The sequence below is a fragment of the Oncorhynchus masou genome, chromosome 32, assembly GCF_036934945.1.
Source record: "Oncorhynchus masou masou isolate Uvic2021 chromosome 32, UVic_Omas_1.1, whole genome shotgun sequence".
Taxonomy (NCBI): domain Eukaryota; kingdom Metazoa; phylum Chordata; class Actinopteri; order Salmoniformes; family Salmonidae; genus Oncorhynchus; species Oncorhynchus masou.
Genome location: NC_088243.1, coordinates 45219881 through 45364059, shown reverse-complemented (window position 1 = coordinate 45364059; position 144179 = coordinate 45219881). Strand labels below are relative to the sequence as shown.

At 43.2% G+C, this 144179-nt stretch overlaps 1 long non-coding RNA gene across 1 annotated transcript; it reads left to right on the top strand.

Annotated features, from left to right (window-relative positions):
- The first annotated feature begins 138881 nt into the window (after positions 1 to 138881).
- LOC135526124 (uncharacterized) lies at positions 138882 to 144024 on the top strand. The gene is made up of 2 exons (XR_010453248.1): positions 138882 to 139591; positions 143357 to 144024. It is a non-coding gene; the product is annotated as an uncharacterized LOC135526124 (long non-coding RNA).
- The last annotated feature ends 155 nt before the right edge of the window (positions 144025 to 144179 follow it).

The following is a 144179-nucleotide window of genomic DNA, read 5'->3' as shown; positions in this document are numbered from 1 at the left end:
GCAATAGAGTTAGAGATGGATAATGCTGAAAGAACAATACATTTACTGAGACTTGTCTTCTAGTGAGGAAAGAAATTTAGAATAGAAGACAGTTAGATCAGGCTACAGTAGCTTCTGATTCCATTAATTCAACGACTGCCGTAAGTCCCGTTCACTCCTTCAGATGAAAATCGACCATTCTAGTTAATGTCACATTCGTCAGAATGGATATCGGACCAAGGTATGTTGAGTTCCACATCATTTCAATTAATAAAGTGAAACTTAGCAAAGACAAAAACAAATAAACTAACAAAAAAATGTGACTAGAGATGCTACGTGCAATAACCCAGAACAATATCCCATAACACACAGGTGGGAAAAATACTAATTGGGACTCATACTAAAACACCAAAATAGTAAAAACAAACTTGAACCCCACATAGAAAATATAAACTAGACTAAACCCCTAGTCACGCCCTGACCTACTCTACCATAGAAAATAAAGGCTTTCTATGGTCAGGACGTGACACTTAATAAATAAACACGTGCATAAAACCCAGCTTTCCTAAAACACTATTGTGCTATTGCTTTTACTAAAAAAACATATAATGTCCAGACAGTCTTATTTATAACAAATGCAAATGTATATCACTGCTTAAATCGCTTTGAGAAAAAACATTTGCAGACAAATATGCAAAGCAATGTGTTATTTGGACTGTCCATTTTAAGTAGGGAGACTGCAATTTAGTAATACAATTAACCATTGGTTTGGTTAATTCCGAGATGTTTATAAGATCATAATTGAAAGGTATTCACAAGTCTGTGAATCTATATCAGATGCTGATTATGTTAAGATTCACAATAGCTTTTCTCGAATAAAGGGGCAATATACTTTTGCTACATACATTTTGTCTTTTAAATTAATTATATGTACCCATTGATTCTTGAAGAATATGACTTATAAATGCCTCATGAGCTTATGTAAATTGGTTACCTCAAAGGGAACCCAGAATATAAGCTTGTTTTACTCCTTTGTTTGTAAACAATGCAATTGTAAATAAACACAGTATAACCTCAAAACATGGTTAAAACTATAATTTTGATCTCATGGATGGTCAGTCCTTGCATCTTTAGCTCTGTTTATTAATTTGAGAGTGGTTTCATTTCTCCAGCCCTATCTGTCACGTTCTGACCAAAGTTGTGTGTTTTTTGTGTGTTTTCCTAGTTTTAGTGTTGGTCAGGATGTGAGCTGGGTGGGCATTCTATGTTGTGTGTCTAGTTTGTCTATTTCTATGTTTGGCCTGATATGGTTCTCAATCAGAGGCAGGTGTTGGTCATTGTCTCTGATTGGGAACCATATTTAGGTAGCCTGCTTTGTGGGTCGTTGTTTCCTGTCGTTGTGTTTTCGGCACCAGTTCGGACTGTTTTGGTTTTGACACGTTTATTGTTTTCTTATTAAAAAACATGAACTCTAACCATACTGCGTTTTGGTCCGCCTCTCCTTCCCAGGAAGAAAACCGGTACACTATCCTTCAACTAGTTACCAAATCAGTGGTGGGGTGGTTGCTTTGTTATTGTTTGAACTGCAGATTGCTCCTTTCAGGGAGCAATGTATTCAGTCCAATGTCAATGCTCTAGGTCAGCATCTGGAGTCTGTGTTTCAGCCTAACGGCAGCCCCACCACTTAGTTTGGTACAGAACAAGCTACATAATTTTGTTTTCATTTTTCACTTTGTTTACCTGCTGACTTGCAGGGACAGAAGAATCATCCATAGGTGGATCAACTTTAACCACATCAGATTCTAAACAATTCTTGTCCAGAAGTCATGTACCAACATGAACTAGTTATGTACTAAATCATTGCCAGGCTTTTTTTGTTGTACAGGTGGTAGAGCACTTGTCTGCCCTGAGGATTGAGCTCCCCTCTATCCTGAGTCTGAATTGGTCCCTATGTGCAGCCAATATAGGAAATTATTTAAAAGATGTGACTAGGGCTGTGGAGGTCATGTCATTTTGACAGATGGTTATTGTCTTGCAAAAGGCTGCAAGTCTCACGGTAATTGCCTATTGACATAAACAAGTTTAGCATCTCCAGGCCTCCATGGAGCCCACGCATACAAGTTGCCTTGATGTCAGCTTTGCACATGTTTGGCATTCTCTCAAACAGCTTCATGAGGTAGTCACCTGGAATGCATTTCAATAAACAGGTGTGCCTTATTAAAAGTTAATTTGTGGAATGTCTTTCCTTCATAATGCATTTTGAGCCAATCAGTTGTGTTGTGACAAGGTAGGGGTGGTATGCCGAAGATAGACCTATTTGGTTAAAAGACAAAGTCCATATTATGACATGAACATCTCAAATAAGCAAAGAGAAACGACAGTCCATCCTTACTTTGTTACATCCTTACATGAAGGTCAGTCAATATGGAAAATGTAAAGAACTTTGAAAGTTTCTTCAAGTGCAGTCACAATAACCATCAAGCACTATGATAAAATTGGCTCTCATGAGGACCGCCACAAAAAAGGAAGACCCAGAGATACCTCTGCTGCAGAGGATAAGTTCATTAGAGTTACCAGCCTCAGAAATTGCAGCCCAAATAGATGCTTTACGCTAGAGGTCGACCGATTATGATTTTTCAACACCGATACCGATTTTTGGAGGACCTAAAAAGCCGATACCGATTAATCAAACATTTTTTGTTGTTGTAATAATTACAATGACAACAATACTGAATGAACACTTATTTTAACTTAATATAATACATAAATAAAATCAATTTAGCCTCAAATAAATAATGAAACATGTTCAATTTGGTTTAAATAATGCAAAAACAAAGTGTTGGCGAAGTGTATGCTCAATCAGATTATATATAACGCAGGACACGCAAGATTATATCTAGTAATATCATCAACCATGGGTAGTTAACTCGTGATTATGATTGATTGATTGTTTTTTTATAAGATAAGTTTAATGCCAGCTAGCAACTTACCTTGGCTTACTGCATTCGCGTAACAGGCAGTCTCCTTGTGGAGTGAAACTAGAGGCAGGTCGTTCGTTATTGCATTGGACTAGTTAACTGTAAGGTGCAAGATTGAATCCCCCGAGCTGACAAGGTGAAAATCTGTCGTTCTGCCCCTGTACGAGGCAGTTAACCCACCATTCCTAGGCCGTCATTGAAAATAAGAATGTGTTCTTAACTGACTTGCCTAGTTAAATAAAGATAAAATATAGGTGTAAAAAAAAGGTTTAAAAAAAAAAAGATTTCCGATTGTTATGAAAACTTGAAATCGGCCCTAATTAATCGGTCAACCTCTACTTCACGCATTCAAGTAACAGACACATCTCAACATCAACTGTTCAGAGGAGACTGTGTGAATCTGGCCTTCATTGTTGAATTGCTGCAAAGAAACCGTTACAAAAGGACACCAATAAGAAGAAGAGACTTGCCTGGGCCAGGGAACACAAACAATGGGTTTAAGGCTGGTGCAAATTTGTCCTTTGGTCTGGGGTCCAAACTGGACATTTTTGGTTCCAGCCGCCTTGCCTTTGTGAGACGCGATGTGAGTGAAAGGATGATCGCTGCATGTGTATTTCCCACCGTAAAGCCTGGAGGAGGAGGTGTTATTGTGTGGGGTGCTTTGATGGTGACACTGTCTGTGATTTATTTAGAATTCAAGGCGCACTTAACCAGCATGGCTACCACAGCATTCTTCAGCGATACGTCATCCCATCTGGTTTGCGCTTAGTGGGACTGTAATTTGTTTATCAACAGGACAATAATTCAACACACCTCCAGGCTGTGTAAGGGTTGTTTGACCAAGAAGGAGAGTGATGGAGTGCTGCATCAGATGACCTGGCCTCCACAATCCCCCGACCTCAACCAAATTGAGATGATTTGGGATGAGTCGGACCGCAGAGAAGGAAAAGCAGCCAACAATTGCTCAGCATATGTGGGAACTGGTCCGTCCGATGACGCAACTTCAGCAGCTACAACTGGCCCGTCCAACGCCACCACTACCGATCCGTCCGATGCCACTGCCACTGGTCAAATCAAATCTTATTTGTCATATTCACATGGTTAGCAGATGTTAATACGAGTGTAGTTGCCGCAACTTTGGCAGTGGAAACTGGCCGGTCCGAGGATAACGCAACTTTGACAGCTGCATCGGGTCCTGATCGACCCACACTGCGTTCCTGTGATCGTCCTCGAGGCCAGTGTTGTTTTGCTGCTAGTGCAGCGCGTCAGAGGGTACTGTTACAGATCCCTCCGGAACTTTCATCACACACACTTGTCCCCTATTCCCACTGATTAGTACTTGTAAAAGAGTGCTCTTTGGTTTACGTTGTCGGTCGATTATTGTTACTCTGTCCGTTGGTGCGTGTGAGTACCTGTGCTGTTTGTTTTGGGCTTTTGTGCCCTTGTGGATTGCACAGATGATTTTCGTTCTCGTTGCGTGTGTTAAAAGTCATGCGTGTGTTATTTATTTCGAGGTACTCCTCGTTCTTTTGTTACGTGTTTGTTTGGTCTTGGTCACCATGCACTTACACGGCAAGCCGTAATTTGGGTTGAATAAAAAGCCCTATCACGCATTCCTGCACCTGTCTCCCAAATCATATATACCAGCGTGACATTCGGATTGGTCTGCCTTATGGAACGCTGCTGTTTATTTGAGCTCGTCAGTCTGTGTTGGTAATCCTGTCGAACACGGCTTTAAAAATGTTTTATTGTGTAGTGGAGCTGCATAAGTGTTTTGCTCCACTTTCTGGAGGATCAAGTTTTGAAATCAGTGGAATTAGTGTATGATAGCTAAAGAGATGGAGGAAACACCTGTCCAGATTACATCTTCAAACTAAGGGCAGCCGTGGTATGGCATTCCTGACAGGGAGACACGTCCATCATACATGATGATGTATACAGGTAAGATAGTCTAGTGTTAGCTAGCTAATTTTGACAAAGTGGTTTCATTTCAAGCTAAAGTGTACTGTTATCTAGCATTAGCTGGCTAGCTCCCTTATTATTTGTTTCCCAGAGCCACTTGCTTTTCTAGTTAGTGCCTATGTTAGGCATTGTTGGCACTTTGTTCATTGTTGTTTAACCCTCTTGTGTTCCAGTCGAATTGGACCGATTTACAAGTTCTCCCTCTGAAAAATGTAGTTAACTTCATCTGATTGTCATAAGGTTCCGTGACTTTGTCCACACAGGGCATCTGAACACACAAAATACATTTAGATGATTGTCATAAAATTATGGGTGTTTTATTTATTACTTACTTGTGCACCTGTGGTGTTCCCGGTCAAAAATGACTGGTCATTAGAACTTAAATTGATGTCACGTTCTTCGTAACGAGGAGACCAAGGCGCAGCGTGATAAGAATACATCTTTTAATGAAGAATAAACACTGAACAAACTATACAAAACACAGACAATAACCCACAAAACCAAAATGGAATGGCAACCTAAATAGGATCCCCAATCAGAGACAACGATAAACAGCTGTCTCTGATTGGGAACCAATTCAGGCAACCATAGACCTACAAATGCCGCCCCCCCTCACTGCGTGGAGTGCATATGAAGTAGCGTAAAAGGGATAATTTGAAACAGGTCCTATACACTTGATTGAGTTATTTGGCAATTTTGTGAATGATACAAACCTTAGAAATCAAAACATATATGGGCTGCATGATGCGACTATAGGCTTTTTGATGGTTTGAGAAAGTCACAGCTGTTCTCGCATCAAGTGATCATATTTTCACCCACCAGACTATTATCAATTTAATCTGGTCTTTACTAATATGTCAACTTAGTTTCGATTTAATTAGAGATAGATGGCAGCATTTCCACTTTTGGATAAATAGCGTGCACAATTTCAACTTCCTGCTACTCATGCCAGGAATATATTATATGCATATGATTAGTAGGTGTATGTATTTGCAAACCTTAAGGTAAAAACAAAAACTTCCAGGCCCTTTTCAATTTGGTAGTTTATAGCCTCAATCTCACTCACTCTCCCCAAGATTATAGTCTCAGGAAACATTTCAAAGAGAGACAATGAAACACCCATTTTCCCAGAAAAAAAACACAAAACACTTAGTTTGTATTCATTATACTACACCGATTCAGAAATTCAAAAGTGAACTATAAACCAAACCTAATGATAATTCCACTGTACCTCAAATCATTAATCATACCTTTTAATCCACATCAATGTATATGTATGCTTAAATGAACATGCTACCCTCAGATACAATTATCCTGATACCATTACTATCTAAATGTAATACTTTTTTCCTGTCGCAAATGTAGTACATTTCTTAGCATAAGAAATCAGTAATTTACTCCCAGGCATTTAATAAAAATGTAGACGTGTTCTCCCATGGCTCCTTCAACTTACATATTTTAGAAAGAATCCTACTCAAACACATCAGATAACACAATGTTTAATTAAGTCAAATCAACAATAAACAGTAAACAAATAAACAAACCCATAATCCGTTTAGTCAGTTATCTAAATTATTTCAACCAGTTGATCTAAATTTAGTAAAAACTATCCTGATTTTTAACAAATCTAAAATCTTTCAAAAGTTTGCGCTGTCTCATCAGCGTAAAAATCAAAACAAAGTTTTCATTCCCCAAAGGTCAATACTGTTCAGCTCGAACATTAACTTCTTAGTGATAGGGGGCAGCATTTCCACTTTTGGATAAATAGCGTGCACAATTTCAACTTCTTGCTACTCATGCCAGGAATATTATATGCATATGATTAGTAGGTGTGGATAGAAAACACTCTGAAGTTTCTAAAACTGGTTCAATCATGTCAGTGACTGTAGCAGGCAAAACCCCAAGGAAAAACTGTTCAGAATGTTTTATTTTTTTTCTCCCTCTGACCGTTCCCCCAGTTGTCTTTGCCAAGGGAAATTAGATAGTGACCATTTTACAGTTCCTACGACTTCCACAGGATGTCACCAGTCTTTGGAATTAGGTTGAAGTTAATCATTGGTGAAACGAGAGGCACATCCTGGAACAACGTTACACTGTTGATAGTTACGCAAGAGGGAAAATGATGTTTATCATAATTCAATATTTCTTTAATGACATGATAGATGTATTTATTGTAATCTTAAATCATAGGTGGCGGCAGTTGACAGTGCATTAAAAGGGATTTTACAGTGAGTAGTACAAGATTTTATTTGGATATGATTCTCTCTGTCGCAGGGGCCATTATAGTAATTGCTGAGACATAGGCTTAATGATGAAAACGTGCATTATGTGTTACACATTTGACACATGACACAGAATTAGTGACAAACATGATTACATTCTAGACGATTCTGGGCTTCCAACTTTGTGGCAACAGTTTCAGCATGACAAGGCCCCCTTGCACAAAGCGAGGTCCATACAGAAAGGGTTTGTCAAGATCGGTGTAGAAGAACTTCACTGGCCTGCACAGAGCCCTGACCTCAACTCCATCGAACACCTATGGGATGAATAGGAACGCAGACTGATCACCAGGCCTAATCGCCCAAAATCAGTGCTCGACCTCACTAACGCTCTTGTGGCTGAATGGAAGCAAGCCTTCCCAGAAGAGTGGAGGCTGTTATAGCAGCGAAGGGGGACTAATTCCATATTAATGCCCATGATATTGGAATGAGCAGGTGTCCACATACTTTTGGTCATGTAATTTATCTAAGAAATTCCATTTACCATTAAATGATGGCTGAACAATTTCTTCAATGAAAAACAGAATTGGAAATTAATGACAATTACCTGGTTATTACATTGCGAAATGGATACCTACTTTTACAAGTAGGGGAGAGTGGGGTAAGTTGAGTGTCAAATCAAATTTTATGTGTCACATACACATGGTTAGCAGATGTTAATGTGAGTGTAGCAAAATGCTTGTGCTTCTAGTTCCGACAGTGCAGTAAAAACCAACAAGTAATCTAACCTAACAATTTCACAACAACTACCTTATACACACAAGTGTAAAGGGATGAAGAATAAAAATATATAATAAATGAGTGATGGTACAGAACGGCATAGGCAAGATGCAGTAGATGGTATTGAGTACAGTATATACATATGAGATGAGTAACGTAGGGTATGTAAACATATTAAGTGCCATTGTTTAAAGTGGCTAGTGATACATTTTCTACATCAATTTTTCCATTATTAAAGTGGCTGGAGTTGAGTCAATATGTTGGCAGCAGCCACTCAATGTTAGTGGTGGCTGTTTAACAGTCTGATGGCCTTGCGATAGAAGCTGTTTTTCAGTCTCTCAGTCCCTGCTTTGATGCACTTGTACTGACTTCGCCTTCTGGGTGATAGCGGGGTGAACAGGCAGTGGCTCGGGTGGTTGTTGTCCTTGATGATGTATATGGCCTTCCTGTGACATCGAGTGGTGTAGGTGTCCTGGAGGGCAGGTAGTTTGCCCCCAGTGATGTGTTGCGCAGACCTCACTACCCTCTGGAGAGCCTTACGGTTGTGGGCGGAGCAGTTGCCGTACCAGGCGCTGAGTGCTTTTGGTGACAAGCCAAATTTCTTCAGCCTCCTGAGGATGAAGAGGTGCTGCTGCGCCTTCTTCACCATGCTGTCTGTGTGGGGGGGCCGACTCAGTTTTACCGTGATGTGGATGTGTACGCCGAGGAACTTAAAACTTACTGCCCTCTCCACTACTGTCCCGTCAATGTGGATAGGGGGGTGCTCCCTCTGTTGTTTACTGAAGTCCACGATCATCTCCATTGTTTTGTTGACGTTGAGTGTAAGGTTATTTTCCTGACACCACGCTCCGAGGGCCCTCATCTCCTCCCTGTAGGCCGTCTCGTTGTTGTTGGTAATCAAGCCTACCACTGTAGTGTCGTCTGCAAGCTTTATGATTGAGTTGGAGGCTTGCATGAACAGGGAGTACAGGAGAGGGCTCAGAACGCACCCTTGTGGGGCCCCAGTGTTGAGGATCAGCGGGGTGGGGATGTTGTTACCGACCCTCACCACTTGGAGGTGGCCTGTCAGGAAGTCTAGTACCCAGTTGCACAGGGCGGGGTCAAGACCAGGGTCTCGAGCTTGACGATAAGTTTGGAGGGTACTATGGTGTTAAATTCTGACCTGTAGTCTTTGAACAGCATTCTCACTTAGGTATTCCTCTTGTCCAGATGGGTTAGGACAGTGTGGTTGCGAATGCGTCATCTGTGGACCTATTGGGACGGTAAGCAAATTGGAGTGGGTCTAGGGTGTCAGGTAGGGTGGAGGAGATATGGTTTCTTGACTAGTCTCTCAAAGCACTTCATGATGACGGAAGTGAGTGCTATGGGGCGGTAGTCGTTTAGCTCAGTTACCGTAGCTTTCTTGGGAACAGGAACAATGGTGGCCCTCTTGAAGCATGTGCGAACAGCAGACTGGGATAAGGATTGATTGAATATGTCCGTAAACACATCAGCCAGCTGGTCTGCGCATGCTCTGAGGACGCTGGAAATAATCAGCATTAATGCAAACACAACAGTTTTGAAAACATACACTGTCCAAACAAAGTGGTCTCTTGGCACAAGTGGGGTAAGATGAGCACAGGGACCGAGTAAGTTCAGCTGCCTTGGGTAAGTGTGTGATGGTGTCCTGTGACATTGGGTGATGGTAGGTCAAGGTTTAATTCATGTAATGGGTGTGGGGTATATTCTATATCTTGCATGTATGCCTACATTCAGATAAAGATTTCTGTTCAATATCAGTTACCCTACCATTTCTTGACCAGTTGTCTGCAAGAGGGATGTTGTTTCGATATGCCAATTCATAGGGAAGTTTTCTGCATTTGAGGCTACTAAACCCATGAAACTGGTACGTGTTTAGCAAGCGGATCATGTTTAGCAAGCTCAGGCTCCATGTTATCAGACAAGACATTGTGTGCCATTGCTACTCTATTTCACACAAGTACTGTACATGTTACATTTTATTTTTTTGTCTATGTACCTCTTCAGTATTATTCATCAAATGTTTTCATCCCTTGCTGCTGCTAGAATTGACTTTTTCCCTTCTCGTACTTCCTTGGCTACTCTCTCCAGGACCTCAAGGGGTGCTAGACTCCTGCTTGTTTTACCTTTGTATACACGGGGCATGATGATGTCTGCTCTGTAACAATACAAATGCACTATCTTGAGTTCGTATGCATGATACTATGCATATAATGCATACAACTGACTAAATGTAATCAGCATTTGTATGGGTTATGGTGGCCATTGGCTCAATTTACCCCAAGGCAAACATTTGGGACTATTTTAGCCCACACAGTTACAATAATGCACTTTCATGCTAGGTTTAGGACATCCTATTGTAGCTTATAGAGACCCCAACTGATGTATAAAACAATTTTAAAAATATCTACTTTGGTTTAGATACAAGCATCGTGAAACCTATAACACCATAAATTCATTTGACATTATGAAAATCTGTTTTTTGGAACTAACCTGTTTACCAATTTTTCCATGTGGTTTCTTTCTTTGTAGAATCCATTAAATGACAACCTCTCCCTATATATTAGGTCACATGATTATTAATTTTGTGTATGGTTTCCTAGAAACAAGTGGTGGCTCAACTAATCCTTTTTCTCAATTTACCCCACTCTTTCCTATGGACATACATGCACATACACACACTAGTGATAGATGGTGTTTTTCTGTGTAGGCTCACATTTCGATCATGAAGCACTGTTCTCTAAGGGTTTTGAACCAGTACTTCTGAAATCCTTTCATAGTTTGACTTTCTACAACATACCCTGTTTGGGAAAAACAAACCTTTATTTAAGGAATTGCCTGACTAAAAATGCATTAACATTTTTGGTTTTAGGTCAGGGACAGGGACAGGCCACAATTTACAATTTACATTGTCCCTCAAAAGTACAAAGTGTGTTCAATAATGCAGGAGGCTGGTTTAAAAGCACACTCACCACTGCTACTGATTTCAAGGACTCCATCCTCTTCACAGCACACAGATAAGACAACCATCGACCAACTCAAGGTCCCCTCAAGATCATCAAATTATCTGATATGATCACAAACAGGGTCAAATTTTTATCACAGCTTCCAGGCTGTGTCCGCATACATTTTTGCACCTGGGAGTCTGAATATCAGCATTTGAGTATGCGCTCAAAAAGGAAAAATAATTAAATGACCAAAATGTATGTAAATCTTCGTAATAACTTGACCTGAAATGAATGTGTGGATTAGCACATTTTTATTGTTCCACACTAATCACTTTGTTTTTAGCTATGTGCCAAATTCCCTTAATTCCAGAGGTAGGCTATTTCGAAGACCATAAAAGTTAATCAAAGGAATCACACGTCATATAATTAAGATAAAATACATTAAATGGCGCAGCGGGTCCCCGATGTTCCATTCACAATGTCAGTTGAATTAGCCTCGATGGCAGTGCTAGACATCTGAGAAGCCCATCCAGTGCCGTCTCAGCAATAGCCTCAGCCTGGGATAGGCTTATCCTGAACGTACTGTACCAGGGCATCTGCCTGTCTCATGTGGCATTAAGATTAAAAAGAGAATGAAAGGCTGATTTAAAAAAAAACATGTTTTAACTGAGAGTATGGCGAGAGACTCCACACGCTGATGGACATTTCTTCAGGAGAAGATTCACTGTCAGACACCTCATTGTTCCACCAACTGCTTACGGATGTGAACATTAGTTTCAGAACATTTATTTCTCTGGCATGTCTCACAAAAAAGCAACAATCTTGGCAAAGAAACCTAAGGGAGAAAGGGATGACAGCAAGTGTTTACAGGAATATGTGGGCCTGTCTTTTGTGTCACTATTCCTTTGTAAAGTTGGAAACAATTCGGTGGAAAATCCAATTGGTTGTTAATGAATTTATTAGATTTGAGTGGAAATGCCTCTGCTCAAATCTATCCATTGGCAGTATACTGTATACAAACCAGAACTACTGTACCTGTTCCCCCTGTAAAATGTCATTACTTAGTGCTAACGGTCAATGGAAAAAGACCCGACTTAGCAAAGAGAGCCGAACTGCACATCAATATCAGACCACAACCTCCAACCTGCAAGCCCCACATAGTCGCCTCACCTCAGTGGCCAATGTGGTTTACCACCTAGGTGTCATGATCGGCCCCTTCTCTTTTTGTGCAGGTTCAGTTGGAACTACCCTTCAATCCACCTTGAGTGTCCATTATCCTTGAAGACAAAGTGGTAATGGAGGATCTCATATGCTGGCCTGATATACAGTATTTGTTACTCTATTTGGAATCCTCTATGCTCTTCACTTGAAATACCCATACTCAAATATGGTAAACACATTTGAGTTTTTTTCAAAAAGTGCTGCTCAAAACCGAAGCGGCAAACTTTTTAAAAGCAAGCTGTACATTTTCTTAAAGTGAAGAAATTATTCAGTTCATCCTTGAAAACGCCTACAGGAATCCTGTTCATAATCTGCCATCTCCATTGTTAAAGCTTTCGAAAAGCATTTCCTGTGTCCTCCTATCTGCTCCTGGGAAGCTGTGTGTGGGTAGCACAGGTGGCTCCAGATGCCCCCAGGGCAGACAGCAGGGGCTCTTAGCCTGGGACTGAACCCACCTCCGCAGCTGGAGTACCAGCGGGACCGGCTCAGGGCCTACTATTCCAATCTGTGAGAGGAATTTCCACTTCATGGACAATGAAGTGTGGAATAGCTTTAAGAGATACCAGTCATCAGATGGCCATGATTTACCAACCCGCATGCCCACCCCAACCTGAGGATCTGTCTTTTTCAGCTATCTATTCCCTATATTTGAGGGGTGCAAAATCCACTTGTCTCTTAAATCTCGCTGGATTGATAGCTTTCCTTTTACTCCCGAGACACATTCTTACTCTTGCTTGTGCCTGTCATTTCCCCTTATTAACGTTACCACCTCGGAAATGTTTGTAATGACCTGTCAAACATATCCCGATAATGGCTGATATGGTCTCAATGGAATACATTGTCTTTCCGTTGAATCTAAGATTCGTAGGGGATTTAACTCAAACACTTACATTACAAGACAGAGAAGATCGATTTTGATGGGTGTTCCAAGTCATAATTTACACTGAACAAAAATATAAACACAACATGTAAAGTGTTGGTCCCATGTTTCATGAGCTGAAATAAAATATTCCTAAAATTTTCCATACACACAAAAAGCTTATTTCTCTAAAATGTTGTGCACACATCTGTTTACATCACTGTTAGTGAGCATTTCTCCTTTGCCAAGATAATCCATCCACCTGACAGGTGGGGAATATCAAGAAGCTGATTAAACAGCATGATCATTACACAGGAGCACCTTATGCTGGGTACAATAAAAGGCCACTCTAAAATGTGCAGTTTTGTCACACAGCACAATACTACAGATGTCTCAGGTTGAGGGAAAGTGCAATTGGCATGCTGACTGCAGGAATGTCCACCAGAGATGTTACCAGATAATTGAATGTTAATTTCTCTATCATAAGCCGTCTCAACGTAGTTTTAGAGACTTTGGCAGTATGCCCAGCCCAGGACCTCCACATCCGGATTCTTCACCTGCGGGATCATCTGAGTCCAGCCACCCAGACAGCTGATGAAACTGTGGGTTTGCACAACTGAAGATTTTCCGCACAAACTGTCAGAAACCGTCTCAGGAAAGCTCTCTGCGTGGTCGTTGTCCTCACCAGGGTCTTTCAGTGTACTTTAAGTGCTGCCCATCTTCCCAGTAGCCTACTTGGTGTGTGAACTGCTGACTGCTCATAACTTGCAGATGATAGTTGACATATCAACCAGGATTAAGGGTCTGGACAATTTGTGACTTGTTTTGGTAATCAGTGTTTTCTCCGAGGCCTGTGACGGTCATGAAATTTTGTCAGCCGGCGATGGTCAAGCGAATAACTTCCAGTCTCATGGTAACCGTTAATTAACAAACACATTTAGCATCTCCTAGCTTCCATGCATAGCTTTCAAGCCACTGATGCAGACCTTTGGAACATTTACATTTTATAAAATGTCTAATCAATCCATGTAATATAGCCTACACCATCACAATAAATCCATGTATTTTAGACAGGTCTAATGAAACATGATATGAAGAAGATATAGTCTATTTCAGAAGAACAGAATAGCATACTCTTGAGTTCTCTTTACGTTAGGCCCTGATCTGGCTATGCTATATGGCTGTGGGCTACACTAGTTCATAATACTCTACAACAAAGCTTTCTTAGTGTCCAACAAGCTTTCTCTACCCCACACATTGTTCTGAACACCTCTAAAACAAAGGTAATTTGGTTTGGTAAAAAGAATGCCCCTCTTCCCACAGGTGTTATTTCTACTTCTGAGGGTTTAGAGTTTGAGGTAGCAACCTCATACAAGTACTTGGGAGTATGGCTAGATGGTGCACTGTTCTCGCAGCACATATCAAAGCTGCAGGCTAAAGTTAAATCTAGACTTGGTTTCCTCCATCGTAATGGCTCCTCTTTCACCCCAGCTGCCAATCTAACCCTGATTCAGATGACCATCCTACCCATGCTAGATTACGGAGACGTAATTTATAGATTGGCAGGTAAGGGTGCTCTCGAGCGGCTAGATGTTTTTTACCATTTGGTCATCAGATTCGCCACCAATGCTCCTTATAGGACACATCACTACACTTTATACTCCTCCATAAACTGGTCATCTCTGTATAACCGTTTTGTACTGCTACCATGTTGTGTTGCTACCATGCTGTGTTGTCATGTGTTGCAGCCTTACTATGTCTTAGGTATTACTTTATGTAGTGTTGTGTTGTCTCTCTTGCTGTGATGTGTGTTTTGTCTTATTTTTAATTTTTTAATTCCAGTACCCTATCCCCGCAGGAAGCCTTTTGCCTTTTGGTAGGCCGTCATTGTAAATAAGAATTTGATTTGCCTAGTTAAAAAGTTGAAATAAAAATAAAATAAAATAGCAGACAAGATTTGCTTAGAATTCCATGGCATAATTTTATAGATGAAGAATACAATTGTGCATACTTTAGCTGAATAAAATAGAAACGATGCTTCCTCCAAACAATTTGAGGGAGTGTGCACATGTGGCTAAACTGTGTATTTATTTATTTTTTTACACATTTTTCTCCCCAATTTCATGGTATCCAATTGGTAGTTACATTACAGTCTTGTCCAATTGCTGCGACTCGGGAGAGACGAAGGTTGAGAGCCACTTGTCCTCCGAAACACAACCCAGGCAAGCCACACTAATTCTTGACACAATGCACGCTTAACCGAGAAGCACCAACGTGTCAGAGGAAACACGAGCACCGAGCAACTGTGTCACCGTGCACTGCACCAGTCCCACCACAGCGATCGCTAGTGTGTAATGGGACAAGAACATCCCTGCCAGCCAAACCCTTCCCTAACCCGGACGACACTGGGCCAATTGGTATTCCTATTAGCTTCATTTAGTTATTTATGTATCTTTAGTTGTGATACAAACGTTGGGCTATATGTTTTGATTTTAATATATTCTAAGGCTGCATGATGTGACTCGAATGGTGATTTGAAAAAAGTTACCTGAAAGGCATGAGCTCTGCATGGTTTTTGTGTTGCTGCAGTCTGTACACAAGCACTTGATAATGCCTCGAATTTCCCGGCTGCATCCCCTGTGTGTGGCTGTGTGGCCTAAAAAATCTATGCCATTTGCGGCCATTGTGTCCTTGGGCGGAATATAATTATTATTCTTTTCTCTCGACTGCGTGCCGAAACACCTCTCATTCACATGGCTCTCCGTCATGTGATCGATCGGGTCTTTCTCACAGGCTACAAGTGAAGACGGACATATCGGGATGCAACTGCACAAGTACTTATCCAATTCCGAGGTGCAAAGTGAAGATATTGGAAGAACTGTCAACATTTACTTTTCGTCAGCCAATAAGATGAGTAGGCCTACCGAACAGCAAAAGCACTAGCCTATGTCAATCTACTATCCCCCATTGAACAAAAGTTTACCTATTCTGTGCCAGAAATAAACATTCCAAACATAGTCTGGGACAGTTGTGGGATGCGATAGATCCTAAATTAATACAACCACTAGCATAGAAAAACCTGTTTTAAGCAATGGGCCTGACACAACAAATAAGAACGTTTAGCTTAAACTATTAGGCTATTTCTTCACATTATAAGCACAGCAAGGCACACACAGCAGTAGGCTATAAGTGTAAATGTACCATTAGCAGGAAAACACCATTCTCAAAACTGACCAAATGGGATTATCCATGTATTGCTGTTATTATTAGGAGCATTTTTATGGTGAAAATGATCTTCCCCAAACTCACGTGCTGCTTATGTATGCCAGTTAGGCTCTACACTCATTGAACTTCTTAAGGATCGATGTCCCGCTAGAGGGACAACTTCCGGTGAAGTGTCTTATATCTTATATAAGTGCCTTATATCGGCTGAAAGCTTGAATTCTTGTTAATCTAAATCCACTGTCCGATTTACAGTAGCTGTTACAGCGAAAACATGCTATGTGATTGTTTGAGGACAGCGCTCCACATCAAAATATTTTTCCACCGGCACAGGTTTCATAAATTCATATATAACGGTTAAATATTTACTTACTTAAAACAAATCTTCCTCTGATTTGTCATCCAAATGGTTCCAGCTATAACATGTAGTGTCGTTTTGTTAGATAAAATCTTGTGCATACTGTCTCTCATCAACTCTCTCGTTATATCTCTCAGAACGATCTTCTTCAACCTAACCAGTCAGGCTTCAAGACAGGACATTCAACTCTCATCCTCCTTGATCTATCTGCTGTCTTCAAAGTCGTGAACCATCAGATCCTCCTCTCCACTCTCTCTGGGTTGAGCCTCTGTCGCTGCACACTCTTGGATTGCAACCTACCTGGCAGGCCAATTATATTATTTCTTTATTTTTGTAATTTTACCCCCTTTTTTAAATGTGATGATATCCAATTGGTAGTTACGATCTTGTCTCATCGCTGCTACTCCCCAACAGGCTCGGGACTGGCGAAGGTCGAGTCATACGTCCTCCGAAACATGACCTGCCAAGATGCGCTGCCTCTTAACACCTGCTTGCTTAACTCGGAAGCTAGCTGCACCAATGTGCCAGAACACTGTTCAACTGTCAACTGAAGTTAGCTTGCAGGCGACCGGCCCACCACGTAGAGTCACTAGAGCGTGATGAGCCAAGAAAAGCCCCCTGGCCAAACTCTCCCCTAACCTGGATGACGCTGGGCCAATTGTGTGACGCCCTATGGGTCACGGCCAGCTGTCACACAGCCTAGGTCGAACACCCAGTCTGTAGGCAGGCCGCTTCTACAGATGACATGGAGAGGATCTGTGTCTGCAACACACACTCTCACTACTGGTGTCCCCCAGGGCTCGGTTCTTTGCCCTTTCCTCTTCTCTCTATTCACCAAGTCACTCGACTTCGTCATATCCTCTCTCCTGTCATTGCAACGCAGATGACACTCAACTACTTTTCTCCTTCCCCATCTGACACCCAGGTGGCAACACACATCTCTGCATGCCTGGCAAATATCTCAGCTTGGATGTCAGACCACCACCTCAAGCTCAACCTTGACAAGACGGAGCTGCTATTCCTCCCGGGGAAGGCCTGCCTGCTCTAATACCTCTCCATCATGGATGACAATTCCACAGTGTCGCCCTCCCAGAGTGCAAAGAAACTTGGTGTGACCCTGGACAACACCCTATCATTCTCTGCAAACATCAAAGCAGTGACTCGCTCCTGCAGTTTCATGCTCTACAACAGCGGTAGTGTATGACCATACCTCAAAACAGGCACAGGCCCTAATCCAGACACTTGTCATCTCCCATCTGGACTATTGCAATTCACTGTTTGCTGGGCTCGCCGCTTGTGCCATCAGACCCCTGCAACCATGTCACCCTGCACATTCCGGTTGAAGTTCTAATCCACTACAAGATCACTATGCTTGGAAATGGAGCAGCAAGAGGAACTGCCCTCCCTAGCTTCAGGCTATGCTCACCATAAACTGAGCACTTCGTCTGCCACCTCTGTTCTCTTGGCAGCTCCCGCTCAGCCCAGTCCAAGGTCCTCTTTGTCCAAGCACCCCAATGGTGGAACCAGCTTCCCCTTGGAGCGGAAGGCTCGTGCTTTCCTGGAGCGTGCGCATAGTGGCTTTCTAGAACACAATGAGACTTGTTCCGCTATGTTCTTTAAGTCGGTTAGGGCCAGACAGAGTAGGAAGGAAATGCATGGCGTTAGGTGAAGAAAATGGTAGTATAGTTAGAAAACCAGAGGAAATGGTCAGGTGACAACTGACCATTACCAAGGTTTATTTAAGGAAAGGGAAATAGATGTAGAGCAGGGAAATGTGTTTTTAGACCACTTGTCCCGGCGGTTGCCGGAGGACATTAGAGAAGTTATGGAGGCCCAGATCTCACTAGAAGAGGTTGAGAGCGCTCTTAGGAGGATGGGAAAAGGGAAGGTTCCTGGGATGGATGTGCTGCCGGCTGAGTTTTATCTCAAGTTTGGGGTATACTTGGACCAGTGGTCCTCGAAGTCTTGAAGGCCATCCTTGAGACGGGGTCCCGGGGGGGGATCAATGGCTGTTGGTGTGCTGTCACTTCTGCATAAGAAGGGGGAAGCAACAGATCTTGGCAACTGGCGGCCTTTGCCCATGCTGTGCGTAGATTACAAGCTAATTGCAAAGGTTTTAGCAGACCGGTTGCGTACAGCCCTTCCTTACATCGTCCATGAGGATCAGACGTGCGGGGTGGGGGCCGCTCTCGTAGATGGAACGTACAGTTAATCAGGGACTCCATCGCTTGGGTTGAAGATAGAGGTCTGCCTTTAATGGTAGCAGCGCTAGATCAGGCGAAAGCCTTTGATCGCGTGAATAGATATTTTCTATTCAGAGTGTTAGGTAGATTAGGATTTGGGGAGAAGTTCATAGGGTTAGTGTAAATAGTCACTTGGGTGATGTTTTGACCTCTCGTCTGGGGTCAGGCAGGGGTGCCCGCTCTCGGCTTTCCTCTTCGTTCTGTACATGGAGCCTCTGGGGGCTGCCATTAGGGCAGACACAGGGTGGAAGGCTTGTTAATCCTTGGAAGTGGTGGGCTGCATGTTAAGATGACGCAGTATGCCGACGACACTTCCTTGCTGCTGTGTAAGGACTCGTGCCTGACAAGGTCCCTTGCCATTGGGGATTTCACCCGAGTGTCGGTAGCAGTTCTGTACCATGCAATGTCTTCTGTTAAGTTTTTCAGAAGATGGCGCGGTAGGTTGGATGTGCCCAGGGAGTTCTCTCTGTGAGGGGGCCCTGAGGATTCTCTGGGTCCATTTTGAGACATCCGGCTCAGCGACGCTGAACTGGAACATGGGTATCGCAGTGGTATGGAGAAAGCTAGCAATGTGGAGGGCTAGGTCTTTGTCTTTCATGGACAAGGTCCTGGTCCTAAAGGTGGATGTGTTGCCGTCTCTTTTGTATTTGGCGTACATCTACCCATTGCCGGTTTGTCTGAGGAGGCCTCTAGTGAGGCTTGTGTTTCAGTTCATGTGGGGTGGCAGGTACGAGTAGGTCGCCAGGGCACGCATGCTCTGTCCCATCGGGGGAGGGAGGTAGGGGGGTACCACATCTCCCCCTCAAGCTGGACGCAATTTTTGTTTCTTTCTTGTTAACGGAGCTTGCTCATCCAGTGATACACCCGTCCGGTTACCTCCTGCGGGAGTTCTTCTCGTGTCAGGCGAAGAGTACTGGTGTGGACTAACACGGGTCCTCGGGCGGAACAGCTGCCGTGGCACTTTGGCCATGCGGCCAAGTGGCTGCGTGTGCACGCCGAGGTTGAAGTTGCCCGAGTAGGTTTAGATCACAGGCACCTGTACGAGGAAGTCAGACGGGCATTGAGTCCGGCGCCTGTAGTGGGCATCTCGGCAGTGGTCTGGGAGGGAGTACAGGCGCGGGGCCTGGACAACATGCTCAAGGACCTGAATTGGTTGAGCCTCCACAAGTGCTTGCCGGTCGTTCCATCATGTACCGGCATAGTTTGGCGCAATCCCCCACCTGTCCAAGATCCTCTTGTGGCAGGGAGGAGACTGTGCGCCATGCCTTTCGGACTGTGCCTTTGCCGGAGTAGTATGGGCTAGGGTACGGGTGTTGTTAGGTTTGGTAAGAGGGGATTTTGTATTGACGTGGTGCCAGGTTAGAGAGAGAGGTGTAGGGAGAGCGAGAGGAACGGATAGGGACAGGTTTCTGCTCTGGCTTCTCATGAGTCTCTTTAAACGGGGGCTGTGGGAAGCCAGGCAGAACATGGTTAAGACAGGGGAGAGATTGGGGGGTGGATGGGATAGTGAGGAGGGTGGAAGGAGACTTGAGGGGGAGGATGAAGAGGGAGGAGAGGAAGTGGGGGCAGAATGCTGCCCGGGAGAGATGGAAGGGGGGTTTAGGGCTGGGTTTAATTTAGATTAGTAAGGGGATAGATTAGGGATGGGGAAAGGTAGTTTGTAGGATGACGGGGAGAGAAGAAGCTCCCTGAGGTTTTGTTTTGGGGTTTTTGTTTAATTAAATTAAAATACCATTATTGGAGTATGAATGAAAATTATGAGTTGTAAAGAATGAATGTTATTGAACGTAATAAAAAAAATGCAAAAAAATATATATATTTAGCTTCACATTCGTTTTGTAGTTTGTTTAAGTGTTTCTCCGTCTTCATTAAAATAAGATGTATTCATCTCACGCTGCGCCTTGGTCTTCTCCGTACAACGAATGTAACAGTAGGAGTCTCGTTACATTTTCAGTTATCATAAGTTTCTAATTTTGTCATCATTGCAAGTTAAAGCAAACTGTTGGCTAGCTAGCGAATGTTAGCTTGCTGGCTCGATAGAAAACGTTACATGTTTGATCTCTGTAGTAATATTATTCTAATCAAAATCCATTTGCATTATGCCGGTTCATTGCCTAATGTTCGATAGCTAACATTGAACCAAGTTTGTTAGCTATAGCTACCAGCAGATTCATACTATAGCTATGACAATGTTTTGTTATGGTAGTAGTATGAGTTGGGATTATGCCGGTTCATTGTTTAGCTACCTAACTAGCTACATGTCTGAACAAAAGACCCAAATTAGCCAGGTGTGTCTGGAGGTGAATATGGCCATCTATTGTATTTCATGAACACGTGTAGATGTCTAGACGATAGTGACCCATCCACTTGGTTATACTATTTCCATCACATGACCCACCAATTTAGACAAGTTGTAGGGTAATCGACTTCTAATAATGATAAAATATTTTTCAAATATTTTTCTGTACATTTTCTGTTTTTGTTATTTTGCAAGTAACCACTTCACTATACTGTTTACACCTTCTGTATCCTGTGCATGTGACAACTAAACTTAGATTTGATATAGCGTGTGTTTACTACATAGCCTCACATGTAAATCATTAGAGAGATGGGTGGGGCTAAGGCTGAAGAGGGTCTGAACAATGCTGAATGAGCAACTTGATGCCATGCAAGCAGTTTTGAATGACACCACTCAAAGCAATAATGTTCTATTCCAAAATCTGCAGACCAAAGACGGTCAGTTAATGAACACAATGACCAAGTTGAATGACAAAACAGAGGAACTCATTGAACAGCGGAACTCATTGAAGTCGCAGATCAAAAATGATGAGAGAACCCAGGTGAGAAAGTTGGAAAAAGTGACCTTCTAAGCAAGCGGAGGACATCTCATTACTGAATCTCACTTCCGCACTCGAGACCTCTCCCTGCAAACCATGACAGATAGGAATGAGGTCGAATGGAGCAAATGCGACACTCACGTGTCTAAAATAAATACCCTAAGATCCCAGATGGACTCTGCAATGCAACAGAATACCACCCTTAGGTACCATCTGGAGGAACTCCAGAAAAGTAACGCGCTATCGTGGGACTACCCAACCAAGCAACCTAGCTTGCAACCAGAGCTTGGGGAACGAAGGAATGTAGACGACAGGAGGTTTCAGACTTCACCTTTTTTAGGGGTCCTTCAGTGCCAAATGACACTGAGAAGTTCTTAGAGGACACCTTCGATGACTACCCTAACGTTACAGATACTGACAGGCTTTACCAGTTGAAGTGAACAGCCAACAGACACGTGACAAGGTTAATCCGTCTACAACAGCAACACGTGTAAAATGACGACGCTAAACTTACCATGGCTTGAAAATAGAATTGAGTGGTTCTGTGACTCGCAAACACGACAGCTCGTTGGCTAACAATGTCAAACGAGCTCGAAATGAACACCCACAAGCCTACTATCATAGGCTTGTTCAGCTTACTTTGGCATGTTCACTGAAACAGAAATGGAAAGGCTATTACGATTCAAACAAATGTTTCTGTCAAATATGTATCCCAACTACTGGTGCCCTACTGTCCACGTTGATTTGCCAATATCTTCACTCCAAGGGCTTGCGAGCACAGCTTTTGAAGCTGTGAAAGAGCCCAGACAACTCTGTATTCAAGCTTGGGGGGGACAATCACTACAGTTGGAAGGTGCAGCATCAGGGACAGGAGCGGCAAAAAATTATGCACAAGGTGGGTGGCTTCCAAGTAACCACCACACCGATAACCACCGTAGTAACAATAGCTATAAAGAACTTCCCCAACCAAACAGGTACCACAGAGATCGATCTGGCCGCTACATTCCTGCACCTTACCTCACTTGGGCCCTGACCCCTCACAGGGTCAGGGCACAAGGGAAACAAGCGTAACAAGAGCAACAAAGGGTTCAACGACGATCAAAACGTCAACCGAAACTCTAGAAGCTCTGACAAGAGATGTACTGCATTGGAAGGAATTTGAGAAAGAGGACAAGGATAAGGCGTAAAATTCCCGAAATGTACTCCGTTCGCGAGGACCTCAACATTCACATTACCCCGCCCTCACTCAAATCCCTGTCCAGGTCCCGCTCATCTAGACACAAGCCCACAGGCTTTGTCTAGATTCTGATACAGATGTGGAGACGCACAAGGTATCCTCACCATTCCAAAAGTGGACCCACTGGGTCACGAAGATGGGTTATCAATCTTGAAAATTGACACAGATAACCCACCGCTCCATTCTTCCAACCCACTCCACTTTGTTGGCGATATGACGAGAAAACCAACTCGAACAGGACATACTTCAAAGCAGTCTTAGAGGACTGTTTGACCTGTGATAGAGTTTCTATATTTCATATCTCAAACTTTACTGGATGAACTCAAAAGGGCAGTGGAGCCAGCAAAACATTGGTTAAAATTGGAACGGTGCGAAACTACACTTCGAGATTCCACTCAGGCTATTTCACCTCTAACCAAGCTTAAAACAACTTCAAAGCGTGTCCCTTTGTACTGTAGAATGGTGCCAGAGAGGATGGCTGCATTTTACATGCTCAACTATGTTATTTTATTTGTTTTTGTGTTTGTAACTTTATTTTTTTCTTGTTTTGTACATGATGTTGCTGCTACCATCTCTTATGAACAAAAATTACTTCTGGACATCAGAACAGCAATTACTCACCATGAACTGGAAGAAGCTTTTTCCTTTTTACGTGTCCGACGCGAAGAATGTACTGCTTTCCTGGGAACAGGCCCAAATCCCTGTCATTTGCGTGAAGACAAGATTTTTTATTTATTTGATTTAGTTTACCTTTATTTAACAAGGCAAGTCAGTTAAGAACAAATTCTTATTTTCAATGACGGCCTGTTCAGGGGCAGAACAACAGATTTGTACCTTGTCAGCTCGGGATTTGAACTTGCAACCTTCCGGTTACTAGACCAACGCTCTAACCACTAGGCTACCCTGCTGCCCCGAGATGGAGATAAAGGGGGCCGGGGTGACTGCTGAGAGTTCATAGGCGAGTGAGTAAAACCCCACTGCAATCCATTATATTGGAAAACATGCAATAATTGGAAAATAACGAGCAAGATTAAACTACCAACGGGACATTAATTAAAAACTTTAATATCTTATGTTTCACTGAGTCGTGGCTGAATGATGGCATACAGCTGGCGGGTTTCACAATGTATCAGCAGGATAGAACAGCAGCCTCTGGTAAGACAAGGGTGGCGGTCTATGTATATTTGTAAACAACAGCTGGTGCACAATGTCTCAAGGTTTTGCTCGCCTGAGGTAGAGTATCTCATGATAAGCTGTAGACCATACTATATACCTAGAGTTTTCATCTGTATTTTTAGTAGCTGTCTACATACCACCACAGACCGATTGTGGCACTCAATGAGCTGAGAAAAACAGCAAACCGCTTATCCAGAGATGGCTCCTGGTGGCCGGGGACTTTAATGCAGGGAAGCTTAAATCTGTTTTAGAAAATTTCCACCAGCATGTTAAATGTGCGCAAATTCTATCCTCCTGATTCTTGCTTTACAAACAAAAATTGAAGCAGGAAGCACCAGTGACTTGGTCAATAAAATAGTGGACAGATGAAGCAGATGCTAAGCTACAGGACTGTTTTGCTAGCACAGACAGAAATGTGTTCCGGGATTCTTCCGATGGCATGGAGGAGTACACCACATCAGTCACTGGCTTCATCAATAAGTGCATTGAGGACGTCGTCCCCACAGTGACTGTACGTACATACCCCAACCAGAAGCCATGGATTACAGGCAACATCTGCACTGAGCTAAAGGGTAGAGCTGCTGCTTTCAAGGAGCGGGACTGTAACCTGGAAGCTTAAAAGAAATCCCGCTATGCCCTCTGGCAAACCATCAATACAGGACTAAGATTGAATTGTGCCCTCTGACACTTGTCAGGTATTTTTTATTTATTTTGAACCTTTATTTAACTAGGCAAGTCAGTTAAGAACAAATTCTTATTTTCAATGACGGCCTAGGAACAGTGGGTTAACTGCTTGTTCAGGGGCAGAATGACAGATTTGTACTTTGTCACCTTGGGGATTTGAACTTGCAACCTTTTGGTAACTAGTCCAATGCTCTAACCAATAGGTTACCCTGCCGCCCCAGGTATGGCAGGTCTTGCAAACGATTTCAGACTACAAAGGGAAGCACAGACGAGAGCTTCCCAGTGACACGAGCCTACCAGACAAGCAAAATAACTTCTATGTTTGGTTCGAGGCAAGCAACACTGAAACAATCATGAGCGCATCAGCTCTTCCTGACAACTGTGTGATCACGCTTTCTGCAGCCGATGTGAGTAAGACCTTTAACCTCTGGGCAAGGGGGCAGTATTTTGACTTCCGAATAAAACGTCTGCCCATGGTAAACTGCCTGTTACTCAGGTCCAGAAGCTAGGATATGCATATAATTGGTAGAGTTGGATAGAAACCAAACTGTTAAAATAAGGTCCGTGAGTATAACAGAACTAATATGGCAGGCGAAACCCCGAGGACAAACCATCCAAAAAAATTATAATTCAGCCTTCCAATGTTTCCAATGGCGGTCATGTTTATGATGAGGCGAAATCCTCCCAGATTGCAGTTCCTAGGGCTTCCATTAGATGTCAACAGTCTTTAGAAATAGTTTCTAATAGTTTGCTTTTTTTGGAAAATGCGCAAGAATTTGTAATTATTCTAAGTGGCTCCCATTTTGGCTGTAGTGTTTTCAAGCGCGTGGATGAGAGCTGTTCTTTGTTGTTTATCTCCAGTAAAGACAATAACGATTCTCCGTCTTAAATTTGATCATTTATTTACGTATTAGGGTACCTAAGGTTTGATTATAACAGTTGTTTGACTTGTTTAGAGAAGTTTACTGGTAACGTTTGGGATTCATTTTGTATGCATTTTGAAGGAGGGAAACCGGTGGATTATTGAATGAAGCGCGCCAGCTAAACTGAGTTTTGAGGATATAAAGAAGGACATTATCGAACAAAAGGACCATTTGTGATGTAGTTGGGACCTTTTGGCGTTCCAACAAAAGAAGATCTTCAAAGGTAAGGCATTTATTATATTGCTATTTCTGACTTTCTTGGCGCACTTGCCTGGTTGAAAAATGTTTTCCATGCTTTTGTGTGCTGGGCGCTGTCCTCAGATTATCGCATGGTGTGCTTTCGCCGTAAAGCCCTTTTGAAACCCTACCACAGCAGCTGGATTAACAAGAAGTTAAGCTTTATTTTGATGTATGACACTTGTATTTTCATGAATGTTAAATATTTCTATTTCTTTTAATTTGAATTTCGCTCTCTGCAATTTCACCGGATGTTGTCGAGGTGGGTCGCTAGCGGAACGCCTGCACCACAAAGGTTAAACAGGTTAACCTTCACAAGGCCGCAGTGCCAGACGGATTACCAGGACATGTACTCCGAGCATGCACTGACCAACTGGCAAGTGTCTTCACTGACATTTTCAACCTCTCCCTGTCTGAGTCTGTAATACCAACATGTTTCAAGCAGACCACCATAGTCCTTGTGCCCAAGAACAATAAGGTAACCTGCCTAAATGACTACCGACGCATAGCACTCACGTCTGTAGTCATGAAGTGCTTTGAAAGGCTGGTCATGGCTACAATCAACACCATTATTCCAGAAACCTTAGCCCCACACCAATTTGAATACCGCCATAACAGGTCCACAGATGATGCAATTTCTATTGCTATCCACACTGCTCTTTCCCACGTGGACAAAAGGAACACCTACGTGAGAATGCTGTTCATTGACTACAGCTCAGCGTTCAACACCATAGTGCCCACAAAGCTCATCACTAAGGTAAGAACCCCTGAAACTGGATCCTGGACTTCCTGACGAGCCACCCCCAGGTGGTAAGGGTAGGTAACAACACATCTGCCACGCTGATCCTCAACACTTGGTGCCCCTCAGGGGTGTGTGCTCAGTCCCCTCCTGTACTCCCTGTTCACTCATGACTGCACAGCCAGGCACGACTCCAACACCATCATTAACTTTGCAGATGACACAACAGTGGTAGGCCTAATCACCGACAACAACGACAGACAAAAAAGATGATTGTGGACTACAGGAAAAGGAGGACCGTGCACGCCCAATTCTCATCGACGGGGCTGCAGTGGAGCAGGTTGAAAGCTTTAAGTTCCTTTGTGTTTACATCATCAACAAACTAGCATGGTCCAAGCACACCAAGACCGTCGTGAAGAGGGCACAACAAAACCTATTCCCCCTCAGAAGACTGAAAAGATTTGGCATGGGTCCTCAGATCCTCAAAATGTTCTACAGCTGCACCATCGAGAGCATGGTTGCATCACTGCCTAATATGGCATATGCTCGGCCTCTGACCACAAGGCACTACAGATGGTAGTGCATATGGCCCAGTACATCACTGGGGTCAAGTTTCCTGCCATCGTGGACCTCAATACCAGGCAGTATCAGAGTAAGGGAATTCCCCCCTGAAATGGACAAAAATGAATGGGAAACCATTGGCATAGTACAAACCATGTACACGATGGACAATACCACCCAAATCGGCGTTGATTCATGCAAAATGTTTTGCAAATGCCATATGGCAATTGCCAGTTGTAACACTTCAGAAATCCAGCAGGTGGCGTGTGCGCTCCACCTTGGTTTTTCATATAGGAAATGGACCCCAAGTCAACATCCAAAAGCCAAATTTTGAAAAAATGATTTTTTTGTCAAAAACTTATCACCCCTTAAAAAAGTGCTTTCTGGACTGTTTTTCGAAATTCTTTCGCTTTTTTTTTGTCAATTACACATGTGTAAGAACTGTATGAATATACTTTTGTCCAATTTTATTATCATAATTTTTTTTTTTTACTTGCGCATTATTGCATGTGTTTTCTCCATTTGCAATATGATTTCATAGGAAGTCAGAAGTCAAAAGTCAATAATTGTAAAATTTCATAAACTTCACACACCCCTAAAAAGTGCTTTCTGGACCGTTTTTCGAAATTCTTTAGAATTTTGTGTCAATTACACACGTATAAGAACTGTATCAACATACTTTAGTCATATTTTATTATCATAATTTTTTTTTTTTACTTGTGCATTAGGCATATGTTTTCTCCATTTGGAACATGATTTCATAGGAAGTCAAAAGTCAAAAATGACAAAATTTCATAAAAAACTTCACACACCCCTAAAAAAGTGCTTTCTGGACCGTTTTTCGAAATTCTTTAGAATTTTTATGTCAATTACACACGTATAAGAACTGTATCAACATACTTTAGTCATATTTTATTATCATAATTTTTTTACTTGTGCATAAGGCATATGTTTTGTGGGGGCCAAATGTCATAAGAAATTTGACATGCTCAAAAATCCTGCAGAAATGCAAAATTGACTGGCCTGATGAACTCGGGATGGCCGGGCAGTGATTGTTGTTCCTTTCAATCACTCGTGGTGTTGATTTCATCATGTCCATTTGTTTAGGTTCTCTCACTTTTGCAAAGTCACTGTGCATTTGCAATATGGTTAACTGGGCATTCACCATCACGAATTTGTCATGCTATAAAAATCGTGCAGGAATGCCAAATTGACTGGCCCGATGAACTCGGAATGGCTGGGCAGTGATTCTGGTACCTCTCCATCGCTCGTTAGGGTTGATTTCAGAATGTCACTTTTGGTGATGGTACCTCACCGCTTAAACATATTGCAAATGGACAAGAGTCACCAGCAAGTCACCGTCCATCAGTCAATTTGATATCATTCTGACACCAAACTGATACAAACTGACACCAAACCCACTTTTCCCAACTCGTTTAGGAGCCAAGTATCACATACTTCAGAGCTGGGCCAAAATTCACAACGCCTTCGGTTCAAACCATAAAAAAACATAAAACACATAGTTACGTTCTAGCTGCGGGTCCATTTCTTGTGTTATGTGTAGGCCTAGCTGAGGCGACCCCGAATCCCAAGTTTCGGCTCGATAGGTCATTTGGTGTCCGAGCAAACCCTAATTGGTGCTGAAAATCCACTTTTTTCCATGACTTGCTACGGGGTCCTTGAATGAGCTATCGGACAGAAACGTTGGGTTCTGTCTCTATGGGCCAAGACGGTCACAATGCACCTAGTCTTGTGACTCTGGGACATTTCTAAATGTCGCCATTTTCGTAATGGTCAAAATGAATTGAAGTCATTGCAAATGTACGAGGCTGTTTCTCGGTCCGAGAACCTTCTAGAGCGACGTAACTCACCACACACTATCGACCTGAGGTCTAGAACAGGATTCTAAAGTTTCGGAACTCTAGGTCTGACGGTTCAATAAAAGTTCCAACAAGGTTAACTAATGCAGGGAGTGTTTGTCTCTACGCACCCCAATGGGTCCCTACTTCCAAGCTGTGTGTGTGTGTGATTTAGTTTTCCTTTTAAATTTTATGGGAAAAATGACTGATTTACAGTTCATGGGGGTTGCCTAATCACATATATGAAGTTTTGGAAAGATCTAATTTTTTTTTTAACCCCTCGAAACAGCCCATGAGACACCAATTATGGCACTTCCGGTTGGCACAGGAAGCTATAACTCAACACACATCCTCATTGGGATATTCTATTACAGCATCCCGAGTTTTAAGTCTTTACCATAAAAACTGACTGATTTACACAGGGTTGAATGCACTATGTCTATCAAAATGCAGGCAGGTTATGGTTATACACTTTTAGGGCGATTTTAACCACTTCCGGTTGGTCCAGGAAGCTTAGAATCGACACAGGTAGACCTTATAGTGGCCTGATGGACTGGTACCAAAGACAGGTTCATAAGGCATTCATAACCCATATAGGCTCCAGGTTGAATTTAGGGGAGCAGGCAATGTATTCCTATGGGGAGAGAAGTCAATGCAAACTGTTTTTATGTAAACACCTTCTTTTAACTGTGAAGGGTTAATGCCACACGGTCAAGGTTAGTCTTGCACAGATCGAGAGGACCTTAGGAACAGTCCTGTGTTTGAATTGTCCTTCTAAACCTAACGGTTCCGCCGCTGTCACCCAAAATCAAATGACATTGTGGTGCAGGCTTCATTTTGGGCCTATTTTTCTCATGGTCGCTGCGCTCAGACCGAGCGAGCTACGGTCAAGCGGGGCGCCTCGTTGGACTCGGCACAGTCTGGACACTATGGTGATGCCATTTTTTGTGTTGATTTCAGAATGCCATTTTGGTGATGGTCCCTCTCCGCTTAAACATATTGCAAATTAACAAAAGTCAACTAGCAAGTCAGTGTCCATCAGTCAATTAGATGTCATTCTGATACCAAACTGATACCAATTGACACCAAACCCACTTTTTCCAACTCATTTAGAAGCCAACTATCACATATGTCAGAGCAGGCCCATAATTCACAGCGCCTTTAGTTAAAAAAAACCATAATAAAAACGTAAAACATATAGTTACGTTCTAGCTGCGGGTCCAGTTCGGACATTATGTGTAGTCCTATATGTGAGGCAACCCCGAATCCCGAGTTTCGGCTCGATAGGTCATTTGGTGTCCGAGTAAAACCCTAATTGGTGCTGAAAATCCACTTTTTTCCATGCCTTGCTATGGGGTCCTTGAATGAGCTATCGGACAGAAACGTTGGGGTCCGTGTCTATGGGCCGAGCCGGTTTCAATGCACCTAGTCTTGTGTCTGAGACTTTTCTAAATGTCGCCATTTTAGTAATGGTCAAAATGAATTGAAGTCATTGCAAATGTACGAGGCTGTTTCTCGGTCCGAGAACCTTCTAGAGCCACCTAACTCACCACGCACTATCGACCTGAGGTCTAGAACAGGTTTCTAAAGTTTCGGAACTCTAGGTCTGACGGTTCTCTTTTCTTTAGCTCGAACAAAGCTAACTATTGGAGGCACTGTCAGTCTCTACGCACCCCAATATGTCCCTCCATCCAAGTTGTGTATCTGTGTGATTTAGTTTTCCTTTGAATTTTTATGGGAAAAATGACTGATTTACAGTTCATGGGGTTCAGTTCATTGCCTAATCACACATATGAAGTTTTGGACAGATCTGATTTTTTTAACCCTTCCAAACAGCCCCTGAGACACCAATTATGGCACTTCCGGTTGGCACAGGAAGCTATAAGTCAACACATATCCTCATTGGGGTATTCTATTACAGAATCCTGAGTTTAAGTCTTTACCATAAAAACTGACTGATTTACACAGGGTTGAATTGTCCTTCTAAACCTAACGGTTCCTCCGCTGTCACCCAAAATTAAATGACGTTCTGGTGCAGGCTTCATATTGGGCCTACTTTTTTCATGGTCGCTGCGCTTAGACCGAGCGAGCTACGGTCAAGCGGGATATCTCGTTGAACTCGGCACGGCCTTGGGATTATGTTTATGCCATTGCCTGCTCTCTGTGTCTTTAAACACCATGCCTTGTCACTCCATCCTTGCTGTGTGTGCGTGTGAGAGCTTTTCTTTGACATCTGTTGGGAGAAATGACTGATTTTACAGTTCAGGAGGGTTGCCTAATCACACATATGAAGTTTTGAAAAGATCTGACCTTTTTAACCCTTGGATACAGCCATTATGACACCATTTAAGGCACTTTCTGTTGGCACAGGAAGCTATAAATAAACTCATATCCTCATTGGGGTATGCCTTTACAGAATCCTGAGTTTTAAGTCTTTACGTTAAGAACTGAGTTATTTACGGAGGGTTTAGTGAGTGTGTGTTATTTCAGAAAATCACAGAAATCTCGCAGAGCTCCGCAGCACACTTTAAAAATATTCGTATGAACACCCTGCAACTGGATCTGTAACTGTTGAAAACACCTATATTTGAACATCACAAATCTGTCATTGTACGATTTCTCTTAAATGACGATAGATTTTTTTGTTATTGACACCGGAGGCTCCTTGACTTTGATGTGAAGTGAAAACATCATTTCTCTATTTTCATTTTGGACCTTTAATCCCAGAAAAATGGCCATAACTCAAAAACCGTTGAGGCCTAGACGCCATCTTGTTCGGGGCCAACTGCCCATTATGCCAAACCTATGCTCACCAAGTTTCGGCTTCAAAATATTTTCAGTTTTTGAGACAAGGCCCGTCGTGATTCGTGATGTTTTGTCAAATTGCAGTATGATTGCTTATGCCCTCTTGTGGGATTTTCCGGGATAGCGGAAAAATGACCAAAATTTGATTATTTTATAAAACAAAAACCGAATGTCCGACAAAGTTCATTTGATGACTTCCCGGTAGGTCTGGCCCTGCCGCTCGGCCCGACGCTGTCCCCGAATTTAACAAATGTTTTCGGACGTCTAGTAAGGGACGGTACATTTGCAATATGGACTTTTTCACTAACCATACAGAAAATGTCGAAATGTTCCCTTAGGGTATGGAAGGCCCTAAAAACTGTCAAAGACTCCAGCCACCCTAGTCATAGACTGTTCTCTCTGTTACCGGAGTGCCAAGTCTAGGTCCAAGAGGCTTCTAAACAGCTTCTACCCCCAAGCCACAAGACTCCTGAACATTTAATAAAATGACTATCCAGACTTTTTGCATTGCCCCCCCTTTTACACTGCTGCTACTCTCTAATACTATCTATGCATAGTCACTTAATAACTCTACCTACATGTACTCTACATATTACATATAATATCAATTACCTCAACTAACCAGTGCCCCCGCACATTGAATCTGTCCTGGTACCCCCTGTATATAGCCTCGCCATTGTTATTTTACTGCTGCTCTTTAATTATTTGTTAGTTATATTTCTTATTCTTACTATTTTTAAAGTTTGTAAAAAAAATTAACTGCATTGTTGGTTTAGGGCTTGCAATTAAGCATTTCACTGTAAGGTCAGGATTTGTTGTATTCGGCATATGTAACAAATACAATTTGATTTGACTTATCCACCCTGTGTACGTGACTAGCATTGACACCGAACAGATGCTGATTGGCATAGATTCAAATCACTGTTTGGTACCACTAATGGATTGGAAAACCAACCAATTTTGGTCACAAATATCCATGCCAACTCTGTTTACTTCACAGCTTTTGTTGAAAGCAACATGCAATACATTTATGCAATGATGAGGATTCGGCATCATCAACTGACGATTCCCCTGGTAAACTAGGCCATGAGTCCGCCATTTGTGGCAAATAACAGGGTGACTAGTTCAACTCGGAAATTAACCAAACATGAGGGTTTCCTGTGTGGTTTGGGTGATTCACCAGCCGACACATACCGCCCTCCACTGATGTGGCACAATGGTTGAGGATGCCATACTGGCAACCTGGTCCAAAACAATCTGCAAACAGTTTGACATTTCAAAATCGGCTTACTGCCACCCCCTTGTTCCAAAAACATTCAGATTCTCACTGGGATCAACTCTCCAGATGACACTCGCCACTTTAGACGTGTGTGTGCTATCACTCCGCATTGGAACCAAGGAAGTATCTCACTACCTACTGGTTGTCGAGAACCTCACACGTACAGTTTGGGTGGTAGCGGACATTTTGGTAAGATTGGCTGTTAAACTCGATACCATTCACCAAGTTGGTCTTTGGTGCAGACAGCCCAAAACACCTTTTCTTTCGACTCTGCATGGATGGCATCCGGGCAGACTATTCCTGAAGCTTGCAAAGTGATAACTGAGTCCACCATGGTGATACTGGCAAGAACCAGGTTTCTGTAAGACTGAACCTGGCCCCCAGCTTCCGGATGGAAGGCAACAATGAGTTCTTCCAACCCTCTCCGCAACCTTTCGACTTGGGGCTAACTATCAATGGTAATCCGCTGTTGGAGCTAAACGTTAGATCCACTTACCTCTTGGTGCAGAATCTGACTCAAGGATTTTTCCATTCCTTGACACACTCAGCTAGGAACATTGATTAATTACTCCTTCCAGATTTTGAACTTGTTGTTCTCATGATTGGGCCTCTTCCTTCCTCCCTAGACCTATGTGGTGAGGGAGGGACGCTTTTTACTTTTCCGTCAAAGACAATCGCAATAACTCCCGTATTGCCGCTTGACGACACATTGATGTTCAGACTGGATGTCGATTCCGACAACGAGCTGTTGATATACTCCATCGTTACGGAGGATGATACCGCATCTCCTTCTGCATGTGAGGTACACACTGATGAGGTAACAGCCAAGGATTCCCCCACGATTGACATGCTGTCACCACCTGATGAAGACATGTCTGATGTCATCAAACCATATCCTGGTTTCCATGCACAGGTACTACAGCTACTGTCGGACTTGTCAATGACACTGAACGACATCCGTTGCGGGAATTATTTAACAAACATAGTCTGTCGACCAGATGTCTCTCTCTGGATTGCAGTGTTACAGGTATTCATGTGGTGTGTATTCCTACGCCACCCGGAGCAGCTCCTACGTTTGTGAGACAATACAAAATTCAGCTTGCAGTATACTCGGTGGTGCAAGAGATTATCGACTCCCTATTAGCTAAACAGATAATCAGGATGTAATGTACAGCGCTTCGGTGTGGCCTGTTTTGAAACCAACGAGTAAATGGTGTCTTACCATTGACTATAGACAACTTAACAAGCTGGTTTCCTTGTCTCGTTGGCCGATGACACAGCTCGACCAAGAGTTGCCAAAGGTGGCAAACGCAAAGTACTTCTTCACCGTCGACATGGCGAATGGTTTCTGGGCCATGACAGTCTACCCTCGTGACCGACAAGTTGGCTTTCTCTTTCTTGAACAAGCTCTTCACTTTCAATTATTGCCTGTTCGGGAATGCAAACTCCCCCTCAGAGTTGAACATTTTCCTGCACAAGGCAATGCCAAATGCAGTCACCAGGGGGACAATAATCTATGTGGATGATGTTCTTGGTCACATCACCTCAACGAGATGGACCACGTTCTTACCCAACTCAGGGCTATGTTTGCTAACATGAAAGGACAATGGTGCAGGACCAAGGTAAACTATGTTGGACTTCTGGTGGGTACTGAGGGCATCCTGCTACAGTATAGCAGAATCCATGCAGACATACAACATCAAAAAACCTACATACATTCATGAGCTGCACAGCTTCTTGGGAGTATGCAATTACTCCCATTAATTCATTGAAAACTATGCCGACTTGTCAAAGACTTTGACCCGTCTTCTTCAGAAAGACACCCTGTTCGTTTGGGATGCCACTCATGACGAAGATGTGACTTCCTTGAAAAAGCTGCTTTGTGAGGCACCCTGCCTAGTATACCCCAAAAAAATACAATAAGCTATTTTTGAAAGTTGGTTTCTCAGAGCACTGCCTTGCTGGGTTGTACCAGAAATACTACCAAGACAGTGTGGTTGCTTACGCGAGCAAAACACTCAACCCTGCTGAACACAAGTACTCAGACTGTGAAAAAGCGCTGCTGTCGACAGTCTGGGTGATCAAGCACTTCACCAGTTATGTCGGCGGACAAAAGGTGATCATAAAAACATATCACCAGCTGGTGACTTTTCTGAAAAGCCAACGAATCTGTGAGGGTAGAGGCTTGGCTGATGATGCTGCAGAGCCATGATGTAGTAGTCAACTACGCAAACCTGCCTTTGGGTGGGGCTTTGGTGGTGCGTCAACATTGTGGTGACAAAGACACCGACTTTGCACCGCCACCGTGTAACGTAGCTCCGCCGTTGCATTCAAACCATCACTACTTAGAAGAGAACATGTGTATGTCAATGGCATTTGTGGATGGCTTGCAAGACCACTTGAAAGCTGGTGTGGGATTGGTATGGCACAACGGAATTCTGTGCAAACCACTTTAATTTCAGCTAGGCAACAAGACCAGCCAGTTCGCAGAGTTGCTGGCGTACTTATCACACTGCAAACGGCGATGAAACATGACTTGTCAGAACTGGCAATCTGCACTGACTCAAACTTATGCCAGACTCACCTTCTTATGCCACATGCCATTTTGGAAACAAAAGCACATGACTACTTCGAGTGGAAAAGAAGTTAAAAAATGAAGAGCTCATTCTAGCTTGGGATGACCTCATAACCAAACACGACATACAAGTGTATTGGAAGAAAGTCAAGAGGCACTCCAAATCACCTGGTCGTGACAGACTTGGCAACGACCATGCCGACAGCATGGAGAAATCTGGTGTAATTCACAGCACCCCTTGACTGTTCGTCACTCGGGAAGGAATGATCGTTGAGGCGCCCATGGTGTCTGCGGTAACATCTTTGCACGGACATAATGTGTTGCTAACTCATTCATTTCTGAATGGTGACCAGGTAGCAATGCAATACAAAGATGAGTCCCTCGCCACTTTGATGGCTTTCTTGTCTGATCCTGTCAATCACCCACTGTCCAACCTGGCTTTGGCAGGTTCTCACGACCTGCGTTTGCTGTACACAACTAAACAGCACCTCACACTTGTAGGTGACCTACTGGTTTATGTTTCAGAAACCGAAACCGTGGGTTGTTCCTAAAACACAGAGGGGGATAATGATAGCTCATGCCCACAAAGTGGAGGTGGAGACCATGGGTGGTCAAGGCTACATGTGCAACATTGCGACAGGTGACGGGTGACGATGACGGGCCGACAAATGATGCTTCCCCTGCGCCGCAGCCACCGCATACACGGCTCATCAATACGTGACAGACTTGCGAACTCACCTCGAGACTACTTTTGCGTAAACTCAAGGAAAGTTGAAAAGAAGTGCAGAAGGTGACAAGACCCATTACGACAAAAAGGACTCACACCAGGGTTTGAGGTCAGGGATGACGTGTGGTACTACATGTACATCAAACCCGTGGGCGTATGTGACAATGTTCCTGCCCCACTGGACGTGGCCACACAAGATTGTGGTAAAGCTGTCACCTGTGGCTTATCAAATCAGAATCAGGAAAGGTCGACAAAACACCACGTTCAAGTGGGTCCACAGGAACCAAATCAAGATGTACACTCCCCCCATGGGAATATAAGTGGTGCAAGCCAGCACCGAATAAATAGAAACCTAGCAAAGTCAGAGGTACTAAGAAAATTCTTAAGTATCCTCAGCTGATCCCTTCCAGGAGATCAGCACGTTGTACCTAACATTTTCTTGTCTTCCAAGCTACAAGATATACATTCGTTGTCACTGTTGATATTGTCCTGTGCTGTGCTGTTTGAAATAGGAAAATTAGAAACATTTGTTGCATCAAAACAGTTTTGTTTGCAAATAACAAACAATATCTCTAATTATGCATTTTCGTAGGATGGAGTTCCTTTGGCTGATCCTGACACTCTGCGCCCTGGTCAAATCAACCCAGCAGATGTACTCAAGAGGAGACCCCCTACGGGAAGCCTTCTCCGCGATGATCCAGGACTCCTTATAACCAACTGCAGAGAACACACACAGAGGGTGTACGTACGCCTAGATGCAGAAGACATGTACCGCCAACACATTCCACCTGTGGCACATTTGAGTTGGGCCGGGGCTGACTGGACCGCCCAGTTAGATACTGCCCATATGTTGGCCCAACTCCAAACGTTCACAGAACTATCAGAGCTCAAGCGAGAAAAAAAAGATTTGCTGGGGCGCTACTCTTGCTCTAGGTATCTCTGCCGTCTATGCAGTCAGTCTAGCCACAGTCTAAATAAATGTTAGGGAGATTACTGAAGAGATGCCATTTATCCAGCAACAGGTGAAATCACAGGCACTCAGGTTGCAGCATGTGGGAAAGACTCTCCCGGACACTATTCTGGTGGTAAACACACACGCTACTCTCCTGAACAAAACCCTCCTGTCGGTAGGAAAGCTAATAGAGGTCATGAACCATGACATGTCCAATTGGTTCGATTGTTGTTGGAGGATTTTCTCTGTGAAGCTAGCTCTTCTGTGGGTCATTTGGCCATGAATGGAATCCAATGATATAAAGTGCCTCTCTCAATGGTGCACAACATATTGACCTCCGCTACCACAACCACGATGAAGCCACATTTGGCCCATAGTCTGGGGTTCGGCAATTCCAATGCACGTTGATGTTAATTGTAATGAAGTGGGATTTTTACTGACGCTGTCGGTTGTTGAACTGGAGAATATCTGTAAATTAAAAACGGCTCTAAATTGACATTAGAGACAATGCCATGATAGAGTCATTTAGCCAAGACAGTGGATGTAGTATATAGGACATAGTCCAATTATATGATTAAGGTGTGGTAGCTATATTTTGTATATCTTTTGGTGGTGTTTCTATTCATTTTTGTTTTATTTGCTTTGACACTTAGGAAGTGACAGAGCCACAAACCAGTTGATAATGTCTGCTAAAGTTACTGCCTAGATCCACTGGCCTGGACAACCGGACGACGGGTCCGGAACGGCAAGCCACAGCCCGGATCTCACCTCCATTCTGGTGGTGGTCTGCAGCTTGCAGAAATCCTACCAGGTTAAACCACCAGAGGGGGACAGCTAAGATGATCCACAAACCAGGACTTCCGATGGTCACTTATGGTGGGTTGCAACTTGCAGAATCCTTCCAAGGTTGAACCCACCAGAAGGGGATCAGAGCCCTCTCACCCACAGAGGGGGGATTGATGTGGGGGTTTTATGACCACTCACGTCGATCTTAAATTGTAGGCAGCTGACGGCTCCTTTTGGTCTCTCGTCTGGGTGAACGGAATGTCTCTTTGTTACTGAAGATTTTGCCGCCCAAAATCATCAACATCCACAATGAACACTGGGACAATATATTTCAACATCCGAATTTTGGGAATGTTGAGCGATGGAATATGGAAAATTAGTGTATTTTGTGATGTCATTAAAAATGGTATAAAGACATTATAACAAAAACATTGTACCTTGAAGAGCTGGTACACTGTGTATATATCAGTTTTGCATACTTCACGTTCTGGAGAAAACATAGTATGAAGAGAATGTTTTTGTGACAATAGGATTGTGATTTTCGTTCTCTAAAATCATCACATAGTGATGATGAAATTTTGCCTCGTAACTTGTCACGTCCCAGGGAGCCCAGAGAGTCAGCATGATGAAAATTCCCCCTTTTCCCCCAGGGATATAAAAGATTGAGTTAAGAATTAACATACCAATTCACTTTTTGGGGACTGGGGGGCAGTATTGAGTAGCTTGGATAATAAGGGGTACACGGTAAACTGCCTGCTACTCAGGCCAAAAAGCTAGAATATGCATATCATTAGTATGTTTGAATAGAAAACACTCTGAAGTTTCTAAAACTGTTTGAATGATGTCTGTGAGTATAACAGAACTCATATGGCAGGCAAAAAACGGAGAAAAAATCCAACCAGGTGTAACGACTTCTGCCGAAGTCGTTGCCTCTCCTTGTTCGGGTGGTGCTCGGCGTTCGACGTCACCGGTCTTCACCCCAGGTGAGTAGGCAGGTGAGTAGGCACCATTCTCATCCAGAGCCCTCTGCTGCACTAATGTTTGTCTCTGTCTCTTTTCCTGATTTTTCACTGCATTCCCAGTATAAGGCGCTAGGGAATTTCATTAATAAAAGTCTAGCTCATAGTTTAAGGATACCTATTGTGCCTGTGGATATGCCTTTCCCTATTCATGCCTTAGATAGTCGACCATTAGGGTCAGGGTTTATCAAGGAGGTAACCGCACCTTTGTGTATGATAACGCAGGAGGGTCACAAGGAGAAGATGAGTCTTTTCCTTATTGATTCTCCTGCGTATTCTGTGGTGCTAGGCCTACCCTGGTTAGTTTGCCATAACCCCACTGTTTCTTGGCCACAGAGGGCTCTCACGGGGTGGTCGCGAGAATGCTCAGGTAGGTGTTTAGGGGTTTCCGTTGGTGCTACTATGGTGGAAAGTCCAGACCAGGTCTCCACCGTGGCTCTCGCCTTCTGTAAAAAGAAGGCGACTCAATTACCACCCCATCGAGGGGGGGATTGTGCGATAGATCTCCCGGAAGACGCTGCATATCCCAAGAGTCACGTGTATCCCTTGTCGCAAGTGGAGACGGAGGCTATGGAGACATATGTCTCTGAATCCCTGCATCAGGGGTTCATTCAGCCATCCATTTCACCCGTCTATTTGAGTTTCTTTTTTTGTGAAAAAAAAGGAGGCGGTTTACGCCCGTGCATTGATTATCGAGGTCTTAATAAAATCACAGTGAAATATAGTTACCTGCTACCTCTGATCAATATGGTTATTGAGTTAATGCACGGGGCACGTTTGTTCACAAAATTGATATCTCAGGAGTGCGTAAAATCTGGTGCGTATTCGGAAGGGTGATGAGTGGAAGACGGCATTTAGCACCACCTCAGGTCATTATGAGTACCTTGTCATGCCATATGGGTTGATGAACGCTCAATCAGTTTTCCAATCATTTGTAGATGAGATCTTCAGGGACCTGCACGGGCAGGGTGTAGTGGTGTATATCGATGATATTCTGAAATACTCTGCTACACGCGCCTAGCATGTGTCCCTGGTGCGCAGGGTGCTTGGTCACCTGTTGGAGCATGATCTATATGTCAAGGCTGAGAAATGCTTGTTCTTCCAACAATCCATCTCCTTCCTAGGGCATCGGATTTCCACTTCAGGAGTGGAGATGGAGAGCGACCGCATTACAGCCGTGCATAATTGGCCGACTCCAACCACGGTAAAGGAGTTGCAGCATTTTCTGGGGTTTTCCAATTACTACCGGAGGTTTATCCGGGGTTTTGGTCAGGTGGCAGCTCCCATTACCTCACTGCAAAAGGGGGGCCCGGTGCGCTTGCAGTGGTCGGCTGAGGCGAACAGGGCTTTTGAGCACCTGAAGACTCTGTTTACCTCGGTGCCTGTGCTGGCTCATCCGGATCCCTCTTTGCCATTCATAGTGGAGGTGGACACATCCGAAGCTGGGATAGGAGCAGTGCTCTCTCAGCGTTTGGGTACGCCACTGAAGCTTCGCCCCTGTGCTTTCTTTTCGAAGAAGCTCAGCCCGGCGGAGCGAAACTATGATGTGGGGACAGAGAGCTGTTAGCTGTCGTAGAAGCTTTGAAGGTGTGGAGGCATTGGCTTGAGGGGGCTAAACACCCTTTTCTCATCTGGACTGACTACCGCAATCTGGAGTACATCCTGCAGGTGAAGAGATTGAATCCTCGCCAGGCAAGGTGGGCCATGTTTTTCACTCGTTTTGTGTTTACTCTTTCTTACAGACCAGGGTCCCAGAACGTTAAGGCAGATGCATTGTCTTGGCTGTATGACACAGAGGAGCGATCCATGGATCCCACTCCCATACTCCCAGCTTCGTGTCTGGTGGCGCCTGTTGTGTGGGAGCTGGACGTGGACATTGAGCGGGCGTCACGTGCAGAGCCCTCTCCCCCCTGAGTGTCCAGCTGGTCGTCTGTACGTTCCGTCTGCTGTCCGCGACCGATTGATCTATTGGGATCACACGTCACCCTCCTCTGGTCATCCTGGGATAGGTCGGACGATGCGCTGTCTTGAAGGGAGGTACTGGTGGCCCACTTTAGCTAAGGACGTGAGGATTTATGTTTCTTCCTGCTCGGTGTGCGCCCAGTGCAAGGCTCCTAGACACCTGCCCAGAGGTAAGCTACAACCTCTACCTGTTCCTCAACGGCCTTGGTCGCACCTGTCGGTGGATTTTTTGACTGATCTTCCACCTTCACAGGGTTACACCACGATCCTGGTCGTTGTGGATCGGTTTTCAAAGTCCTGTCGTCTCCTCCCTTTGCCCGGTCTCCCTACGGCCTTACAAACTGCAGAGGCCCTGTTTACACACGTTTTCCGGCACTATGGGGTGCCTGAGGATATAGTGTCTGATCGGGGTCCCCATTTCACATCAAGGGTCTGGAAGGCGTTCATTGAGCGTCTGGGGATCTCGGTTAGTCTTACCTCAGGTTTTCACCCCGAGAGTAATGGGCAGGTGGAGAGAGTTAACCAGGATGTGGGTAGGTTTCTGCGGTCTTATTGCCGGGATCGGCCGGGGAGTGGGCGAAGTTCGTGCCCTGGGCAGAGATGACTCAGAACTCGCTACGTCACTCCTCCACTAACCTTACTCCCTTTCAATGTGTATTAGGGTATCAGCCGGTTCTGTCTCCTTGGCATCAGAGCCAGACCGAGGCCCCTGCTGTGGACAATTGGTTTCGGCACGCTGAGGAATCCTGGGAGGCAGCCCATGTCCACCTTCAGCGTGCCATAAGGCGCCAGAAAATTGGCGCAGACCGTCGCCGCAGTGAGGCCCCAGTGTTCGCACCAGGGGACAGGGTCTGGCTCTCGACCCGAAACCTTCGCCTGCTCCGCGGTTTGTGGGGCCGTTTAAAGTCCTGAGGAGAGTGAACGAGGTATGTTATAGGTTACAACTGCCCACTAATTACCGTATTAACCCCTCATTCCATGTGTCTCTCCTCAGGCCGAAGGTGGCTGGCCCGCTCCAGGAGGCTGAAGTGCGTGGAGGAACCTCTAGACATCGAGGGGGTTCCGGCGTACTCTGTTCGATCCATTTTGGATTCGAGACGTTGGGTGAGGGGCCTTCAGTACCTCGTGGACGGGGAGGGGTACGGGCCAGAGGAGAGATGCTGGGTTCGGGTGGAGGACGTGTTAGATCCTTCCATGTTATCAGAATTCCACCGTCTCCATCCGGATTGCCCTGCACCTCGCCCTCCGGGTCGTCCCCGAGGCCGGTGTCGACGCACAGCTGGAGCCGCGCGTCAGGGGGTGGGTACTGTCACGACTTCTGCCGAAGTCGTTGCCTCTCCTTGTTTGGGCGGTGCTCGGCGTTCGACGTCACCGGTCTTCTAGCCATCATCGATACATTTTTCATTTTCCATTGGTTTTATCTTGGCTTCCCACACACCTGTTTTCAATCCCATTTATTACCTGTTATGTATTTAACACTCTGTTTCCCCTCATGTCTTTGTCAGAGATTGTTTTATTGTCAGTGTAGTTTTATGTTGTATAGGTGCGCGTCGGGTCCTCGTACCCATGTTTGTTTATGTATGTACCTTTTAGTGTTATGGAGCATGTTACTTGGACTTTAATAAAAGACTCCATTTTACACTCCGTTTGACTCTCCCGCGCCTGACTTCCCTGCCACCTATACACCTATGCCTGACACCAGGAAGTGGGAAATCTGAGGTTTGTAGTTTTTCAAGTCATTGCCTATCGAATATACAGTGTCTATGGGGTCATATTGCACTTCCTAAGGTTTCCACTAGATGTCAGCAGTATTTAGAACCTTGTTTGAGATTTCTACTGTGAAGGGGGAGAGAATGAGAGCTGTTTCAACCAGATGTCTGGCAGAGTGCCATGAGCTCAGTCTCGCGTGCGCCCGTGAGAGCTAGCTGCGTTCCAATGCATTTCTAAAGACAAAGGAAAACATGAAACATTATTGAAGATTTATGATAAAAACTTCCTAAAGATTGATTCTATACATCGTTTGACATGTTTCTACAAAATAAAATTTGACTTTTCGTCTGAACATTTGTCTGGACTTGCCTGAATTTGGAGTTGTGAAAACGCACACACAAAAAGGAGGTATTTGGACATAAATGATGGACTTTATCAAACAAAACAAACATTTATTGTAGAACTGGGATTCCTTGGAGTGCATTCTGATGAAGATAATCAAAGGTAAGTGAATATTTATAATGCTACTTCTGACTTTTGTGACACCTCTCCTTCTTTGGAAAATGGCTGTATGGTTTTCTGTGACTTGGTGCTGACCAAACAAGGTGTGCTTTCATTGTAAAGTGTTTTGAAATCTGACACAGCGGTTGCATTAAGGAGAAGTTTATATATATCTCCATGCATAACACTTGTATCTTTTATCAATGTTTATTATTTGTATTTCTGTAATTTGATGTGGCTCTCTGCACTTTCACCGGATGTTTGTTTGAGACAATGCATTTCTGACCATAACACACCAATTTCAAATGAGGTTTTTGGACATAAAGATTAACTTTATCAAACAAAACACACATTTATTGTGTAACATGAAGACCTGTGAGTGCCATCTGATGAAGATCATCAAAGGTTAGTGATTTATTTAATCGCTATTTCTGACTTTTGTGAGGGATCTCCTTGGCTGGAAAATGGCTTTATGGTTTTCTGTGACTAGGTGCTGACCTAACATAATCGTTTGGTGTGCTTTCGCCATAAAGCCTATTTCACACTGTGGCTGGATTTACAAGAAGTTTATCTTTAAAATGGTATAACACACTTGTATGTTTGAGGAATTTTTAATTATGGGATTTCTGTTGTTTTGAATTTGGCGCCCTGCAATTTTACTGGCTGTTGTCGAGGTGGGAAGCGTCCCACATATCCCAGAGAGGTTTTAACATAGGAGACAAGAAGGACCACAAACTGCAGTTAGGCTTCCATTAGTCATGACCCTGAAAATCAACATGAGGTTGAAGAAGACAAAGGAGCCTTTAACAATCAATGCTACAGTTGAGTAGCTGTTCTAAGTACTGTATCTAAGAAGGACCATCCAGTTATTCTCTTCAAATCATCGCCGCCTACACTGCTCTCATCATGACTCTGGAGGTCATCGACACGGCTGATAACTAAGAAGAAGGACATTGTGACCTCTTGTGGACAATCAGAATCTTAAACCTGAGAACGAAGGAGAAGGCCCATCTGAAGGAGAAGGCCAATCGAACCCTTTTCACGAAGGCCTGGGTCCAACATAGATACACGTCAAAGACCTTCAACACGTAAATACATGCATTACTTCTTACCCAAAAGGGTGACAGTTCAGGGCAAGGTATTTGGATTACTGTGAGCATAATTCCCAACTGTAGTTTTGCTTCTCTTTCGCTTTAACTCTCCATCTTTTGTAACAAGTGTCATATTGTGTTAGTCTGCTAGGGACCTGTTGTCATCGTATTAAGTTTCTAATCAATAACCTATACTGTGTGTGTAACCTGTTTTATTGTTTAGTTTGTTAGTAAATAAATAATCAAATACATTTGTGTGGTGTGGAATGATCAGTAAGACAAGGGCTTGTGCAGATTCAAGAACTCTGCGATGTTCAGAATGAGACTGATATGATGTAATGATTAATAAGTGACTTATCGATATATATATATACAGTGGGGAAAAAAGTATTTAGTCAGCCACCAATTGTGCAAGTTCTCCCACTTAAAAAGATGAGGCCTGTAATTTTCATCATAGGTATACTTCAACTATGACAGACAAAATGAGAAAAAAAATCAAGAAAATCACATTGTAGGATTTTTAATATATTTGCAAATTATTGTGGAAAATAAGTATTTGGTCACCGACAAACAAGCAATATTTCTGGCTCTCACAGGCCTGTAACTTCTTCTTTAAGAGGCTCCTCTGTCCTCCACTCGTTACCTGTATTAATGGCACCTGTTTGAACTTGTTATCAGTATAAAAGACACCTGTCCACAACCTCAAACAGTCACACTCCAAATTACACTTTGGCCAAGACCGAAGAGCTGTCAAAAGGACACCAGAAACAGAATTGTAGACCTCCACCAGGCTGGGAAGACTGAATCTGCAATAGGTAAGCAGCTTGGTTTGAAGAAATCAGCTGTGGGAGCAATTATTAGGAAATGGAAGACATACCAGACCACTGATAATCTCCCTCGATCTGGGGCTCCACGCAAGATCTCACCCCGTGGGATCAAAATGATCACAAGAACGGCGAGCAAAAATCCCAGAACCACACAAGGGGACCTAGTGAATGACCTGCAGAGAGCTGGGACCAAAGTAACAAAGCCTACCATCAGTAACACACTACATCGCCAGGGACTCAAATCCTGCATTGCCAGACGTGTCCCCCTGCTTAAGCCAGTACATGTCCAGGCCCGTCTGAAGTTTGCTAGAGAGCATTTGGATGATCCAGAAGAAGATTGGGAGAATGTGATATGGTCAGATGAAACGAAAATATAACTTTTTGGTAAAAACTCAACTCGTCGTGTTTGGAGGACAAAGAATGCTGAGTTGTATCCAAAGAACACCATATCTACTGTGAAGCATGGGGGTGGAAACATCATGCTTTGGGGCTGTTTTTCTGCAAAGGGACCAGGACGACTGATCCGTGTAAAGGAAAGAATGGATGGGGCCATGTATCATGAGATTTTGAGTGAAAACCTCCTTCCATCAGCAAGGGCATTGAAGATGAAACGTGGCTGGGTCTTTCAGCATGACAATGATCCCAAACACACTGCCCAGGCATCGAAGGAGTGGCTTCGTAAGAAGCATTTCAAGGTCCTGGAGTGGCCTAGTCAGTCTCCAGATCTCAACCCCATAGAACATCTTTGGAGGGAGTTGAAAGTCTGTGTTGCCAGCAACAGCCCCAAAACATCACTGCTCTAGAGGAGAACTGCATGGAGGAATGGGCAAAAATACCAGCAACAGTGTGTGAAAACCTTGTGAAGACTTACAGAAAACGTTTGACCTCTGTCATTGCCAACAAAGGGTATATAACAAAGTATCGAGATAAGTATTTGGTCAATAACAAAAGTTTATTTTCCACCATAATTTGCAAATAAATTCATAAAAAATCCTACAATGTGATTTTCTGGATTTCTTTTCTCATTTTGTCTGTCATAGTTGAAGTGTACCTATGATGAAAATTACAGGCCTCTCTCATCTTTTTAAGTGGGAGAACTTGCACAATTGGTGGCTGACTGACTACTCTTTTGCCCCACTGTATATTATTGAGTTAATACGGGAGATGTTAACTCATTAAACAACTTCTCCCATGGTGCCCCAAATTCCTAATGAGTTAATTGTTACATGATTAATTTAGTAACAATTTAACATAGGTAATTATTCAATAAATAACAGTCATCACATTAATGAGTCAAGTCATGACGATGGGAAGGAGAGGAAATTGACATGGTCTTATCAGTAAGGCATACCAGTATAAATACAGATATTCTGTTTGGAAATGTGGTAATTGTTGAGGCAAATCATGCATTCCTAATCCTTATAAAATATATTACAATTGAGGCGCTGAGGATAAGTGGAGTTGACTCCGTACGTCTCCTATTTCAACATCTTACTGGCATCCCAGCCATTAGACCAGTGCTCCCCAACCCCATTCCTGGATAACTAACCTGATTCAGTTCATCAACAAGCTAATTATTAGAATCAGGTGCGCTAGATTAGGGTTGGAGCGAAAACCTACAGGACGGTAGCTCTCCAGGAACAGGGTTGGAGAGTCCTACATTAGACTGAAGGCCAAATTGATCTCCTTACCGCATCGCCGTGTGCTTCCCACATGTTCTAACAATGTGGAGGGATCCGTATATGTAGCTCCCCATTGACATTATTGGTTGATGGTACAATAGGTCTCAGGAGTAAGCCCTCTCTGTTGCCGTCTCCTCTCTCCCACCGCTAAAGCACTTTGCTCCTAGTTTTGAATGCATCCATCCACACACTGAGAAACAGCAGACAGAAATGTAAATTAACCATACACTAACACTATCTACAAACAAATAACAAACCAATCAGTAATTAGAATTTGATGATTCGTCATAATGAGATGGTAATTGAGTACTGAATGATAGTTATACTGTGTAGCATGAGGTCATACAAACAGATGAAGACATATTCACCTCTTGTGCCTTACTGTGCTTCTACCTCTTTTTATCCCCTTTTGCTTTTATTTTCTGGTGCCCACTCCTGAAAGAGAGGTTTCATTCGACTCCATTGAACAACAAGGCAGACCGGTCGAGTATATTACCCTCCATACGCCACTAATAATAGTGACACTACTGTAATACAGTCTGCTAAATTAGCTCGTAACACTGTTCCCTACATTAGACTAACTGACAATAACAAATGGGCTGAAGTCTACATCATTCGATATTACAGTACACTCCATTAAGCCCCATTAACTTCCAATAGCCCGCTACTTGTGTGTGTTGTTATACACAGTCTTCACACTGGGAGAGAAAAGGATAGAGGGAGAAAAGGGGGAGAGAGAAAGATAAAAGGGAATGGAGAGAGAGGAGGAATGAAATATGAAATAAGTACGTTAATTAGCTAGCCAGCTAGTTATTCTACTCATCAAGGAAGTCAACTCAGGTGTTTAGAGTTAGCATTAAACAACTAGCTAGAAATCGTAACTAAGACCTGAATGTCTCTCTGGTTGATAATGTTAACTATGTAGGTAAAAGCAATGTATAGCCAGATATGAGTATTTCTGGTGTGGTTATAAATAGCTAGCTAGCCAGCTAAATAACTGGCTAGTTAGCTAACGTCATAACCTTTAGGACCTTGATGTGTTCGCTGACAGGAAAAACTATTATTTGCTACTAGCAGGAGGAATGTAAACCTGTAGCTAGTTGTTAATGTCACACCCTGATTTGTTTCAACTGTCTTGTGCTTTTCTCCACCCCCACCAGATGTCTTCTATTTTCCCCATTATCCCCTGTGTATTTATACCTGTATCTTTTCCTTATATTCCATTTCTGTTGGTCACATGTGTGTGGAACTTGTTCAGTCTGTCTCAGTTGTTGAATGTTGTTATGTTCATACAAATATGTTAAGTTTGCTAAAAATAACCACCGTTAACAGTGAGATTTGCTGAGTTTATATCTGTAGAGTTAATTCAGGAAGCGGTAACTTTTTAAACAAACTTTGCACGTGGTGCCCCAAGATTGCTAATGAGTTAATTGTTACATGAGTAATTTAATCATTGTAATAAGTAATCAGAGTTAGTTGATTTGATAAAATATTCATCATCGCATTAATTGTACCAACGACACGACAACTGGTACAATAATCCAATCTCTGGTGATGATGTTTTAGAGTTACACCTCTATTAAAGGTGCATGCCGCCACCAACTGGGATGGGTAAAAAAATATGTTATTCTTTCAATTGGATACAAATGCTCATGAGCCTGAGCGGGGAACCGTTTCATTCAGTATTTCCTGTAACATTTCGGCTGTGAAGTCCTGAAGATCCCAAAATAATTTTGGCGCCTTTACAATGAATGAAAAAAATGTTTTTGTCCAGTGCAATTTATCACTTGTGCAATAAAAGTCACAGAGTCTAGATGAGAATACGGCATCACTCTCATCTTATGTCCAATTACTCCTTCCACTATTTGCACTGCCTCCACATCGGAGACCTGCTGGATAGCCCTAATCCTAGTTACTGTAACCTCTTCTACCCTAACAGGGAACGCGATTCCCATTAAAATTCCAGCATCATGATTCCTCAGCCTCTTCAAAAACAACATACAGTATATATAAAAAGTATGTGGACACCGCTTCAAATGAGTGTATTCAGCTATTTCAGCCACACCCTTTGCTGACAAGTGTAGACAAACATTGGCAGTAGAATGGCCTTACTGAAGAGCTCAACTTGGCGCAGTCATAGGATGCCACCTTTCCAACAAGTCAGTTCATCAGATTTCTGCCCTACTAGAGCTTCCACCGTCTACTGTAAGAAATTTTACTGTGAAGTGGAAACGTCTAGGAGCAACATCAGCTCAACCGCAAAGTGTTAGGCCACACAAACTCATAGAATGAGACGGCCAAGTGCTGAAGCGCGTAGCGCATGACATTTGTCTGTCCTCGGTTGCAGCACTCACTACCGAGTTCCAAACTGCCTCTGGAAGAAATGTCAGCACATAAGCTGATTGTCAGGTGCTTTATGAAATGGGGGTATCCATGGCCGAGACGCTGCACACAAGCCTAAGATCACCATGCGCAATGCCAATTGTCGGCTGGAGTGGTGTAAAGCTCGCTGCCATTGGACTCTGCAGCAATGGAAACACATTCACTGGAGTGATGAATCACACTTCACCATTTTGGCAGGAATATGGTCTGGGGCTGTTTTTCATGGTTCGGCCTAGGCCCCTTAGTTCCAGTGAAGGGAAATCTTTACAGAATACAATGATATTCTAGATGATTCTGTGCTACCAGATTTTTGGCAACTGTTTGGGGAAGAACCTTTCTTGTTTCAGCATGACAATGCCCACGTGCACAAAGCATGGTCCATACAGAAATGGCTTGTTGAGATCGGTGTGGAAGAACTTGATTGACCTGCACAGAGCCCTGACCTCAACCCCATCGAACACATTTGGATGAATTGGGAACGCCGACTGCTAGCCAGGCTTAATCGCCCAACATCAGTGCCCGAACCTCACTAATTAATGCTCATGGCTGAGTGGATGCAAGTCCCCGAAGCAATGTTCCCACATCTAGTGGAAAGCCTTCTCAGAAGAGTGGAGGCTGTTATAGCAGCAAAAGGGGGGACCAACTCCATATTAATGCTCATGATTTTGGAATGAGATGTTCGATGAGCAGGTGTCCACATACTTTTGGTCATGTAGTGTATAACAATCGCATACATATTTACAACTAAATAACCAAAGCAACACAGCTGATATATCTTGCTAGATATAAAGTGATGTCTTATATTTTCATTGGGGTAAAACAAGTATTTGTTGAATTTGAATCGAGCTAGCTAGGCCTCTCCAGTTTGTGAACGCAAATCCAAGGTTCACTTCCATTTTGGCCCAGACTTTAAGGTTATAGTTTTTATTTTTCCCTGTTAGCTTTCCTAAGTTCCCAATTTCTTTCAGACAAGTCTTGTGAAGATTGTGGGCTCAAAACCACTACAGACATTTTTTGGGGATATCTCATAGGTCTGACAAACACAGCTCTAGCTCTGCCACCTTTCACCGCTCATGCGGAAGGGCGATATCAGCGGACGCATTGGATTGAGATGCAAAAAAACAAACATACAGTATCTCTAGCTTATAGAGACATATTTTTGAATGATGTTAATTAGATTTTCCCAGGGATGCGGAAATTGTAGGTCAAGGGTTAAACAACCAACCCTTCTATATTCTGAACTTTCCTCATCTTTGTGAACCAATGTTCAGCCCAACCACATTTCAACTCAACTCCTAGCATAGGTATAGCCACTAGATGGCAGTATTGCACAGTTTCACAACTACAATAACATTGCCAAATGTGAAAAACCCCAGTGATGACATTCGAACTTGGGGGAAAATAGCAACAGCCACTACTCAGTATGCACTTATCAATCAATGGCCCAAGTCATAGCTCCAACTTTTGATTTGAGGTCATTTAATGCTCTCTCCTCCCCCATCATCGTTCTTCTGGTTTTTACTTGTGAATGTAACCATTGTTGCAAATTCCACACAGTGACGTACATTGGGGTATTTTCCCAATTTTTTCCTGTATCGGCTGCACATGGGCTGATATGGACACCTAACGACTACCCATAATAAACCAAGGCCTCATTAACCCCTAGAGTCGATGTCCACGCCCCCGCTTAAATCAAATTAGCATTAAAAAAATCTGTCAGTTTCAGCGGTAAAAGGTGGCAGCGCAAGAGCGATGTTTGTCAGACCATGAGACAACCTGAAATTCGGTCTTCTCAAGAAAATGTCTATGGTTTGGCCTACAAACTATTATTATTATGACCCTCTGTGGAAATATTACTCTCACAAACGAGATCAAATCAAATATTATTTGTCACATGCGCCAAATACAACAGGTACAAATACAGTAGACCTAAAAAATGGAAAAGTAAAAAATGTAAGTAACAAATAATTAAAGAGCAGCAGTAAAATAACAATAGTGGGCCTATTTACATGGGGTACCAGTACAGAGTCTGTGTGGGTGCACCGGTTAGTCAAGGTAATTGAGATAATATGTACATGTAGGTAGTTTTCTCCGTTTTGTTCTACGACCCCCTCAAGCGTCACCGGATTTGTCTGATGTCTGTACAGCCGATCTGTCAACTTCTGTCTGTAGAGTCCTAGCAGTTTGGGCTATACACTATGTCCCCTCTATATATGGAAAGGTGAGTCTCACAAACATGTACAAGTTGGTTGTGTTGTTCTAGCATGGACACAAGCCTCACCAGACCATTCTGAAGGTATGGCCAACATCCCATCGCCTCTTCACTGTTGACGTTGAGATTGGTGTTTTCTGGGTACTATTTAATGATGCTGCCAGTTGAGGACTTGTGGGACGTCTGTTTCTCAAACTAGACACTCTAATATGTACTTGTCCTCATGCTCAGTTGTGCACCGGGTCCTCACAGTCCTCTTTCTATTCTGGTTAGTGCCAGTTTGCGCTGTTCTGTGAAGGGAGTATTACACAGCATTGTAAGAGATCTTCAGTTTCTTGGCAATTTCTAGCATGAAATAGCCTTCATTTCTCAGTACAAGAATAGACTGACAAGTTTCAGAAGAAAGTTATTTGTTTCTGGCCATTTTGAGCCTGTAATCGAACCCACAAATGCTGACACTCCAGATACTCAACTAGTCTAAAGAAGGACCATTTTATTGCTTCTTTAATCAGAACAACAGTTTTCAGCTGTGCTAACAATTGCAAAAGAGTTTTCTAATGATCAATTAGCCTTTTAAAATGATAAACTTGGATTACATTGTTGAATAATAGTAAGGACATTAAAACTATGACATGACATATATGGTATCATGTAGTAATCAAAGAATGTTAAACAAATCAAAATACATTTTATATTTGAAATTCTTCAAAGTAGCCACCCTTTGCTTTGATGACAGCTTTACATTCTCTCAACCAGCTTCACCTGGAATGCTTTTCCAACAGTCTTGAAGGAGTGGTAAATAAGATATATTTTCATACATTTGCAAAAATGACATACAAAAAAAACCCTGTTTGCACTTTGTCATTGTGGGGTATTGTGTGCTGAGCACTTGTTGGCTGCTTTTCCTTCCCTCTGCGGTCCAACTCATCCCAAGCCAGGTCATCGGATGCAGCAATCCATCGCTCTCCTTCTTGGTCAGTGAGCCCTTACACAGCCTGCAGGTGTGTTTGCTCATTGTCAAGTTGAAAAACAAATGATACTTCCACTAAGCCCAAACCAGATGGGATGGCGTATTGCTGCCATGCTGATTAAGTGTGTCTTCAATTCTAAATAAATCACAGACTGTGTCACCAGCAAAGCACCCCCACACCATCACACCTCCTTCTCCATGCATCACGGTGGGAACCACACAGGCGGAGATAATCCATTCACCTACTCTGTGTCTCATAAAGACACTGCGGTTGGAACCAGAAATCTCAAATTTGGACTCATCAGTCCAAAGGACAGATTTACACCGGTCTATTGTCCATTGCTCATGTTTCTTGGCCCAAGCAAGTTTCTTCCTATTATTGGTGTCCTTTTAGTAGTAGTTTCTTTGCATTTGCAGCAATTCGACCATGACAGTTGACATTTGAGAAGTGTCTGTTAGTTGAACTCTTTCAAGCATTTATTTGGCCTGCAATCTGAGGTGTAGTTAACTCTAATGAACTTATCCTCTGCAGCAGAGGTAACTCTGGGTCTTCTTTTCCTGTGGCGGTTTCGTATTGAAATGTTTTGTATTGACTGACCTTCATATCTTAAAGTAATGACATACTGTGCTTTCTTTCTTTGCTTATTTGAGCTGTTCTTGCCATAAAATGGACTTGGTCTTTTACCAAATAGGGCTATCTTCTGTATGCCACCCCTACCTTGTCACAACACAACTGATTGGCTCAAATGCATTAAGAAGGAAATAAATAACACAAATTAACATTTAACAAGGCACACCTGTTAATTGAAATGCATTCCAGGTGACTTCCTCATGATGCTGGTTCAGAGAATGCCAAGAGTGTGCAAAAGCTGTCAAGGCAAAGGGTGGCTACTTTGAAGAATCTCAAATGTAAAATATATTTCAGTTTGTTTAAAACTTCTTATGGATACGTGGGAGGGTAGCGTCCCACCTGGCCAACATCCGGTGAATTGGTGAATTCAAATTAAATTACTAGAAATAGTAAACTTTCATGACATCACAAGTGCAATACATCAAAATAAAGCTTAACTTGTTGTTAATCCAGCCAAGGTGTCAGATTTCAAAAAGGCTTTACGGCGAAATCAAACCATGCGATTATCTGAGGACAGCGCCCAGCACACAAATGCATAACAAACACTTTTCAACCAGGGAATTGTGACACGAAAGTCAGAAATGGCGATATAATATATGCCTTACCTTTGAAGATCTTCTTCTGTTGGTACTCCAAAAGGTCCCAGTTACTTTTTAAATTGTCCTTTTGTTCGATAAAGTCCTTTATATCCATAAAAACTCAGTTTAGCTGGCGCGCTTCAGTCAATAATCCACTCAGTTTCCCTCCTCCAAAATGCATAGAAAATGAATCCCAAACATTACAAATAAACTTGTGCGAACAAGTCAATCAATGTTTATAATCAAACCTTAGGTACCCTAATACGCAATAAACAATAACATTTAAGATGGAGAATCGTTATTGTCTTTCAAAAAGAAAGCGCTCTCTCGGCCATGCGCTTGGAAACACTACAGCCAAAATGGGAGCCACTTATTATTAAAAACCACGTCTTCTCCCTAATGTTTTCCAAAACCAGCCTGAAACTCTTTCTAAAGACTGTTGACGTCTAGTGGAAGCCCTAGGAACTGCAATCGGGGACAATTTCGCCCTATTATAAAAGTGCCAGGCATTGAAATCAGTGGTATACTGAATTGTTTTATTTTTTTTATGGTTTGTTCTCTGGGTTTCGCCTGCCATTTCAGTTCTGTTATACTCACAGACATTATTCTAACCGTTTTAGAAACGCTAGAGTGTTTCCTATCCAAATCTACATTATATGCATATCCTCACTTCTGGGCCTGAGTAGCAGGCAGTTTACTTTGGGCATGCTTTTCATCCGGACGTCAAAATACCACCCCCTATCCCAAAGAAATGAACACTTTTTTTGGTTACTACATGATCCCATATGCGTTATTTCATAGTTTTGATATCTTCATATTTATTTTGCAATGTAGAAAATAGTCAAAATAAAATAAACCCTGGAATGAGTACGTGTCCAAACATTTTACTGGTAATGTATGTAAAGGCAAATGTGTAATGGTTATGGAACGGTCTGCCTACCCATGTCAGAGACGCAAACTCGGTCTCAACCTTGAAGTCTTTACTGAAGACTCATCTCTTCAGTGGGTCATATGATTGAGTGTAGTCTGGCCTAGGAGTGGGAAGGTGAACGGAAAGGCTCTGGAGCAACGAACCACCCTTGCTGTCTCTGCCTGGCCGGTTCCCCTCTTTCCACTGGGATTCTCTGCCTCTAACCCTATTACAGGGGCTGAGTCACTGGCTTACTGGGGCACTCTCATGCCGGCTCTGGAAGGGGTGCGTCACCTGAGTGGGTTGATTCACTGATGTGGTCATCCTGTCTGGGTTGGCGCCCCCCCTTGGGTTGTGCCATGGCGGAGATCTTTGGGGGCTATACTCGGCGTTGTCTCAGGATGGTAGGTTGGTGGTTGAAGATATCCCTCTAGTGGTGTGGGGGGTGGGGTTATATCCTTCCTGTTTGGCCCTGTCCGGGGGTGTCCTCGGATGGGGCCACAGTGTCTCCTGACCCCTCCTGTCTCAGCCTCCAGTATTTATGCTGCAGTAGTTTATGTGTCGGGGGGCTGGGGTCAGTTTGTTATATCTGGAGTACTTCTCCTGTCCAATTCGGTGTCCTGTGTGAATCTCTAATTCTCTCCTTCTCTCTCTCAGAGGACCTGAGCACTAGGACCATGCCCCAGGACTACCTGACATGATGACTCCTTGCTGTCCCCAGTCCACCTGGCCGTGCTGCTGCTCCAGTTTCAACTGTTCTGCCTTTTTATTATTCGACCATGCTGGTAATTTATGAACATTTGAACATCTTGGCCATGTTCTGTTATAATCTCTACCCGGCACAGCCGGAAGAGGACTGGCCACCCCACATATGCTCTCTCTAATTCCCTTTCTTTCTCTTTCTCGGAGGACCTGAGCCCGAGGACCATGCCCCAGGACTACCTGACATGATGACTCCTTGCTGTCCCCAGTCCACCCATCCGTGCTGCTGCTCCAGTTTCAACTTTTCTGCCTTTTTAATATTCGACCATGCTGGTCATTTATGAACATTTGAACATCTTGGCCATGTTCTGTTATAATCTCTACCTGGCACAGCCAGAAGAGGACTGGCCACCCCACATAGCCTGGTTCCTCTCTAGGTTTCTTCCTATGTGTTGGCCTTTCTAGGGAGTTTTTCCTAACCACCGTGCTTCTACACCTGCATTGCTTGCTGTTTGGGGTTTTAGGCTGGGTTTCTGTACAGCACTTTGAGATATCAGCTGATGTACGAAGGGCTATATAAATACATTTGATTTGATTTGATAATGGTACAATCATTTGTAAGATCATCTTGATCAAGTATATCCATAAACCAACTTCAATCTATTGAAAAAATGATTCATCTGCTATGATTAAATAAATATGTTAGAGTCACTGTATTTTCCCATTAGTCACAATTGTGACTGCTAATATATCACGAGCATCATGGATTTAATGTATTGGGGAAAAAGGCACAAACTGTATGCAAACTAGACCCTTAAAACATTTAATATTATAATTTTATCAATGTATATGTTTTTAAAGCAGTTGAATTCAGACTTATGGTGACAAATTCCTCTGTAAAAAGTACACCAGGAGATTTATGCTCTTGGTCTTGTGACCATTTTGAGAAATCATGTGAAAATTCTCTGAATCATACTAAATGCATAATATATATATATATATTATTTGTTGAGAAGTACAACTTTAACTTCTCTAGAGCCTGTAAACACTTTTTTCCCCCCACTATTGTGACCAATTGGATTAAATGGGTTCATGGTTTTGTATGCCATCATCATGTGCAACAGAGGGAAAAATAAAATATGAGAACAAATAAGGAAGGCTAAAGTGACATCAAAGCTGAGGTTAGAATCTGATGAGGGCAATGAAAAGCTCAACTCATGTCATCAGGCTCCGTGCTCTGGTCCATGTAACCATTTGTCCACTTCCTGTCGTGAGCTGTGCTTGTGTAAACCATGAGTATTTATGAACGAAGTGTTGGAATGTTTCATTTTTAAGATGTGTCCCTGTGGAGTCTGTTTTCTATCCCATTTTGAGCGAATCAAAGACAAAAAAACAACATTCTTTTAAAGCAAGGAAAGCAGTGTTGAGACTTCATCACTACATCAGAAGCAACAAATTGGCAGAGCAACATGGAAATAATGAATTTTTAGTCCTCTGAAACACATGGATGAATTATCTCCTGATAATTACACACCTTCACTTTGCCCCTATTTTTTAACACTTAGAGCTGACTTGCTTGGTAGAACACAACTTTTCAGAATTGTGATGGCAATGACTATAGTAGTGTGACGGTTATGACTAGTTACCATTATGTGACAGAAAAAACTATTTACATGATGTAACAACTTGATTAGCCATTTCAGTCACACTTCAAAGTGAATGCCCATCCATTTCTTTCCAAAACATTACTAGACATAATAGTTGTTAGGTTTGACATATGACGATTACACACTTAATAGTCCAGATTAAGTCCCTCACACAGAGCACTTGGAAAAGAGCACCAAACGAAAGGATAAATAAGCCCAACTGGTCAGCGCTGTTCCCTCTGCCATGTATTGCCAGCTACAAGGGCCTAGCTTCAGGATGCTTTTCCTTTCCTCCATGGATCTCTGCTGGATGCCAGCGGTTTGCTTGTCAAAACTCTGCAAGCTTGCTTTAGATGTTTAACTCAGGCATTCCACAAGGAAATCCATCTTAACACTAGCAATTCTATCCTGACGGATCCTTTCAGAAAAGTGTACATCTATATTGTTAGTGTGTGTGTCATACGTATATCCTTACATTACCACCATCACCACCACTGTTCCTACACCACTACAACTCACTAGATGTGATCTTTACTCTCTCTTGCGTTGTGTACCAACGGAAAGAATGCCCGACAATGGTCCCAGCTGACATGGTTTATTCTTTTAACAAAGAGATAGCACAGAAGCTGTGCAGGGCTCGATGCTCTTGATGGCGCTTGCATGGAAATATCAGACTGGGCTATAATCAACAATAGAACTACACACATATGACAAAAAACTATGTATAAATACCTGATAACAAAGAGATGGCACATCAGCTGTGCAGGGCTCAATGTTGTTGATGGCTGTAGATAGCAATAGCTCTGTATTAGAAGGGAGCCAATATGACCACCACATCCAGAGCATGCTAGCCAAATCGCTCTTATAGCAACAATATACAGAAAAGACCATTACAGAAAGCTACAGATACCGTACAAATTCAGGCTTCAAACATAAAGATATAAAACTGTATTTTTTTGTGAAGAGTCTGGCTGACTGGAATGGTCTGGCTGACTGGCAGATCTGGAAGAGTCTGGCTGACTGGCAGATCTGGCTGCTTCATGCTGACTGACGGCTCAGGCTGCTCCATGCAGATTGACAGCTCTGGCGGCTTCCTGCAGATTGGCAGCTCCATGCAGACTGGCAACTCCATGCAGACTAGCAGATCTGGAAGAGTCTGGTTGACTGGCAGATCTGGAAGAGTCTGGTTGACTGGCAGATCTGGAAGAGTCTGGTTGACTGGCAGATCTGGAAGAGTCTGGCTGACTGGCAGATCTGGAAGAGTCTGGCTGACTGGAATGGTCTGGCTGACTGGCAGATCTGGAAGAGTCTGGCTGCTTCATGCTGACTGACGGCTCAGGCTGCTCCATGCAGATTGACAGCTCTGGCGGCTTCTTGCAGATTGGCAGCTCCATGCAGACTGGCAACTCCATGCAGACTGGCAGCTCTTTGCAGACTGGCAGCTCTGGCTGCTCCATGCAGACTAGCTGCTCCATGCAGACTAGCAGCTCAGGCTGATCTATGCAAACTGATAGCTCTGGCTGCTCAAGGTAGACTGGCAGCTCAGGCTGCTCTATGCAAACTGACAGCTCTGGCTGCTCAATGTAGACTGACAGCTCAGGCTGCTCTATACAAACTGACAGCTCTGGCTGCTCAATGTAGACTGACAGCTCAGGCTGCTCTATACAAACTGACAGCTCTGGCTGCTCAATGTAGACTGGCAGCTCAGGCTGCTCTATACAAACAGGAGGCTCCGGCAGCGCTGTAGAGGAGGAAAGCTCTAGAACCGCTGAACAGACGGGAGACTCCGACAGCGCAGGAGAGGGAGAAAGCGCTGGCTGCGCTGAACAGACAGGAGACCCCAGCAGCGCTGTAGAGGAGGAAGGCTCTAGAACCGCTGAACAGACGGGAGACTCCGACAGTGCAGGAGAGGGAGAAAGCGCTGGCTGCGCTGAACAGACAGGAGACTCCAGCAGCGCTGTAGAGGAGGAAGGCTCTAGAACCGCTGAATAAACGGGAGACTCCGACAGCGCAGGAGAGGGAGAAAGCCCTGAACAGGCGAGGCGCACTGAAGGCCTGATGCGTGGTTCTGGCACTGGTGGTATTTGGCCGAGGACACGCACAGGAAGCCTAGTGCGGGGAGCTGCTACTGGAGGGATGGGGTGTGGAGGTGGTTCTGGATAAAGGACAGGCACAGGAAGCCTGGTGTGAGGAGCTACTACCGGAGGACTGGTGTGTGAAGGTGGCACAGGATGGACTGGACCGTGAAGGAGTACTGGAGAGCCTGAATGCAGGACTGGCACAGGACGTGCAAGGCTAGGCTGGTACTCAGGAGGCTTAGTGCGTGAGGCTGGCACACTTTCCACCAGCCGACTAACACGCACCTCAGGACCACTACTACAACTCACTAGATGTGATCTTTACTCTCTCTTGCGTTGTGTACCAACGGAAAGAATGCCCGACAATGGTCCCAGCTGACGTGGTTTATTCTCATAACAAAGAGATAGCACAGAAGCTGTGCAGGGCTCGATGCTCTTGATGGCGCTTGCATGGAAACTGTATTTTTTTGTGAAGAATCAACAACAAGTGGGACACAATCATGAAGTGGAACGACATTTATTGGATAATTCTAACTTTTTTAACAAATCAAAAACTGAAAGATTGGGTGTGTAAAATTATTCAGCCCCTTTACTTTCAGTGCAGCAAACTCTCTCCAGAAGTTCAGTGAGGATCTCTGAATGATCCAATGTTGACCTAAATGACTAATGATGATAAATACAATCCACCTGTGTGTAATCAAGTCTCCGTATAAATGCACCTGCACTGTGATAGTCTCAGAGGTCCGTTAAATGCGCAGAGAGCATCATGAAGAACAAGGAACACACCAGGCAGGTCCGAGATACTGTTGTGAAGAAGTTTAAAGCCGGATTTGGATACAAAAAGATTTCCCAAGCTTTAAACATCCCAAGGAGCACTGTGCAAGCGATAATATTGAAATGGAAGGAGTATCAGACCACTGCAAATCTAGACCTGGCCGTCCCTCTAAACACACAGCTCATACAAGGAGAAGACTGATCAGAGATGCAGCCAAGAGGCCCATGATCACTCTGGATGAACTGCAGAGCTCTACAGCTGAGGTGGGAGACTGTCCATAGGACAACAATCAGTCGTATATTGCACAAATCTGGCCTTTATGGAAGAGTGGTAAGAAGAAAGCCATTTCTTAACTCTTGAAACTCCCCATCCCGGATCCGGGATCGTGACTAAAGCCTCAGGCTCATTAGCATAACGCAACGTTAACGATTTCTGAAAATCGCAAATAAAATGAAAATAATGCGCCTGCTCTCAAGCTTAGCCTTTTCTTAACAACACTGTCATCTCAGATTTTCAAAATATGCTTTTGAACCATAGAAATTGACTAATTTGTGTAAGAGTATGCTAAGCTAGCTTAGCATTTTGAGTAGCATTTAGCACGCAACATTTTCACAAAAACCAGATAACCAAATAAATAAAATCATTTACCTTTGAAGAGCTTCGGATGTTTTCAATGAGGAGACTCTCAGTTACATACCAAATGCGCAGTTTTTCCTGAAAGCGTCTGTGTGTAGGAGAAATCGCTTTGTTTTGTACATCACATTTGACTACCGAAACGAACCGAAAATTCAGACACCTACAACGTCAAACTTTTTCCCAATTAACTCCATAATATCGACCGAAACATGGCAAACGTTGTTTGGAATCAATCCTCAAGGTGTTTTTTCACATATCTCTTCATTGATATATCGTTCGTGGAAGCCTGCATTCTTCTCTGAATTCTGTGGAAAAATACTTGCAGCTGACTTTTGCGCACCAATTTCGGAGCAGGACACCGGGCGGACACCTGGTAATAGTGGTCTCTTATGGTCAATCTTCCAATGATATGCCTACAAATACGTCACAATGCTGCAGACACCTTGGGGAAACGACAGAAAGGGCAGACTTACTCCTCTCGCATTCACAGCCATATAAGGAGACAATAGAAAACAGAGCCTCAAAAATCCTGCTCATTTCCTGGATGCCGTCTCATTTTGGTTTTGCACGCACAGAAAATATCTTTGCAGTTCTGGAAACGTCAGAGTGTTTTCTTTCCAAAGCTACCAATTATATGCATAGTCGAGCATCTTTTTGTGACAAAATATCTTGTTTAAAACGGGAACGTTTTTCATCCAAAAATGAAATTGCGCCCCTAGAGTTTCAACAGGTTAAAGATATCCATAAAAAGTGTTGTTTAAAGTTTGCCACAAGCCACCTGGGAGACACACCAAACATGTGGAAGAAGGTGCTCTGGTCAGATGAAACCAAAATTGAACTTTTTGGCAATAATGCAAAATGTTATGTTTGGCGTAAAAGCAACACAGCTCATCACCCTGAACACACCATACCCACTGTCAAACATGGTGGTGGCAGCATCATGGTTTGGGCCTGCTTTTCTTCAACAGGGACAGGGAAGATGGTTAAAATTGATGGGAAGATGGATGGAGCCAAATACAGGACCATTCTGGAAGAAAACCTGATGGAGTCTGCAAAAGACCTGAGACTGGGACGGAGATTTGTTTTCCAACAAGACAATGATCCAAAACATAAAGCAACATCTACAATGGAATGGTTCAAAAATAAACATATCCAGGTGTTAGAATGGCCAAGTCAAAGTCCAGACCTGAATCCAATCGAGAATCTGTGGAAAGAACTGAAAACTGCTGTTCACAAATGCTCTCCATCCAACCTCACTGAGCTCGAGCTGTTTTGCAAGGAGGAATGGGAAAAAATTTCAGTCTCTCGATGTGCAAAACTGATAGAGACATACCCTAAGCAACTTACAGCTGTAATCGCAGCAAAAGGTGGCGCTACAAAGTATTAACTTAAGGGGGCTGAATAATTTTGCACGCCCAATTTTTCAGTTTTTGATTTGTTAAAAAAGTTTGAAATATCTAATAAATGTCATTCCACTTCATGATTGTGTCCCACTTGTTGTTGATTCTTCACAAAAAAATACAGTTTTATATCTTTATGTTTGAAGCCTGAAATGTGGCAAAAGGTCGCAAAGTTCAAGGGGGCCGAATACTTTCGCAAGGCACTGTATATATATATATATGTTGGAACATTGCTGCAGGGACTTGCTTCCACAGCCACAAGATGTTGGGCAATTCATCGCAAATGCGTCCTATGGAGTTGAGGTCAGTGCTCTGTGCAGGCCCGTTTAAGTTCTTCGCCACTGATCTTGACAAACCATCTGTATGGACATAGTTGGCGTTCCAATGGCGGCAAGCTTTACAACACTCCAGCCAACACATGGTGATCTTAGACTTGGGTGTGGCTGCTGGACCATGGAAACCAATTTCATGAAGCTCCCGACGAACAGTTCTTGTGCTGACGTTTCTTCCATGGGCAGTTTGGAACTCTGTAGTTAGTGTTGCAACCGAGGACACAGAATGGTGGTCCCATTCTGTGAGCTTGTGTAGCTGAGCTGTTGTTGATCCTAGATGATTCCACTTCACAATAGCAGCACTTACAGTTGACTGGGGCAGGTCTAGCAGCTCAGATCTTGACGAACTGACTTGCTGGAAAGGTGGCATCCTATGACGGTACGACGTTGAAAGTCACTGAACTCTTCAGTAAGGCCAATCTACTGCCAATATTTGTCTATGGAGATTGCATGACGGTGCTCGATTTTATACACCTGTAAGCAACAGGTGTGGCTGAAATCCACAAGTTAGAAGGGGTGTCCACATACTTTTGTATATAAAGTGTACATACATTGCCTTCAGAAAGTATTCACACCCCTTTACTTTTACCACATTGTTTTGCGTTACAGCCCGAATACAAAAAAAAGAAATGTAGATTTGTCACTGGTACTCCATAATGTCAAAGTGGAATAATGTTTTTTGAAATTTTAACAAATGATCTTTTTTTTAATTGAAGCTGAAACGTCTTGAGTCAATAAGTAGTCAACTCCTTTGTTGTGGCAAGCCTAAAGAAGTCCAGGACTAAACATTTGCTTAACAAGTCATATAAGTTGCATGGACTCACTGTGTGCAATAATAGTGTTTAACATGTTATTTTTTTGTCTCATCTCTGTACCCCACATGTACAATTATCTGTAAGTTCCCTCAGTTGATCAGTGAATTTCATCCACAGATTCAACCACAAAGACCAGGGAGGTTTTCCAATGCCTCACAAAGAAGGGCACCGATTGGTAGATGGGTAAAAAAAGCAGACATTTAATATTCCTTTGAGCATGGTGAAGTTATTAATTCCACTTTGAATGGTGCAGCAATACACACAGTCACTAAAGATACAGGTGTTATTCCTAACTCAGTTGCCTGAAAGGAAGATTGTTTTTTTTTTAAATGTGTCAAAACACACTTTTTGTCAAGAAAACAAAGTGTTATGTTTGTGGAAAATCCAATACAACACATACAGTTGAATTTGGAAGTTTACATACACTTAGGTTGGAGTCATTAAAACTCATTTTCTTACCCACGCCACAAATGTCTTGTTAACAAACTATAGTTTTCGCAAGTCGGTTAGGACATATACTTTGTGCATGACACAAGTAATTTTTTTCAACCATTTTTTGCATATTATTTCACTTATAATTCACTGTATCACAATTCCAGTGGGTCAGAAGTTTACATACACTAAGTTGACTGTGCCTTTAAACAGCTAGGAAAATGCAGAAAATGATGTCATGGCTTTAGGAGCTTCTGATAGCATAATAGGAGTCAATTGGAGGTGTACCTGTAAATGCATTTCAAGGCCTACCTTCAAACTCAGTGCCTCTTTGCTTGACATCATGGGAAAATCTAAATAAATCAGCCAAGACAAGCCTGGTTCATCCTTGGGAGCAATTTCCAAATGCCTGATGGTATCACATTCAGCTGTACAAGCAATAGTATGCAAGTATAAACACCATGGGACCACGCAGCCGTCATACCGCTCAGGAAGGAGAATAATTCTGTCTCCTAGAGATGAACGTACTTTGGTGCGAAAAGTGCAAATCATCCCCAGAACAACAGCAAAGGACCGTGCGAAGATGCTGGAGGAAACAGGTACACAAATATCTATATCCACAGTAAAACAAGTCCTATATCGACATAACCTGAAAGGCCGCTCAGCAGGGAAGAAGCCACTGCTCAAAAACCGCCATAAAAAACCCAGACTACAGTTTGCAACTGCACATGGGGACAAAGATCATAATTTTGGCGAAAAATCCTCTGGTCTGATGAAACAAAAATATAACTGTTTGGAAATAATGACCATCATTATGTTTGGAGGACAAAGGGGATGCTTGCAAGCCGAATAACACCATCCTTACTTTGAAGAACAGGGGTGGCAGCATCATGTTGTGGGGTGCTTTGCTGCAGGAGGGTCTGGTGCACTTCAGTAAGTAGATGGCATCATGAGGAGGGGAAATTTGGTGGATATATTGACGCAACATCTCAAGACATCAATCAGGAAGTTAAAGCTTGGTCGCAAATGGGTCTTCCAAAAGGACAGTGACTCCAAGCATACTTCCAAAGTTGTGGAAAAATGGCTTAAGGACAACAAAGTCAAGGTATTGGAGTGGCCATCACAAAGCCCTGACCTCAATCCTATAGGCAATTTGTGGGCAGAACTGAAAAAGTGTATGCGAGCAAGGAGGCCTACAAACCTGACTCAGTTATACCAGCTCTGTCATGAGGAATGGGCCAAAATTCACCCAACTTATTGTGGGAAGCTTTTGGAAGGCTACCTGGAACGTTTGACCCAAGTTAAACAATTGAAAGACAATGCTACCAAATACGAATTGAGTGTATGTAAACTTCTGACCCACTGGCAATGCGATGAAAGAAATTAAAGCTGAAATAAATCATTCTAACATTTCACATTCTTAAAATAAAGTGGTGATCCTGACTGACCTAAGATAGGGAATTTTTACTAGGATTAATTGTTAGGAATTGTGAATAACTGAGTTTAAATATATTTCGCAAAGGTGTATGTAAACTTCCGACTTAAACTGTATAAACTCAGCAAGAAAAGAAACGTCCCTTTCATTCAAAGATAATTAGTTGAAATACAAATAACTTTACAGATCTTCTTTGTAAAGTGTTTAAACACTGTTTACCATGCTTGTTCAATTCACCATAAATAGTTAATTAACATGCACCTGTGGAATGGTCGTTAAGCCACTAACAGCTTACAGAGGCTAGGCAATTAAGGTCACAGTTCTGAAAACTTAGGACACTAAAAAGACCTTTCTACTGACCCTGAAAAACACCAAAAGATAGATGACCAGGGTTCCTGCTCATCTGTGTGAACGTGCCTTAGGCATGCTGCAAGGAGGCATGATGAGTGCAGATGTGGCCAGGGCAATAAATTGCTATGTCCGTACTGTGAGACGCCTAAAACAGCTGTACAGGGAGCCAGGACTGACAGCTGATCATCCACTGAAACAACACCTGCACAGGATCGGTACATCGAACATCACACCGGCGGTACAGGTACAGGATGGCAACAACAACTGCCCGAGCTACACCAGGAACGCACAATCCTTCCATTAGTGCTCAGAATGTCCGCAATAGGCTGAGAGAGGCTGGACTGAGGGCTTGTAGGCCTGTTGTAAGGCAGTCCTTCACCAGAAATCACCGGCAACAACGTCGCCCATGGGCACAAACCTACCATCGCTAGACCAGACTGGACTGGACAAAAGTGCTCTTCACTGATGAGTCGTGGTTTTGTTTCACCAGGGGTGATGGTCGGATATCGTCGAAGGAATGAGCGTTATATAAACTCAGCAAAAAAAGAAATGTACTCTCACTGAGTACTGTGTTTATTTTCAGCAAACTTAACATGTGTAAATATTTGTATGAACATAACAAGATTCAACAACTGAGACATAAACTGAACAAGTTCCACAGACGTGACTAACAGAAACGGAATAATGTGTCCGTCCTGTCTCCCTGAAGCGCTTTCTTAGGCGTCTCATAGTACAGACATTGCAAGTTATTGCCCTGGCCACATCAGCTTCCCCCTTATAAAGAAGAAAAGGTTGCAAGGACATCTGACCAGCTATACACTTTGAGACAGGCCAAGCTCTGCGCGTGTGTGTGTGTAGGGGGAGGCGGGGGGTCACGAGTTAGAGTTATCTTTTATGGGAGGCAAAAGTGCACTAAATGGTATTTGTATGTGGAGTGCCGGGATATGGGGCTGGGAGGCGGCATTAATTGGAGGAAAACAAAATAGCAAATATAACGTCCCAGAGTGTGACAGACACAACTGAGGCTCTATTCGTAGAGTAACTGGAGTCTCCAGTCTCTAGAAGACTCCTAGGTAATATAAAACAGAACGTTTTGCCCTGTACAACTGCCTGTACAAGTTTTGATATAAGCATTCATTGTCAGCGTTATTTGGCCAAAGGCTGAGCCACCAAAGTTAGACTTGATTGCATATTGCCCAATGTCTATGTAGAAACTTGACAGCCATGTTTACTGCAGGTAGCTATACCTGCAGGTTGTTAGCACAATCTGTTTCACTAAAAGTTGGGTTTACTTGTTTAATGGCAGCTGTAGTTCAACGAATGAGAACATCTTGCTACTTAGTGTCTTGCGAACTATTTAATGCTGGGAGAGTGGATTTTGTCTTTTGTGACAGCTGTGGCTCAGTGGGATCTCTCTGCCCCCTCACTCTCTTTCCATCCTGCTCTCTCCCTCTTCCCTGTCCCTGCATATCTCTCATCATATCTAGTATGTATATATTTTTCTCTCGAGACAGCAGAGGGAGCCATTAGTCTACATTTGTCAGGCTGACGCAGGGTAAATAGATTTCAGTTTATGATCAATCTCCCTGATGTTCATACTAATGTACACTTACCAGCAGAAATGTGGGGCATCAGTCACCGGGTCCTCTGCCTTTACTTCCCCCAGTTAAAGGTTTAACCAGCAGGTGGTGCTACTCTGCTGTGCAACACTTCACAAGAACACTGCAGCAGACCTGTGTTCAAATACTTTAACTGTGCTTGATTGAGCTTGCCTGGCCTAACAGAACGATAGAATAGTGCCAAAGGCATGCTAGTGCGAACACAGTTCCAAGTGTTTTAAAGATTTTGAATAGTATTTGATCCCAGGTCTGCATTGTAGCGCTGAGAAAAATCAAATCCAGCTGTACAAAGTAATACGACTAACCAAAACGATGACATTTAAAATCAATGATTCCGTGTAGTTCTGTCATTTGAATGTTCTTCTATTAATGAAGGTAACTGACTGATTGCCTAATTGAGTTTGAGTCTGAGTGCTCACTTTCTATGGCTGATGGACGAATGACCCTTAAGGCCTCGAGACATTTCTGGCCACGAGGATTCAACTCAATCTTTAGTTATTTTATGATTCACTGACTGCCCAATGCGTTATTTCACTGCAATGTCACTATACATGTTTAAAATCTCACACCGATATCTTCTTTTGTGTAGAAGTTGTTGAAGTGATTTAGCTCGTCTGATAGGCTCATGTCACTGGGCAGCTCACGGCTGCTCCCTTTGTAGTCTGTAATAGTTTGCAAGCCCTGCCACATCCGAAGAGCGTCGGAGCCGGTGTAGTATAATTCAATCTTAGCCCTGTATTGACGCTTTGCCTGTTTGATGGTTCATAGATGGGCATAGCGCGATTTCTTGCAAGCTTCCGGGTTAGAGCCCCGCACCTTGAAAGCGGCAGCTATACCCTTAACTCAGTGCGAATGTTGCCTGTAATCCATGGCTTCTGGTTGGGGTATGTACGTACAGTCATTGTAGGGACGACGTTGTCAATACACTTATTGATAAAGCCAGTGACTGATGTGGTCTATTCCTCAATGTCATCGGAAGAATCCCGGAACATGTTCCAGTCTGTGATAGCAAAGCAGTCCTGTAGTTTAGCATCTGCTTCATCTGACCATTTCTTTATAGACCGAGTCACTGGTGCTCCAGCTTTAATTTTAGCTTCTAAGCAGGAATCAGGAGGATAGAGTTGCGGTCGGATTTACCAAATGGAGGGCAAGCTTTGTACGCGTCTCTGTGTGTGGAGTACAGGTGATCTGGATTTTTTTCCCTCTGGTTGAACATTTAACATGTTGATAGAGATTTGGTACAACTGATTTAAGATTTCCTGCATTAAAGTCTCCGGCCACTAGGAGAGCCGCCTCTGGGTGAGCGGTTTCCTGTTTGCTTATACAGTTGACTGAGTGCAGTCTTAGTGCCAGCATCTGTCTGTGGTGGTAGATAAATAGCTGCGAACTCTCTAGGCTAGTAGTGTGGCCTGCAGTTTATCACAATATACTCAACTTTAGGCGAGCAAAATCTAGAGATTTCCTTAGATTTCATGCACCAGCTGTTGTTTACAAATATGCACAGACCGCCCCCCCAGTCTTACCGGAGTCTGCTGTTCTATCCTGCCGGTGCAGCTTGTATCCTGCTAGCTGAATATCCATGTCGTCATTCAGCCACGATTCCGTGAAGCATAGGATATTACAGTTTCTGATGTCCCGTTGGTAGGATATTCGTGATCTTACCTCGTCTAGTTTATTGTCCTTTCCTCGTTGTCTTCTACGGGTCCGGACGAAGCATCCGTCTCTTCGTCCTCTGCGTCGCTTCCTTTTGCGAAAAATTGGGATGTCTGCCCTGTGGGCTGTTTGGAGAATATCATTTGAGTCCTGCTTGTTGTTGTTGAAAAGATCTTCGTCTAATCCGAGGTGAGTGATCGCTGTCCTGATATCCAGAAGCTCTTTTCTTCCATAAGAACTTATGGAGAGCGTAGCTAGTTAGCTTCTAAATTGTAATTATTTTTGAGTGTATTGCAGTTGATTGACATGAACATATAAATGTTATCTACAGACAAATACAGCCTCAACAACTGTCCAAGCAACCATCCAACAACATTAGAGGCCTATTGAAACTTTGAAGTTTAAGTAATTCAATATAAAAATCTAGGCAATTTGGAAAGGGTGCAACGGCTGCCAGAGCTGCAATATCAGTCGATGATAGTGGGAGTGGTTTTTCCATATGGAATCATGGGAGTTTAAGCCTTGATCAAGAGAAAAATATTGGAGTAAGCAGACTATAAATATCATTGTGTAAGTTTTTGAGCATCTATTTAAAATATTTACAAATTTTAATAGACAAAGTCAACCAGAACCACATATAGCAGCGAGTTCCAATATGATCAGGACACTAGAAGGATCACTATAGATCGCTGAAAATGACTGTCCCTTGTTTCTTGTATTAGTCATGTCAGGGATCCTACTTGGAAGCGTCACAGACAAGCAATTTACAATTTTGCTCATCACTGAACAGTTAAGACATTAAATCATACATTTATACAAACTGTGTAGGACATCACTAAATACCTTATAAAAACCAAATTGCTTATTCTAAAATGTCTTATTCCAGTAACTAATAAGCATGCACCCATTAAGAAAACTGTTAAATACCTGTGGATTGATGAGGAATTTAAACATTTTATGGTTGAGAGGGATGAAGCAAAAGGAATGGCAAATAAATCTGGCTACACAAACGATTGGCTGCAAATTGAGAAGTTGTGTGACTAAACTGAATAAAATGAAACTATACTATGAAACAAAGATAAATGACATAAAGGATGGTAGTAAAAAACTTTGGACCAATTTAAACAACATTTTGGCCCAAAAATGTATTGGATGGCTAATTCATCACAACACCCACTGAATTTGTCAATTACTTTAATAATTTTTTCATTGGCAAAAATATACACTGACACTACACATCCAAGTACAACTGATCAAATTATGAAAGACAAGCATTGTAATTTAGAACTTCGTAAAGTGAGTGTGACGATCAACAATGACAAGCCAGTGGGGTCTGACAACTTGGATGGAAAATTACTGAGGGTAATAGCGGACGATGTTGCCACTTCTATTTGCCATATCTTCAATCTAAGCCTACAGGAAAGTGTGTGCCGTCAGGCCTGGGGGGAAGCAAAAATAATCCTGCTACCCAAGAATAGTAAAGTCCCGTTTTACTGGCTCAAATAGCTGACCAATCATCCTGTTACCAACCCTTTGTCACGTTCTGACCTTCATTTCCTTTGTTTTGTATTTATTTAGTATGGTCAGGGCGTGAGTTGGGTGGGTAGTCTATGTTTGTTTTTCTATGTTTTGGGGTATTTCTATGTTTCGGCCTATTATGGTTCTCAATCAGAGGCAGGTGTCATTAGTTGTCTCTGATTGAGAATCATACTTAGGTAGCTTGGGTTTCACTGTGTGTTTGTGGGTGATTGTTCCTGTCTCTGTGTTTGTTGCACCAGTCAGGGCTGTTTCGGTTTTCGACGTTTGTTGTTTTGTATTGTTCGTGTTTTGCTTCTGCATTAAAGATGTTTCTAACGAGCCACGCTGCATTTTGGTCCGATCCTTGTTCCACCTCTTCTAGTTAGAAGAACCGCGTTACACCCTTAGTAAACTTTTGGAAAAAAATGTGTTTGACCAGACAATGCTATTTTACTGCAAACAAATTGATAAGATTTTCAGCACACTTAAAGGGAAGGATATTCAACAAGCACATGACTGATGATTGGCTGAGAGGAATTGGTGATAAAAAGATTGTATGACCTGTTTGGTTAGAATTATGTGTCATGGTTTTACACCCCCTGCTGTGTTGTGGATAAAGAGTTAACTGTCTATTAGAACAGTGGGTGTTCTTTAATGAAAGCCTCTGCAACATAATCCAGGTAGAATCAGGAATTCCTCAGGCAGCTGTCTAGGCCCCTTACTTTTTTCAATCTTTACTAATTACATGCCAGTGTGTATGTATGAGGATGATTCAACACGATACACGTCAGCTACTAAAGTGAGTGAAATCACTGCAACATTTAACAAAGAGCTGCATTTAATTTCAGAATGGGTGACAAGGAATAAGTTAGTCCTAAATATTTCAAAATCTAAATACATTGTATTTGGGACAAATCCTTCACTATACCCTCAACTTAAACTAAATCTTGCAATAAATAATGTGGAAATTGAACAAGTTGAGGTGACTAAACTGCTTGGCGTAACCCTGGATTGTAAACTTTCATGGTCAAAACATGTTGATACATCAGTAGCTAAAATGGGGAGAAGTCTGTCCATAATAAAGTGCTAGTCTGCCTTTTAAACAACATTGTTAAGAAGGCAGGTCATTCAGGCTCTAGTTTTGTCGCACCTGGATTACTGTTCGGTCATTTGGTCAGGTGCCACAAAGAGGGATATCGGAAAATTACAATTGGCTCAGAACAGGGCAATCTCTCATGGCTCAAAGCGGAGGAGAGATTTACTTCATCACTAGTTGTTTATGTAAGAACTGTTGAAATGCTGATGGCACCGAGGTGTCTATTTAAACTACTAGCACACAGCTTAGACACCCATGCATAGCCCACAAGACATGCCACCAAAGGTCTCTTCACAATCCCCAAGTCAAGAACAGATTATTGGAGGCACACAGTACTACATAGAGTCATGGTTACATGGAGCTCTATTCCACATCAGATAACTGATGCAAGCAGTAGAATCAGCAAAAAAAAAGATTAAAATACACCTTATGGAACAGCGGGGACTGTGAAGAGACACACGTGATAAGACACACTCTACACACACGTTCACATGGATGTTGTATTATAAATATGTGATATTGGAGTAGCGGCCTGAGGGAACACAGTAAATGTATTGGGTATAGTGTTATGAAATGTAATGTCATATATTTTTAATTGTATATAACTGCTTTAATGTTGTTGGACTCCAGGAAGAGTAGCTGCTGCCTTGGCAGTGGCCAATGGGGATCTTTAGTAAATACAAATGTTAAATGTCAGCGTTGTCTATTAACAATTAAACTTTAGTAGGCTCTTTGGTATCATATGCATTTATGTCAGTCTCATTTAAGTCATGTGTACACTACACAATTTTGTCCCCGATTTAGATGTCCCAGACAAGTTTTTGAGATCGGAGACAAAATCCCCATGCCGTTTCCTACTCTGGGTGCGCAGCCCTCACCGATGCTCGTGTAATGTGAGAGGATCAGAGACTTAGTCTGAGGGCTACCAATCCCGTCTTTGAGTAGTCCCAGATGTCTTGATATTTTCAAACATGTTTGATTTTATTGGTACAAAATCTGCAATGCTCCTGTATTTTGAGATGTGCAACGACAAGTTTTGAGAACAGTGATCAGCAGTAGCCAATGAGAACTCGCCAGGGAAGACACCAGTGAGATAATGACGTTGTTTCGCATTACCCAGAATGTGTATACTTGAGCAGGAATGATGACTACTACTAGTATGAGTTTGTACTTGCCTTTAACCAAAGCCAGTGTCAAATCGCTAGACATTTCAACCTCGTATGGCAGGCGTGAATGCCTGACTGAAAATGTTTTGAGGCTGCTTTGAGCCACAGCTCGTTCTAGCTACGTTCACAATCTAATCGAATCACATTGTTTTTGTGAGACAGCATGGTATCAAGAATCGTCACAACCAAGTGAAGAATTTTTTAGTGTGTGAACCCCCGTGCACACCACTACATTAACAAGACAAAAAATTACAGGAAAGTGACATTTAATGTAGTATACACCCATCATTTGACTGCAGAAATGACAGTATACCTGCTTTAATTTTTTATCACAGAACAGAACACATTAACTGGCATAACAAACCCGTCTCATGGAAGGACAAAGCCCCACCCCCAAGAAGCCACACCTCCAAGTCTTCTAAAAGGCTGCCGCCGCTACAATTTCTTTAGTGAAAATGCATTTTTATTGTAGTGACTCCATGTCTTTCATGTGTATATAACAATTAAACAAACAACATTGACAAGAGCTTTGCAACCAATATCCAAAGGGCAGAATTTAACGTGTACTGGGTGGTTCCACGAAATGAGTGCTTTTAGCATCCCTTTGATATGTTAAATAGAAATGATGCACCAATATATGAATGTTACAGTGCAATCGGAAAGTATTCAGACACCTTGACTTTATCCACATTTTCTTACGTTACAGCCTTATTCTAAAATTGATTAAATATGTTTTTTTTTCGGTCATCAATCTACACACAATACCCCATAATGACAAAATGAAAATTAAAAAACAGAAACACCTTATTTACATAAGTGTTCAGACCCTTTGCTATGAGACTCAAAATTGAGCTCAGGTGCATCCTGTTTCCATTGTTCATCCTTGAGATGTTTCTACAACTTGATTGAAGTCCACCTGCGGAAAATTCAATTGACTTGACATGATTTGGAAAGGCACACACCTGTCTATAGTATATAAGGTCCCACAGTTGACAGTGCATGTCAGAGGAAAAACCAAGCCATGCGGTTGAAGGAATTGTCCGGAGAGCTCCGAGACAAGATTGTGTCGAGGCACAGATCTGGGGAAGGGTACCCAAAAATGTCTGATTTGAACCTGATTGAACATCTCTGGAGAGACCTGAAAAAAGCTGTGCAGCGACGCTCCTCATCCAACCTGACAGAGCTTGAGAGGATCTGGGAGAATGGGAGAAACTCCCCAAATACAGTTGTGCCAAGCTTGTGCAATGTAGCTTCATACCCAAGAAGACTCTAGGCTGTAATCGTTGCCAAAGGTGCTTCATCAAAGTACTGAGTAAAGGGTCTGAATACTTATGTAAATGTGATATATATATTTTTATAAATTTGCAAAAATGTCTAAAAACCTGTTTTAGATTTGTCATGACGGGGTATCGTGTGTGGATTGATGAGGGAAAAAAAAACTATTTTATCCATTTTAGAATAAGGCTGTAACATAACAAAACGTGGAAAAAGTGAAGGGTTCTGAATAGTTTCCGAATGTGCTGTATGTGAAATGACGTGCTCTTTTAATATAGACCATATGATTAATTCAATAAATCTGATTTTCAAGTGGATGTAAGACTTGCTAAAGTAACAAAATGAAGCATTTTGCATGTCCCTCCATGCGCCCTCTGACTTCTATGAAGATTTTAACCCACTAACATCCCAAAATACTCCCAAATTTTCACCATTGTAAAGCCTTAGTTATTTCATTGCTTTGACAAAGTTATTTCTGATGATTATTATTTATTTAATGTGATTAGTGATTTGTTTACTTCTGTCCCTCATTTTAAGGTCAACCCTTTTACGTAAACTGAACTCTTGTTTTAATATAGTGAAACTATTAGTTTTTAAATGAAATGTGGAACATCCTATTTTATTTTTTTTAACCTTTATTTAACTAGGCAAGTCAGTTAAGAATAAATTCTTATTTTCAATGACGGCCTATGAACATTGGGTTAACTGCATTCTCAGGGGCAGAACAACAGATTTGTACCTTGTCAGTTCGGGGATTTGAACTTGCAACCTTTCAGTTACTAGTCCAACACTCTATCCACTAGGCTACCCTGCCTCCCCAATGTCAAATCATTGTATGAAAGCAGGTGAGCTGGTCCTACTCTTTTTAGAAATTTTCTGGTGTTTTGTGGTGAAAAACAAAGCGGTTTGAGCATAAAATGTCAACCCTGTTACCCATAGATAGACAAGCTAGAAATGATTTTAAACAAAATTGTGAAGCACACAACAAGCTTCCATTCCCCTTGTCACAAAAGGATTCATGGCTGATTGAACTAGTAAATTACCAGTTCAAGTAAATTTATCCCAGATGTGGTTACGAACGCACCATAACACTGCTAACCATCCACCGTAGAGCCGTTTAATACCACTCATTGGAAGCACAAGACCTACAGTAGACCTACACTTTGACATATTGTGAAACTTTGTATGATGTATAGTTTGTTTGAAGTAATAAAATAAACAGCCAATCTTTTTTCTCCATTATTTAATTAAGCCGAAGAGAGGCTTTTTAACCTCTTGAGATGGGAAATGTGTTTTGTTATGAAGTTGAACATTAGAAGTAGTTTTTTCACTTGCCATCACAATTTAAATGATTTCACTGACATGCTTGGTGGCCCAAAAAATGGTCTACATTGATCAACATGTAAAGAAGAGTAATTTAAGAAGCCGATTTAGGAACTACTTTGGACACCCTGTAGACTAGATGTCAAAGCATGGATTTCTGCAATATTGTTAGGTATTATATGCATTTGAGAAAGATGCAAATGTGTGTGTACATGCATCTATGGAACACATTTTACATGGCATTAAAAATCTTTAAATATTTTTTTCAGTATGGGGTTTCATTTGCTGAGACGATACCCCATGTCTAGGGTCACCAATCACACTAACGCTACTTGATAGCAAATACAGTGGATTACATGTAAAAGAGGAAGACAAACGCGAATGACAGCAGTCACAATCCACAGACCTCTGAAACATTCAGAGGAAAAAAGGAGGACATTTTTCCACACGGCAACCCACGATGTACTGTGGTCTGGCTTTGCACTGACAACTCACAGGGATGTGACATTGAGCAGACGAACTCTTTGCGAAACGGGGGACGCAGTGGCAGGATACATCTCTGATATTAACAATAAATAAAGTCTCGAGCCAGGTGGGTCACTATCTGACAGGGTCCATTTTGTGCTGTCACTCTGGGAAAAACACCACAAGTGTGACACAACCCCTTTCACTTCTGTCTTCTAGCAAGGAGATTAAAGTCTGCCCAGGGCCTACTGACGCCCCATTTGGCTCGGAGTTCCATCATAGAGAATGGGACATTGCTATGTGGGGTGTAGAAAGAGCATTTGTCAGCCTGGTCCTTGAAGAAAGTCAGTGGAGTTCAAACTTGGCTGTGATATTTTCTTGCACATTTGTGCCCAAATGGGATGGAATAGTCAAGCCATGTTTAGCATAGGGACCTTGGGGTGCATTGAGGTGTCCCACCTGATGTTGTCATTTAGGTCAGTCTGAGCTGGCAAGCAGGTATTTTGCAATAATTTGTACTTCTAACTTCTCCCTAGCTGCACGGCTAGTGTTTATTAGCCAATAATAGTACCCCACGTCCCAAAATCATGAGTCAGAGAAAATTGTCAGGAAATGGAGAGAAAGTAGTACAACGTCTATCAATGGATGTAAAAGGGAAGTAATTTCATGTGGAAGCAATAGCTCTGCAAATCCATGTAGTAGTGCATCAGAGAGACACCCAATATAGAGACACACAACACTGAAACATTTGAGACAGTTTAGTTGAGGGAGAGTAGCACATCCCTCAAGTGGAATTAGCAAAAGTATAATTTATTTTAACGCTAGACGAGAACCCCCCCCCCCTCCCACACACACACACACACACACACACACACACGTGAGCGTATGAATCTGAGAGAGAAAAAAGGAAGGAGAGAGAGAGAAGTACGGTCCGGGCAAGCGACTGAGACAAGTGTAGACATGCGAGTGAGGGGCCCTGGGCCTTTCTTCTCCTGTCTGTTTGGATTGGTTAAACCAAACAAATCCCTCTGGCCAAGCGGTGGGCTCTGGTGTAGAGCACCCATGGTCCTCTTGAACTCTCTTGTTACTTTACTGTAAACTCTTCCAGATGATTAACGAGCGCTCCCTCCTCTTTCACTAGAACATGGCGCTCTGTGCTGTATAGACTTCAACTAGCGTACTGCAAATAGCTCAAACTGCCATTCACAAACTATTGCAAATTAACTCACCACATCGTACTCCAAACTTTGGTGACACACAAAGCCATTCACAAACCCAGCAAATACTGTAACTGCAAAAGCTACTTTAGGGTGTCAAAGCATAACTTATTGAAAGGATGTCAGTGGTAATGTCGACTATAAATAAGAGTGTAACTCCAGGATAGTGTGAGGCTTTTGCCATTACACCGACTCCACATCACCTGCGTTGTGTGCAAGAGTGTTTACGACTACCTGTCAATCAATCATGTCATCCACATTACTCGCGAGTGTCTGTGTTACATTGAGAAATGATTGTGACTGGTGTGGATATTAAAGAGAATTCAAGATAACTTTTTTGTATATATTTTAATTATATTTTAATTTTAATTTATCCGTTATTTTACCAAGTAAATTGACTGAGAAGACGTTGTCATTTACAGCAACGATATATTTGTTAGTATTTCATTTTTTTATTTGGACAGTGATAGTCGGAATGTAGAGGGGAGACAGAGAGGAAGGGCTGAGACAGGATTCGTACGCCAGGGGTACCGCCAGACACTTTCAAGGAGACTCTTAACCTGTGCCACTGTGCCACTGTAGCAACTGTATTCAAGGGTTAGAAATGTAACACAGCATCAAACTGACAAGTTGACTTGACAACACTGCTACTACTCCTTTGACCTCCACCTACCAATCTGTGATACATGTGAGCTGTTTGATTGGGGTCACGGCAGTAACGTAACATGAGTCGATTCCACCTACGATTTAACCCTGGATTCATCAGTATTATGCACCGCAAAGGATAAGGGGCCAATTGCTCAAGAGTCAAGGAATGTCTTCCGATTACGGAAAGGTAAGATTACTGATGCCCAAGTGGCTCTTCTACACTATGCAACGAATATGCCTCCATGTTATGGGAATATAGAAAAACAAGAACTGAACTGGTACAGTATGTAAATTGTCTCAAAACATGAGCCTTGCAGTAGACATGAAAGACTTAACACCTAACAATGTTTAAGTCACACCATGACACTGCCTTAATAATAAAGAGCCTGTGTTAATGGCACCAGCTGGGACCATAAATGTAACTACATTTCACAACATCCATACATGTTTATCCAACTCAGTGAACTTTCATGAGATGAGTGAGAACATATATGCAGTATGGCTATTTTACTCTGTTGTGTTGATGTTTCATTGTAGAGTCCTACAATATGATTAATTGCTAAATGTTCCATATGTGCAACAATACCATCAATACACTTGCATTCGAGCTTTAGACTACACCGCCGTAGAATTTAAAAGGAACAGTAGACAGAGTATTTTCTGTATGTATATCCCCACTGATCCGAATATGCCTTATCACTCAGCAATTACTCCACTTGAAACCTCGTTTTAGTAATCATTACAAATTGCAATTGCACAATAAACCCCCGAGATATGACAGCATAGAATAATTAGTTATGGAAATGGGGAGAAGTTGAAAAGTTCAGTAGTGGGGTCTGTGTGCAGCTCTCTGTACAGTGGTGGACGTTCGGTAGACCCTGGGCCAAGCAAAATAAAGCTGCTGTTTTCCTTCTACTTGTGGTAGGCTTGGCTTGCGGACATACGGTAATAGGAACCATGTTGAAGGACAGAGATAAATAACTGGCACATGCATCATGGTGTAAAGGGAAGCCGGGCAGGTTACATTGATAGCCCCGGCCCGTTTGCTTTTTCTGAATGCTGTGCCCCTGCTCGCCCAGCGTAGTAGTGAATACCGTACAGCATCCTGACTCACCTATTCCTACTCTTTTGAACCTATGATCACTCTGCTACACAGCTGATGCCTCCTGGACTGTTTCAATAACAAGGTACCTCATTTTGTTTACCTGTCGGCCCCAGCCTCGAACTCAGGTCCTGTATGTATCTAACTGACCCGCTCTGCCCTTTCTTTGCCATTTACCCGTTGTTGTCTTAGCTCTCCTGATCAACATCTGTGATTGCTTTATGCCTCTCTCTAATATGCCTTGTCTACTGATGTCTTGGCTAGTTTTTATTGCTTTATTTCACTGTAGAGCCCTCAGTCCCGCTCACAATACCTTAGATAGCTCTTTCGTCCCACACCACACACATGCGGAGACCTCACCTACGTCATCATCACGCAACACATAGGTTTACCTCCACTGTACTCATATCCTACCATAATGTCTGTACATTATGCCTTGAATCTATTCTACCACACCCAGAAATCCTCTCCTTCGTTTCTCTGTCTCCAACGCGCTAGACGACCAGTTCTTATAGCCTTTAGCCGTACCCTTACCCTACTCCTCCTCTGTTCCTCTGGTGATGTAGAGGTTAACCCAGGCCCTGTAGCCCCCAGTTCCACTCCTATTACCCAGGCGCTATCATTTATTGACTTCTGTAACCATAAAAGCTTTGGTTTCATGCATGTTAACATCAGAAGCCTCCTCCCTAAGTTTTTTTTCCCACTGCTTTAGCACACTCCGCCAACCCTGATGTCCTAGCTGTGTCTGAATCCTGGTTTAGGAAGGCCACCAAAAATTCTGACATTTCCATCACCAACTATAACATTTTCCGCCAAGATAGAACTGCCAAAGGGGGTGGAGTTGCAATCTACTGTAGTCAGCCTGCACAGTTCTGTCATGCTATCCAGGTCTGTGCCCAAACAGTTCGAGCTTCTACAGTTCGAGCTTCTTTTTCTAAAGAAAAAAAAACACCCCTCATCACAGTCAAACGCTCCCTAAAACACTTCAGCGAGTAGGCCTTTCTAATTGACCTGGCCCGGGTATCCTGGAAAGATATTGACCTCATTCCGTCAGTAGAGGTTGCCTGGCTATTCTTTAAAAGTGATTTCCTCACCATCTTAAATAAGCATGACCCATTACAAAAATGTAGAACAAGGAACAGATATAGCCCTTGGTTCACTCCAGACCTGACTGCCCTTAACCAGCACAAAAACATCCCGTGAGCATCGAATAGCCCCCATTATATGCAACTTTTCAAGGAAGTTAGGAACCAATATACACAGGCAATTAGGAAAGCAAAGGCAAGCTTTTTGAAACAGAAATTTGCTTCCTTCAGCACACAAGTTCTGGGACTTGTAAAGTCCATGGAGAATAAGAGCACCTCCTCCCAGCTGCCCACTGCACTGAGGCTAGGAAACACTGTCACCACCGATAAATCTACAATAATTGAGAATTTCAATAAGCATTTTTCTACGGCTGGCCATCCTTTCCAACTAGCTACCCCTACACCGGTCAACAGCTCTGCACCCCCCACAGCAACTTGCCCAAGCCTCCCCCAAATCCAGATAGCTGATGTTCTGAAAGAGCTGCAAAATCTGGACCTACTCTTTCAAAAATTATCCGCTGCAACTGTTGCAACCCCTATTACTAGCCTGTTCAACCTCTCTTTTGTATCATCTGAGATCCCAAATATTGGAAAGCTGCTGGGGTCATCCTCCTCTTCAAAGGCGGAGACACTCTAGACCCAAACTGTTACAGACCTATATCTCTCCTACTCTGCCTTTCTAAGGTCTTCGAAAGCCAAGTTAACAAACAGATCACCGACCATTTTGAATCCCACTGTAGCTTTTCCGCTATGCAATCTGGTTTATGAGCTGGTTATGGGTGCACCTCAGCCACGCTCAAGGTCCTAAATGACATCATAACCGCCATCGATAAGAGACAATACTGTGCAGCCGTATTCATCGACCTGGCCAAGGCTTTCGACTCTGTCAATCACCACATTCTTATCGGCAGACTCAACAGCCTTGGTTTCTCAAATGACTGCCTCGCCTGGTTCACCAACTACTTCTCAGACTGAGTTCAGTGTGTCAAATCGAAGGGCCTGTTGTTCGGACCTCAGGCAGTCTCTATGGAGGTGCCACAGGATTCAATTCTCGGGCCAACTCTTTTCTCTGTATACATCAATGATGTCACTTTTGTGGCTGGAGATTCTCTGATCCACCTCTACGCAGACGACACCATTCTGTATACTTCTGGCCCTTCTTTGGACACTGTGTTAACTAACCTCAAAACGAGCTTAAATGCCATACAACTCTCCTTCCGTGGCCTTCAACTGCTCTTAAATGCAAGTAATACTAAATGCATGCTCTTCAACCGATCGCTGCCCGCACCTGCCCGCCCGCCCGCCCAGCATCACTACTCTGGACGGTTCTGACTTAGAAAATGTGGACAACTACAAATACCTAGGTGTCTGGATAGACTATAAACTCTCCTTCCAGACTCATATTAAGCATCTCCAATCCAAAGTTAAATCTAGAATCGGCTTCCTATTTCGCAACAAAGCATCCTTCACTCATGCTGCCAAACATACACTCGTAAAACTGACTATCCTACCGATCCTTGACTTCGGCAACGTCATTTAGCCTCCCACACTTTACTCAGCAAATTGGATGCAGTCTTATCACAGTGCCATCCGTTTCGTCACCAAAGCTCCATATACTACCCACCACTGCAACCTGTATACTCTCATTGGCTGGCCCTCGCATCATATTTGTCGCCAAACCCACTGGCTCCAGGTCATCTATAAGTCTTTGCTCGGTAAAGCCCCGCCTTATCTCAGCTCACTGGTCACCATAGCAGCACCGACCCGTAGCACACGCTCCAGCAGGTATATTTCACTGGTCAACCCAAAGCCAATTTCTCATTTGGCTGCCTTTCCTTCCAGTTCTCTGCTGCCAATGACTGGAACAAATTGCAAAAATCACTGAAACTGGAGACTCATATCTCCCTCACTAACTTTAAGCATCAGCTATCAGAGCAGCTTTCAGATCATTGCACCTGTACATAGCCATCTGTAAATAGCCCATCCAACTACCTCATTCCCATATTGTTAGTTTTTTATTTTTGTCCTTTGCACGCTAGCATCTCTACTTGCATATTCATCTTCTGCACATCTATCACTCCAGTGTGTATTTGCTAAATTGTAATTACTTCACCACTACGACCTATTCATTGCCTTACCTCCCTAATCTTACTTAATTTCCATACAATGTACATTTTTCTATTGTGTTATTGACTGTACGTTTGTTTACTCCATGTGTAACTCTTTGTTGGTGTTGCCACACTGCTTTTCTTTATCTTGGCCAGGTCGCAGTTGTAAATGAGAACTTGTTCTCAAGTGGCCTACCTGGTCAAATAAAGGTGAAAAAAAAGTTTCTGACAGAATACTCAAGTGGGTGGGTAACATTCCTACCCATCTTAGACATAAGCAGTGACGTCTCACTTGTGTCAGGTACCTGAAATATAAGGCTCTTACAAAATACCATATTGCCTTTTTAAGAACTATGATGCTACCTCTCAAGTAATCAGTGCTCTTGTAATGCACTGAAATGCAAAAAGTTTGCCTGCCACAAATTTTGCCCCATGTCACCTAGTTGTGTTTAGATATTAAGTGTGTTGTAAACCTAGCCGAGAGCAGAAACACACAGTAAAGAACCCAACCCATTGGACCACATGCTCAATGTCAGGCACCTGATTATGTGGTTTAGTAAAGTAAGCCACGAGACATTCTGTTTGTTTACACGTTAGGCTATTTTTCCAAGACCATGTGTTTTCACAGTACAGTTGAGTCACATTGTATTTGCACAGTACAGTTGTCACAAGTAACACTAACATTAGCAACTGTTTCTTTCCCCTACCTATGTAGGCATTTATATAGTATGAAAGAGTCCGCATCCTCTCCTTTTAATCAATAACAGCATTTCTAGCCCAGGTGTGTATGAAACAAATACATTTTTATTTGTCACATGCTTCGTAAACAACAGGTGTAGACACAGTGAAATGCTTACTTTATGGGCCCTTTCCAACAATGCAGAGATGAAGATAAAAATAATAAAAAGATAATGACACAAGGCATGAATACACAATGAGTAACAATAACTTGGCTATATACCAGTACCTAGTTTATGTGCAGAGGTACGAAGATACAGTGGATTTGGAAAGTATTCAGACCCCTTGAATTTTCCACATTTTGTTAGGTTACAGCCTTATTCTACATGGATTAAATGGTTGTTTTTTTTCATTCATCAATCTACCCCCAATACCCCATAATGACAAAGTAAAAACAGGTTTTTTGAAATTTTTGCAAGTGTATAAGAAAACAAAAACTGATATTACATTTACATAAGTCTTCAGACCCTTTACTCAGTACTTTGTTGAAGCACCTTTGGCAGCGGTTACAGCCTCAAGTCTTCTTGGGCATGACGCTACAAGCTTGGCACACCTGTATTTGGGGAGTTTCTCCCATTCTACTCTGCAGATCCTCTCAAGCTCTGTCAGGTTAGATGGAGAGCGTTGATGTACAGCTATTTTCAGGTCTCTCCAGAGATGTTCGATCTGGTTCAAGTCCGGGCTCTGGCTGGGCCACTCAAGGACATTCAGAGACTTGTCCCGAAGTCACTCCTGTGTTGTCTTGGCTGTGTGCTTGTGGTCGTTTTTCTGTTGGAAGGTGAACCTTTGCCCCAGTCTGAGGTCCCGAGTGCTCTGGAGCAGGTTTTAATCAAGGATCTCTATGTATTCTTTTCCGTTCAGCTTTCCCATGATTCTGATTAGTCTTCCAGTTCCTGTCGCTGAAAAACATCCCCGCAGCATGATGCTGCCACCGACATTCACTTTAGGGATAGTGCCAAGTTTCCTCCAGATGTGATGCTTGGCATTCAGGCCAAAGAGTTCAATCTTCTTTTCATCAGACCAGAGAATCTAGTTTCTCATGGTCTGAGAGTCCTTTATGTTCCTTTTGGCAAACTTCAAGCGGGTTGTCAGGACTTTTATTGAGGACTGGCTTCAGTCCAGCCACTCTACCATAAAGGCCTGGTTGGTGGAGTGCTGTAGAGATGGTTGTCCTTCTGGAAGTTTCTCCCATCTCCACCAAGAAGCTCTGTCAGAGTGACTATCAGGTTCTTGGTCACCCCCTGACCAAGGCCCTTCTCTACCAATTGCTCAGTTTGGCCAGGCGGGCCAGCTCTAGGAAGAGTCTTGGTGGTTCCAAACCCCTTCCATTTGATTTTTAAATATATTTACGAAAAAATCTTTAAACCTGTTTTCGCTTTGTCAATATGGGATATTGTGTGTAGATAGATGAGGAAAACAATTAATTTAATCATTTTTTGAATAACACTAACGCAAAACAAAATGTGGACAAAGTCAAGGGATCTGAATACTTTCTTAATGCACTACAGTGCCTTCAGAAAGTATTCATACCCCTTGAATTATTACACATTTTGTTGTGTTACAGCAGTGGATGTCTTTGTGGGAAACAGACAGTTCGCAGAGTCCTCCTCCTTCTCTGTGGAATCAGTGGCTGACGACTTGCTTTTGTGAATATTAATAAAAATAATTACACTGTTCTAGCTTCATATATCTCTGGGAGCACATGCACTGTCCTATATACCTTAGAGAACATACAGTGCCTTCAGAAAATATTGACTTGACTTATTGTCACGCCCTGGTCGAAATATATTGTTTATTCTTCATTTATTCGGTCAGGCCAGGGTGTGACATGGGTTATTGTGGTGTGTTTTTGTCTTGGGGTTTTGTGGGATGTCTAGCGTAGTCTATGGCTGCCTGAGGCGGTTCTCAATCAGAGTCAGGTGATTATCGTTGTCTCTGATTAGGAACCATATTTAGGCAGCCATATTATTTGAGTGTTTCGCTCCTCCTTAAACAGAAGAAAGTCGTTACAGAATCACCCAGCACAACAGGACCAAGCGGCGTGGTGACAAGCAGCGGCAGCAGGAGCAGCAAAAGCAGGAATGGACATGGGAAGACGTTTTGGAAGGCAAGGGTTGTTACACTTGGGAGGAGATACTGGCTGGAAGAGATCGCCTCCCATGGGAACAGGTGGAGGCACTTAGGAGAGCAGAGGCAGCCGGAGAGAAGAGCCGGCGATACGAGGGAATATGGTTGGCTAGGAAGCCCGAGAGTCAGCCCCAAAAATTTATTGGGGGGGGGGGGCTCAGGGAGAGTGTGGCAGAGTCGGGAGTCAGACCTGAGCCAATTCTCCCTGTTTATCGTGAGGAGCCAAGGAGGAGACCAGAACCAGAGCCGGTATTGGAGGTGAGCGAAGCAGAGACTGTGAAGGAGTTAATGGGGAAATTGGAGGAGAGAGAAATGAGGGAGTTGCTGTGTTGGTGCTTTTTGCATGGAATTCACCCGACGGAACGTGTCAGGGATTTGATGGCACCTGGGTCAGCGCTTCATACTCGTGCTGAGGTGCATGCTAGTTGGCTGGTTAAGATGGTGCCAGCCTCACGCACCAGGCCTCCTGTGCACATCCCTAGCCTTGCACGTCCTGTGCCAACACTGCTCTCAAGATCTCCAGTACGCCTTCACGGTCTAGCCCATCCTGTGCCACCTCCACACACCAGCCCTCCGGTGGCAGCTCCCCGCACCAGGCTTCCTGTGCATGTCCTCTGCCCAGTACCACCAGTGCCAGCACCACGCATCAGGCCTACAGTGCGCATCGCCTCTCCAGCACTACCGGAGCCTTCTTCCTCTCCTGCTCTGCCGGAGTCTCCCGCCTGTTCAGCGCAGCCAGAGCCTTCCTCCGCTACAGCGCTGCTGGAGTCTCCCGCCTGTTTAGCGCAGCCAGAGCCTTCCCCCTCTCCTGCACTGATGGAGTCTCCTGCATGTTTAGCACAGCCCGAGCTGTCAGTCTGCATGGAGCAGCCAGAGCTGTCAGTCTGCATGGAGCTGTCAGTCTGCAAGGAGCTGTCAGTCTGCAAGGAGCTGCCAGTCTGTAAGGAGCTGTCAGTCTGCATGGAGCAGCCAGAGCTGCCAGTCTGCATGGAGCAGCCAGAGCTGCCAGTCTGCATGGAGCAGCCAGAGCTGCCAGTCTGTAAGGAGCTTCCAGTCTGCAAGGAGCTGCCAGTCAGCCAGACTCTTTCAGATCTGCCAGTCAGCCAGACCCTTCCAGATCTGCCAGTCAGCCAGACTCTTCCAGATCTGCCAGTCAGCCAGACTCTTCCAGATCTGCCAGTCAGCCAGACTCTTCCAGATCTGCCAGTCAGCCAGGTCTGCCAGTCAGCCAGGATCCGGCAGTCAGCCAGACTCTTCCAGATCTGCCAGTCAGCCAGACTCTTCCAGATCTGCCAGTCAGCCAGACTCTTCCAGATCTGCCAGTCAACCAGACTCTTCCAGATCCGCCAGTCAGCCAGGATCCGCCAGTCAGCCAGACTCTTCCAGATTTGCCAGTCAGCCAGGATCCGCCAGTCAGCCAGACTCTTCCAGATCTGCCAGTCAGCCAGACTCTTCCAGATCTGCCAGTCAGCCAGACTCTTCCAGATCTGCCAGTCAGCCAGACTCTTCCAGATCTGCCAGTCAGCCAGGTCTGCCAGTCAGCCAGGATCCGCCAGTCAGCCAGACTCTTCCAGATCTGCCAGTCAGCCAGACTCTTCCAGATCTGCCAGTCAGCCAGACTCTTCCAGAGCTGCCAGTCAACCAGACTCTTCCAGATCCGCCAGTCAGCCAGGATCCGCCAGTCAGCCAGACTCTTCCAGATTTGCCATTCAGCCAGGATCCGCCAGTCAGCCAGACTCTTCCAGATCTGCCAGTCAGCCAGACTCTTCCAGATCTGCCAGTCAGCCAGACTCTTCCAGATCTGCCAGTCAGCCAGACTCTTCCAGATCCGCCAGTCAGCCAGGATCTGCCAGAACCGCCAGCCAGCCAGGATCTGCCGGATCCAACTACCTGCCTGAGCTTCCTCTCAGTGCTGAGCTTCCTCTCAGTGCTGGGCTTCCTCTCAGTGCTGAGCTTCCCATCAGTACTGAGCTTCCCCTCAGTGCTGAGCTTCCCCTCAGTCCCGAGCTGCCCCTCAGTCCAGTGGGGTTCTGGGTGAGGACTACTAGGCCGTGGTCGGCGGCGAGGGTGGACTATCCAAGGACGCGAGGAGGAGGGACTAAGACATTGATAGAGTGGGGTCCACGTCCTGCGCCGGAGCCGCCACCATGGACAGACGCCCACCCGGACCCTCCCCTATTGTTTTGATGTGCGTCCGGGAGTCCGCACCTTAGGGGGGGGGGGTTCTGTCACGCCCTGGTCGTAATATATTGTGTTTGTCTTTATTTATTTGGTCAGGCTAGGGTGTGACATGGGTTTATTGTGGTGTGTTTTGTCTTGGGGTATTGTTAGGTATTGGGTGTGTGGTTTAGTGGGGGTATCTAGCATAGTCTATGGCTGTCTGGAGTGGTTCTCAATCAGAGGCAGGTGTTTATCGTTGTCTCTGATTGGGAACCATATTTATGCAGCCATATTCTTTGAGTATTTCGTGGGTGATTGTTCCTGTCTCTGTGTTTGTGTTCACCAGATAGGCTGTATAGGTTTTCACGTTTGTTCTTTGTTTTCTTCGTTATTTCATGTCTAGTTCATTTATTAAAGAACATGAATAACTACCACGCTGCATTTTGGTCCGATTCTCCTTCGACAGACGAGAACCATTACACTTCACTGCTTCTCAGGGCAGAAATGCTCCACCTTCGACAAAGACCAGAGCCCGGTTTCCCAAAAGCATCTTACAGCTACTACCCCCCTACAATTTTCAATTTCCGCCTGAAGACATACCCAAATCTAACTGCCTGTAGCTCAGGCTCAGAACCAAGGATATACATATTCTTGATTTCATTTGAAAGAAAACACTCTGAAGTTTGTGTACATATGAATTGAATGTAGGAGAATATAACACAATAGATCTGGTTTAGATAATACAATGAAAAAACCATACGTTTTTTAATTTTTATTGTTGTATCATCATCTTTAAAATGAACAAGACACAACAAACATTCAGATTGAATGATGGGGACAATTTCAGTGAAAAAAAGAGGGCAACAGTACTTGTGCAAAGTGTCAGAATGATAATTTCCAAAATGAGTGTGCTACATGACATTTATCATGAAGTCACCCAGGTGTTCCACACAAGTAGCCCAAATGTACCCAAGTGGCCAAATTAGGAAGTTATACATTTTGAATGGAATAACTATATACAAAATACCAAAATGGTATTCTAACCCCCCCCCCCCCCCAACAAAAGGAGAAAAAACATGAGAAAAAAAATACATTTACAAAATAACACTTTCAATATTTGGAAGACCGTCAGTCCTCTACACAATATTGTGCTGCAGTCTCTTTCTGCTGTAAAGCAGAGGGTCACCAAGCATGTGGTGCAGGTGACGGAGGACTTCATTTTGCAAAGAACACAGCGACACTTCCATGCTGTGCCCTTTTGGCCCTGAGGCATATCCATGCCTGCAGAAATAAATTTGGGCAGATGAACACCACTTGTGGCAGGAGCTGGATGAACCAGCTTCAGTGGGGGATGGACATCTTGGCACTGGGGGCTCCCATTCGTAGTCAGTGTCACTGTGAAAGAAAATGTTCAGTTATTATAGTTTCACATATGAGCCCTGTATCAACAGGTATAGTAAACAGATATATATATAGAGTACAGGGAACATAAGGTTGAATATATTATTATAGACCTGCTAGATCTACCGTCTCATTTAAATTATGACAGACCAGCTAGATCTACTGTCTATTTTATATTATGACATTTCAGCTAGATCTACTGTCTCTATTACAGTCTCTATTTAGTCAGCCACCAATTGTGCAAGTTCTCCCACTTAAAAAGATGAGAGTGGCCTGTAATTTTCATCATAGGTAAACTTCAACTATGACAGACACAATTTAAAAAAAACACAGAAAATCACATTGTAGGATTTTTAATTAATTAATTTGCAAATTATGGTGGAAAATAAGTATTTGGTCAATATCAAAAGTTTATCTCAATACTTTGTTATATACCCTTTGTTTGCAATGACAGAGGTCAAACGTTTTCTGTAGGTCTTCACAAGGTTTTCACACACTGTTGATGGTATTTTGGCCCATTCCTCCATGCAGATCTCCTCTAGAGCAGTGATGTTTTGGGGCTGTTGCTGGGCAACACAGACTTTCAACTCCCTCCGAAGATTTTGTATAAGGTTGAGATCTGGAGACTGGCTAGGCCATTCCAGGACCTTGAAATGCTTCTTACGAAGCTACTCCTTCGTTGCCCGGGCAGTGTGTTTGGGATCATTGTCATGCTGAAAGACCCAGCCACGTTTCATCTTCAATGTCCTTGCTGATGGAAGGAGGTTTTCACTCAATATCTCACGATACATGGCCACATTCATTCTTTCCTTTACACGGATCAGTCGTCCTGGTCCCTTTGCAGAAAAACAGCCCCAAAGCATGATGTTTCCACCCCCATGCTTCACAGTAGGTATGGTGCTCTTTGGATGCAACTCAGCAATCTTTGTCCTCCAAACACAACGAGTTGAGTTTTTGCCAAAATGTTCTATTTTTGTTTCATCTGACCATATGGCATTCTCCCAATCTTCTTCTGGATCATCCATATGCTCTCTAGCAAACTTCAGACGGGCCTGGACATGTACTGGCTTAAGCAGGGGGACACGTCTGGCACTGCAGGATTTGAGTCCCTGGCGGCGTAGTGTGTTACTGATGGTAGGCTTTGTTCCTTTGGTCCAAGCTCTCTGCAAGTCATTCATTTTTGTCCCCCGTGTGGTTCTGGGATTTTTGCTCACCGTTCTTGTGATCATTTTGACCCCACAGTGTGAGATCTTGCGTGGAGCCCCAGATTGAGGGAGATTATCAGTGGTCTTGTATGTCTTCCATTTCCTAATAATTGCTCCAACAGTTGATTTCTTCAAACCAAGCTGCTTACCTATTGCAGATCCAGACTTCCCAGCCTGGTGCAGGTCTACAATTTTGTTTCTGGTGTCCTTTGACAGCTCGTTGGTCTTGGCCATAGTGGAGTTTGGAGTGCGACTGTTTGAGGTTGTGGACAGGTGTCTTTTCTACTGATAACAAGTTCAAACAGGTGCCATTAATACAGGTAACGAGTGGAGGACAGAGGAGCCTCTTAAAGACTGCCAAGGAGCCAGAACCGGCTGATACCCCAACACACACTGGAAGGGAGAGACGTTAGTGGAGGAGTGGCGAAGCGGGTTCTGGGCCTTCTCTGCTCAGGGCACGAACGCTGCCCACTCCCCCGGCCGGTCCTGGCAATAAAACCTCAGAAACCTACCCACATCTTGGTTAACTCTCTCCACCTGCCCATTACTCTCGGGGTGAAAACCTGAGGTAATGCTGACCGAGACCCACAGACGATCCATGAACAGCCTCCAGACCCTCAACGTGAACTGGGGACCCCAATCAGACACTATATCCTCAGGCACCCCTTAGTGCCGGAAGACGTGCGTAAATAGCGCCTCCTCAGTCTGCAGGGCTGTAGGGAGACCGGGCAGAGAGAGGAGACCGCAGGACATGGTACGACCATGATCGTGGTGTTTCCCTGTGATGGGGGAAAATCGGTCAGGAAATCGATCGACAGGTGTGACCATGGCTGCTGTGGAACGGGTAAGGGGTGTAACTTACCTCTGGGCAGGTGTCTAGGAGCCTTACACTGGGCACACACTGAACAGGAGGAAACATAAACCCTCACGTCCTAAGCCAGAGTGGACCACCAGTACTTCCCACTCAGACAGCGCACCGTCCGACCGATACCTGGATGACCAGAGTGGGGTGACATGTGGGCCCAATAGATCAACCTGTCACAGACAGCAGACGGAACGTACAGACGCCCAACGGGACACTGCTGTCCGCATCCAGCTCCCACACTACCTGCGCCACTAGGCCGGGAGTATGGGAGTGGGATCCAAGGCCTTCTCTTCTGTGTCATACAGCTGGGACAGTGAGTCTGCCTTCACATTCTGGGAACCTCGTCTGCAAGAGAGGGTGAAAACAAAACGGGTGAAAAACATGGCCCACCTTGCCTGGCGAGGGTTTAGTCTCCTCGCCGCCCGGATGTACTCCAGATTGCAATGGTCAGTCCAGATGAGAAAAGGGTGATTCACCCTTTTGTCTCCACGCCTTCAGCCTTGACAACAGCCAACAACTCCCAGTCCCCCACGTCATAATTTCGCTCCGCCGGGCTGAGCTTCCTCGAGAAGAAAGCACAGGGGCAGAGCTCCGGTGGCGTACCCGAGCGCTGAGAGAGCACAGCTCCTATCCCAGCCTTGGACGTGTCCACCTCCACTATGAAAGTCAAAGAGGGATCCGGATGAGCCAGTATGGGAGCCGTGGTAAACAGAGCCCTCAGGTGACTAAAAGCCCTGTTCGCCTCAGCTGTCCACTGCACGCGCACCGGCCCCCCTTCAGCAGTGAGGTAATGGGAGCTGCTACCTGACCAAAACCTCAGATAAACCTCTGGTAGTAGTTGGCAAACCCTAAGAACCGCTGCACCTCCTTTACTGTGGTGGGAGTCGGCTGCAATGCAGTCACTCTCCATCTCCACCCCTGAGATGGAAATGCGATGCCCTAGGAAGGAGACGGACTGTTGAAAGAACAGGCATTTCTCCGCCTTGGCGTACAGGTCATGCTCTAACAGTCGACCAAGCACCTTGCGCACCAAGGACACATGCTCGCCGTGTGTAGCGGAGTATTTCAGAATGTCATCAATATACATCACTACATTGACTCTATTGCTGTGGCTATGAGCGGTAGCGGGAAACTATACCTCACAGTGATCTGATTCAAACCCCGATAGTCAATACACGGGCGCAGACCTCCCTCCTTCTTCTTCACAAAAAAGACACTCGAGGAGGCGGGTGAAGTGGAGGACCGAATGTACCCCTGACGCAGGGATTCGGAGACAAATGTATTCCATAGCCTTCGTCTCTGCCTGTGAGAGGGGATACACGTGACTCCTGGGAAGTGTAGCGCCTCCAGGAGATCTATCGCACAATCGCCCCATCGATGAGGTGGTAATTGAGTCGCCTTCTTTTTGCAGAAGGCGAGAGCCAAATCAGCATATTCAGGGGGGATGCGCACGGTGGAGACCTAGTCTGGACTCTCCACCGTTGTAGCACCAATGGAAACCCCTAAACACCTACCTGAGCCCTCTGTGGTCAAGAAACAGTGGGTTATGACAAGCTAACCAGGGTAGCCCCGGGACCATGGGAAACGCAGGAGAGTCAATAATAAAGGGACTAATTCTCTCCAATATGACCCCACTGCGTCACCATGCCCAAAGGAGCGGTGACCTCCCTAATCAACGCTGACCCTAATGGTCGACTATCTAAGGCGTGAATGGGGAAGGGCACATCCACGGGAACAATTGGAATCCCTAAACTTTGGGCAAATGATCTGTCAATGATAATTCCCAGCTGCGCCTGAATCGACTCTCGACTTATGCTGGGAATACGGGGAAAACTCGGGAAAAGTAACAAACTCTGGATGAGAATGGTGCCTTCTCACCTGGGGTGATGCCAGAGTGCCCTGCCTGCTGCCTTGAACCCTAGAGGAGCCAACACAGCACCGAACAGCAGTGTGACCTCTGCAGCCACAGATGGTACACATGAAAACCCCTCCTCTCAGGTACAGAACAACAGATGTTTACCTTGTCAGCTCAGGGATTTGATCCAGCAACCTTTTGGTTACTGGCCCAACACTCTAACCACTAGGCTACCTGCTGCCCCCAAAAAAGGTGGTCAAAAAGAATTATAACGCTCTTTACCTCACTCACTTTTCAAAGACAACTAGAAATGTACACGTTTTGTACTCTTGTTGGAAGCAATCCCTCCCATATTGCTGACTACAAATGATCTATAATTCGGTTAATAACTCTAACTAAGGATATGAAAAAATGTGCACGTGGCTACATGCAGCTCTTGCTTTGATCTCAAAACAAACACATCTACTCAAGATCACAGCTGTAAACACAGTCCAGATCAATGGAAATGGCACAGATCCATATATGGAAATGGTCTATTTGCATATAGGTTCTACTGCAGCTCTGATTGGTTATGCCGCACAGGACTGTGTAGAGTATGGGCTAAATATCTTGCATAGTTTGTTTTGTTTCTGTATGTTGCATTGAAAGTGGGTAGCATTGCGTTGATTCGATCACAATTGCCAAGGTAAACGTTGATAGTTAACACTAACAGGGAAAACTAGAAAGTTGAGTGGTCTTCTCTCTGTGGGCTGAAACAGTATTTATTTTGCAGAGCTGTCCCGATGGAGCTGTGCAGCAGTCTGGGGAGTATTGTGCAGTTTAGAGGGAACATTGCTCATAATCTTAAATTCCATCGCTATTGGTAAACCGGGCCCAGGACGCTTGGTCTATTAACTGTGCAAGTAGTTACTATAGCACATTTTGGTGTAAGAGTTGACACAATGCAGGCACCAACAGACTGTACTTATGGGGAAAGACAAAACATGTTGCTAGTGGTGTTAACTCGGCTACATAGAAAAGTTATTTGTACCCTCTTAAGGCTGTCTCTGAAGGTCTGACCAGCGTCTTCGACCACTGAAGAGAAGCTTCCAGCGGGGTCTCCCAATGTGTTGTAGGGGCTTAGACCTGTAACTCTGATATTACATGATCTCATTTATCATCTAATCATAGCAACCTGTACCAGATTAGATTGAAATGTGGGATACCAGGGTTGTTCTGTTTTATATACTGTATGTTGTGTGTTTTTTACTATGTTTATCTACTGTCACAAACATACCTCTGCCCTCTGGCAATGCTGCTCAATATTTAAGGCTATCATGTTTCTCCTTATAGTGATTGTTGTGAAATGCAATTGTTTGCAACAATAAGCAGTCATTACATTCCACACATTCCATTCATATTTTCATCACCCCTCATAAGGACTCGGTTGCAGACTGCACTCATATCTGAAACAATCATGTCTAGCATCAAATGTTTTTATGAAGGGGCCTGCTTCGTGTTAGAGGCAATAGCTCAAATGTAGGTCCCTTGGCAGTTATTATTGCCAGACCGAGTGCCTCAAATAGCATGTCATTAACTACTTTGACCCGGCATGTCACAATAATTACAGCACTACAGGAAGGCAATGGAAAGGATCTGAATTTCATGAGTAGAACGAGGTCCATGGGCAAAATTAAGGTATGTTTCCATTTGCTGACTAAAATGCGGACTGTTGATTATGGACTATCCAGTATGAATGTATTGTTGAGCACGAGCAATAAATACCCAAGTATAAGATGAATATGTTATGTAAGGGACAAAAGCTCTTTGAACATGTACAGTGCCTTGCAAAAGTATTCATCCTGTCACTTTCGTCGTAACAAGGTGACCAAGGCGCAGCGTGATAAGAATACATTCTTCTTTATTTACACGAAGAACACTAAACGTGACGCTATAAGCCACACGTACTGACAGGCAACTACACATAGACAATAACCCACAAAACCAAAATGGGAAATGGCAACCGAAAGAGGATCCCTAATCAGAGACGAAGATAAACAGCTGGGAACCAATTCAGGCCACTATAGACCTACATATACCTAGACATACAAACCCCATAGATATACAAAACCCCTAGACAGGGTGAATCACCAAGACAATACAAAAACTAAACCAACCAACCTTGTCACACCCTAACATAACCAACATAATTAAGAAAACAAATAACTAAGGTCAGGGTGTGACACATCCCCTTTTTTCCTATTTTGTTGAATTACAATCTGTAAATTAAATTGATTTGGATTTAGATTTTATGTAGTGGACATACACAAAATAGTCCAATTTGGTTAAGTGAAATGAAAAAAATGACTTGTTTCAAAAAATTCAAAGATACATTTTGAAAATGGAAAAGTGGTGGTACACATGTATTCACCCCCTTTGCTATGAAGCCCCAAAATAAGATCTGGTGCAACCAATTTCCTTTAATAAAGTCCACCTTTGTGCAATCTAAGTGTCACATGATCTGTCACATGATCTCAGTATATATACACTTGTTCCGAAAGGCCCAGAGTCTGCAACACCACTAAGTAAGGGGAACCACCAAGCAAGCGGCACAATGAAGACCAAGGAGCTCTCCAAACAGGTCAGGGACAAAGTCGTGGAGAAGTACAGATCAGGGTTAGGTTACAAAAAAATATCAGAAACTTTGAACATCCCACTGAGCACCATTAAATCCATTATTAAAAAATGGAAAGAATATGGCACCACAAACCTGCCAAGAGAGGGCCACCCACCAAAACTCACAGACCAGGAAATGAGGGCATTAAACAGAAAGGCAACAAAGAGACCAAAGATACCTTGAAGGAGCTGCAAAGCTCCACAGCGGAGATTGGAGTATCTGTCTATAGGGCCACTTTAAGCCGTACACTCCACAGAGCTGGGCTTTCCAGAAGAGTGGCCAGAAAAATGCAATTGCTTAAAGTGTTTGCCAAAAGGCGTGTGGGAGACTCCCCAAACATATGGAAGAAGGTACTCTGGTCAGATGAGACTAAAAGTGAGCTTTTTGGCTGTCAAGATAAACACTTTCTGGCGCAAACCCAACACTTCTCATCACCCCGAGAATGTCATCCCCAGAGTAAAGCATGGTGGTGGCAGCATCATGTTTTGGGGATGTTTTTCATCAGCAGGGACTGGGAGACTGGTCAGAATTGAAGGAATGAAGGATGGAGCTAAATACAGGGAAATTCTTGAGGGAAACCTGTTTCAGTCTTCCAGAGATTTGAGACTCGGACGGAGGTTCACCTTCCAACAGGACAATGATGATCGTAAGCATACTGCTAAAGCAACACACGAGTGGTTTAAGGGGAAACATTTAAATGTCTTGGAATGGCCTAGTCAAAGCCCAGACCTCAATCCAATTGAGAATCTGTGGTATATGACAAAGATTGCTGTACACCAGCAGAACCCATCTAACTTGAAGGAGCTGGAGCAGTTTTGCCAGGCCACTGTATGTGATGTTTAGCCTGTAAATAACATTCTCAAGCCATGTCTAATTGCCTTTTAGTAGATTTAACTAGCGATACATTAACTATCTTAATTAATCAACCTGATTTGATCCAACATGTCATTCAATCCAGGTCTGTGTGTCAGCATTGAAAAACATAGGTCTATCGAACGTGTTAAGAAATGTGTTAACAGTTTCTCAATAATAGGCATTCAGTTTTACATTTTATAGCCTGTGTGTTTCCATGGTCGTCACCATTTTGAGGTCTTACTATCAAAAACCAAAATAATTTTTGCAGCCTCAACCCATTGACCCTCTTTTGATAATTTTGTTCTTTCTTTGCATCGTGGCAGTGTTTGTGTTGGAGGTCATTGGGTATTGGTGTAGATTCTCCAATGAGGGCTTGGAACACTAATTTACCTTCCAAGAGTCCTTTACCATTTTGTAAGTCACCCAAAAATGACCCTCCAGGGTTAAAATTCGAAAAACAATTGAAGCATGTTGTGTTCCTAATGAGTTGGTGATGAATGTTTCTTGTAAAATGCTGTTTGGTTTTTCCTTCATTACATTTTTCAATTGAGGTCTCTACATACCCCCTCATTGACATTCGCCTGGTCCCTTAATTAAGCAGCAATGTAGAAACATGTTTATTTTTTCATTTAACCTTTATTCACATTGAGCTTTGTACACATTACAATAAAAACAGAATATTAAAACATACACGATGAGTAAAACAATATTATTCAGCACAAATTAGGGGCAAAACAGATTTTCCCAAATCTGTGGAGACTGGAGGGGTCTATAGTGTTATCCATTCCTGTGAACGGGTTTGGTAACTTATGATTCTTATTCTTAACCTCTTGAAACTCTAGGGGCGCTATATCATTTTTGGATAAAAAGAAGTGCCCGTTTTAAGCGCAATATTTTGTCACAAAAAGATGCTCGACTATGCATATAATTGGTAGCTTTGGAAAGAAACTAGGTGACTGAATTTTCGGTTCGTTTCGGTAGCCAAATGTGATGTACAAAACGGAGCGATTTCTCCTACACACAGACGCTTTCAGGAAAAACTGCGCATTTGGTATGTAACTGAGAGTCTCCTCATTGAAAACATCCCAAGCTCTTCAAAGGTAAATTATTTTATTTATTTGGTTATCTGGTTTTTGTGAAAATGTTGCGTGCTAAATGCTACTCAAAATGCTAAGCTAGCTTAGCATACTCTTACACAAATTAGTGGTTCAAATGCATATTTTGAAAATCTGAGATGACAGTGTTGTTAAGAAAAGGCTAAGCTTGAGAGTAGGCGCATTATTTTCATTTTCTTTGCGATTTTCAGAAATCGTTAACGTTACATTATGCTAATGAGCTTGAGGCTATAACTGTATACAGGTTTTTTTCATAGCCAAACGTGAACAAAACGGAGCGATTTGTCCTACACAAATAATATTTCTTTGAAAAACTGCACATTTGCTATGTAACTGAGAGTCTCCTCATTGAAAACATCCGAAGTTCTTCAAAGGTAAATTATTTTATTTATTTGGTTATCTGGTTTTTGTGAAAATGTTGCGTGCTAAATGCTACTCAAAATGCTAAGCTAGCTTAGCATACTCTTACACAAATTAGTGAATTGCTATGGTTCAAAAGCATATTTTGAAAATCTGAGATGACAGTGTTGTTAAGAAAAGGCTAAGCTTGAGAGTAGGCGCATTATTTTCATTTTATTTGCGATTTTCAGAAATTAACGATGCGTTATGCTAATGAGCCTGAGGCTTTAGTCACGATCCCGGATCCGGAATGAGGAGTTTCAAGAAGTTAATTAATGATGTTACATATACAGTAGAGGGAGTTTATGTAAGATTGCTTTCTAAATAAATAAAAGAGAATGCAGCTCGTCTTACAGACAGAGGTCCATCCCACATTGTTATACAGACTACAGTCATGAGTCTTAAAATTGTCCCCTGTGATAAAACGTATTGCTGAATGGTAGACTGCGTCCGTGGTTGCTGCATGCATGTTAACAATATCACCAAAATCCAATACAGGGAGTAGCGTTGTTTGAACAAAGGCATGATTTATTTCAGTATAAAAAAACTGTCATTGTTCTTAGCTTCTACGTCAGATTTTTTACATTCGTTACGAAGGATAACTTGTCATCAATCCAGACACCCAGGTACTTATATTGAGAAACAACCCCAATTTGGGCTCCATTTATAGCGCAAATATGCAGGTCTTCAGGGTCAACATTTAGTGACCTAGAGAATGGCATGAGCTTGGTTTTACTTGTATTTAACACTAATTTAAGATCTGTAAGTGATTTCTGAATTGAATCGAAGTCATGCTGAATTTCACAAATGGCCTGCTGCACTGAGGTAGCACAGGAATACAAAACTGTCATCTGCACAGAGATGAATGTTACAAGTATTAACAGTGTCATTAATATACAAAGTGAACAATAATGGACCCAAAATTGAACTCTGAGGAACACCTTTTTGAATCTCAAGAAATTCAGATTTACTTGTCGACACTGTCAGTAAATGTGGCTGTCTATGACAAGTATTTGCTGTGTCCTTTGGGTAAAAAGTTAGTAATAATTGAGAAGGAGAAAAAGACATTGGTAGAAGGTTCACTACACTTATTGGCAACTGGAATTAGTGGGCAGAGAATTGCAGAGTGCTTTCATTCTGCTCTACTGATTGCATGCTTAGCTATATCAAGCACCCACATGCTGACGCACAGTGCCAATGTTGTGCAACTTCGCTATATCACCTTTCCAGTTCCATGTCTGTTTTTCCTCAGTACACACCAAGTTATCAGCTTGATTTAGGCCATGCTTGTCTCTCATACTTAGGAAAATCGACACATTTCACATGTGAATAGCCACTGTATCATTGAATAATGTTACAAAAGACATACGTAAAAAGATGGCTGCATGTTTTCCTTAGACTTGCCTTTGAAAACAGTGAGAAAAATGAACTGTGTTTCAAATCGTAGGTCGAAACAGCGACGGTATCTATGGATTTTCTTGGCACGTTCACTGAAGCTGTTGTTTGCTTATCGTTTGGCCATACCATTCGACCAGTTTCTGTCCGTTTTTTTTAAATCAACATACTCTGTTTCACGGAAACATGGCTCTCTCGGGATATACTGTCCCTGTCCATACAGCCAGCTGGGTTCTCAGTACATCGCGCAGACAGGAATAAAGAACTCTCCAGGAAGAAGAAAGGCGGGGGTGTATGTTTTATGAATAACTACTGATGGTGTGATTGTGATAACATACATAAACTCCTTTTTTGGTTACCCGACATAGAATACCTCACAATCAAATGCCGACCGTACTACCTCCAAAGAGAATTCTCTTCGGTTATAGTCACAGCAGTGCATATTCCCCCTCAAGCCGATACCACAACGGTCCTAAAAGATCTACACTGGACTTTATGCAAACTGGAAACCACATATCCTCTGGCCGGATTTATTGTAGCTTGGGATTTTAACAAAGCAAATTTGAGGAAAATGCTACTGAAGACAGGGCTCTAACTCCTCTAGCTCCACAATGAAGTAGGGTGCAGGCCAGGCAGCAGGCTGTTAGCCAGCCTGCCAGGTTAGTGGAGTCTGCCACTAGCACAGTCAGTGTAGTCAGCTCGGCTATCCCCATTGAAACCGTGTCTGTGCCTCGACCTAGGTTGGGCAAAACTAAACATGGCGGTGTTCACCTTAGCAATCTCACTAGGATAAAGACCTCCTCCATTCCTGCCATTATTGAAAGAGATTGTGATATCTCACATCTCAAAATAGGGCTACATAATGTTAGATCCCTTACTTCATAGGCAGTTAGAGTCAATTAACTAATCACTGATCTTAATGTGATTGGCCCGACTGAAACATGGCTTAAGCCTGATGAAATTGTGTTAAATGAGGCCTCACCTCCTGGTTACACTAGTGACCATATCCTCCGTGCATCCCGCAATGGCGGAGGTGTTGCTAACATTTACAATAGCAAATTTCAATAAAAAAATTACTTTTCGTCTTTTGAGCTTCTAGTCATGAAATCTATGAAGCCTACTCAATCACTTTTTATGGCTACTGTTTACAGGCCTCCTGGACCATATACAGCATTCCTCATTGAGTTCCCTGAATTCCTATCGGACCTTGTAGTCATAGCAGATAATATTCTAATTTTGGTGACTTTAATATTCACATGGAACAGTCCACAGACCCACTCCAAAAAGGCTTTCGGAGCCATCATCGATTCAGTGGGTTTTGTCCAACATGTCTCTGCACTTACTCACTGTCACAGTCATACTCTGGACCTAGTTTTGTCACATGGAATAAATGTTGTGGATCTTAATGTTTTTCCTCATAATCCTGGACTATCGGACCACCATTTTGTTACGTTTGCAATTGCAACAAATAACCTGCTCAGACGCCAACCAAGGGGCATCAAAAGTCTTGCTATAAATTCTCAGACAACCTAAAGATTCCTTGATGCCCTTCTAGACTCCTTCTGCCTACCCAAGGACATCAGAGGACAAAAATAATTTAACCACCTAACTGAGGAACTCAATTTAACATTGCTGAATACCCTAGATGCAGTTGCACCCCTAAAAACATTTGTCATAAGAAACTAGCTCCCTGGTATACATAAAGTACCCGAGCTCTGAAGCAAGCTTCCAGAAAATTGGAACGGAAATGGTGCCACACCAAACAGGAAGACTTCCGACTAGCTTGGAAAGACAGTTCCATGCAGTATCGAAGAGCCCTCACTGCTGCTCGATTATTTTTCCAACTTAATTGAGGAAAATAAGAACAATCCAAAATGTATTTTTGATACTGTCGCAAAGCCAATGAAAAGCAGCATTCCCCAAGTGAGGAGGGTTTTCACTTGAGCAGTAATAAATTCATGAACTTCTTTGAGGGAAAGCAAATTACAGTCTCCTCTTTAAATCTGCACAACTGCCAGGACCTAGGATCAAGAGAGACACTCAAGTGTTTTAGTACTATATCTCTTGACACAATGATGAAAATAATCATGACCTCTAAACCTTCAAGCTGCATACTGGACCCTATTCCAACTAAACTACTGAAAGAGCTGCTTCCTGTGCTTGGCCCTCCTATGTTGAACATAATAAACGGCTCTCTATCCACCGGATGTGTACCAAACGCACTAAAAGTGGCAGAAATAAAGCCTCCCTTGAAAAAGCCAAACATTGACCCAGAAAATATAAAAAACTGTCAGCCTATATCGAATCTTCCATTCCTCTCAAAAAGTTCAGAAAAAGTTGTAGCAACTCACTGCCTTCCTGAAGACAAACATTGTATACGCAATGCTTCAGTCTGGTTTTAGACCCCATCATAGCACTGAGACTGCACTTGTGAAGGTGGTAAATTACCTTTTAATGGCATCAGACCGAGGCTCTGCATCTGTCCTCGTGCTCCTAGACCTTAGTGCTGCTTTTGATACCATCAATCACCACATTCTTTTGGAGAGATTGGAAACCCAAATTGGTCTACACGGACATGTTCTGGCCTGGTTTAGATCTTATCTGTCGGAAAGATATCAGATTGTCTCTGTGAATGGTTTGTCCTCTGACAAATCAACTGTGAATTTCAGTGTTCCTCAAGGTTCCGTTTTAGGACCACTATTGATTTCACTATGTATTTTACCTCTTGGGGATGTCATTTGAAAACATAATGTTAACTTTCACTGCTATGCGGATGACACACAGCTGTATATTTCAATGAAACATGGTGAAGCCCCCAAATTGCCCTTGCTAGAAGCCTGTGTTTCAGACATAAGGAAGTGGATGGCTGCAAACGTTCTACTTTTAAACTCGGACAAAACAGAGATGCTTGTTCTAGGTCCCAAGAAACAAAGAGATCTTCTGTTGAATCTGACAATTAATATTGATGGTTGTACAGCCGTCTCAAATAAAACTGTGAGGGACCTCGGCATTACTCTGGACCATGATCTCTCTTTTGACAAACATATCAAGACTGTTTCAAGGACAGCTTTTTTCCATCCACGTAACATTGCAAAAATTAGAAACTTTCTGTCCAAAAATGATGCTGAAAAATGTATCCATTGTTTTGTTACTTCTAGGTTAGACTACTGCAATGCTCTACTTTCCGGCTACCCGGATAAAGCACTAAATAAACTTCAATTAGTGCCCGCAACCACAGCACCCGATGTCACAGGAAGGCCAAAAAGATCATCAATAACATCAACCACCCAAGCCACAACCTGTTCACCCCGCTATCTTTCAGAAGGCGAGGTCAGTATAGGGGCATTAAAGCTGGGACAGAGAGACTGAAAAACAGCTTCTATCTCAAATGCCATCAAACTGTTAAATAGCCATCACTAGCCGGCTTCCAACCGGTTATGCTACTCTTCACCTTAGATGCTGCTGCCCTATATACAGTGGGGGGAACAAGTATTTGATACACTGTCGATTTTGCAGGTTTTCCTACTTACAAAGTATGTCGAGGTCTGTAATTTTTATCATAGGTACACTTCAACTGTAAGAGATGGAATCTAAAACAAAAATCCAGAAAATAACATTGTATGATTTTTAAGTAATTGTTTTGTATTTTATTGCATGACTTAAGTATTTGATACATCAGAAAAGCAGAACTTAATATTTGGTACAGAAACCTTTGTGAGCATTTACAGAGATCATACGTTTCCTGTAGTTCTTGACCAGGTTTGCACACACTACAGCAGGGATTTTGGCCCTCTCCCCCATACAGACCTTCTCCAGATCCTTAAGGTTTCGGGGCTGTCATTGGGCAATATGGACTTTCAGCTCCCTCCAGATATTTTCTATTGGTTTCAGGTCTGGAGACTGGCTAGGCCACTCCAGAACCTTGAGATGCTTCTTACGGAGCCACTTTTGTCTCATCAGACCACATGACCTTCTCCCATTCCTCCTCTGGATCATCCAGATGGTCATAGTATTGATAGCTAGCATAGCATTAAGCCTAGCATTCAGCAGGCAACATTTTCACAAAAACAAGAAAAGCAAAAATAAAAATAAATAAAATCATTTACCTTTGAAGAACTTTGGGTGTTTTCAATGAGACTCTCAGTTAGATAGTAAATGTTCAGTTTTTCCAAAAATATTATTTGTGTAGGAGAAATCACTCTGTTTTGTTCATCACGTTTGGCTAAGAAAACCCCCCGAAAATTCAGTCAATACAACACCAAACTTTTTTCCAAATTAACTCCATAATATCGACAGAAACATGGCAAACGTTGTTTAGAATCAATCCTCAAGGTGTTTTTCACATATCTATTCGATGATAAATCATTCGTGGCAGTTGACTTTCTCCTCTGAAGCAAATGGTAAAATGCACACAGCTGGAGATTACGCAATAATTTCGACGGAGGCCACCTCGTAAATGTAGTCTCTTATGGTCAATCTTCCAATGATATGCCTACAAATACGTCACAATGCTGTAGACACCTTGGGGAAACGACAGAAAGTGTCGGCTCATTCCTGGTGCATTCACAGTCATATAAGGAGACATTGGAACACAGCGCCCTCAAAATCTGGGCCATTTCCTGTTTGATATTGGTTTCGCCTGTAGCATCAGTTCTGTGGCACTCACAGATAATATCTTTGCAGTTTTGGAAACGTCAGAGTGTTTTCTTTCCAAAGCTGTCAATTACATGCATAGTCGAGCATCTTTTCGTGACATAATATCTTGTTTAAAACGGGAACGTTTTTATATCCAAAAATTAAAAGAGCGCCCCCAATATCGAAGAAGTTAAAAATCATACAATGTGATTTTCTGGATTTTTGTCTTAAATTCTGTCTCTCACAGTTGAAGTGTACCTATGATAAAAATGACAGACCTCTACATGCTTTGTTAGTAGGAAAACCTGCAAAATCGGCAGTGTATCAAATACTTGTTCTCCCCACTGTACATAGACTTGGAATCACTGGCCACTTTAATAATGTTTAAATACTGCTTTATGCATATGTATATACTGTATTTTAGTCAGTGCCACTTCGACATTGCTCAATCTAATATTTCTGAATTCCATTATTTTACTTTTAGATGTGTGTGTGTGTGTATTGTTGTGAATTGTTAGATACTACTACACTGTTGGAGCTAGAAAAACAAGCATTACGCTACACCCGCAATAACATCTGCTAAATATGTGTATGTGACCAATAAAATGTGATATGTCATGCAGCCTGTCCTTTTTGTTTTTATACTTTTTCATAAAGACAAGGACAAGTTCGATGTTGGACTACAATAGAATGTTCTTGATGTCACTGTGACATGTCGATTGGTCTATTATAGTATAATCAATCCTTTAGTCAATCTTTGGTTGCTTAGAACACTACCTTACTCACTCTGTTTAGCACATGGCCTCACATGTGAATCCTTAAAGAGATGGGTGGGGCTAAGGCTTAAACAAGTGAATGTTGTAGACAAAGAGCTCACCAGTAGGTATATCAAAACATTCAAGGGCCATTTTTTTTCAAAATGGTGTTACAAATTGATCAGCTTTCAAAGCAGAATTACTTTCCCACTGTTACTCAACTGTAGTGTATGACATAGCATTTTCTAGTAGTCATACTTTTATCCAATGTAAAGAACACAATTTCAAATGTTGCTACAAAAGACCGAATCGAGCCGGTCAGTAATGTATGTGTGTGTATATGTTTTTGTTTTTGTAGCTGCATTGTCAAAGCAGACTCCCTCCTACCAGTTACACTAGGCTAGGTCAATAAAACCGTCCCCCAGAAATGTTGTCTCAAATCTGACAGGCACTCTTATTTCCAACTGCTTTCACTTTGTGTACAACAAGCGAGCAAGGCAATATAGTAGATACCATTATTTTCATTTTAGGGGCCACGTCCAGCATGAATTCATGACTGAATAGAAACAATGGTAGTTATTCAATATCAGTGGGATTAAGTGACTCAAATGAAGACTGTAGCCTAATAATGTCAATGCTTACATAAAGCATAAACTGTAAATCACACAATAAGGAATTGCAACACTTATGTGATCGATAGATTACCTCCACTTATGTGGCACCAATGCGGTATGCCTCATTACATTACGAAATCAGTTTCATTTTCTTTATTTGTTAAACAAACAAGCTTCAGCTTCCATGAGAAATGCCCTGAGACCTCCTTTTCTTGGCGAGAAAGATGGATCGGATAAACTCCGCTATACACTTGGATCTGTGTTGTTTTCAAGCTTGTCGGGGATCCCACTAAATGATCCAGAAAATGCCCCTAATGGAAGTTGCAGGTGGGAAATGCATTATAAATCTGGGGTCTTGCTACCATTTTCATTTGGAAAGAAGCGGTTAATCTACCGTTAATATGAAGAGAAAACATTCCTGAGTAATTACTATGCATTATAATTTACTGAATACAACTAGCATGGCTGATTAGGGCCTAACTGACCTTTAAAATGACATCGATTTAGGAACCATTTTTCTCTCCAAAGTGAGTCTGTAAATGAAGCCAGTCCATAAGCATTATTCAATTATGAAACAGACAATTATGGGCCATTGTAATTCTGCAAGGGAAAACAATCCAACATGAACTCATCCCTGAGAAAGGTTGAGACTTTTCCATTTCCGAAAAAGGTCCAAGGATAACTATATGCTAACAGAAAACGAACACACTGAAGTTGCTACATACTGAATGCACCCTCTGCCTGCTGTAAAAAAGCATTTAAAATAAACTATTTATAAACATTTGTTGTTGTTTTTCTGTCTCATATTTGTGTGTGCGAACCAATTGGTCAATAGGCTTGAATTTTATGCATAGACATTGTAATTGTTGGTTGACCTAAAGTGAGAGGAAAGGCTACATTGTGCCAAAGCTTTGCGGAAGTTATTTGACTAGGTTCATCACTACCATCAAGCACAGAGCAGTTTGAAATGGAGACAGAAAATCAACAATGATATGCAAGGAAATCATGTAGCTTCAGTCAGTGCATCACAGGTTTAAAACTACTCAAACTGATAAACTATAAACTGATATCACAAACGTGGCATTTTCATCAAAAGAGGCATGAATTACAATTATTTCAAACGTGATAATTTGGCATGACTGGTCCATTGTGCTTAGGCTATTTAAAGTATGTTCATACTAGCTTACTATTCATAGTTTTGTACATAAGAATTAGGCTGATCACAATACTTATCTCAAAATGTACTGATAATCACAGTGATAATTCTAATTCAAGAGTTATCTACAATTCCCGTTAACATTGATAGAAACCCTTGCAGCATGATATAGTATAATGTTTCAAGTGGTGATGGTATGTTTCAGTTAATGGGTGATTCTGCCACTTCGGGCACTTTGGCCATGCAAACTTTCAGAAATTAAAACTTATTCCAACACCATTTTACCAGTATTGTACTTGTCTTTGATTTGTCTCTAAACTATATCTGATAATGGCTGCGATCGTACTATTCAGGAATGTATATATTTTTGTCGTTATTTCCCAGACAGCCATAGACAAATGTCATTTCCATCACGTCGTTAAACATCCATTTTAGTTGAAAATGAAATATCACACAATTGATGTATAACGGATTTCTTATACATTTGTACATGAACTTGTATTGCATATTATTTTAAGTGATTTTGAAGGTTTTCCTAATGTTAATAATTCAGCACAACGCCTGAATGTATAAACTTGCCTTGGTGACAGCTGAAAACATTTATTTATCATGAAAAATAAGATATTTCCACCCAACCTTTTTGTGAGATTATGATAACAACCATATGATTTCTATATCTAAACCAAATAAATGTTATATACAATATACTCATTTACCTAAAAAATATGGGTTGTGGTGGAAATGATAAGGTGTGGTGGAAATGACATCTATGTAAAAAAATATCTTATTGCAAACATTTTGAACAACAACCATTGTTAAACATTTTATTACTATAAGACAAAGTAAGATTCCCAAAACACTGGAACTAGCACCTTTTCAACATGAGAACAATGTGTTGTCTTTGACTACACTTTGATGCTACAAATAGAAATTCTAGCACATATATAGAGGGAAGAGTTAATTGAGAGCTACACATGTTTTATTAAATGTATGATTTTATGCCCTGCATAGTGAGTTTCCAAGTTTATCTAATGTTTATGGGGCTCAGGAACAAGTCCAAGCACATGCTGTGGTCTGTACCATATAATGTCATCTCTCATTGGCCATTAACACAGGTAGTTCTCTGCAAAGTCAATATGCACAATGATTTCCTCTTTCCCCAGATTCTCTTTTAGTTCTCTCAGTTTGGAATATTGGTGTCGAATGTTGTACACGTGTTTCCCCAACTTCTCTTTCAATCCTTTTGGAGAAGTCCTCCAATAGAATGTGCAGTGTGCCACAACTTTTATTTTACTGTCAAATGTACAGTGAACTTCTCCATGTTTCCCTCTTTGTTTTTCTTCTCTCTCTTCGGCTTTGTTTTCCCACTCAAACCACCATGTCTGCTCACCAGCATCAAAGTCAGATGTTTTAAGTTCTTTTGCTTGGCAAAGGGAGAACTCTCTATACATGCACTCTTTCTTCAGGCTCTCACAACACAAAGACTCAATAACTTTCTTAATGTTGCTGCAGCTGATCACTTTGTGATACTGTAGTTTGTCCGCCATGAACTGGAGGTTGGCGTGGGTTTTGCAGAGGCATGTGTCCCTATCCTGGACTGTTGGCTTGACAACCCAAAAAGGACGTATTTTGCAGAATTTACAGTAGGAAATTTGAATTACTGAATATTCCCTCTTAAACTTCTGATAAAGTTTCTGAATTGTGCCATTAAAGAAGCGTTTCTGGTTTTTCTTCTTGTTCTTCTTGTTCCTCGTTAGTGTCATTTTTCCCTGTTGTTGCTCTGCTGTTGTCATCAAGTTCAAATAATCTAGCGATTTTCTCTTCTGTGGCAGTGCTAATTCTGTTACACTGATTTTTCCTGGAGTATAGAAGTCTGGATGGCCTGTTTTCAATTGCCCTTTTGCTGAAAATCCAAATTCTCTTTTTGTGGCTCTGACCAGGTCATACTTTCTCAGTATGTTGCCTCTGAGCATTTTTTAAGCCACTTGTTTGTCCTTGGCACTGCACATTGTTTTATACGGTTGTTTTAACTCTGCAATGATGCCATTTTGAAACATTAAAAACCTCCTCAAGTTCTTTGGAGTTCCCTTCATTTGCTGTTTTGTCTTTGGGGAATCTTTGGGGAGTCTCACTATTTCGTTCATCAGTCGATCAAACCTTTTTTTGTATTTTTCAGCTTTCCATAAAGCATTATCTAAGATCTCTGTATGCTATTGAGCGACCTCTTTCAACCTTTTTCCTTCCAGCAAGTATTCGACTTCTCATTGCTGTAGCAGACGATGAGGAAGGGGTATCAGGGTGTGCATTTGGGGCAGGTAAATTAGGGGAAGATATGTTAGCCTCATGTTCTGGCTGCAAGTCATCTGGTGACTGAGGTGGTGTGTTGCCTGATTGGTAGGTCTCCATTGCAACTGTTCTCTTTCAAATCTGTCTTCTATTTCCGTTCCCTTCTGTTGCTTCTTTGTTCTCGCTTTGTAAGCTCAGAGATAGATTTCACTTCTCCCTTCTCTTTTTTCTTCCAGTATCTCTCCCTGTCTTTTTGCAGATGTTCCACGTATCATACAGGATACTTTTAAAAATGTTGTTTCTATATGTCTGTGACCTCTGTGCTGTTTTATGTGGCATCTTCTAAAAATAAAGACAAATACTAGTTTGTTTTCACCTTGGGCATTTTCTAGATTAAATGAATTTAAAACATGTTTAAATAAACTTACTTAAAAAAGTAAAGTAAATACGAATATGATCATGGATTTGTCTCATTTCCACCACTTTCTTTCATTTCCACCACACTTAAGTTTGATGGAAATGACACTTCTACAGCTTCTGGAGAAAATTGATAGACTGCTTAGCATGCTTTGATTAGTATTACAGCTAGCATATTGTTTACACTAAATACATAAAATATACAATTTTCTCAAAAGTTCTACCACAAATTAAATAAATTATAGCCTGTTTGGAAATGACTGACAATTAAAATATTCTCTTCAGAAGCAATATTTACCTTGATTTTTCTTCAACTTCTGGACATCACATCTGGAACAACTGTCCACTGCAGCCATGTGCTTCAGTGTCACAATGTGTTTCCATGTTAACTAAATGAACATTATCTTGAAAAAACGTTATTAATGAGGAATGTGTCCTCGGTGGTGGAAATGAAACCACTCCCAAAGACAGGTATGCTTTGTGTAAAAAACAATATAAAGGGCATACTCACAATAAATATTGATAGAGATTTTATATAATTGACCTTTTATGTAGTACATAACATTATATAATGTGTAATTCATTTCTCATTGAAAAACATAGTAGAAGCTTAAAACCTCTTACATCTATGGGGACGCTATTTCATTATTGGATAAAAACACGTGCCCGTTTTAAGCGCAATATTTTGTCACAAAAAGATGCTCGACTATGCATATAATTGACAGCTTTGGAAAGAAAACACTGATGTTTCCAAAACTGCAAATATATTGTCTGTGAGTGCCCCAGAACTGATGCTACAGGCGAAACCAAGATGAAACTTCAAACAGGAAATGAGCAGGATTTTTGAGGCTCTGTTTTTCATTGTCTCCTTATATGGCTGTGAATGCGCAAGGAATGAGCCTGCCCGATCTATCGTTTCCCCAAGGTGTCTGCAGCATTGTGACGTATTTGTAGGCATATCATTGGAAGATTGACCATAAGAGACTTCATTTGCCAGGTGTCCGCCCGGTGTCCTCCGTCGAAATTGGTGCGTCATCTTCAGCTGCAAGTCTTTTTCCAAGGGATTCAGAGGAGAAAGTAGACTTCCACGAACGATATATCAATGAAGAGATATGTGAAAAACACCTTGAGGATTGATTCTAAACAGCGTTTGCCGTGTTTCAGTCGATATTATGGAGTTAATTTGGAAAAAAGTTCGCCGTTTTGATGACTGAATTTTCGGGGTTTTTGGTACCCAAACGTGATGTACAAAACGGAGCGATTTCTCCTACACAAAGAATCTTTCAGGAAAAACTGAACATTTGCTATGTAACTGAGAGTCTCCTCATTGAAAACATCCGAAGTTCTTCAAAGGTAAATTATTTTATTTGAATCCTTTTCTGGTTTTTGTGCAAATGTTGCCTGCTAAATGCTACGCTAAATGCTACGCTAGCTATCAATACTCTTACACAAATGCTTGTTTTGCTATGGTTCAAAAGCATATTTTGAAAATCTGAGATGACAGTGTTGTTAAGAAAAGGCTAAACTTGAGAGATAGCATATTTATTTCACTTCATCTGCGATTTTCATAAATAGTTAACGTTACGTTATGCTAATGAGCTTGAGGCTATAACTGGATACAGGTTTTTTTCATAGCCAAACGTGAACAAAAATTATATTTTTTGAAAAACTGAACATTTGCTATCTAACTGAGTCTCCTCATTGAAAACATCTGAAGTTCTTCAAAGGTAAATGATTTTATTTGAATGGTTTTCTTGTTTTTGTGAAAATGTTGCTGGCTGAATTCTAGGCTTATAGCTATGCTAGCTATCAATACTCTTACACAAATGCTTGTTTAGCTATGGTTGAAAAGCATATTTTGAAAATCTGAGATGACAGTGTTGTTAACAAAAGTCTAAGCTTGAGAGCAAATATATTTATTTCATTTCATTTGCGATTTTCATGAATAGTTAACGTTGCGTTATGCTAATGAGCATGAGGCTAAAAATAGGATCCCGGATCCGGGATTGCTCGATGCAAGAAGTTAAGTCTGGGTCAGGGACAAGGGCAAAATAGGGAAACTAAGGTATAAATTGCATCTGAAAAGTAGCTAAAATACTTGATAGAGAGGTGTTTAAAAAAGTATGGGTTGATTCCAGTGTGAACTTATCATACAAATATTGTCACGTTTTTCGTAAAGAGACGACCAAAGCGCAGCGTAATTAGAATACATTCTTCTTTTAATGAAGGAAGAACACGAACACTTAAACAAACTAACCAAAACGAACGAGAAACTATGAACAACGAGTGCAGACACAGGCAACTACACATAGACAATAACCCACTAAATAACCAAGAAATATGGCTACCTAAATATGGTCCCCAATCAGAGACAACAATAAACAGCTGCCTCTGATTGGTTCTCAATCTAGGCCACCATTGACATAAAAACACCTAGACTGGTGAAAACCCCATAAACATACAAAAACCCTAGACAGGCCAAAAACACATTACGCTCGTCACCCTGACCTAACCAAAATAATGAAGAAAACAAAAGTCATGGTGTGACAGTACCCCCCCACAAAGACTCCCGGCCGCAAACCTAAACCTATATGGGAGGGTCTGGGTGGGCATTTAACTTTGGTGGCGGCTCTGGCTCTGGACGCTGCCCCCCCCCCCCCTTCGTCACATTGAGCCCTTAGCCCTTGTAGCACTGACCCGTGGATCATCGCCGGAGGCTCATTACTGCGGATCATCGCTGGTGACACCGGACTGGCGACCGTCTCTGGGGATCATCACTGCATGGTTCATCACCGGAGGCCCCGGGCTGGAGACCCCGGGCTGGGGACCGTCACTGGAGGTTCCGGACTGTGGCCCGTCGTTTGAGGTTCCGGACTGTGGCCCGTCGTTTGAGGTTCCAGACTGTGGCCCATCGTTTGAGGTTCCAGACTGTGGCCAGTCGTTTGAGGTTCCAGACTGTGGCCCGTCGTTTGAGGTTCCAGACTGTGGCCCATCGTTTGAGGTTCCAGACTGTGGACTGTCACCGGACGCTCTGGACTGGGTACTGTCACCGGACGCTCTGGACTTGGTACTGTCGCCGGACGCTCTGGACTGAGTACTGTCGCCGGACGCTCTGGTCTGGGTACTTTCACCGGACGCTCTGGAAGGGGTACTGTCGCCGGATGCTCTGGACTGCCTAGGCGCACTGTTATCCTGGTGCATTGTGCTGGCACTGGTGGGACCGGGCTGGTGACACGCACCTCAGGGCGAGTGTGGGGAAGAGGAACAGGGCGTACTGGAACCTGGAGGCGCACTGGAGGCCTGGTGCGTGGTTTTGGCACTGGTGGTATCGGGCTGGGGACAAGCACCTCAGGGCGAGTGCGGGGAAGAACAATAGGGCGTACTGGACTGCCGAGGCGCACTGGAGGCCTGGTGCGTGGTTTTGGCACTGGTGGTACTGGGCTGGTGACATGCACCTCAGGGCGAGTGCGGGGAGGAGACACAGGATACACTGGACCATGGAGACGCATTGCAGATCCAGAACATAGGGCTGGCTCAATATATCCTGGCTGGATGCCCATTCTAGCCCGGCAAATGCAAGGAGCTGGAATAGAGCGCACTGGGCTAGAATAGCTCACTGGAGACACTGTGCACTCTACCGCATTACACGGTGCCTGACCAGTATGCACGAGGAGGTGGCTCAGGTCTCCTGAAAATAAAAGAGAGCCGCACACTCTCGGAGCTCAGATGCAAAAATGTAATACCAACGTTTCGACAGCCAAGCTGTCTTCATCAGGGTATAATCACAAACACTGCGGGATGACTTGTTTATATAGTGTCAAAAGACACAGGTGTCTGTAATCATGGACAAGAGTGGCCTAATATCATTGGTCTCCTACCTGACTCAGCCAATCTCCTCGTGTGCCCCCGCCCCCCCCAAAAAAATCACGGGGCTGCCTCTCGGGCTTCCGTGCTAGACGTGTACCTTCATATCATCGCTGTTCCTATATTCTCCTGTATTTATCCTCGTAGTATCGCCGTTCCGCTTTCACTGCCTCTAACTCCCCCTTAGGACGGCAATACTCTCCCGGCTGTGTCCAAGGTCTTGCTCAATCTAATACCTCCTCCCAGGTCCATTTCCCCACTAATCGCTGTTCCTCCTTTTCACGCTGCTTGGCCCTAGTTTGATGGGTTATTCTGTCACGTTTGTCGTAAAGAGGAGACCAAAGCGCAGCGTGATTAGAACACGAAGAACACTTAAACAAACTAACCAAAAACAACAACACAAACGAGACGCTATGAACAAAGAGTGCAGATATGGGCAACTACACAGACAATAACCAACGAAATACCCAAGGATTTTGGTTAGCTAAATATGGTCCCCAATCGAAGACAACGATAAACAGCTGCCCCTGATTGAGAACCAATCTAGGCAACTATAGACATAAAAACACCTAGACTGGAAAAACCCCATAAACATACAAAAACCTAGACAGGGGGAACACATATCACCCTCATCACACCCTGACCAAAACAATGATAAAAGGTCATTTTTTATAAAATCCCTAAATTGACCCGAGGACATAGAAGTGCCCATAGTTGCGGAATCACCATTGTGACTTGACACCTGGTCATCAGAATCAAATTCACATGCTCAGCTTAAGAGCATAGCATAATTCTCCTTTCACTTGTAACATAGCAGAGAAAAATAATTGTATAAAGACTATAAATCACAATGTATCGCCTCAAGCATCCACGACACAGTTCTCTGCAGTACCATGGCAGTGTCTAATATTTGGAAAGAGTGGAAGACAGACGTGGTTATGCCCACCATGACTTCACTAAAACCCGCTTACTTCGGCCATAGGCAAAGGCCTTGTTGTAGAGCCGCTCAATAAGGTCATCAATGTCGATCTCACCATACTTGTATAGTTTAGAGGAGACCACAACCATGTGGCTAACGCAGAGCACTTCAGGAGGTCCAGGAGGAGGTGGATGACCCTGAAATGCATCTTGAAGCCGTCCTCCGTCTTGGTGTAGAGACACTGGTAGACCCCAGCGCTGTTGATCAGCACGTCAACTCTGGGCTCTGACTGTTGGAAAAGCTTCAGAACAGAAACACAATATTGGTTACAAACTTTAATAATCCTCTATGTTGCTATAATGGATTTTTAAAAAGTCCTCGTCAATCTACACACAATACCCCATAATGACAAAGCAAACACAGATTTTAGACTTCTTTTCCGCAAATGTATAAAAAAAAACAGAAAGATCACATTTAATTAGGTATTTGGCTGTGTGTTTAGTGTTGTTGTCCTATTGGAAGGTGAAGCTTCACCCCAGTCAGGTCCTGAGCGTTCTGGAGCAGGTTTTCATTGAGGATCTCTCTGTATTTTGTGCGGTTCATCTTACCCTTGATCCTTCCAGTCTCTGCCGCTGAAAAACATCCCCACAGCATGATGCTGTCACCACCATGCTTCACCATGGGGATGGCACCAGGTTTCCTCCAGATGTGACGCCTGGCATTTAGACTTCATCAGACCAGATAATCTTGTTTCTCATGTTCTGAGAATCATTTTGGTGCCTTTTGGCAAACTCCAAGTGGGCTGTCATGTGCTTTTACAGAGGAGTGGCTTCTGTCTTGCTACGCTACCATAAAGGCCTAAATGGTGGAGTGCTGCAGAGATGGTTGTCCTTCTGGAAGGTTCTCCCATCTCCACAGAGGATCTCTGGAGCTCTGTTAGAGTTACAATTGGATTCTTGGTCACCCCCTCGACCAAGGTCCCTCTCCCCCGATTGCTCAGTTTGGCCGGGTGAACAGCTCTAGGAAGAGTCTTGGTGGTTCCAAACTTCTTCCATTTAAGAATGATAGAGACCACTGTATTCTTGGGGACCTTCAAAGGTGCATACATTTTTGGGGGAAGGGGTCTGAGTACTTCCGAATTTGCCAAGAGTATATGATCAGTGAATATATTCAATGTACTGGCTGCAATGTGGGGATTTTGTGTGGTAATAACTACATGTATGTACGACTTGCATCATTGGCACAGTAAAGTTATTATATTCTACTCAATCCATAGGCATCATTAATACCATTCAGACTTGAAGTCGATACAACAACTATGATAGCTGAGGTTCATAGATACATACTGTAGCTAGCTACACAACCATAGGCATACAGTTATTTGTATCCTATACAATAAGCAAGTAAATAATTAGCTAGCTATGTTACTTCAGCTGCATGGCAAATATAAGCAAGGCAAGCTTACACAATTGTACATTCATTTTGCAGTAAATGCTTTAGCTAGCTAGATTCTTTTCATCAGCTGTCTCACAAGATGACTGGTTTGCTGGTTTTCTCATTAGTCCCTAAACATTAAACAACACATTACAATGTCATACACTAGCTTGCTAGCTGGCTAATGTCAGCTAACCTGCTAAATAGCGATTTTCAGTAAATTAACTTTGTCAAAAAAATATGCACAATCTTTTGTCTCTACAGTAACTAACATTGCTCTCAATTGTACATTTTTTACTTGATTGTTATGACATTATAATTACTTACATTTGCTTCCACCATAATGTTTTTGTCAGTCATCTTTGCTGAAGAAAGTCACCAGCGACGGGCGGCTCGTGTCAAATTCGTCATTGGAACCACTCAATATGATTGGTTATATAAAAACATTGGGACCCAAATGCATAATGAGTGCTTTACCTCCCCCTTGTGGTGGTCTGGAGCAATGAAGCCGTGATGCTGGGTACCTCCTTAGTCTCATGGAGGAACCACTGTAGGTAAATGTGGAACAACTGTAGGTACAGTTAGTTAGCTATTTATGACATGAGTGCATGTGCAATAAGCCCCAGATTTGACAGATGACATACACTCTTAGTGTTCCTTGGCATTTCCCATAGGATAACCCTTTTTGGGTCCAGGTAGAACCCTCTCTGAAAAGGGTTCTACATGGACCAAAAAGGGTTCTAACAGTAACCAAAAAGGGTTAACCTATGCGGACAGCTGCAGTACCCTTTCAGGTTCAGGTTCTTTCAGGTTCTAGCAACGATTTTTCTGAGAGTGTACAGTAGTGCCCTCGTGTGTTAGCGCTAGTGTCAGAGTTTCTAAACTCACGAGGCCCAATATCGCAAGCCTTCTGGGAACGCTTGCAGTCAAATGTCTTAGGTGTTAAGTTTCTCGAAGTCTAAAGACACAACTTAGATTTGAGCCAATGTGTACCCTCTCACCTTCCCCCCCTACTCACAAGGCAGGCAATACGCTCGACCTCATCTTTACTAGATGCTGTTCTTCCACTAACCTCATTGCAACTCCCCTCCAAGTCTCCGACCACTACCTTGTATCCTTTTCCCTCTCGCTCTCATCCAACACTTCCCACACTGCCCCTACTCGGATGGTATCGCGCCGTCCCAACCTTCGCTCTCTCTCCCCCGCTACTCTCTCCTCTTCCATCCTATCATCTCTTCCCTCTGCTCATACCTTCTCCAACCTTTCTCCCGAGTCTGCCTCCTCAACCCTCCTCTCTTCCCTTTCTGCATCCTTTGACTCTCTATGTCCCCTATCCTCCAGGCCGGCTCGGTCCTCCTCCCGCTCCGTGGCTCGATGACTCATTGCGAGCTCACAGAACAGAGCTCCGGGCAGCCGAGCGGAAATGGAGGAAAACTCGCCTCCCTGCGGACCTGGCATCCTTTCACTCCCTCCTCTCTACATTTTCCTCCTCTGTCTCTGCTGCTAAAGCCACTTTCTACCACTCTAAATTCCAAGCATCTGCCTCTAACCCTAGGAAGCTCTTTGCCACCTTCTCCTCCCTCCTGAATCCTCCTCCCCCTCCCCCCCTCCTCCCTCTCTGCAGATGACTTCATCAACCATTTTGAAAAGAAGGTCGACGACATCCGATCCTCGTTTGCTAAGTCAAACGACACCGCTGGTTCTGCTCACACTGCCCTACCCTGTGCTCTGACCTCTTTCTCCCCTCTCTCTCCAGATGAAATCTCGCTTCTTGTGACGGCCGGCCGCCCAACAACCTGCCCGCTTGACCCTATCCCCTCCTCTCTTCTCCAGACCATTTCCGGGGACCTTCTCCCTTACCTCACCTCGCTCATCAACTCATCCCTGACCGCTGGCTACGTCCCTTCCGTCTTCAAGAGAGCGAGAGTTGCACCCCTTCTGAAAAAACCTACACTCGATCCCTCCGATGTCAACAACTACAGACCAGTATCCCTTCTTTCTTTTCTCTCCAAAACTCTTGAACGTGCCGTCCTTGGCCAGCTCTCCCACTATCTCTCTCAGAATGACCTTCTTGATCCAAATCAGTCAGGTTTCAAGACTAGTCATTCAACTGAGACTGCTCTTCTCTGTATCACGGAGGCGCTCCGCACTGCTAAAGCTAACTCTCTCTCCTCTGCTCTCATCCTTCTAGACCTATCGGCTGCCTTCGATACTGTGAACCATCAGATCCTCCTCTCCACCCTCTCCGAGTTGGGCATCTCCGGCGCGGCCCACGCTTGGATTGCGTCCTACCTGACAGGTCGCTCCTACCAGGTGGCGTGGCGAGAATCTGTCTCCTCGCCACGCGCTCTCACCACTGGTGTCCCCCAGGGCTCTGTTCTAGGCCCTCTCCTATTCTCGCTATACACCAAGTCACTTGGCTCTGTCATAACCTCACATGGTCTCTCCTATCATTGCTATGCAGACGACACACAATTAATCTTCTCCTTTCCCCCTTCTGATGACCAGGTGGCGAATCGCATCTCTGCATGTCTGGCAGACATATCAGTGTGGATGACGGATCACCACCTCAAGCTGAACCTCGGCAAGACGGAGCTGCTCTTCCTCCCGGGGAAGGACTGCCCGTTCCATGATCTCGCCATCACGGTTGACAACTCCATTGTGTCCTCCTCCCAGAGCGCTAAGAACCTTGGCGTGATCCTGGACAACACCCTGTCGTTCTCAACCAACATCATGGCGGTGGCCCGTTCCTGTAGGTTCATGCTCTACAACATCCGCAGAGTACGACCCTGCCTCACACAGGAAGCGGCGCAGGTCCTAATCCAGGCACTTGTCATCTCCCGTCTGGATTACTGCAACTCGCTGTTGGCTGGGCTCCCTGCCTGTGCCATTAAACCCCTACAACTCATCCAGAACGCCGCAGCCCGTCTGGTGTTTAACCTTCCCAAGTTCTCTCACGTCACCCCGCTCCTCCGCTCTCTCCACTGGCTTCCAGTTGAAGCTCGCATCCGCTACAAGACCATGGTGCTTGCCTACGGAGCTGTGAGGGGAACGGCACCGCAGTACCTCCAGGCTCTGATCAGGCCCTACACCCAAGCAAGGGCACTGCGTTCATCCACCTCTGGCCTGCTCGCCTCCCTACCATTGAGGAAGTACAGTTCCCGCTCAGCCCAGTCAAAACTGTTCGCTGCTCTGGCCCCCCAATGGTGGAACAAACTCCCTCACGACGCCAGGACAGCGGAGTCAATCACCACCTTCCGGAGACACCTGAAACCCCACCTCTTCAAGGAATACCTAGGATAAGATAAGTAATCCTTCTCACCACCCCCCCCCTTAATGATTTAGATGCACTATTGTAAAGTGGCTGTTCCACTGGATGTCAGAAGGTGAATTCACCAATTTGTAAGTCGCTCTGGATAAGAGCGTCTGCTAAATGACTTAAATGTAAATGTAATGTTAAAGACATGCTCTGGAACTTTTGTAACTAATTCATACATGTGTAATCTATGAGCAGAATTACAGTCTTATCTCAATTAGCCACGGAATCCGTAGTTTGAAAGCAACTTTTTTTCAGGAAGCTGTGCCTTGCCATTTCCCCCCATGTGGGCCAGCCCTAACAATTTGAGCTCAACCAATGAGCTTCAGCCCCTCTCCATATGAGTGACAGATAGCAAGATGCACACACAGCAGAGTGAGAGAGAGAGAAATTAGGTGTTGTACATGTGTGGAGGCCGAGAAGAACCCTTCGGACGTCGCTGCCGCCCATGGTTGGCAAAATGTGTGAATGTAAATGACTTTTTTGTGGAAATTGAGATGAGCAATGAATCAGATACTTTAAACTCTTTACTTTACTGTGGTGTATGAATAGCATGTGTTTTCAAGTACTAAATTGGTCAATATAAGTGTTTTTTTTTTACATGCTAGGGAAAGTGAAATTATTCACGTTCAGTGCCTGACAGTTCCTGTGTTGGCTTAGGCTAGTAGCCTACGCTACAGGGTGAAATAAAGCTTATTCAGAAATGAATAGGATAATTGCCCCTTTCTAGTAATATAACTTGTGGTACAGGAGTGACTACTATAAACAGATCAGAGAGAATAGTTTTTCCATTGCAATACGATAGCTCACTTTTATATTATTACACCTTTTTCTCTCCAATTTCATGATATCCAATTGGTAGTTAGTCTTGTCGCATCGCAGTAACTCCCGTACAGACTCGGGAGCCATGTGTCCTCCGAAACACGGCCCTGCCAAGCCGCACAGCTTCTTGACACACTGCTCACATAACCTGGTAGCCAGCCTCACCAATGTGTCAGAGGAAACACCGTACAACTGGCGACTGTGTCAGCGTGCATGCGCCTGGCCAGCAACAGGAGTCGCTAGAGCGCGATGGGACAAGGACATCTCAGCCGGCCAAACCTTCCGCTAACCTGGACGACGCTGGGCCAATTGTGTGTCGCCTGTACAGCCAGCACAGCTGCCGGTCTCTGCAGCCCAAGCTGCGAAATGTCTTGTTCACACACATGAAAGGAATATGTAAAGCTATTACAGAAACAATTGCCAGTTCCTTGCAATAACTAGTGTTAAAATACTGATTATTTGTAGTACTAGGCTAACAGATCAGAGATCAGATTGATTTAAATTTGCCATCTCATAACATTGATGAGGATGCGGGGAGTTTATCAGTGATTGTTTTCCGAGCCTAATTGAAAGCTAAATCCAAAATGAAATGATAGGCTATGGAGTTGATGGACAGTGGTCAAAAGACAAATGGTGATATGTATTTCATACCTTACTTCATGTTAAACAGTAGCCTACCCTATTCTTAAAACATTTGAAGTGACAGACAAGTCATCCTGACCTAATTCACTCCCATTTTCCAACATGTGTCTCCCTCCTCCCAATGATTTCTTATTTTATTTTACCTTTATTTAACCAGGCAAGTCAGTTAAGAACAAATTCTTATCTTCAATGACGGCCTCGTAACAGTGGGTTAACTGCCTGTTCGGGGGTAGAACGACAGATTTGTACCTTGTCAGCTCAGGGGTTTGAACTTGCAACCTTCCGGGTACTAGTCCAACGCTCTAACCACTAGGCTACCCTGCCTCAAAGCATAGGGCAGCAGCGATCTCCGGACTCCTGGACATGGGATTAAATACTTGACGGCAAGGGACCCTGGGCACAGGCTATAAGCCAGCTCCCAGCAAGTGCCATGCGAGAGTAAGCATCCAGTCAGTTGTGCCAGCCCAGCATGTTTGGTCTCCAGTATGCCGTTTCGGTCCAGGGTATCCTGCGCCGGCGCTGCGTGCTGTGTCTCCAAGACGCTGGGAGGGTGCAGTGCGTTCTATGCCGGCGCTGCGTGCTGCGTGCTGTGACTCCAAGACGCTGGGAGGGTGCAGTGCGTTCTATGCCTGCGCTCCGCCTGTGCCGGGTGAATGTGGGTATTGAGCCGAAGGGAGAGGTCCGAGTGGTATGCACCAGAGCTCCAGTGCTTACCCACAGCCCGGTTCAACCTGTGCCTGCACTCGGGAGGGTCCAGGCTATAGTGGGCATCCAGCCTGGAGGAGTGGTGCCAAGGCTGCGCACCAGAGCTCCAGTGCTCTCACACAGCCCGGTCCATCTGGTGCCTCCTCCATGCACCAGGCCTCCTATAGGTCTTCCCAGCCTGGTGGGCCCTGTGGCAGCCCCACGCACCAGGCTGTCTCTCTGTTTCCTCCCTACAGGTGCTCCTGCGGCACTGCCGGAGCCTCCCGCCTGTCAAGGCGCTGCCGGATTCTCCCGTCCATTCGGGACCCGTGGCAAGAGTCCCAGTCCGAGGTCGGCGGTGAGGGTCGCCGCTCATAAGAGGCCACGGGGGTGTTTGAGGAGGCAGACAAAAACTATGGTGAAGTGGGGTCCACGTCCCGTGCCAGAGCCGCCACCGCGGACAGACTCCCACCCAGACCCTCCCTTATAGGTTCAGGTTTTGCGGCCGGAGTCCGCACCTTTGGGGGGGGGGGGGGGGTACTGTCACGTTCTGACCTTAGTTCCTTTGTTTTGTCTTTGTTTTAGTATGGTCAGTACGTGAGTTGGGGTGGGCAGTCTAGGTTTGTTTTTCTATTTTGTTTTTTGTTTTCGGCCTAGTATGGTTCTCAATCAGAGGCAGGTGTTGTTAGTTGTCTCTGTTTGAGAATCATACTTAGGTAGCATTTTTCCACCTGGGTTTCAAGGGTGTTTATTTTCTGTTCAGTGTTTTTCCAGCACCATTCAGGACTGCTCGTTTGTCATTTTATTTATTGTTTCAGTTTTCAATTACTTTACTAAAGCATATGTACACTTACCACGCTGCACCTTGGTCCTCACCTCCTTCCACCTACGACGACTCTTGTTACACTATCTCACGGATCACTGCATACTTTGCTGTGATCGGTTAGTGTAATATTTGTACAGTACTAGGCATATCTCTGCCTGAGACTTGTAGCCTACCCCATGTCATAGACAAATACATTATTATTAGTATGTTACTATAATTACAGTTAATACACCTTGACATTTTACTTTACTTTACTTACAATCAATAAATTGTATGAAAACTAGAATAAATCAATACATAAAAAATTAATGAAATGCTATGCATCTATGGAGTACATGACAATACATATTCAAATAAAAGTGAATGAATCTACCTGTAGTGTGCATAGCTATATAATAGAGAATGTCTGTTTCAATAATTTTTATTGTCACTGAATGTCAGCATGAAACAATCAAAGATCTGGCTGGTAACATTGTTCCTCCTGTCCTTGGAGATGTGGAAAACATGGAAAGCAGAATGCTAATGTTGCTGAACTGAACGATGGCTAACCTTGCCACACAAAGTTCAGGAAAGAGGAACTCCTAGATGTCCGTCAGCAGTTTCTGAGAATGTCAAGTGAAGAACTGGACATTGCCATCCTCTCCAAACTCTGTTGTGGGATGCACCTCTCTGAAGTTGGAGGACACAAGAGCAGTGGTGGACTTTGTTTTTAACTATGCTGAAGCCAATGCTATATGCTTCCAGGATGTACACCTTGACATTAGAAAACCAATGTGAAACCTTTGCCGACCAACTCGAACAAGAAGAAGATTTATGAGCAATACTGCATTGCTGTAATCATAGCCAGCATCTGCAAGGTCTCACTCAGATCATTCCGCAAGTTGTATTTGGTGCCATTTGTATTAACAATGCGACCAGCCTAAGACCTATGCTGGTACTGCCAATCAGAACCGGCAAAACTAGCCTGTGCTGCTACCCAGCCACAGAACGAGAAGCAATGGAAGAGCACCTTGAGAAAGCCATTATAGAACGGTTCATCTACTATGAGATCTGCAGAGAGGTAAAGGAAGTGATGCCTCCTGACATCCTCATCGGGCCTCACGCCACCTGCAGCTATGAAGGGAACATGCACTATAGCTTTGACTTCTCACAACAAGTGCATTTTCTTCAGACCCTCTTCAGCCTGGGCCTGTGTAATTTAAGTGTCAGAGGAAATCTCAATGTTCCCTTTCTTTTATGAGCACTATGGTGTGGAAGAGTCGCATGCACATTTGCATGCAGTCAATTGCAGTGGGTAAAACAAAAATGCAGCCATGATGTGGTACTTGATGTGGCATGTGTTGACAGGGCGGCATCAGAGCTTCATCCTTCCCTTCCTTGTGACAGGTCACACCAAGTACAGTTGTGACTGGTACTTTGGCTTGGTGAAATGCCTGTTTAGGAAGACAATGTGGAATGTCTCGGGTTGAGGAGTCTTCCCAAATGAACCTGGCCCAAGTCTGTGACAGAAAAAGGGGAAGTAGTCGTTCCAACATATGACTGGACATTCCTCAGCATTTTCTTCAGGAACGTGGTGGGGATAAAAAAATTTTTTTAAAATCCTTTCACACAGTAAAGTCACACAGCAAAGTGTGCTTAACGATGAAGAACCACCTGTGAGACAAATGCCTTCAGTGATCTTGCAAATGGACTGGTTATCTCTATGATGAGATAAGGCCTTTCACCACTGAAGACTGTAAGAACATCACCACCCCTTTCCCATCATTCACTAAAGCCTGGGAGGAGGGCTTACTGTGAGGAGTCTGACTGACTCTGGCAATAATTCAGCAGCTTCACACACGCACCAACACTCAATGATGCACGTAAGCATGCATGCACACACAACATAACAACTTAAACAACAACTCAAGCAGATCTACTCTTGTGTAGTAGTTACATAATCAAATTACAAATCTGAACTGTTATTATAAATTGTAAATGTAAAATTAGGTTGTTTCAAAAGATATACAAATACAATCACAATATTTTCAGTGTTGGTGTTTTCTTTCAGGCTTTCTTAGAATTAGTTTGAAGTTGAAGAATATTTGAATGCAGTTTCGTGGATGACTTTAGTTATATTAAAACAGGGTAGAAGCTGTTAAGAACGCTTTTGAAGAAGCCTTTTAGACTTGGTAGCAGAGGGAACAGTCTAGGACTAGGGTGGCAATTTATAGGTCCTTCCTTTGACACCACCTGGTATAGAGGTCCTGGATGGCAGGAAGCTTTGCCCCAGTGATGCAATACCCTCTGTAGTGCCTTGCGGTAGGTGGTCAAATTTGCCATACCAGGCGGTGATGCAACCAGTCAGGATGCTCTTGATGGTGCAGCTGTAGAACTTTGAGGGGGAATACAGTGGTTCCTCCTTTAAAAGTTGCGAGCTTACGCCACGGGACCCAGTGTCACGGCTTCATTGCTCCAGACCACCGCAAAGGGGAATTAGAGCACACATTATGTATTTGAGTCCCAAGGATTTTATATGACCAGTCATATCGAGTGGTTCCAATGACGAATTTGACGTTATGTCACCAGTTGCTAGTGACTTTTTTAAGCAAAGATGGCTGACAAAAACATTATGGTGGAAGCAAATGTAAGTAATAATAATGTCATAACGAGTCAAGCAAAAACATTACAATTGAGAGGAATATGTTAATTAATGTAGAGACAAATGATTGTGCATATTTTATTGTCATGAAGTTCATTGACAAAAATTGCTATTTAGCACATCAAATCCAATACCAATGTATCAAACTCCATTCTTTGAATGATGCTGTGTCTGCATGTATGTATTACAATTATACACTTCAAAGGTGTTTCCCACTCCTGCTCCTGGGACAACAATGATTACACATTGTAACGATGCAATAGACTAGAAACATGGTTTAAGTAAAGGCTGATTTGTAATTCATATACACAGAAAAAAAACTGGACACTACACTTCCTATGCATATCTAACTTCCTTCATTTGCATTAATCTGAGGAGGTTCTCCCAGCCATGTGGACGATTGAAAACAGGTCAACAGAGCGGTTTAGAGCATATTACTATTTGCCTGTGAATAACCAGACCTTCATACATACAAACTTGCTATGCTGAATTCTTGACGCACAACCGAAGGTGCCGCCATATCCTGCCAGCACACCCATAAGCAAGCCACTCAGGCGGAGAATGACGCGTGGAAGAGGGCGAGGAACGAGATGGGAGTAACAATCTAGGCTATTTGCTCTGAGACCAACATAATAATGTAATGAAACAAGCAGGGAGCAGGTTTCGAACACTCAACATTCTAGCCCGAAGTCCAGCACGCTATCAACTGTGCCCAAATGCATTAATTGGGGTTGGGGCTGATTTTGGATTAAAAAAAACACTTTAACAATTGGAATCTTTGGAAAGGGGGAAAAGTATTATTATTCATTTTTCACAAGCGTAGCAGGCTATGAATTCTGCTAACAACATTTCTAGGATGGGCTTATAGCTGAACAATAGACTATTCTACCTTTACTAAATAATTGTCTAATAGCCCATCTAGGTTTGGCCCGGCATAGGCTGTGATTGTAAAAAATAATTTGTTCTAACCTGACTTGCCTAGTTAAATAAAGGTACAATTTTTTTTAAACTGCCGGCAACCGCAGCGCAAACAATAGGAGGTGAACAGTGGTTGGTGCTGAAAATATATTTAACTTGTTATGCAAGTGTTGCACACCTGTCGGTGTGATGGAGAATGGAGAACCCTGATGGAAAAAACCTACACCAGTCGAGCAATTCGAGCAATTAATTTTAATTTGACTTCACAAACAACAAGAGGGCTGTCGGACCAAGGCACGATCGGTTAGTGTAATATTTGTACAGTACTAGTACTTGCCTTGAACTAGGCAAAAACAAGATCCCACTAAAACCCAGTGGGGAAATGGCTGCCTATGTATGATCCCCAATCAGAGACAATGATAAACAGCTGCCTCTGAATGGGAACCATACCAGGCCAACATAGACATAAAACAACCTAGATAACCCACCCTAGTTACACCCTGACCTAACCAACATAGAGAATAAAAGGCTCTCTATGGTCAGGGCATGACCAGGGCTTAATTGGAGTCTATTTCTTCAGATTCTAGACCAATATAAAATAACTTAACTGGTTGAGGTAGGCTATGAGGCTTAAAAGCTTAATAGAAGTAGGATGTATTTTTTTTATTAGGCCTACGTACAATTGCAACTGGTCAAAAATGGACCCACCAGAGGACTTGACAGAATCACGAAAACTAAAGGTATTTTGGTTTCAGTGTGTTTAAAAACAACAATACTGTGTAATACTGTGTGAAAAAAACGCATGGTTGCCAAAAAAAGCGGTCCGTTTTTCTAGAGTCTTAAAATGTGTAAGAAGCATTTGCGTGTTAGAGTCACTTTTAATTCTTAATTAATCTACCGTTTCTATCAAAGGCCACTGTAATCGATGGGGGCTCAGGGAGGTAACATTCTGCTCATCTGACGAAGGTGCTCATGGATGAAATTCAAACTTTGAAGACCGAGATCAAGTCATTGAAGATAGACCAGCAGAAAGAGAAGTATTCTCTGAGGGCAGAGATACGGGCGACAGCGGATGCATTGGTCCAGGGCCAGGCGTTTTTTGTGGAGTCATGGACATGATACACTAGCACAGGATGCCATGCGGTGAAACACCGCTTCCCATTCATTTCAAGGTAAGCGGGAGAAGCGGAGAAGGCGGGGGATGTTTGGGCGGTGCGAAGGTGGCGTGGGAGGCGGTGAAAAAAATACTTTTCCCAACTTTATGCAAATCACCAGCGGTGATCACTGGGTGATGACCAATCATGTTGAGTGGTTCCCATGACAAATATGATGCTATGCGACCCAAGGCTGGAGACTTTACTCAGCAAAGATGGCTGACAAAAATACTAGGATGGAACCAAATGTAAGTGATTATAACGTCATAACGAATCATGCTAGTTAATGTGGAGACATACGATTATGCATATTTTTTACGATTGTTTAATGTTTTATGGACTCCTGAAACAACCAGCAAACCAGGCTGTCATCTTGTGAAACAGTGGATGTAAAGAATCTAGCTAGCTAAAGCATTTACTACAAATTGAATGTACAATTTTATAAGCTTGCCTTGCTGATATTTGCCATGCAATGCAGAAAGATGAAATCACGTAGCTAGCTATGTTCTTGCTTATTGCGCAGTGGAGGATAAACATACCTGTATGCCTATGGATGTGTAGCTAGCTACCTCGCCGATCTGTGTATGGACCCAAACGTTAGGTATACATATTAGTTCAGAACCTAGCTATGAACCTCATCTATCATAGCCAGTTGTATCAATTTCAAAACAGTCTGAATAACAGTAATGAAGCCTATGGATTGAGTAGAATATAATATAACAGTACAACTTGCATCCTTTGTGCCACATTGTCGCCTGTACATTTAATATATTCACTGATCATGTACTTTACCTTGGAAATTAAAGGTGTAGTTCAGGTATGTCTTTGATATTATTGTTCAGGTATATCCAATAACCGAGTATCACATTCCAGTCTTTGAATGATGCTGTGTCTACACTATGCATCATGTAAATACTCTAAAACCGGTTCATCTCAATATCTAATGCCCTTCATCTGCATTGATCTGATAAACAGGATAGGTGTAGTATTTCATCAAATGAGAGACTTAATTTGATGAATTAGAGAATGTGAAACACTTTATTGAAAGAAGATCATTGTCCGAGTGTTATAAATACAAGCATTATAAATACAAGTTAAATCTGTACTTCAATGCCCATCTGTATTATAGAAAGAGAGGAAGAAATAGGTGGCGGCGAGAGAGGTGTAAAAGACAGAAAGGGAAAGAGGTAAGAACATAGGAGCAGGGATGGCAGCATATGATTAATGAATCACAGTGCAACCCAAATATTCTCTAAATTCATGATAATTATATAATAGTGTCTCTAGTCGGCCCAAAGGTTATCTTAAAAGTGGGTGAGGTGGCGATGATGGGACTGGGGCTTGGCATCCTCTCTCACATCAAAACATAACTGCAGATGAGAGACAAATGGAGAGATAGCATGTTTAAGCCTTGTTTTTATTCTAACATTGTTAGTCATCATAATAATCAGGATGTGAAATGAAAACCTGACCTTGGATCAATAACTGGGACTTCTGCATCTCTATCTGTATTTCAATGTAAAGCATCTCTTTAAAAATGCTTCCTGTTGACCTGACCGAGTGCCCCCTATATAGCCAGTTCATATGCGGGAAGGGTTCACCAAGACAGCTGATATAACCTAGAGGATTTAGGGAGAAGAGGAGAGAGGGATGAAGTAGAAGGAAAGACACTGTTATTGAGAAAACAAGGTTGTTAAAGAGACAGTGTTCAACAGGAATCTGTGTGTGTGGCCTCACCTCGTGTCCACACCATACTAAGTGGCTGCAGAGTACTTTATGCTGAAAAACCTGAACGGACACGCGAGGACAAACAATATAGCGTAGTTATAGAAATAATTCAGTGTCTTACTCTTCTCCATGGTTGGCCCTCTTGCCTCTTCTTTGAAGGTGGAAGTAGCCACAGTTATACACCTGAGCCTGCTTACTGCACAACACAATCCATCAATCAGATTGATACATGAGTGTGCAGGTGTGGGTTATAGGGTGTCTAATTGTTCTCCATTTTTTCAATATGGGTGATTTAAAATAGCCTGTTTTGTTTTTGTACATACATCCCACCCTTACCTAAACAGCACACTCATCTGAGAAGTAGAAATCAAAGGGAGAGAACCTGGGAATTGAATAACTGCAGTTGACATAGCTAAGTAAATGGAAGAAAACTCTTATTGAAATGTGAATGGCTCTTAACTTCTTTGTGGTAGGGGGGTATTGGGTAGCTTGGATGAAAAACGTGCCCAAATTAAGCTGTCTGCTACTCAGCCGTAAAAGCTAGAATATGCATATAATTAGCATATTAGGATAGAAAACACTCTGAAGTTTCTAAAACTGTTTGAATGACGTCTGTGAGTATAACAGAACTCATATGGCAGGCAAAAACCTGAGAAAAAAATCCAACCAGGAAGTGGGAAATCTGAGGTTTGTAGTTTTTTTTAACTCAGCCCCCATTGAAGATACCGTGGGATATTAGTTGTGTTTTACTTCCCAAGGCTTCCACTAGATCTCAACAGTATTTACAAACTGTTTTGAGGATTAAACTCCAAAGGAGGGGCTAAAAAGAGCTACTTGAGTGAGGGGTCTGGCAGAGTGCCACAGCCTCGGTCTGGCATGCTCACGTGAAAGGTAGCTACATTCTACTTCATTTGTACAGACAAAGGAATTGTCTGGTTGGAACATTATTACGTTTTTTTGTTAAAAACATCCTAAAGATTGATTCCATACTTCGTTTGGCATGTTTCTACGGGCTGTAACGGACCTTTTTGAACTTTTCGTCCGATGTTCGGTGCGACCTGAACGTGCTTTTGGATTTGTTTACCAAACGCCCTAACAAAAGAAGATATTTGGACATGACTGATGGACATTATCGAACAAATCAAACATTTATTGTGGAACTGGGATTCCTGGGAGTGCATTCTGACAAAGATAATCAAAGGTAAGTGAATATTTAAAATGCTATTTCTGAGTGATGTTGACTACCCAATATGACGGGTATCTATTTGGCTGCTTCGTTGCCTAAAGGTTGTACTCAGATTATTGCATAGTTTGCTATCTCCGTAAAGTTTTTTTTAAAATCTGACACAGCGGTTGCATTAAGGAGAAATGTATCTAAAGTTCCATGTATAATAGTCGTATCTTTATCAATGTTTATTATGAGTATTTCTGTAATTTGATGTGGCTCTCTGCACATTCACTGCATGTTTTAGAACTACTGAACGTAACACGCCAATGTAAAGTAAGATTTTTTTATATACATATGAACTTTATCAAACAAAACATACATGTATTGTGTAACATGAAGTCCTATGAGTGTCATCTGATGAAGATCATCAAAGGTTAGTGATTAATTTGATCTCTTTCTGCTTTTTGTGACTCCTCTCTTTGGCTGGAAAAATAGCTGTGTTTTCTGTGGCTTGACCGAACATAATCGTTTGTGATGCTTTCACTGTAAATACTTTTTGAAATCAGATACTGTGGCTGGATTAACGAGAATTTAATCTTTAAAATGGTGTAAAATACTTGTATGCTTGAGGAATTTTGGTTATGAGATTTTGGCTGTTTTGAATTTGGCGCCCTGCACTTTAACTGGCTGTTGCGGGGGGGGCGGAATGGGTTTACGAGTCCCCAGTCCTAGACAGGTTAAAGAGCCTTTGGTTGTGCATAGTGTAGTCCATGATGTTGCCAGGGAACAGCACCCCCATCGAAAAAGTAGGAGGTGAAGATCTCCATCACACAGATTGCCTCTCTTGCTGCGTTGTTGGACCCCATCCTTGAAACATCCTGCAGAGCAGCAGGATTCTCCTCTACATGTGTCCTCCGTTAGGAGGCATTGTTCGGAGAGTCAGGTGGAGAATGCCGTTGAAAAAGGGCAAGGAACGAGGTGGGGTCACCATCCATGCCAGGCACACCTGTGAGCTCTGGAACTCCACCTACGACAGGCAGAGTCAACATACATGGCGAGTTCGTCAGGTCGTCGGTTCACCCTGACATTTCCATTCCTCTTCTGACAACAGAACTTGACCATTGTTAATAAAATAATGATAAAAATACTCTTTCAAAATGCTGATGTTTATTTAGTTATGGATCCATAACGAATTACTATGGGAAGAAATATCACAGAAATATTGGAACAAAGTTGTCTAATGAAGGTAAACAAATTGTTGCTTACTTGAAAATACTCTTTTAAACACACGGTCACGTTGTACAGCGCTATTATGGCTATTAGCAGGGCTATATTTTGGCCTTTATTCAGATTACAATCACTCACTGTAATTTTTGGGAAAATGAAATAGTCTCAAAAATATCGCTATATATAGCCTACCTACTGTGGATGACGATTTCAGCACCGTCTCGCTCTACTAGATATTCTCACAGATCCTAACGGAAAATGCCCCTTATATATTAATTTAGAATCCTCCAATCCTCTATTACTGGCGGAGAGTCACGTCATTGAATTTTTTTGTTGTTGATATACTGTAGGCCTACCATAGGCGAAGTGAGTCTCACTAGTGTTGAATAATGTGCTGTTGGTCTTATTTATTTCAAGAAAAAATCTTTGCCCAGTACATGGTGAGTAATCTATGTCCTGATGTCCACGTGGCAGAAACATTATGTACAAAATAAGTTACCAAGAACACACAATTGGTTAGGAAGCCCATAAAATCTCCTCCGGCGCCGTTAGTAGTGACCTAATGAGAGTTTGTAGTTTTCAGAAATATATACAGCCGCCACACCCATCTGCACCTATGTGACATAGTACACCATTATTGCGGTCCATTTTTGGCTTGTGAGCTCTATTTTCAGAACTACTGGCTAAAAGGTATACAAACGTACCAGAGAATCATTTTAAGTAGCTGAACATGTTATTATTTTTATGTTACCCCAAACCACATAAATGTGACACTCCTTTTTGAATAAAAATACTTTGTATCAATAGAGTGCCTTTGATTTGAAGGCATGCACATGAAATGTTCGGCGCGAGGCGATTGTTAGACCACATGACGCCTTTCTGCACATGAGCTTAGCTAGCAAATGTTGCCATGACATCGCGTACAGGTGTGATCGGGGATTCTACGAAAGAAGTTGTTTAAACATATAGACCATCTTTGCTAGTGTGATGCAAATGTTATTGTGCAGTGAAATGGTAACTGATGACACTTTCTTCTAATTATCTTTGCAACAGTTGTATTCAGAGGTGTGTTCAGTCAGTTGAAAGAGTGGAGATCTGAAGGATAATGCCTTTGGCTGCTAGAATAAAATGAGTTTGATTTCAAAACCAATAGAACAGGAGAGCTAATATGAGAAATGGTTTACAAATTAGACTATGGTTGGATTTTGCCATGGCTACTTTGAAGCAAGGTTAGACATGCCTCATAATATGAAGGAAAACATCCAGGTTTCAAACAATGAACAAACAGGAAAACAATAGCAATGCTAATGATAGGCCTTAACCATCTTCTAGCAGATGGAAAGACGTTCCCAATAACTTTGCAATTAAATGACAACTAGCTACAAAGTAACATATGCCTACAGAATGACAGCATTATTTGCATCAATCCAGTGGCCACATGAGATGCAAACTCCGGTAACAAAACAACTAGACGCCTGTGCACTTGAATTAGAGGGTAACAATAAAACATCTAAATGTCTCTGATTTTTTTCGTAGACCTCAACAGTGTTCTCCTGATGTGGTTTAAGGATTGTTGTAGACTTAGAACATCCAGTTTTGTTGTTTTTCTATAAAAGAAAAGTGACTTTGAGAACAAAAAAAAATCTAATAAAAATAACTCTTTTGACAGCCTAATTGTGACCGCACCTATTTTCAGCCTTATATAGCAACATTTGAAATTGTGTTTTTTCACATTGGAGAACAGACTCAAGAGCTACACAATGGCATATCAGACTGCAGTTGAGGTGCAATGGGAAAGTAATTGTGCTTTGAAAGTGTATCAACTTCTAACTCCACTTTTCAGAAATTGGCCCTTGAATATGTTTGGGAAACCTACTGGAGAGCTCCTCTTTGTCTACACTCATTCAGCAACGTTCACACTCTTTTCAGCCTTAGCCCCACCTACCTCTTTAGGGTTCACAAGTGAGGCCATGTGCTAAGCAGATTGAGGAAGGTAGTGCAGTAAACCAAAGATTAAGACTAAAAGTGGTGAAAATAGTAGCCTGCAATTAGGAAAAACAAAATACACTTTATCTAGTCCTTGGCCGATCTCCTTATCTGACTTTGGTGCAGGTCTTGTTGTTCTTCACATTACCATCGCTGTAAAACACACATACATATCAAATGAAATCAAAACGTTTATTTGTCACATGTACAGGATACAGAAGATGTAAACGGTACAGCGAAAAGGTGACTTGCAAATTAGCATAGTATAAATATAAAAAATATAAATTGTCCAGATAAAAACAATGTGTAAATATTTGATAATTGATAATTGGTGGGTCATGTAATCATCTACAAAATGTGGAAGAAGTCAAGCGGTCTGAATACTTCCCGAATACATTGTATTCCCCCAATGCAAATATGCAGTGTAATACAGTCCAAATATGTGATATCTTACAAAAAACACACTTTAGGAAGGATTACCTACACATGCTGACCAGCTCTGTCATGCCCTGATCTGTTTCACCTGTCTTGGTGATTGTCTCCACCCACCTCCAGGTGTCTCCACCCACCTCCTAGCCCTCCTGGTTTTGACCCTTGCCTGTCCTGATGCCGAATCCGTCTGCCTTTGCTCGACCTGCCTTTTGCCAACCCCTTTTTTGCCTACCCCCTGTTCTGACCTTGAGCCTGCCTATCCCCTAGTACTGTTTGAACTCTGACCTGGTTTATGAACTCTCGCCTGTCCCCAACCTGCCTTTTGCCTACCCCTTTAGGTTTAATAAATATCGGAGCTCAACCATCTGCCTCCTGTGCCTGCATTTGGGTCTCGTCTTGTGCCGTTATAAGTTAATGTTATAGACAGAAGGGTACTGCATGGCAGACCAGTCCAAACCCATCTCTCGACATGTCCAGCCCACCCATTATGTCAGATGGTTTCGGTCTTTTTCCATGGCTAAACCAACTAGGCTCGTAGTTTAACAATTGTTTTCGTATTTATAGATGGCATACAAGTTTGTTATTAAGGCACATGAAAGTTCACATGTTCGAGACGGCATTTCTGCCTGATATACGCCTAGTTTCCTGAAACGAGTCACATGTGATTGGAACAGTAGCAACAGAACGTGAAATGCAACAAATGCGTTTAAACAGCATTGTCTGAAAAGCATCTAAACAATGTTTTGTACTGATGGGAAATAAAGGTCTTCACAACTTTATTCCTCAATTTTGCCTTTTATTATAAAAGATAAATGTGAACTTCATTATCCAAACATCACATGGAACACATCCTGTCAGGACCCGGTTTCGAACCTGGGTCTCCGGAGTGAGAAACAGTCACTTAACCAACTGAGCCACGAATAGTCAGCAGAACCCAGAAGATGAGGCAGACACAGCAGTACTTAAGACGGTTTATTTAATAAAGAAAAAATCCTTAAATACAAAAAAAATGGCAAATCCAAAAGGTGGTAGGAAAAGCACAAAAAGGCCTCAAAAGAAACTCACAAAAAATAAACAAAAACAAAAAAACAGAATACCACAAGAGCGTCACCCGGAATCGACAAGAGTACACAGAACACTAGGGCAGGGTGCTAACATACAAACACAGAGCACAGAACTGAGGGAAACTAAGGGTTTAAATACAATTAGAGGAAACGAGGCACAGGTGCAAATAATTAATGGGGATCAAGGGAAAAACATAAGGACAAAAAGCACAATGGGGGCATCTACTGACCAAAACCCGGAACAACCCTGGCCAAATCCTGACACATCCACAGCCAAACTCATTCCATAAACCAGTCTAAATAACAGGTTGCGCTGAAAAAAAACATAAGTTAGTGTCCTAACAGCTAGACTTGTTAATAATGTACCACATCTCTGGTGAGCACAAGGGAGAAATGTAATATTGTTTAGAAAAAATATGTGTGACAGCTCAGCTAACAGCAGCAAGAAAATGTATGATGGCAGCCATGTTTGTTTATGTTTGACTCCCTAATCCCAGAATGCAATTCAGTATATGACTCAAATAAACAAAGTAAAAGATGGCTGCACCCAATGCCTGAAAAATAGGAACTTAGTTTGGCCACTTTTCAGCATATTTCAAATCTTCTATGTACTTGTTACTGTGTATACAAGAACCGGAGCACATGACTTGACATGTTGTTTACAGTTTTTGGCAAATCACAAAGCAAATAAAATGTTATCACCTCACAGATCATCACCCCAAATACAAGCTTACTGCCTACCCTAACCAATGCCCAAAAGCTAAACAGGGATAAAACCATTTTAGGGGGGTTCATTTCATTTGGGGGGGGGGGGTTCAAGTCCATGGGGTGTAGAAATGGGGGAAGATATCATGGGGGGATATGATCCAGGAAATATTACTATGATGGAGGATTCATCAATGAATGGGTGACAAACACAGGAGAAGTTTATAAGCTAAATAAAAATAAAAACCCTGGAAAGGGGGGTCTGAGCTGGCAACCCTGAGGTACCATAGTTACAATGCTGATGCTGCATTCAAAACAACTTGGAACTAGGAACTCGTAAATCTCAGACTTCAGTGCGTTCAAGGCAACTGGGAACTCTGGGAAAAATAGTTTTGACAGACTTCCAACTCGGAATCTGACTTTCCGACCTGAAGATCACTGAAGTCATGATTTGACCTCTTATTTCCAGTAGTCTTGAAAGCGCCATAAGTCAGTAGAGTGAACTGTCCATTCATCTAATTTTTTGTTATAACATCTTTGGTCTGACAGACGCTTACATGACAACCAGAATGCATTGTAGGACATCAACAAACATGGCGCCACACATAGCTGACAAATAGCTTGGCATTAGCTCATCATAATGTGTCCATTACAATCTATGCTATAATCAGAATGCAAAGGTTTGTCACCAGAACTTGAAAACATGAATAAAACAGTAAATAAATTAACCTCTACTGTAAGCTACAGTAGATTCGACAGCACGATATACAGAGAATAAGGCACTTACTTTGATAGAAACGCACACATGTCCAAAATTATTATTTGTAATGAAAACAATAATGAAGACGCTGCACACGCCAGCCAGAAAATGTGCCAGGTGGGAAAAGTTTGTGCAAGGCCTGTTCTGACAAGAGATGTGCAAATGTCTTCATACTTGATCTTGGTAAACACTGGGGAAGTGCTTGGGCTCTCGTCAAAGAGAGAGAAGTTTGTCAGGCTCATTAAAGTCTCAAACGTAAATTGTCCACAACAGTGAAATAGGCTACTTCTTATGTGAATTAATGAGGCGGAACACACTTCAATTCAAACTGTTGTTCGAAAATTATGTGAAATTGACAAGTTGAAATACAGCCCATAGATAATTAGCAGGCAGTGTGCCTTGGTTTGAGGGCAGTGTGGGTTAACTGTCATGTTGCTTAACAATCACATTTTGGAACAGTGAGTGCTTTCTGACATCACACGCATAAAAAAAATCACACTGGAACGACCGTTAGAGATATTTGGAACTCACATGTGAAATGGTTGAAGCACTCAATATCAATGCTAAAACAGGCTATATACACACACGTCCTCTATCTAGCTCTATGACAACAGGCACAACTGTATAGTCATTTTTTTCAAAATAACCGAAATCAAATCAAATCAAATTCATTTATATAGCCCTTCGTACATCAGCTGATATCTCAAAGTGCTGTACAGAAACCCAGCCTAAAACCCCAAACAGCAAGCAATGCAGGTGTAGAAGCACGGTGGTTAGGAAAAACTCCCTAGAAAGGCCAAAACCTAGGAATAAACCTAGAGAGGAACCAGGCTATGTGGGGTGGCCAGTCCTCTTCTGGCTGTGCCGGGTGGAGATTATAACAGAACATGGCCAAGATGTTCAAATGTTCATAAATGACCAGCATGGTCGAATAATAATAAGGCAGAACAGTTGAAACTGGAGCAGCAGCACGGCCAGGTGGACTGGGGACAGCAAGGAGTCATCATGTCAGGTAGTCCTGGGGCATGGTCCTAGGGCTCAGGTCCTCCGAGAGAGAGAAAGAGAGAGAGAAGGAGATAATTAGAGAACGTACACTTAGATTCACACAGGACACCGAATTGGACAGAAGTACTCCAGATATAACAAACTGACCCAGCCCCCCAACACATAAACTACTGCAGCATAAATACTGGAGGCTGAGACAGGAGGGGTCAGGAGACCCCCAGGAGAAATGCCACGTGTATCCACTTATATCAGTGCATTCAGAATCTAACCATTACGAAATGTCTATTCAATCAAATAATCCTCACGTAGCAAATTATTATTTATTACATTGTTATTGACCAAATTCGACACTCATTTACCTCCATATAAAAAGTCCTCACTTCGTCGGCTTATTTTCGTGGACAGATTTTGGGTAGAGTAAAACCGCTCACTTCACCTCTTCCTCTCTGTTGTATTCACAAAACACACCACATCATTTGATGTTGGTGTTTATTGGATGTGTCTGTCATTCAATCACAACAAACAAGGCCAGTAGTGAGTACAAAGGAGGTAAGCTCAGCCTGCTGTAGCTTTGCTATGAAGAGAACAACGTTTTGAAGTCCAGGACTTCTCCCCTCCTGACTGACTCGCTATCTCAAGATGATCAGCTAATTCAGTTCTATGTGTAGGTTAAAGGCAGCTCTGACCTTGTGTTTAGTCAAGCTGACAGCTGCTGGCTAGCTGCTATTTCGCTGTCAAATCAGTTATGGCTAGATAGAAGAGCTAGTGTCTGGAATGTGTTTCATAAGATGCTCATTCTACAACACACTGCTACAAAAGTAGCTTGCAACATGTGTAAATGTGTGAACTGTACAATGCCACCTTTTTCTTACATGAGGGGAGGTCCTCGGGACAAGTTTACCTCTTACATCTATGGGGGCGCTATTTCATTATTGGATAAAAAAACGTGCCCGTTTTAAGCGCAATATTTTGTCACAAAAAGATGCTCGACTATGCATATAATTGACGGCTTTGCTTTGGAAAGAGAACACCAAAACTGCAAAGGTATTGTCTGTGAGTGCCCCAGAACTGATGCTACAGGCGAAACCAAGATGAAACTTCAAACAGGAAATGAGCAGGATTTTTGAGGCTCTGTTTTTCATTGTCTCCTTATATGGCTGTGAATTCGCAAGGAATGAGCCTGCCCAATCTATCGTTTCCCCAAGGTGTCTGCAGCATTGTGACGTATTTGTAGGCATATCATTGGAAGATTGACCATAAGAGACTACATTTGCCAGGTGTCCGCCCGGTGTCCTCCGTCGAAATTGGTGCGTCATCTTCAGCTGCACGTCTTTTTCCAAGCGATTCAGAGGAGAAAGTAGACATCCACGAACGATATATCAATGAAGAGATATGTGAAAAACACCTTGAGGATTGATTCTAAACAGCGTTTGCCATGTTTCAGTCGATATTATGGAGTTAATTTGGAAAAAAGTTCGCCGTTTTGATGACTGAATTTTCGTTTTTTTTGGTACCCAAACGTGATGTACAAAACGGAGCGATTTCTCAGGAAAAACTTTCAGGAAAAACTGAACATTTGCTATGGAACTGAGAGTCTCCTCATTGAAAACATCCAAAGTTCTTCAAAGGTAAATTATTTTATTTGAATCCTTTTCTGGTTTTTGTGCAAATGTTGCCCGCTAAATGCTACGCTAAATGCTACGCTAAATGCTACGCTAGCTATCAATACTCTTACACAAATGCTTGTTTTGCTATGGTTCAAAAGCATATTTTGAAAATCTGAGATGACAGTGTTGTTAAGAAAAGGCTAAGCTTGAGAGCTAGCACATTCATTTCATTTCATTTGCGATTTTCATAAATAGTTAACGTTACGTTATGCTAATGAGCTTGAGGCTATAACTGGATACAGGTTTTTTTCATAGCCAAATGTGAACAAAACGGAGCGATTTGTCCTGCACAAATAATATTTTTAGAAAAACTGAACATTTGCTATCTAACTGAGTGTCTCCTCATTGAAAAGATCTGAAGTTCTTCAAAGGTAAATGATTTTATTTGAATGATTTTATTGTTTTTGTGAAAATGTTGCTGGCTGAATTCTAGGCTTATAGCTATGCTAGCTATCAATACTCTTACACAAATGCTTGTTTAGCTATGTTTGAAAATCATATTTTGAAAATCTGAGATGACAGTGTTGTTAACAAAAGTCTAAGCTTGAGAGCAAATATATTTATTTCATTTCATTTGTGATTTTCATGAATAGTTAACGTTGCGTTATGCTAATGAGCTTGAGGCTATAAATAGGATCCCAGATCCGGGATTGCTCGACGCAAGAAGTTAAACACAGGTCTGTCAAATAAATAACAAACAGAGTTAACAAAAGTGTCAGGGTTTATTACAACAAGACCAATACATTACAATATTTAAGAGTCACCAGTATACCCAATCCGCCCACCGGCTAGGACTAGTGCCCAGAGAGCACACAAGGAATCAGATCCAGAACCAGAATATGTATTTAAAAAAACAGGACATAAGCCTGGCATGTAAAGCACTTCTAGTAGAAAACATGCAATCTTTGAAGTATATTCACACTCATTGAAAGATATTACACTCGTAATTGAACACTCCTTAGGATAGCAGACGAAACAAAAACTGTTTGTAAGATGAAACACTGAAAGATGCTAACACTTGCGGTAATCAGTACGCGAAAGCACACATGTGAATTCGTAAGACTGGCTGTGTGGTGTACTGATTCTGTAAAAGCTTCTTTGCTGCCCTTCTTGACACCAGGCCATCCTCCAAAAGTCTTCGACTAACTGTGCGTGGAGATGCTACCATTCCTGAGCAAGCTCTGTACTGGTGGTGCCCCGATCCCGCAGATGAATCAACTTTAGGAGACAGTCCTGGCACTTGCTGGACTTTCTTGGGCACCCTGAAGCATTCTTCACAACAATTGAACCGCTCTCCTTGAAGTTCTTGACGAGCCCTTAAATGGTTGATTTAGGTGCAATCTTACTGGCATTAATATCCTTGCCTGTGTAGCCCTTTTTGTGCAAAGCAATGATGACGGCACGCGTTTCCTTGCAGGTAACCATGGTAAACAGAGGAAGAACAATGATTCCAAGCACCACCCTCCTTTTGAAGCTTCCAGTCTGTTATTTGAACTCAATCAGCATGACAGAGTGATCTCCAGCCTTGTCCTCATCAACACTCACACCTGTGTTAAAGAGAGAATCATGACATGATGTCAGCTGGTTCTTTTGTGGCAGGGCTGAAATACAGTGGAAATTGTGTGGATTCAGTTAATTTGCATGGCAAAGAGGGACTTTGCAATTAATTAGAAATTATTCTGATCACTCTTCATAACATTCTGGAGTATATGCAAATTGCCAGAAAATATTGTAAAGTACTAGTTACATTTTGAATGCTTAGCTGTCACGGTTCATGAATCCACTGCCTCCGTCTCTCTTTCTCGCTCTCTCTCTCTCTCTCTCTCTCTCTCTCTCTCTCTCTCTCTCTCCAGTGTTTGTGTGGGCGTGGTTTCCCAATCTCGGCCTGATTGTCTGCGCCAGCTGGAACCACTTATCTTCCCTTTATATGTTCTGTTACCAGTGTTTCTTGTTGTCAGATCGTTGTTTCTTCTCTGAGGTTGTGTCGTGTGTCCGTGCTCTTCTCTTGTGTGGATTATCTGCTGTGCTCCTTCCTACTCATCTGGACACACTCCCCTGGTTTTCTCAGCACGTTATGATCGGAAGATGCGCCCGAGTTCCTGGGTCGGATTCCTTCTGAGTACAGTCTGTCTGTCATGTTGCTGCTGTGAACTACATTCATTAAAACCATCGTTGCTTGCATCTTGCATCCGCCTCTGTGTTGTAACAGAACGATCTGACCAGACCATGGATGCAGCGAGTTCAACGAGTCTGACCGAATTCCTTTCCCGCAGTATCACGAGAATGGATCAACAAGAGGAGAACATCTCCAGCACAGGTCGGGCAGTACAAGCCCTTTCGACGCAGGTATCCCAGCTGACCCAACAATTGCAACATCTGAGGGGTTCCGCTGCGCCACCTACACCGGCAGTTCAACCCGCCCCGCCAGAGCCGGATTCCCAGCTAGAGCCACGGCTACCGACACCAGAGGGTTATTCAGGTGATCCTGACTATTGCAGAGCCTTTCTTACGAGATGTTCCATGCATTTCTCGTTGCAGCCACGGACCTTCAACCGTGAACAGTCTAAGGTAGCATTCGTACTCACACTGCTATCAGGCAAAGCGTCTCTCTGGGGAACGGCGGTGTGGGCGAACCAGGACCCATGCTGCACCTCTTTCCAGACACTCTCCGAGGAGATGAGAAGGGTCTTCGATCGGGCCGTGGCGGGTAGGGAGACGGCCAGACTACTCGCTGACCTTCGCCAAGGAGACCATTCAGTATCGGAATACTCCATCCAATTCCGCACTCTGGCCGCTGAGTGTCAGTGGAACGAGGAGGCGCAGTGGGACATGTTCCTGCATGGGCTGGAGGACCGGATCCAGAAGGAGATTTATGTTCTGGACCTTCCCAGGAGTTTAAATGGACTAGTGGAACTAGCCCTGAGGGTCGACGCTCGTCTGAGTCATATTGGCCGCCGAGCATGCCCTAACAGACCGTATAACGACACGGAGGGCTGGCATGCCAGCGTCGGGAACACGGCCAGTTCAGCCTCCGCTCACAAACCCATGCAGCTGGGGAGAGCTCGCCTCTCCCGGGAAGAGAGGGAGAGGCGGAGATCCCAAGGACTCTGTCTCTACTGTGGTAGAGCGGGCCACTTTATCCACTCCTGCCCGGTAAAAGATCAGGCCCGGTAGTAAACATGAGGCTACTATCGGGTGGTGTCACCACAGAGAAGACCTCATCATCTACTCTCCTCCCGGTAAGACTAAGATGGGCCACCCACACGCACGACACCCAAGCCTTACTGGACTCAGGAGCAGAGGGTAATTTCATGGACTTCAAGCTCGCTCACAAACTCCAGATCCCTATCACCTCACTCACGCACAAGATATCCGTCAACGCTCTCAATGGTCAAGAACTCCCCAACATTTCTCACACCACTGAACCTATCACACTCATCACTTCTGGCAATCACACTGAGACACTATCATTCCTACTCATGGACTCACCCCTTGCACCATTAGTTCTCGGCCACCCTTGGCTCACCCAACACAACCCCAGAGTTGACTGGGGTCATAACTCTATATCCATGTGGAGTAACAAGTGTCTTGAGTCCTGTTTAGTGTCTGCTTGTTCGTCTGTGTCTGATTCTGTGTTTCTAGAGGAGGCAGTGGATTTGTCTAACGTGCCCGTTGAATACCTCGACCTGAAGGAGGTGTTCAGTAAGTCCCGTGCTGCTTCCCTTCCTCCGCATCGTCCCTATGACTGTGCAATAGAATTATTGCCAGGTGAGTCTCCGCCTAAAGGCAAGTTATATTCACTTTCTGTTCCTGAGAGGGAGGCTATGGAGAGATACATCTCTGGTTCTCTGGCATCTAAATTCATTCGTCCTTCCTCTTCTCCAGCGGGGCGGGGTTCTTCTTTGTGGGGAAGAAGGACGGATCTCTGCGTCCTTGCATTGATTACCGTGGGTTGAATAACATCACAGTGAAGAATACCTATCCCTTACCGTTGATGTCCTCCGCCTTTGAAAGGTTACAGGGAGCATCCGTGTTCACTAAGTTGGATTTACGTAATGCATATCATTTGGTTCGCATAAGGGAGGGGGACGAATGGAAGACCGCGTTTAACACCCCCAGAGGGCACTTCGAATATTTGGTCATGCCTTTTGGGCTATCCAACTCCCCAGCGGTTTTCCAGGCACTCGTCAATGACGTGCTGAGAGATATGATTGATCAGTTCATATATGTTTACCTGGATGACATACTGATTTTTTCTTCTTCTCTCCAGGAACACGCTCAACACGTCAGACGAGTGCTTCAGAGGTAGTTGGAGAATGGACTTTTTGTCAAGGCGGAGAAATGCATTTTTCATGCACAATCCGTTCCATTCCTAGGTTACATCGTCTCGACTGAAGGTATTCGCATGGATCCCGACAAGGTTAAGGCTGTGGTGGATTGGCCAAGCACAGATTCCCGTAAGGCCCTACAGAGGTTTCTGGGATTCGCCAATTTCTACCGGCGTTTCGTTCGCAACTTTAGCCAGATAGTCGCTCCTCTTACCGCCTTAACCTCTCCCAGAGTGACGTTCAGGTGGTCCGATACAGCCGAGGCTGCATTCGCCAAACTCAAGAGCCGCTTTGTTTCGGCTCCTATCCTCATAGCTCCCGATCCCTCGCGTCAGTTCGTGGTGGAGGTGGACGCTTCAGAGGTGGGGGTAGGTGCGGTACTTTCCCAACGTTCCTCTTCTGACGACAAGATGCACCCTTGCGCGTTCCTTTCCCATCGGTTATCACCTGCGGAACGCAACTACGACATTGGCAACAGAGAGTTGTTGGCAGTGAAGTTAGCACTGGAGGAGTGGCGCCATTGGTTAGAGGGTTCGGGGGTACCTTTTATAGTTTGGACCGATCACAAGAATTTGGAGTATATCAGAACCGCCAAGCGACTCAACTCCAGGCAGGCGTGGTGGGCACTCTTTTTCGGACGTTTTGACTTCTCTCTCTCGTATCGCCCGGGTTCCAAGAATGTCAAACCCGATTCCCTTTCTCGCATTTTTGACCATTCCGAACGCCCATCCACTCCCGAGTGCATCCTACCCGGGACCCTAGTGGTCTCCACACTCACATGGGAGGTTGAATCGAGGGTCAAAACGGCCTTAGAGGGGGTCACGCCTCCGCCCGGTTGCCCGCCTAATCGGTTGTTTGTGCCGGAGGGGTGTCGGTCCGATGTTATTCGGTGGGGGCACTGCTCCAACGTAGCGTGTCATCCAGGAGTCAGCCGCACTAGCTTTTTGGTTAAGCAACGCTTTTGGTGGCCATTGATGGCTCGTGACATTCACAGTTTTGTCTTGGCCTGCTCGGTTTGTGCCACTGGGAAGACTTCTAATCGACCCCCAGATGGGTTACTCCAACCGCTGTCGGTTCCTTCGAGACCCTGGTCCCACATCGCGCTAGATTTTGTTACCGGCCTCCCGCCCTCCCAGGGCAAGACTGTTGTTTTGACCGTGGTGGACCGGTTCTCGAAGGCGGCTCATTTTATTCCCTTGCCTAAATTACCATCTGCCAAGGAGACAGCGGTAACTGTCGTGGATCACGTCTTTCGCTTACATGGCCTGCCGATGGACGTAGTTTCTGACCGGGGGCCCCAATTTGTGTCCAAGTTTTGGCAAGAGTTTTGTAGGTTACTGGGAGCGAGTGTCAGCCTGTCTTCAGGGTTTCATCCCCAGAGCAACGGTCAAACGGAGAGGGCCAACCAAGATTTGGAGAGAGTGTTGCGATGTTTGGTTTCTAAGAATCCCTCTTCCTGGAGTCAACAACTCTCTATGGTTGAGTACGCTCACAATTCGTTGCCAGTGGCAGCCACGGGTCTCTCTCCGTTTGAGTGTAGTTTAGGTTACCAGCCACCTATCTTTCCCAGTACGGAGTCCGAGGTCACTGTTCCCTCCGCTCACGCTTTCATCCAGAGGTGCCGTCACGCATGGAGCAGAGCCCGTGAGACTCTTCTCCGGGTGGGGGCGCGCACCAAGGCTAAGGCCGATCGCCACCGGTCGAAGCCTCTGGTATACGTCGTTGGCCAAAGAGTGTGGCTTTCTACTAAGAACATTCCACTCCGATCCGTTTCGAACAAGCTTGCCCCCAAATTTATCGGCCCGTTCAGAGTCACCAGGATCATTAGTCCGGTGGCGGTCCGGCTCAAGCTTCCTCCGGCGTATAGGAGAATTCATCCTACCTTTCATGTGTCTAAAATAAAACCTGTGTTTCAGGCACGCATTAACCCGCCGGTCCCGGTTACCCCGCCGCCACGACTTGTTGATGGGGAAACCACCTTTTCTGTCAATCGTATTTTGGACTCTAGAAGGAGGGGACGCGGATTCCAGTACCTGGTGGACTGGGAGGGTTACGGCCCGGAGGAGAGAAGTTGGGTACCTGCTAGGGACATTCTGGATCACTCCCTTATCGATGATTTCAATCGACAGGTAAATTCGCCTGGGAACGCCAAGAGGCGTTCCTAGGGGGGTATTGTCACGGTTCATGAATCCACTGCCTCCGTCTCTCTCTCTCTCTCTCGCTCTCTCTCTCTCTCTCTCTCTCTCTCCAGTGTTTGTGTGGGCGTGGTTTCCCAATCTCGGCCTGATTGTCTGCGCCAGCTGGAACCACTTATCTTCCCTTTATATGTTCTGTTACCAGTGTTTCTTGTTGTCAGATCGTTGTTTCTTCTCTGAGGTTGTGTCGTGTGTCCGTGCTCTTCTCTTGTGTGGATTATCTGCTGTGCTCCTTCCTACTCATCTGGACACACTCCCCTGGTTTTCTCAGCACGTTATGATCGGAAGATGCGCCCGAGTTCCTGGGTCGGATTCCTTCTGAGTACAGTCTGTCTGTCATGTTGCTGCTGTGAACTACATTCATTAAAACCATCGTTGCTTGCATTTTGCATCCGCCTCTGTGTTGTAACATTAGCAGGACAGGAAAATTGTCAAATTCAAGCACATATCAAGAGAATACATCCCTGCCGCCTCTCGCCTAGTGGACTTACTAAACACAAATGCATATTTTGTAAATGATGCCTGAGTGTGGGAGTGTGCCCCT